The following is a 125,702-nucleotide window of genomic DNA, read 5'->3' on the forward strand; positions in this document are numbered from 1 at the left end:
AATGTAAAATGGATAGGTTCAGCCATCTATAAGATGGCACATTAATTTTTTAATGTATTAGTCTCATAAATCATGTAGAAAATAAAAAGTGGATTTACAAAGTGTTGTTACAATAATACCAGCTTTTATCATTGTCCCTGTATTTACGTTTACTGAGATCCTTATTTCTTCATATGGCTTTAAGTTATGCTCTCGTGTCCTTTCATTTCAACCTGTAGGACTCCTTTTAGCATTTCTTGCTGGGCAGGTCTAATGATAATAAAGTCCCTCCACTTTTGTTTATCTGAGAATGTCAATCTCTCCCTCACGTTTGAAAGACAGTTTTGCTGGGTATAGGATTCTCGGTTGACAAGTTTTTTTCTTTTAGCACTTTGAGTATATCAGCCCACTGACTCCTGGCCATAGTTTCTAATGAGAATCTGCTGATTATCTCATTGATGATGCCTTGTATATGATGTGTTGCTTTTCTCTTGCTGCTTTCAACATCCTTGCTTTCTCTTTGGCTTTTGACCATTGGATTATGTGTCTTAATGTGGGTCTCTTTGAGTTCATCCTACTTGGAGTTAATTGAGCTTCTTGGATGTTTATATACACAGGTTTCATCAAATTTGGGAAGTTTTCAATTATTTCATTATTTCTTCAAATATTCTTTGCCCCTTCTTCTTTCACTTTTCCTTTTCTGGGTCTTCCAAAATGTGTACATTTGTCCACTTGATAGTTTTGCACAAGTTCCTTACACTCTGTTTACTTTTCTTTAATCTTTTTTCTTACCCTTCTTCAGCCTCAATAATTTCCAATGTCCTATCCTACAACCTTGCTGAACTTGATGAAAAAACATTCTAGGGCTTCCCTGGTGGCACAGTGGTTAAGAATCCACCTGCCAATGCAGGGAACATGGGTTCGAGCCCTGGTCCGGGAAGATCCCACATGCCGTGGAGCAACTAAGTCCATGCACCACAACTACTGAGCCTGCGCTCTGGAGCCTGCGAGCCACAACTGCTGAGCTGATGTGCCACAACTACTGAAGCCCACGTGCCTAGAGCCCATGCTCCACAACAAGAAAAGCCACAGCAATGAGAAGCCCACACACTGCAATGAAGAGTAGCCCCTGCTTGCCGCAACTAGAGAAATCTCACACGCAGCAACAAAGACCCAACAAGCCAAAAAATAATTAATTAATTAATTATTTTTAAAAACCATTCTAGTAGGGTTTTTTAGTGGATTCCTTAGGGTTTTATTTATACAATACATGTTATCTGTGTGTAGAGATAGGGTTACTTCTTACTATCCAATCTAGATGCATTTTACTTCCTTCCTTAATTGTTCTGGCTAAAACCTCTAGTACATTGTTGAACAGAAGTGGCAAGAATAGACATCCTTATTTCACTTTTGATATTTGAAGGGAAAGCATCCAGTCTTTCACCATTAAATATAATATTATGGGCTTCCCTGGTGGCACAGTGGTTGAGGGTCCGTCTGCCGATGCAGGGGACGCGGGTTCATGCCCCGGTCCGGGAAGATCCCACGTGCCACGGAGCGGCTGGGCCTGTGAGCCATGGCCGCTGAGCCTGCGCGTCCGGAGCCTGTGCTCCGCAACGGGAGGGAGAGGCCACAACAGTGAGAGGCCCGCATACCGCAAAAAATATATATATATATATATATAATATTTTATGTGGGTTTTTCATAGATGCTCGTTATCAGATTGAGGAAATTTCCTTCCATTCTAGGTTTGCTGAGTGTTTTTATCATGAAATGATGTTGGATTTCCCCCAGTAATTTCTCTGAGCCTATTGAGATGCTTGTGTCATTTGGTTCTTTATTTATTTATTTTTTAAACTGTCTTTTTTTTTAAATTTAATTTATTTATTTTTGGCTGCGTTGGGTCTTCGTTGCTGTGCACGGGCTTTCTCTAGTTGCAGCAAGCGGGGGATGCTTCTCATTGCGGTGGCTTCTCTTGTTGTCGAGCACGGGCTCTAGGTGCACGGGCTTCAGTAGTTGTGGCACATAGGCTCAGTAGTTGTGGTGCATGGGCTTAGTTGCTCCGCGGTATGTGGGATCTTCCCGGACCACGGCTTGAACCCAGGTCCCTTGCATTGGCAGGGGGATTCTTAAGCATTGCACCACCAGGGAAGTCCCTTGGCCCTTTATTGATGTGATCTTTTACTACATTATTGATTTGGGGATGTTAACCCAACCTTCCATATGGAATAAATCCCACTTGCTTATGGTGTGTAATTCTTTTTATATAGTGCTGGATTCCTTTTGCTAGTATTTATTGAGGATTTTTGCATATATTTTAAGAGATTTGGGTCTGCAGCTTTTCATGATATTTTTGTATGATCTTGGAGTAAGAGTAATTACTGGTCTCAGTGTTGTTCCCATTCTACTTTTTGGAAGTTTTTGTGAAGAATTGGTATTATCCATTCTTCAGATGTGTTGGTGAGGGTTTCCCTGGTGGCACAGTGGTTAGGAATCCGCCTGCCAATGCAGGGGACAGGGGTTCGAGCCCTGGTCCGGGAAGATCCCACATGCCACAGAGCAACTAAGCCCATGCGCCACAAAAAATGAGCCCGCATGCCTAGAGCCCACGCTGCACAACAAAGAGGAGCCACGCAATGAGAAGCCTGCACACCGCAACGAAGAGTAGACCCCGCTCACTGCAACTAGAGAAAGCCCGTGTGCAGCAACGAAGATCCAACACAGCCTAAAATAAATTTATTAAAAAAAATTTTTTTTAAATGTGTTGGTGAAAACATTTGGGGCTGGGCTTTTCCTTATGGATAGTATTTTTCATTACTAATTCAACTACTTTGCTTGTTTTTTGTTGTTGTTGTTTAATATTTATGTATTTAGTTGCACTGGGTCTTAGTTGCAGCAGGTGGGTTCCTTAGTTGTGGCTCACTGGCTCCTTAGTTGTGGTATGCGAATTCTTAGTTGTGGCATGCATTTGGGATCTAGTTCCCTGACCAGGGATCGAACTCAGGCCCCCTGCATTGGGAGCACAGAGTCTTACCCACTGTGCCACCAGGGAAGTCGCTACTTTGCTTGTTATAGATATATATAAATAGACATAGATATTCACATTTTAAATTTCATCTTGAGTTAGTTTCAGTAGATTTTTGTCTTTCTAGGAATTTGTCCATTTCACATAAGAGTTCTAATTTGTTGTCTTATGATTGTTCATTGTATTCCTTTATAATCCTTTTAATTTCTGTAGCATTCGAAGTAATGCCTCCTCTTGCTTTCTGATTCAAGGAATTTGAGTCTTCTTTATTCCTAGGTCAATCCAGCTCAAGATTTGTCAATTATGTTGATCATTTTGTCCAATGACAGATGAATGGATAAAGATGTGATACATATATACAATGGAATACTACTCAGCCATAAAAAAGAACAAAACAATGCCATTTGCAGCAACATGGATGCAACTAGAGATTATCATACTAAGTGAAGTAAGTCAGAAACAGAAAGACAAATACCATATGATATCACTTATATGTAGAATCTAAAATATGACACAAGCAAACCTATCTACGAAACAGAAACAGACTCACGGACATAGAGAATAGACTTGTGGTTGCCAAGGGGGAGGGGGTTGGGGAGGATAGAGTGGGAGGTTGGGGTTAGCAGATGGAAGATTTTATATGTGGAATGGATAAAAAACAAGGTCCTACTGTATAGCACAGAGAACAACATTCAGTATCCTATGATAAACCAAAATGGAAAAGAATGTAAAAGAAAAAGAATGTATATATATGTATAACTGAATCACTTTGCTGTACAGCAGAAATTAGCACATCATTGTAAATCAACTATACTTCAATTAAAAAAAGATTAAAGATTATGTTGATTATTTCATTGAGTTATTGGTGGCACCTTGCTAGTGTTGTCTACCTACATACAGCAATCAACTGCTTTTTTTTTTTTTTTGGCCACACCACGTACCATGTGGGAGCTTAGTTTCCTGACCAGGAATAGAACCCGAGACCCCTGCAGTGGGAGCATAGAGTCTTAACCACTGGACCACCAGGGAAGTCCCAATCAGACGCTTTTTAAGGGAACAGAACTCTCCCTGGCTGGCCAATAAACAGTCCAAAGCCGTGTGGACATCAGCTCCCATGGTTGCCAGGGAAAGTTTTCCTCCAGGAAAAACATCTGAAATATTAGTCTCCTGCTGCATGTGTTTTGGATGTTTCTTGACCGGCACCAATGGTAGGAGTTTGTTGAATGACATCATGTGTGTAGGGCAGTGCCAGTGACAAGTGAGTGCAATTGATAGGAAAATAGCACTTTTATTTTGAGACGGGCCAGAGGGTTCTGGGTTCCCAAATGAAATATTGGCACCCACGATACACAGAATGGGCTATAAGAGTGGTAGCTTTTGTCTCCCATCATCTTTGGGGTTCTCTGGAGACTTCTTAAATAAGATCTGAAACGTACAGTTCTTTCAGTGCATTCCATTGTTATTAAACAGGAGCCCTCTTGATGTAGTGGTAGGTGTGGGTTGAGGGGGATTGTTCTGCACTCCTAGGATTCAGTCTCAGTCCTTCTCTTTCATTCTTGATACTAAAAACTTACATCATGGTTTTGTCAATGCCTTCTTGACAAACACTACCAGGATGACATCTGTAGTCAAAGAGAAGGGGTGTAAAGAATCATGGTAATAAGGAGGACTGCAAACCATAAGTGACAATGACTTGCATCAGTAAGAGGGTGCTCAAAAGGACTTCTTGTAGGCTTCGGGTTTGTGAGACTCTTTGGGAAGTTAATACATTTAAAAACAGCCACAGGGCTTCCCTGGTGGCGCAGTGGTTGCGAGTCCGCCTGCCGATGCAGGGGACACGGGTTCGTGCCCCGATCCGGGAGGATCCCACATGCCGCGGAGCGGCTGGGCCCGTGAGCCATGGCCGCTGGGCCTGCGCGTCTGGAGCCTGTGCTCCGCAACGGGAGAGCCCACAACAGTGAGAGGACCGCGTACCGCAAAAAAAAAAAAAACAGCTACATAGGGACTTCCCTGGTGGTGCAGTGGTTAAGAATCCGCCTGCCAATGCAGGCGACATGGGTGAGAGCCCTGGTCCTGGGAGAACCCACATGCTGCAGAGAAGCTAAGCCCGTGAACCACAACTACTGAGCCTGAGCTCTAGAGCCCACGAGCCACAACTACTGAAGCCCACGTGCCTAGAGTCCATGCTCCACAGCAAGAGAAGCCACCACGAAGAGAAGCCCGGGCACTGCAACGAAGAGTAGCCCCCACTCGCCACAACTAGAGAAAGCCTGTGTGCAGCAATGAAGACTCAACGCAGCCAAAAATAAATAAATAAATTTTTAAATAAATAAGTAAAAACAGCCATGTAGAACGGGAGAAAATATTTATAAATGAAGCAAATGACAAGGGATTAATCTCCAAAATATACAAACAGCTCATGCGGCTCAATATCAAAGAAACGAACAACCCAATCAAAAAAACGGACTGAAGACCTAAACAGACATTTCTCCAAAGAAGATATACAGATGGCCAAAAAGCACATGAAAAGATGTTCAATACCACTAATTATTAGAGAAATGCAAATGAAAACTATCAATACAATGAGGTATCAGCTCACACCAGTGAGAATGGCCATCATCAAAAAATCTACAAACAATAAATGCTGGAGAGGGTGTGGAGAAAAGGGAACACTCCTACACTGTTGGTGGGAATGTAAATTTGTACAACCACTACACTGTTGGTGGGAATGTATATTTGTACAATCATTATGGAGAACAGTATGGAAGTTCCTTAAAAAACAAAAATAGAGTTACCATATCATCCTGCAATCCCACTCCTGGGCATATACCCAGAGAAAGCCGTAATTCAAAAACATACATGCACCCCAATGTTCACTGCTGCGCTGTTTACAATAGCCAGGACATGGAAGCAACCTAAATGTCCATCGACAGGTGAATGGATAAAGATATGGTACATATATACAATGGAATATTACTCAGCCACAAAAAGGAACGAAATAATGTCATTTGCAGCAACGTGGATGGATCTAGAGATTGTCATACTGAGTGAAATAAGTCAGACAAAGACAAATATGGTATCGCTTATATGTGGAATCTAAAAAAATGGTACAAATGAACTTATTTACAAAACAGAAATAGAGTCACAGATGTAGAAAACAAACTTATGGTTACCAGGGGGAAGGCAGGGGGAGGGATAAGTTGGGAGATTGAGATTGCCATATACACACTACTACATATAAAATAGATAACTAATAAGGACCTACTGTATAGGACAGGGAACTCTTCTCAGTACTCTGTAATGACCTATATGGAAAAAGAATCTAAAAAAGAGTGGATATATTGGGTTGGCCAAAAGGTTCGTTTGTTTGTTTTTCCATAAGATGGCTCTAGTAGCACTTAGTTGTCTTTAACTTCATTAGAAACAATTTCGTTAGATTGTATGTGACAGCTATCATATTAGTGTGCATTTAAAAAAAAGACTTATCAAAGTTGGTGAATTTTTGTGTAGCCATTTTAATATTGAAGATGGAAGAAAAAAAGCAACATTTTCGGCATATTATGCTTTATTATTTCAAGAAAGGTAAAAACGCAACCGAAACGCAAAAAAACGATTTGTGTAGTATATAGAGAAGGTGCTGTGACTGATTGAACGTGTCAAAAGTGGTTTGCGAAGTTTCGTGCTGGAGATTTCTCGCTGGATGTTGCTCCACAGTCGGGTAGACCAGATGAAGTTGATAGTGATCAAATTGAGACATTAACTGAAAACAATCAACGTTATAGCATGCAGGAGATAGCCGACATACTCAAAATATACAAATCAAGCATTGAAAATCATTTGCACCAGCTTGGTTATGTTAATCACTTTGATGTTTGGGTTCCACATAAGTTAAGCGAAAAACACCTTCTTGACCGTATTTCTGCATGCGATTCTCTACTTTAAAGTAATGAGGACTTCCCTGGTGGTGCAGTGGTTAAGAATCCGCCTGCCACTGCGAGGGGACGTGAGTTCAATCCCTGGTCTGGGAAGATCCCACATGCCGCGGAGCAACTAAGCCCGTGCGCCACAACTACTGAGCCTGCGCTCTAGAGCCCGTGTGCCACAACTACTGAAGCCCGCGCGCCTAGAGCCCGTGCTCCAAAACAAGAGAAGCCACCGCAATGAGAAGCCCATGCACCAAAACAAAGAGTAGCCCCCCGCTCGCCGCAACTAGAGAAAGCCCGCGCACAGCAACGAAGACCCAACGCAGCCAAAAATAAATATAATTAATTAGTTTTTTTAAAAAAGTAATGAAAATGTTCCGTTTTTAAAACAAATTGTGACAGGCAGTGAAAAGTGGATACTGTAAAATAACGTGGAACGAAAGAGATCGTGGGGCAAGCGAAATGAACCACCACCAACCACACCAAAGGCCAGTCTTCATCCAAAGGTGATGTTGTGTATATGGTGAGATTGGAAGGGAGTTCTCTATTATGAGCTCCTTCCAGAAAAAGCAAATGATTAATTGCAACAAGTACTGCTCCCAGTTAGACCAACTGAAAGCAGCACTCGACATAAAGCATCTGGAATTAGTCAACAGAAAACGCATAATCTTCCATCAGGATAATGCAAGACCACATGTATCCTTGATGACCAGGCAAAAACTGTTACAGCTTGGCTGGGAAGTTCTGATCATCCGCCGTATTCATCAGACATTGCACCTTTGGATTTCCATTTATTTCGGTCTTTACGAACTTCTCTTAATGGAATAAAATTCAATTCCCTGGAAGACTGTAAAAGGCACCTGGAACAGTTCTTTGCTCAAAAAGATAAGAAGTTTTGGGAAGATGGAATTATGAAGTTGCCTGAAAAATGGCAGAAGGTAGTGGAACAAAAGGGTGAATATGTTGTTCAATAAAGTTCTTGGTTGAAAATGAAAAGTGTCTTTTATTTTTACTTAAAAACCTAAGGCACTTTTTGGCCAACCCAATATATATATGTATAACATTCACTTTGCTGTACACCTAAAACTAACACAACACTTTAAATCAACTATACGCCAATAAAAATTTTTTAAAAAAACAAACAGCAATGTATACAGGGTAATTGTAATTGAGAAAAAGCACACACACAGAAGTCTCATGCTCCAGAGTCTGATCCAGTTTAATTCCTGCCCCTTTGTAGAGGTAGTTTTGGGGCAAGCGTTTGAGGTTTGTTTTGATCCCACGAGAGCTTTCCTTATCTCTTTCCCTAGGTCTCTGGTAAACTAGCTGACCTGTTTCCTTTATTGTTCTCATTAAGCTACTAGCCTCCTCTTCATTGCTTACAACCAAAATCTCCATTGTTTTTGAGAACACCCTTAGTTTTGAACTTTCACATATGTTTCAAATAAAGTTAGCTACCTAGAGTTTGGAGCTATCTCTTCTTAGGAATTGCCTCTGCCTATGAGCAAAATCTTTGAGCCACAGCTCTGGAATTGTGGGTGAGGACATCGACCTGCATCTCTCTGAGTTACGCTTTGCTTTATAAGCAGGACATCAGTGTGGTTGGCAGCTTCTCATCTTCCTAGCTTGCCTCTCATAGCATAGAACCTCCACCCTATGAACAAGCTAGGGCAAGGGCAATTGGCGTTGTATTCTCAACATGGCATGCCTGAGGTAGAGTCTATCAATGGCAGCCAGGTGGAAAAGATGAGCCTCTGAATTTCTTGCTTCACTCACCTGGAAGGAGCCTCTGCAACATGTTGCTGGAAGGGATAAGAAATGCTGTTGGACTGCCCCTCCCAGAGAGATACCACAGTCCTCCACTGAGCAGAGGGTAGAAGACTTGTGTTTTTGGCTGCCCCTGCCTGGAGTGGAGTTTCTATCACACTGAACTGGGAGGAGCAGAGAGCAAGTTGTGGTTCAGATGTCCTAGACTCTCACTTAGTAGATTTTATTGAATCAATGTTTCTTCATTTGTAGTATGCCATTATGACACTCCTAGAGACTTTAAATAACTGGGTTTTTAAAAATAATTTATACCACTTATACTCTTTTTCTAGAAAGAGCGTCCATTGAGCTCCTCATGCTGCCATTTCTGGAATAGCATTTATTCTTTTGATGCTATGGTGAATGGAATTTTCTTAATTTCAGTTTTGGATTTTTCATTGCTAATATATAGCAATGCAATGGATTCTTGTATATTGATCTTGCATCCTATGACCTTGCTATTAGTTCTAGTAGTCTTTTTTTCCTTTTTGATTCAATAGGAATTTCTACAAACAAGATCATGTCATCTGCAAATAAATATAGTTTTACTTTTTTCTTTCTAATCTTTATGCCTTTTTCTTTCTTGTCCTGAATTAAGTAGGTATTCTAGGACAAATTTCTAATAGAAGTGGTGAAAGGGGACATGTGCTGTATTTCCAGTTTGAGGGGGAATGCATTCAGTCTTACACCACTAGGTAAAATGTTACCTGTAGGTTTTCCATACGTTTCATCAGATTGAGGTTGTTTCCTCCTATATATAATTTGATGAGAATTTTTATCATGAATGCATGTTGGTTTTTTCTCACACGTTCTTTTCTGCATATGGAGAGATTATCCCATGCTTTTTCTTAAGCTTTTTAATATTGTGCCTTACACTGATTTTCAGATGTAAAGTCCACCCTTGCATTTTTTAATACTATGCTTCATTATAGTGTACAAATCTTTTGTGTATTGCTGTATTTCATTTCCAAATATTTTGTTAAAAGTTTTTATATTTGTGAGTGTCATTCACCTGGTGGTTGTTTTTTTGTTTTCTCACAGTCTACCCAAACCCAATACTGTTCCAGTGTTGTTGTTGGGTTTTTTTTCAGCTTTATTGAAGTATAGTTGACAAATAAAATTGTAAAATATTTAAAATGTACAGCTGACCCTTGAACAACACACGTTTGAACTGCGTGGGTCCACTTACAGATTTTTTTCAATAAATATAGTACCTGTATTTTCATTTTACAGATCTTTAAGCGTGGGGAAAAGTTTGTGTTCAATTAGAGATCAGAATGTGTGGAATCAAAAGAACTAGGTTTTGAGTCCTGATTCTGTCCAATTCTATCCTGTTTCAGCTTCCTGTCCTTGGGTGAGTCATTTATCAATTCCTTTGTTTTTGAGGCAGAGATAGCAGTACGTGGATTTTTTACTGCATTGGGGGTTGGAGCCCCTAACCACCGTGTTGTTCAAGGGTCAACTGTACATCATGGTGATTTGACACAAGTATACAATGTGAAAGGATTCCTGCCATTTTTTTTCCTTGTGATGTCTTCGTCTAGCGTTGATAAAATAATTTATGATGCAGTTCCTCCTCTTTTATTTGTGTTGTTTTGGTATTATTTCTTCTTTGAATGTATGTTAGAATTCCAAGAGTGAAGCTATCTGGTCCATGGCTTTTCTTTGTGGGAAGATTTTGAACTACAAATTCAATTTCTTTACTTGATATAGGCCTATTCAGATTTTCTGTCACTATTTCTACTTGAGTCTAGGTGTGTGTATTGCTAGGAATTGTCCATTTCAAATAAATTATTCAATATGTTGGCATAATGTAGTTCATATGATTCCCTTATAGCTTTTAAAATCTCAGGTATGTGTGTAGTGATGGCTTTTTTTTTTTCCTTTTTTGGTAATTTGTGTATTCTGTTTTTCTTGGTTGGCCCTGCTTTGATTTTATCCATTTTCCTGATTTGTCAGAGACCCAACTTTTGGTTTTATTAATTTTTCTCTATTGGTTTTCTGGCTTTCTAGTTCATTGATTTCTGCTTTTTCTTAATATTTATTTTTTCCTTTGATTTGATATGCTTTTCCTTTTCTAGCTTCCTGAAGTTGGAACTTAGTGATTTTAGATCTTCTTTTCTAATGTATTTAAAACTATAAATTTGACCCTAAAACTTCTCTGTGTGTATTCCATAAACTTTGATGTTCTATGTTTGTATTTATTTACTTTGAGATATTTTTACAATTTTTCTTCTGATTACTTCGATTTTTTCAAACTTCTTTTTTGTGATTTGAATTATGTGATTCCTTCTAGGATCCAAGGCAATTTTTTACGGTTAAATTCTTGAATTCCTATACAGTTAACATCTTTTCCCATTAAAATGACTTAGCATCCACTCATATTAGTAAAAACTTATATCTTGCTTTCATTGATACCCTGCAGCCAAAGATCACTAGGCACACAGTTGTAGTGGAAGAGAGTTGAGTTACTGATTCATTGTAATGATGGAAACCACACGCCATGAGGAACCATGATGCAATTCAGTATAGGGTGACTTATTGTATGATTTGAAGCTTGCACTGGATGTTTGGGGGGGAAGTTCAGGAATCAGAGCTTTGGATTAATAGTATCAGGAAATAAATATAATTCTATGATTGGAATCATTTCTGGAATCATTCTTATCCAGAAAGCAGAAAGAATGGAATGGGGCTAAAAAGAGATCAAGAAGCAACAATCAGTCATCTGTGACAGAATACTGAGAGATTTGGTCATTTTTGTGGTTTGGATAATTTTCTTATATAATCCAGGTACAGACATATAGTGGCCTCGTATTAGTCTTGTTCCATCACAGTCAGCGAGTAAACCTGTGTGATGCTGATTGTCTGTAAAATAGTTTATGTTCAGGAATTCCCTGGTGATCCAGTGGTTAGGACTCCATGCTTTCACTGCCAACGGCGCGGGTTCAATCCCTGGACAGGGAACCAAGATCCTGCAAGCCGTGTGGCATGGCCAAAATAACAATAATAATAATTTATGTTCAACAGTAGAACAACATAGCCTTGCTGTGAGTGCCAGGCCAGCAGCTAGACACACCAAGGCCTATCTGGGACTATCTGTTCAACTACCACTTTGCAGAGTGTGATTACTGTCTATGAGATACCATTTCCAATGTTTTATGGAAGTGAACTCAGTACACATAGATTAATTCAGTAAACCCTCAGCAAATTCTATAAAGTAGATTTTTTTCATATCTTTATAAAAAAGAAGTGAGGCAAGAAATTTCAGTAAACTTCCAGAGGTCACAAAAGCTAGTAAATGACAAAAGATTGAATTCAAACCCATACCATTTGATCATTTGGCTCAGAGATCGTGCTTTTTTTTTTTTTGGCCATGCAGCTTGCGGAATCCTAGTTCCCTGACCGGGGATCAAACCCATGCCCCCTGCAGTGGAAGCACAGAGTCTTAACCACTGGACGGCCAGGCAAGTCCCTCAGAGATCATGCTCTTAATGCAGCTCTAATTTAGGAGCATTTCCTCTGTGCCAGGTGTTCTAAGTCAGAAGTTGGCAAAATTTTTCTGCAAAAGAGCCAGAGAGTAGATTTTCTCATCTTGGCAGTCTATATGGTCTCTGGCGCAACTACTCAATTTTGCCTTTGTTCCCCTAATAGGCAACTATAAATATAATGTAAACACACCTGTAAACAAATATATGTGTTCCAATTAAATTTGACATACAAATGCTGGTGGAGGGCTAGATTTGGCATGTGGGTCACATGGGATGCTGACCTTTGCTATAGTCTATAAACTAATTGTACTCAAAAGTAACCAAAGCACCCTAGGGTTTTGGTGTAGAGGCATGAAAGAGGAGGTCTAAGTGTCTTCTTCCTCCTGCTTGAGATCAATGTGTTGTCTGTCTCCATGAATAAGACACAGGACAAAGAAAGTAACAAAATATTATGCACAGAATGATGTCAGCAAAAAGGTGGGCTAGAAAGCTCCAAGTTCTTGTTCCCCCACAGAAATATTGGCAGGGGGAGCAGGAACTGTCTGAGCCAACTTTGCAAAGCTCTGCAAAACAATCAAAGGTTTACAGCAACCAAGTGAATGCCCAATCAAGAAAAAAAACATCTTCACAAATGAACCTATCTACAAAACAGAAACAGACTCGCAGACATAGAGAACAGACTTGTTGTTTGCTGAGGGAGAGACGGGTGGGGGAAGGATGGAGTGGGAGTTTGGGGTGAGTAGATGCAAACTATTACATATAGAATGGATAAACAACAAGGTCCTACTGTATAGCACAGCGAACTATATCCAATCTCCTGGGATAAACCATAATGGAAAAGAATATTTTTTAAAAAAAGAATGTATGTATGTGTTAAAAAAATAAATAAAAAAGAAAAGAAAGAAAGAAAGAAGAGGCCTTCTTCAAATAGTAGGAACATTTTATGCCTCTTTTATTCATCCTTTCCTGACCCTCTCCCTGGCATGGTGGTGCCCGTAGTATGGAAGCAATGGCAGCCTGGTCCCCAGTTCCCTCCCTGGAACCCAAAGGAGCAGAGCAGACCTTAACTGCAAATTATTATGCATCTCTGCTCTAACCTGTCTGGAGGACCCCTGAAGGACTGACACAGGCACTTGTCTCTGTTTCACCTAACTAGGAACCGCAGTGGGAAAAGCAGCCTGAATGGCTTATAAAGGTGACCACAGACCTGCAGATGACCGGGGCAAGAGAATGTGGGTAGAGACATACGACATACCATCTGAGGCCTGAGAAGATGGAGTGAAACTCTTCAGGAAATTAGGACATTTAAAAGCAGCTGTGGGGCTTCCCTCGTGGCACAGTGGTTAAGAATCCACCTGCTAAGGTGGGGAACACAGGTTTAAGCCCTGGTCCAGGAAGATCCCACATGCTGCGGAGCAACTAAGCCCCTTGCACCACAACTACTGAGCCTGCACTCTAGAGCCCGCGAGCCACAACTACTGAAGCCCGCGCACCTAGAGCCCGTGCTCTGCAACAAGAGAAGCCACCGCAATGAGAAGCCCGCTCAACGCAACGAAGACCCAACACAGCCAAAAAATAAAAACAAATAAATAAATAAATTTATAAAAAAGTAAATGAAAGCAGCTGTGGGCGGGGTGGTAGGGATAAATTGGGAGACTGGGACTGACATCTACACACTACTACATATAAAACAGATAACTAATAAGAACCTCCTGTACAGCACAGGGAACTCTACTCAATACTCTGTAACGACCTATAAGGGAAAAGAATCTAAAACAGAGTGGATATTGGGCTTCCCTGGTGGCGCAGTGGTTGAGAATCTGCCTGCTAATGCAGGGGACACCGGTTCGAGCCCTGGTCTGGGAGGATCCCACATGCCGTGGAGCAACTAGGCCCGTGAGCCACAACTACTGAGCCTGCGCATCTGGAGCCTGTGCTCTGCAACAAGAGAGGTCGCGATAGTGAGAGGCCCACGCACCACGATGAAGAGTGGCCCCCGCTTGCCATAACTAGAGAAAGCCCTCGCACAGAAACGAAGACCCAACACAGCAAAAGTAAATAAATAAACTCCTACCCCCAACATCTAATAAATAAATAAATAAGAGTGGATATATGTATAACTGATTCACTTTGTTGTACAGCAGAAACTGACATATTATAAATCAACTATGCTCTGGGACTTCCCTGGCAGTCCAGTGGTTGAGACTCCACACTTCTACTGCAGGGGTCATGGTGGGTTCGATCCCTGGTCGGGGAACTAAGATCCCACCTGCTGCGCGGTGTGGCAAAAAATAATAAATAAATAAAGTAAATCAACCATACGCCAATAAAAAATTAATTTAAAAAAAAGCAGCGATATACAGGGGAATTTAGAAGGCCATGTGCACACCCAGACAAGATGCACACTCTGAAAAAAGCTAAGACCTCAAAGTTCTCACCCCAGGTTCAGAGCAAGTCCAGCTAAGTGTTGAACGAGTGGCCCAGAGCAGATCCAAACTGCAAAGACCAGCAGTGCTCCTGACAGTCATGAAATACTGTCAAATGATCATACTAAGGGAGGTAAGTCAGACAGAGAAAGACAAATACCATATGCTATCACTTACATGTGGAATCTAAAAAAAACAAAAAAAAAGTACAAATGAACTTATTTGCAAAACAGAAATAGGCTCACTGATATAGAAAACAAACTTATGGGTACCAAAGGGGAAAGCAGGAGAAGGGATAAACTAGGAGTTTGGGATTGACATATATACACTACTATATACAAAATAGATAAACAACAAGGACCTACTGTATAGCACAGGGAACTATATTCAATATCTTGTAATGACCTATAACAAAAAAGAATCTGAAAAAGAATATATATATATGTATATCTGAATCCCTTTTCTGTACACTTGAAACTAACACAACATTGTAAATCAACTATACTTCAATTTTAAAAAATAAAAATTTAAAATAAATTTAAAAATTTTTTTTTAATTTTAAAAAAGAAACACTGTCAAAACATTAAACACAAGCTAAAGAAACACAGACTTCAGTAATCACAGACAAGGAATGGTGTTTGCAACAACAGTTTGGAAAAGTCTCAAAATAGGCTACTGCAGATTTCTACAATTAAAAAAAAAAAAAAACTACAAACCTTAGGTAAGGGAAAGAATTTAACTTCCAGAGTTATCACATTAAAACAGTCATATCGGCACTTCCCTGGTGGCTCAGTGGTTAACAATCCGCCTGTCAATGCAGGGGACACGGGTTCGAGCTCTGGTGCAGGAAGATCCCACATGCCGCAGAGCAACTAAGCCCGCCAGTCACAACTACTGAGCCCCCATGCCACAACTACTGAAACCTGAGCACCTAGAGCCTGTGCTCTGCAACAAGAGAAGCCACCACAATGAGAAGCCCGCGCACTGCAACGAAGAGTAGCCCCCGCTCGCCACAACTAGAGAAAGCCCGCGTGCAGCAACAAAGACCCAATGCAGCCAAAAATAAATAAATAAATAAATTTTCAAAAATAAAATAGTTAAATCCCCAATTTTTAACAACAACAACAAAAAGAGGACATGCAAAGAAACCGAAAAACATGGCCCACTCAAGGAAACAAAATAAACTGACAGAAACTCTTCCTGAAGAAGTCAAGACATCAGACTTACTAGACAAAGAGGTTTTTTTTTAACAGAGAAAAGAAAAACGATGGAGAAAATCAATGACACCAAGTTTGGGTCTTTGAAAAGATCAACAAAACTGACAAACATTTAGCTAGATTGAGAGAAGATGCAGACTACTAAAATTAAAAAATGGAAGAGTGTATGTTACTACTGATCTTACATTAAAAGGATTACAAGAGAATATAATGAATAATTTTACACAAGTAAATTGGGTAATTTAGATGAAATGGACAAATTCCTAGAAGTACACTATACACCAAAACTGAATCATGAAGAAACAGAAAAACTGAATAGACTTACAACTAGTAAGGAGAACAAATCATTAATCAAAAATCTCCCAACATAGAAAAGACCAGGACCAGATAGTTTGACTGGTAAATTCTAGCAAACATTTAAAGAAGAATTAACACCAATACTTCTCAAATTCTTCAAAAAAAATTTAAAAGGAGAGAATACTTCCTAACTTATTCACTGAGGCCAGCATTACCCAGATTCCAAAGTCAGATAAAGACACCACAAGAAAAGAAAACTACAGACCAATATCTCTGATGAATATTGATTCAAAAATCCTCAAAAAAATTAGCAAACCAGGGACTGGTGGCACAGTGGTTAAGAATCCGCCTGCCAATGCAGGGGACATGGGTTCCATCCCTGGTCTGGGAAGATCCCACATGCTGTGGAACAACTAAGCCCGTGAGCCACAACTACTGAGCCTTCATGCCACAACTACTGAAGCCCATGCACCTAGAGCCTGTGGTCTGCAACAAGAGAAGCCACCACAATGAGAAGCCTGCACACCTGAAACTAACACATTTTAAATCAACTATACTCCAATAAAAATTAATAAAGTAAAATAAAAATTTGGTAAGGCGTGTTTGTCAAGGCCCCATATGTGACTACAGCCAGGCCCAGTCATGCTCTTCAGGTGTCCCTCACCAGCCCACACTGGTGACCCCTTCTTGAGGGGAACTTGGAAACATTTTCAAGGGACGAATATGACAACTGGGGCTATGTGAGCCCACGACCAAGACAGGGATGCTCTCTCCAGACTCCAGGTCCAGCCAGGGCTGGTCACAGCCTGGGTGGGGGAACTTAGAAATGTTTTGGGGGACACCTCCAAGTACCAGGCCTGATCTGGGCTGTGGACAGGATCCGGGCATCCTCCCACAGCAGCTGGAGGGCCTCTCTGGCTGGCTCACTGGTGACTACAGAGAGACTTAGAAAATGTTTCAGGTGGTGGATTCAGCGAACAGGACCCACATGTGACTGTAGTTCTCCTGGTATAGGGACCTGACCTGGGGCCTTCCTCCCCTCAGGAAACATTTTCAGGAGGTACAGGTGGTGAGTGGGTCCCGCTGAGGACAGCTGACCCCAAGAGCAACCTCCTCAGGCCTCCCTTGCAGCCCCCTAAGGATTCAGCCATCTGAGGAAGACAGAAACTTTTTGGAGATTGGGATTGACATATATACACTAATATGCATAAAATAGGTAACTAATGAGAACCTGCCGTGTAGCACAGGGGACTCTACTTAATGCTCTGTGGTGACCTAAATGGGAAGGAAGTCCAAAAAAGAGGGGATATGTGTATACATATAGCTGATTCACTTCGTTGTACAGCAGAAACTAACACATTGTAAAGCAACTATACCCCAATAAAAAAGAAAAAAAAAAGAAACTTTTTGGAAGGCCCACATGGGAATGAAGCCCCGACGGCATCTAACTGGAACCTCCTTCACCTGCCAGGGCCAGTACCACACCCTCACCCCAGGCAGAATTGGAACCGATTCCAGCAACTTCAGATGACCAAGCATCTCCTGGGGACCCTGTCCATGGTACCTACCCCTGCACCCCACTGGTTGGCCTGGGATGGTCCCTGCCACTGGAGGGAGGCTTGCAAAGGTTCGGGGACGGGGGGAGTGTCCAAGAACAGGCCCCCCGTGTAACTGCAGTTGGACATTGGGTGCCCTCTCTCGGCCTCCCTGTCCCCTCTTCAGAAGGGAAAATTTTCTGGACGCACATCATGCAACAGTACACCGCGCGATCCTGGCCCCAAGAGGGGGACCTAGAAAAATTCTCAGGAGGCACTCCAGACAAGCAGGCACGAGATGGGAATGCAGCCGAGTCCGGGGCGCCCTACCCCGGTCACTTGCAACAACACCTCGTCAGTCCTCGCTGGTGGAGGGGACTTCCATGCTCCAGCCATGCAGTTCCCAGATGCCCCTCTCCTTTAATACAGCAGAGACAACCTCAGAGGAGCCCGTGTTCGGAGGCAGAGAGTGTCGCATCCCAGAAGACGGCGCTGCCGGCCTTATGGAACTCGCCCTTGGGCTCGGCAGTCGGATCCCACTTCAGTGGAGCTCCGGGGACTATATATATTTTTTTTAAAAAAAAAAAAGCCACCAGGTGGCGCCCGACAACCAGCGCGACCTGGACGGACCTGGACCCCCAGACACCACCTCTCCTGGGTCTCACTCAAACAGTGTACCTCAGCTCAGCATCCGGGGTTGGCCTGGTGGGCCCGGGACACCGTCCACGGAACATCCTGGACGACCGGGGCTGATCTCAGCCTCCAAAGGGGGACTTAGCCATTTTTTAGGAGGCACCCCCAATGACCCGGCCCCACTTGGGACTGTGGCGGGACTGGGGACTGTGACGGGGCTGGGGGCTGTGACTCAGCCTTCTCCACGCGCCTCCAGGGCCATCTCAGTTCAGTCTCCCCTCCCAAGAGGGCTTAAAAATATTTGGGGGGGGCTTCCCTGGTGGCGCAGTGGTTGACAGTCCGCCTGCTGATGCAGGGGACACGGGTTCGTGCCCCGGTCTGGGAAGATCCCACATGCCGCGGAGCGGCTGGGCCCGTGAGCCATGGTTGTTGAGCCTGCGCATCTGAAGCCTGTGCTCCACAATGGGAGAGGCCACAACAGTGAGAGGCCCGCGTATCACAAAATATATATATATATATATATATATATATGTATATATATTTGGGGGAAGCACATCTGGTGACCCATCCCCACGTGGGACTTCCCCCAAGCCCTGGACAACCTCGGAAGTGGTCCTTTACCCTCCTGGTCACTGCCTCTCTGCAGAGGAGGAGTTGGAAACATTTTCCAGAAGCATATGTGATGAATAGGGCCCACCTGTGACTATGGCTAGGCCCAGAACATCCTCCCTGGGGCCTCCCTGGATGGCTAGGACCAGTTGTCTCCTCCAAAGAGAGATTTAGAAAAATGAAGCAGGGGAGAAGCGCATCCACCAACTGGACCACACAGGTGTCTGCAGGTAGAAGTGGGGAGCCCTCTAAGCCCAGACCAGTGGCCCTCATCCAGAGGGGGACTTGGAAACTCTTGAGAGGCACGATGCCAACACATGACCACAGTCATGTCTGGGTACCTGCCCCCTGGCTGACTTCCTGGCTCCAACTAGTTCCCACCAACAAAGGGGGAACCTCTGAAAATGGGACCCTTAAGCAGGACCATATAGCAGGCCTCTAGCCGCCCCCCTCAGCCTCCATGGCTGGCACAGCTGGTCCAGTATTCTAAAGGGGACTTACGTTTTTAGGGATTGTCTCCAGTGACCAGGCCCTAAGTGGGTCATTGGGTGCACCTGGGACACCCTCCCTGGTTGGCCCAGGCACATCTTCAATCCAGGCCCCAGACAGGCCATGGGCATTCCCACCCAGCCTGGGTTGGCCCTAGCCTAGTGAGGAGGACGCAGAGATCTTTTCAGAAGGTGATCTTAAAAGTTGGCACCCAAGCAGGACCACTATGGGCCAGTGTGCCCTGACCCAGCCTCTCTGCCAGCCTGGACCTGTGCCCCTGCTCAGGACAGAAGAATGCAATGATCAGGGCACAAGAGGATGACAGCCAGGCCACGGTCACACTCCCCAGGACACACTGGTCCATCCAGCCCTGTCTATACCACCAGAGGGGACTAGACATGTTTTCAGTCATGCCACACAAGACCACTGGCATGCTAAGGTCTCCACACAGAACTCCCTGACTATCCCGGAGCCTGTCCACACTGGATCAGGACTTAGAAATGTATTAGGGGCACGTTTCTGCCAACAGGGACCCACAATGGATAGTAAGTGGGTTGCCGTGCCCTCGGGCCTCCATGTCTGGCCCAGACCAGTCTTCCCCTCCGCAAAAGGTCACATAAACTTTTCAGGAGGGGCTCTCAATGACCATGACCAAAGAGTGATAGCACCTGAGCCCATGGCACACGCAATGGGCCAGTAGGTCCAGCCCAGGTCATTGCCTCTTTGAACGGGGATGTGGGTGTGTTTTCAGGAGGCACCACCAGGTGCCATGGGTCCGATACCAGGACCTGTGCAGAACCACAGGCTGGCTCAGGCACCCACCCTGAGTCTTTCTGGCTAGGCTGTGCCTGTGCCCACTACCAAGGACACCTTAGAGAGGTTTACAGGATGCATCGGTGATTGGGCTCCATGCACAACTGAGGGAGGACCCAGGGCAACCTCCATGGGTCTCCTGGGATAATGCCCTGGATTTGGATACATTTTCAGAAGGCACATGGATGACCGGACACGCGATGCCACTCCTGGGGCACACTGCCTGGCCCAGCCTGATCCCTGCCACCAGAGGAATATTTACAAGCAGTTTTGGTGGGCACTTCCTACGACAGGACCCGATGCAGGACAGCAGGCAGCCCTGGGGCACATGCCCCAGACTGTCCTAGTCAGCTCTGCTGCCTTCCCCTTCTGGAATAAAATTTTTAAAAGTCTGGGGATGGGAGTTCCCTGGTGGTGCAGTGGTTAGGACTTGGCACTTTCACTGCCATGGCCCCGGGTTCAGTCCCTGGTCAGCAGAACTAAGATCCTGTAACCCACACAGCATGGGTGATTGGACCCCATGCAGGATGGCAAATAGACTGGGGTGCCCTCCTTGGGCCTCTCTGGTCTATCTCTCTAGGGGGAGACTTAGAAAACTTTTCAAGAGGCACATCTGCCACCTAGACCCCATGTGTGTTCTGCCCGGGGGTTCCAAGCCAGCCCAGGCTCATGCCTGTTCCCCCACCAAGGGGGATGTAGAAATATTTTCTGAAGGCACATCTGAGAATCAGGGGCCCGAGCATCCGAACACTGTTCTCTACATGGCCTACAGGTGGGCTCGACATGCCCTCCCAGCCTCCAGACGCCTTCAAGGGGACCACACAAGACTGTATCAACTGGAGGGCAAGTTACTTCCTTTCAACTCTAAATCTCAGGTTTCATCCCAAGGCCTCCTTTCTCTGTAACAGACTCCAGAACACACCAGAACCAGGGTATACCAGGCTCTCTACCTGTCTCCTGGGAGGCCCAAAGCTCCAGCCCACCTGTCTAAGGCCCCACTTTGGGACCTGCCTTTAAGTCTTTCTCCACCCCAAGACGTCCCAGATTCCCCACCTTCAGGGCCCCAAAGTAGAGTATGGGAGGCCCTGGGGTATGTCTGGCTTCCAGGACCCAGGACAAGCCAGCACAAGCCTGCCCTTAGTGGCTTCTCAAAACAGCTGTGTCAGGGACTTCCCTGGCGGTCCAGTGGTTAGGACCCGGCGCTTTCACTACCATGGCCCCGGGTTCAATCCCTGGTCTGGGAACTAAGATCTCACAAGCCGCAGGGCACGGCAAAAAACAAAACAAAACAAAAATACAGCTGTGTCACAGCCCTAGTGGACGGAGGAGTGAAGCAGGAGTGGCGGACAGAGTGGTAGGTGAGGTGGGGTGTGAATCGTGTAGACTCTGGTGAGAGGATTCAAACCAGCAAGTGGTCTTCCTGCAAGGCCTTGGGTCAAGGGTCAGCTAAGGTTTGCTGACCTTTCTGGGTCATAAATTCCACTGCCTTCAAAAAAAAAAAAAAAAACCCAGGCTCAGTTACACCTTGACCTGAGTCTTTTCTTGGTAGTGGCATTTTAATGGCTTTCCTTGGTGGTAGCAGCAGCAGCAAGAGAAGGGGGAGAGTTTGCCCTGCCCCTGGAGGACCCGGCTCAGGCTCTGGGGGAATCTTGCCTCCACCAGGTCTAGCTGTCCTCTTCCCATTGGACTGAGGCCAAGAAGGTGCGGATTTCCATGGGCTGTAGCGTGATGGTGGTGGAGAGCAGCCGGGAAGGAGAAGGATGGGGTGTGGGGCCTGTGGAGGTGGAGGGGAGAAGGAGTGAGGGACGTAGACTTCCTTTGCCTTAACACCTATATGCCACCCCACACCACCCCTGTGCTCCCTATCCTGAACGCAGACATACCACCTTAAATCCGTCCCCAGGGCCTCACTCACAGACCCTTCAACTGCTTCCCAGGGCCTAGATACCACCCCCAGATCCCCAAATCCCTCCCCAGTGCCTGGTCACCATCCTCACACCCACAAGCCCCACCCAAAGGACCGTCAAGCCAACGCCTGCCTCTGGAACTAGACACCGACGGAGATTCTCAAATCTTGTTCTTGGGACTGCATTCCATTCTCAAACCCTCAAGAACTACCACTAATTTGCTGGACCCACCTCAGTCCCTTAAACCCCTAACCTAGATCTGAACACCGACCGACTCAGGCCCTCGAGCTCTATACCTGGACCTGGTCAACATTCCCACACTTCCCACCCGGCCCCCAGCTCCAGGCAGGCCCCCACCCGTGTTTGGTGTCCACTGGAGCCTGGAGGCGTGGGCCCGGAGCTGGTTGGCCGCCAGCGTGGTCTCGCGCAGGTCGGTGATGGTGAAGGCGGAGAACAGGTCCTGCGGGCAGTGGATGGGCCGGGCTGTGTTGGGACAAAGCTGGGGTTTCCCCTCCCGCCTCTCTCCTGTCTCCTTCCCACCTCTGCCCTCCTCACCGTCAAGTCCAAGGTCACCGGCGAGCTCAGGTTGCTGCCCGAGTCCTCCCCTACGGCGAACTGGTGCTCTAAGCGCAGCAGCAGCGTCTCCGGTCCCCAGCGGGCTAATGTTAGTAGATGCACGGAAGGCGGCAGCTCTCGGCGTAGCCCCGAAAACTGCGGGAGAGTGGCGCGGGGCTGAGCCACGAGGGGCGGGACTGAGCCACGAGGGGCGGGACTGAATGGCGGTCAGGAGGCGGAGACCCGGCGTGGAGGGACTGGCCTTGGCCGCGGTGAGGGGGCGGGGCTTACCGGTGAGTGGCGGGGCTCACCCAGGACAGAGCCAATGAGGGAACGGGGCGGTGTCAGGTTGGGGGCACAAAGGATTTGGTCTGAGACTGAGTTAGGACGGGGAGGAAGAGTGGAGAGACCCGGCTAGAGGAGGGGAATAGACGAGAGGGCCGGGCCGAGGCTGCCGGGGTGACGGGGCTGAGCTAAGGGTACTGGACTAGCATACGTCCTCCCCAGGACGGGTAGGGGCAGGCGAGGTGGGTCCCAGTTAAGCCTAGGTAAATCCGCCCTCAACCCCGCCCCTCCCCCGCAGGCTTCCTTCGGGTCCTCTTTCTGCCGGCCCCACCGCCCCTCACCTGCGTGCGAGGGGCGACCTCGAGGCGGTAGGGGGCGCCGCCACCTCGGGCCAGCACCACCTGCGGGGCCAGGACCTCCTTCTCCGCCTGTAACCGGTGCCCGGCGGCCGCGGTCCGGGCCTTGTCCAGCAGCACGAGGTGGCGCCCTCGCACCCAAAGCCCCGACCCCTCCTCCAGCAACGGCTCCCCTACGCCGCGTGCATCGTCTCTCAGCAGCCTTCTGTGCACCTGCGGGGAGAGTGGCCAGGAGAGGGTGAGGGTCCTTCTAGCCAATTTCTGGGCCAGAAATTGGGCAAAAGCAAGTGGGAATTTCAAGAAAAATTGAAGATTGGGGTGGAACGGATGAGGACGAATGTCTGGTAGGAGGTCCCCAGTAGAAGTGGGGATCCGACCTAACAAGGTACTAGGACAGCGGGAGGTAAGGATCTAATGGGGGCGTGGATAGGGCAAATCAGGGCCTGGAGGGGAGGCTTGGGTAAGGGTTGGATAAAAGCACGGAGTAAATGTCTCACATAGGAATGGAGGGCTCCGCTTAGCGGGGACCACAAACGGAGGGGTGCACCTAGCAACAGAAACTGGCTTCAAGGTCCTGCAGGGGGCCAGGGAGGGAACTGGTAGGAGGACCCTGACTTAGATGGGGCTCGGACCACTCACCATGAGCTCTAAGGAGCCGTCACTCAGGCTACTGCCCCCCTGGGAGCGGTCAGTCAACACAGTCAGCTGCACGTTCCCATCCTGGGGGGCAAGGGGTGAGTGAGGGGCTGCACTGCCGGCCAGCCCTGGCCCCCAGGCAGGCCCCACAAGGATGGTGGAGACTGCTGAGAACAGTTGGGAGATGTTAAGAATGAGAGATAACCCCTGCTCTGTAAAGGGGTGTCAGGAAGATGTGGGGAGCAGGATGGGGGATGGGTACCGTGATGTAAATGCGACTGTTAACTGGATAGTAGTTTCCCGCCACTGGCTCAGTCTGGTTCAGCTTCCAGGTGAGTCGATAATCCCGCCTGGGGTGGGGTGGGATTTGATCAGGCCCGGGGTCTGGCTCCCCTTCCCCGCTCACCCACTCCTCACTCCCCCTTCACCCTCTCCCTCCCACACTCATTAGGATCAGCAGGTGCCCCCACTGGCCCTGGGCCCCAAAAGACCACAGACCACCCCTCAGTGCCCCCAATCACCCCACCTCCTCTCCAGGATCTCCCGGCCATTGCTGTCAGTGTAGAAGAGTCCGTCTGTCTCCAGCACAGTGTCAAAGCGACTGATGACCTCCTTCCCCCAGCCATCACTATACCCAATGGGATGGCAAGGTGGTGAGCTTCACTTTAACTCCACTCTGCCCTTCACTCAGCCCCCACTCCCAGCCTCCACCACTCACCCCACAGGTATTGGCCCCACCGTCCACTCCAGCTCCAGGTGCCGCTGTCCCGGGTACAGACGAACCACCTGGGAACACCAGGCTGAGAAGTTCTGGTGCACTTCCTGCACCAAGGCTGTCTGCAAGCACATGGGGGTGAAGGGCAGGTGTAAGCGTGCAGCTGAGCAGAGGTAAGCCCTGCAAATGTCCACCCCTGCTGTGAAGCTCATAAAGGCCTACATCAGGGTCAACCCCACTGATAGCTTGGGAGCCCCACCCACCTCCCCCACCTGCCTAGGTGTGATGCCCACACTTTGTACCGCAGTCATAGCCATGTAAATTTTGAGTTTGGCATACATGCTTGCTGCCCATCATTACCCTATCTCCCCTCCTTAGAACAGGATTCTAGCTTAGCACATGGCTACTGGGAATAGATTGTACTGTTTCGTCTTCCCTGAGGTTCTGAGTAGCTGCGTGACCATGTTTGGCTCAGTTAAAGTGGTGTGAACAATGTTCCTTGCCCCTTTCCCTCTTCCACTGGCTCAAATGCAAATGTGATGGCTGGAGCTTGAGCAGCCATCTTGGGCCATGAGGTGGAAGCTGAATGCTAAGGAGGGTAAAGCAATAAGATAGAAGACTAGGGCTTCCCTGGTGGCACAGTGGTTAAGAATCTGCCTGCCAATTCAGGGGACATGGGTTCGAGCCCTGGTCCAGGAAGATCCCACATGCCACAGAGCAACTAAGCCCGTGTGCCACAACTACTGAGCCTGTGTTCTAGAGCCTGCAAGCCACAACTACTGAGCCCGAGTGCCACAACTACTGAAGCCCGTGCGCCTAGAGTCCATGCTCCACAACAAGAGAAGCCGCCACAATGAGAAGCCTGTGCGCCGTAATGAAGAGTAGCCCCCGCTCTCCGCAACTAGAGAAAAAGCCCGCACGCAGCAATGAAGACCCAAAGCAGCCAAAAATTTTTAAAAATTAAAAAATAAAAAATGATAGAAGACTAGATGACTACTGAACCATCCCACCTGCCCGGACTTTCCGTTAGATGGAAAGAAACTTCCATCTTGTTTTAGGCATGGTTAATTTGGGTAACCCTGTTACAGGAAGCAAAACTATATCCTCATACAGTGACCCAGGTATGCAGGTGTTCACCTCAAGGAGAATCATGTCAAGTGTGAGGCTTTCCGTTACCTGCCCCATTCCCACCCTAAGAGGAAACGTCAACGAAAGGCCCCAGGAAACCCCACAAGCCTGAGCCCCTGTTCCCAGCCAGATGCACCCTCAAATATCCACCCTAAGTTAGAATCACCCAAGCCCTATCCAAGTGTGAACCTTTAAATGTCCACCCCAGATAAAATCCCCTCCTACCACAGATCCTTGGTGAAATCTGCAAGCAGTTACCCCTGGCTCTCCCTATCTGTTGGCCAAATGGGAGCATCCCACCCCCAATTTCAAAAGCTAAGTATAATCTTGACATTCACAACAGATGTGAATGCCTTTCTATGTGCTTCCATGGCGTGACTGTCACACAACCAGCCATGAATATCAACCCTGTGGGAGGATCCTCAAGTATTCCCCTCGGGTCTTAGCCTTCTTATTTGTTGGAGATGTAAATCCTCCCCTCACTGCACGCATGGCACACCACCCTCCACACACACACCCCTCACATGCCCCATCCCCAAGTGCCCACTCATCAGTCTTAACCCGTTACCTTCACAAGGTGGGTTTGAGCCCAGTGGCTCACAAGCAGTGGTTGCTGTCGGTTGGGTCTGAAGATGTAGGCACCTGAGACCTGGGAGCTTAGACCGTTGCCTGTACTGGCGTTGTACCTGGGGCCAGGGCAGGTGAGAGTCAGGCAAGGGACCCCAGCTCTGCTCACACCTGTTCCTTGACCTGGTGGTCCTCCCTCACCAGTAGAAGGCTTGGCGAACAGGCAGCCGGAGGTTCTGGTCCAGGTTCTCCAACTCCATCAAGAGCCCTGAGTCAGGGTCAAACCTAGCCCGGATGTACTGGGGAGAAATGGGTGGACAGACATTAATGACCACCGCTTCAGCCAACGACAGCTTCATCCTTCCTGGGGCTCAGGAGAAAACCCTGGAGTCACCCACCCTTCCCTCCTCTCTCTCTCTTACTCCTCACCTCTGACTCTTTTAGCAAATCTGAACAGCTCCACTTTCTACCTTACCCTCAATCTGACCACTTCTCACCACCTCAATGGCCTTCCTGGACTGCAGCCAACCCCTTCCTGATCTCCCACCTTCCATGCTCGCTCCCCAGTCTTTTCCCCCCATAACTGCCAAAAGGTGCCTGTAACACCAGAAGTGAGATCACAGCCCATCTGCTCGGGACCCAGGCTGCTTATGCAACTGACAGAGGAACCACAGTGCCAGGACCCACAAGATTTTTAGGGCCCATGGAAAGGTATAAATCTCAATTTCTTTTAGGTTCAGAAGAAAACCTGAATGAAATAATAATGAATGCATTATATTGAATTCTGCATGGTTAATATTCATGTTAATATCCATACTATCATGAAATATAATTAACATATTTTTATGGAAGGAGGGACCCACAAAGGCCAAAGTGCTAGGACCCACAAGAGTCTTAATGCAACCCTGTTTCTCCCGTGGTTCCTTCACAGTAAAAGCCAGAGTCCTCCCCTCAGCCTTCCCTTAAGGCTCGCATGATCTGACCTATCACCTCCACCCCAACACCCTGTTTCAGCCACACTGAGTGTTCTTTGAACACCCATCACCCGCCTACTTGAGGGCTTTTGTGTCTGCTGCTCCCTACCTGACTGGATCCTTCTTCCCTGAAAATGGCCACACGGCTCCCTCCCCCAAGTCTCTGACATGCCTCACTTAATTTGCAAAACCCTACCTCCATCAGCTCTGACATTTCTGTCAAGTGTCACCCATGATTACATTGGGTCCTCATAACAGCCCCAGGAGAGGACACTGAGGCTCAAAGGAAGACGGTCACTCACTTGAGGACACACAATGGGGGGCTGATGATGCTAGACCATGAACCTAAGACCCACTGACCCAGGGTCCATGTGGCTTACTGCCACATCTCAAATTTGTCACCCAGGAATGGAAGGGGATATGAATAGGGTCTCACCTCATTCTGGATGACCAAGACACGAGACCAGGGCTTCTGGGATCTGGGATGGTGGATGTGGGCCTGGGGGCTTTGGCCAGGCACCTGGGTTACTGAGTAGATGCTGAAGCCCAAGGCAGGCACTGAGGCTGAGAAAAGCAGCTCTTGACTGTCTGAGCTGGGAATCATCACCACCTTGGGTAAGGGAGGAAGGAAACCAAGTCAAGAAGCTGTTGAGTACACATATAAAGCCACACTACACATACAGGGAGGGGTCAAACTTGAGGAGGGGAAAGAGTTCCAGGATGGGGAGAGGAAATTTAGGAGTTGGGCAGAAGGGATGCGAGTGTCAGAAATGCTGAGTTAAAGATTGCAAAGAGGGAATTCCCTGGCAGTCTAGTGGTTAGGACTCTGTGCTTCCACTGCAGAGGGCACATGGGTTCGATCTGTGATTGGGGAACGAAGATCCTGCAAGCTGCATGGCCAAAACAAAAATGATTGCAAAGATTCATAAGGTGGGAAAAATCCACTAGGAGGGTGGAGCTACTGTGGGAAGTGGGAGAAGTGAGGGAGTAAATTCAGGAAGAGATCCTTGACACAGGGGAGGGAGGGAAAGACAGATTCTTGGGGGAGGAAGAGGTTAGTGGGAAGAGGCCTTCCAGGATGAGGGGAATATTCATAAACAGGAAGCTTTTTAACGGGGAGATATTTAAAAGGGGAAGAGGGCTTCCCTGGTGGCGCAGTGGTTAAGAATCTGCCTGCCTAATGCAGGGGACACGGGTTCAAGCCCTGGTCCGGGAAGATCCCACATGCTGCGGAGCAACTAAGCCTGTGCGCCACAACTACTGAGCCCGCGTGCCACAACTACTTTAGCCCACGCGCCTAGAGCCTGTGTTCCGCAACGAGAAACCACCGCAATGAGAAGCCCCCACACCACAACAAAGAATAGCCCCCGTTCTCAGCAACTAGAGAAAGCCCACGTGCAGCAACAAAGACCCAACGCAGCCAAAAATAAATAAATAAAATACATTTTTAAAAAGGGGGGGAAGATACTCATGAGATGGGGTAATGTTCCCAAGGGGGTGTGATATTAAGGGGTAGAGGGGGAAGATATTCAGAAGAAGAGACAGTAATGAGCAGAAGGTATCCATGGAGGGGGAGGTATCCAAGAGAGGGAGGTGTCCATGGAAGGAGAGATCCATGGAGGGAAATAAACCTGGGGGAAGTGTCCATGGGGCGAAGGGAGAAATGCTCATGGCGGGAGGTTTCCAAGGGGTTAGGTATTCATGGGTTGTGGTATTCAGGGAAAAATATTTGTCAAGTGGCCTTACATCGCTGGGCACAACTGTGCCACTGGGGTCCCTCACGAGAAAAACGTGTTTGCTGACAGGCAGCCGCACCATCCAATCCACCTTCCGCCCCAAGGGGTTATAAATGGTCACCTGGAACTGGGGTGGGAGGATCAGAGCAGGCATGGGTCACAATACGCCTTCTGCAAACCCACTCACCATGTGCAGCAACGTCCCTGGGTGATTCAAACCCCCAAGTGGTACACTGGTCTCCGTCCTGCCGCCACTTCACTGAGCCCCCAGTGATCTCGCCCCAGAGTGATTGGCAACCCGTTGAGGCCTCGAGAGCCCATCAGCCCCGCCTCCTTTCCGCGCTGCCGTCCCACCCACCACCCACGGGATGGTCCCCCGGCCCCGCCCCTCCCCGTCCAAGCCGCCTCACGCTCTCTGAGGTCTGGGTGAGCGGACAAACGCTGATGTTGAGCTTGCGACAGAACATGAAGTCCTCCTTGGAGCCACTGAGCCGCGCCAGCGCATTGCTCAAGAGAACCTGGGGAGGCGCGTAAAGAGGAAGGTATGTTCCGGCCACCAAGCGCGTCTCCTCCTCGCCGCCCCGCCCCCAGCCTCGCCCCTGCCTTCTCCGCCCCTCCCATCCCAGGGCCCGCCCCTCCTTCCACAAGCCCCGCCCCACGAGCCCTTCCAGACACCACTCCGCTGTTTTCGACCACGCCCCGTGCTGGCCCCGCCCCTTCTGCTCCAGGGCCTGCCCCTTCCTGTCTCCGCCTCTCCCAGGCTCCGCCCTCGCACCTCGCAGGGCCCCCAGCCTTCTGCAAGTTGGCGAGCGTAGTCATTGGCCACGTGCTGGCGGGAGGTGCCGCTGACCGCATCGTGGTGCTGGAGGACGGCCATCGCCTCATCTGCAGGCAGACGGTGAGCCGGGTGGGGTCTCCGCAGGACTCTTGGCCCCCGACCCCAAGGAGACGTGAAAAGTCATGTGCTGGCAGGCTGGGTTCTTAGGGGCTTTAAGAAGGGACTCGAAAAAAAAAAAAAAGAAGGGACTCGAGGGGGCAGTGGAGGTCTGGAGTCCAGCTTCAGCCTCGCCCCCGTCCCCTCACCCGCTGGACACCTACTGAGGGGTGCACTGTCTCCGGAACCATAGGGTCCCACGTTGGCTGCCGGACCCGCCAGCGCCTCCAGCTGGTTGCACACCTGTAGAGCAGGGGGTATGTTGGGGCACCAGGTCTGTCAGGACCCCTGAGCCACCCCCTTGAGCCTGGCGCCCACCTACCTGCAGGAAGTTGTAGCTGAGGCGCTCATAGCGTTTGAGGGCAGGCCGGCTGGAAAAGTAACCGGTCCAGAACATGTGGGGGCCGTCGGCGTAAGGGAAGAAGTCATCCTCTTTCAGCGACCTGCAACGGCAGCAGCATTGAGGGCAGGGTCATGACCCACAGGGCATGCCACCCATCCCCAGGCTCCCCAGTCCCCCCAAATACCAGGTGAGGTTGGCCTTGTTCAGCTGCCAGAGATAACAGGCTGGAGTGGAGTAGAGAACATTGACGCGGCTCCCGTTGGCCTGTTGCTGCGGGGAGGTGTCTGTGTGAGCTCAGGAGCCCGGGGAGGGGGGGACCCACAAGTGTGCACAAACTTACACACACACGTGCACACATTCATGCATCCAGTCGGTTCAGATTCTCTTTCTTAATACACAGTTTGAGTGCAAACCAATGGCCAAGTGTGAAAATGAATGTTGGCCGAAGCTAAATATTACCAGCCTGGAAAGAATTTCAGGGATGCAAGAATAAACCTAAGATTTTACTAAACTTTAAATAATTCCAATTTTATTATTTAAAACTTTCATGGAAAAACTAAATATGACATTATAGGACAGGAATAATAACTCCTCAGCACTGTAAGGTTATTGCCAGATGACACAACTGTTATAATGAATGGAGGCTCACTTTCAACTGAGGGAGGTGGAGGAACAAGAAGGTGACCTCCGTGAGTTAAAGGATGTTTGTTCTGCTCGAGTTGTGTCCCCAGTGCCTCGTACACAGTAGGTGCTCAATAAACACTTGAATGACCTAGAGAATATTATACTTAGTGAAGTCAGAGAAAGACAGATACTATATGATATTACTTATATGTGGAATCTGAAAAATAATACAAATGAATCTATGTACAAAACAGAAACAGACTCACGGACATAGAGAACAAACTTATGGTTACCTAAGGGGAAAGGGAGGGGAGGAGAGATAAATTAGGAGTATAGGATTGACAGATATAATCTACTATACATAAAGTACATAAGCAATAAGGATTTACTGTATAACACAGGGAATTATATTCGACATCTTATAATAACCTATAATAGAAAATAACCTGAAAAATTATATATAACTGAATCACTTTGCTGTACACCTGAAACTAATACAATATTTGTAATACAATAAATATTGTAAATCAACTATAATTTAAAAAATAAACAAAACAAACACTTGAGTGAATGAAGAGAAGTGCATAGGACTACATGCCTTTATGTGCAAACACACATTTACACCCCTGAACACACACTCACGTACAGATTTACATACACACACACTGTGTTCACTGAGCAAACAATCACTTGATTCTGCAGCATGCTCAGGACTGTGGACACAACTTACAACCAAAGGCTAACCCTGCTCTCACGGTATTCACAGCCAAGTGCAGAGGAGAGAAACTGAACAGATAGTCAGTTGGTTACAGTCAGCCTAGATGTATCATCACAGGTATTTGTGGGGACTCCTGTGAGCACAGAGGAAAGAGCAAGAGCTCGGCTGGGGCCTGGTGAAGGCTTCCTAGAGAAGCAATACCAGTTGCAACTGGTGTCTTAAGCAGCAGCAGATTTTCAGCCCCAAATAATAATAAACAACCGTAATACTTATTATTCACCTGGCACTGGTCTACTGGTCTATGCAAATGAACTCATTAAACTTTCATCAATAGCCCTGTCAGCTGGGAACCACCATTATGCCCATTTCCTAGATAAGAAAATTGAGGCACTGACTGCTTAAGAACATTCCTCAAGGTCACAGAGCCAGTAAGTGGCAAAACCAGGATTTGAATCAAGTAAAATGGAGTGTGTGAAGGAGCAGGCAGGAAAAAAACCAGAAGAGTGTGATCTTCTGGCAGCCCAGGAACATGGTATTTGCAGGAGGAAGTAGTCAAGGTGTTGAAGCCTCCTCAGGGACCAGGGGCTTGGGGAGGATTGGGAAATGTCTTCTGGAAGGCCCTTGATTATGTTACTGAGAGCTGTTTTTGGTGAAACAGCAATGTAGGGAGTGCGTGGAAGGTGAGGACATTAAAGACTGTGCCAGGGCTTCCCTGGTGGCACAGTGGTTAAGAATCTGCCTGCCAATGCAGGGGACACAGGTTCGATCCCTGGTCCGGGAAGATCCCACATGCCGCGGAGTAGCTAAGCCCGTGCGCCACAACTACTGAGCCTGAGCTCTAGAGCCTGCAAGCCACAACTACTGAGCCCATGTGCCACAACTACTGAAGCCTGCGCGCCTAGAGCCCATGCTCCGCAGCAAGAGAAGCCACGACAATGAGAAGCCCGCGCACCGAAACGAGTAGCCCCCACTCGCCGCAACTAGAGAAAGTCCGCGCATGGCAACGAAGACGCAACATAGCCAAAAATAAATTAATAAATAAATAATTTAAAAAAAAATAAAAATAAAAAAGACTGTGCCAGTAGGCAACTCTGGGGATGAAATGATGGGGGAGGGGAGACGAGGTTCTGTGCTGATGGGAGAGTGAATGCCTGCCCACACAGCCACAGACCATTTACAGAGGCCACATCAATACATCCACGGTAGACAGAATAATGGCCACCAAAAGATGTCCATGTCCTAATCCCCAGAACCTGTGACTATGTTAGGTTACATGGCAAAAGGGAATTAAGCCTGCAGAATTAAGGCTGTTAATCAGCTGACCTTAAACTAGAGAGATTATCCTGGATTATCTAGTGTGTCCAATGTAATCACAAGGGTCTCTAAAAGTTGAAGAGGGAGGAGAAAGAAGTGAGAGTGAGAAAAAGAGATGTAACACCAGAGGCAGGCTCAGAGAGCTGCTGTGTTGCTGGCTTTGAAGATGGAGGAGGGGGCCATGAGCCAAGGAAAGTGGGTAGCCTCTAGAAGCTGGACAAGGCAAGGAGACTTTCCCCTAGAACTTTCAGAAGGAATGCAGCCCTGCTGACATCTTGATTTTAGCCCAGTGAGACCCATGTCAGACTTGTGACCTACAGAACTGTAAGATAACATGATTTCTGTTGTTTTAAGCCACTAAGTTTGTGGTAATTTGTTAAAGCAGCCATAGAAAACTAAGATAGCACCCATAGATAATGTACGTGACCCAAGGCCCAGGGATACAAGCACAGGTGCCCACGGGGTAGGCACACTCACCTGGGCGTTGACCAGCTGGATGAGCTTGTCAAGGTTCTTGAACCACATGTTGGCATTCTCATACTGGAAGTCTGAGCCCATGGTCATCACAGTGTGGTTGGTGCGGTAGTGCTGGCCCTGTAGGTGGGATGGGGGGGTGTCCTCAGGCCAGGGTCTCCTGGGCCACCCCTGTGGACAGCTGTGTCTCGATATATACGTGGTCAAGAATGTGGGTGCACAGAGGCATGGGGGGGCAGGGGTGGAAGTGTGTCACGTGAGAGCAGAGGGACATAACAGAAAAATAGCCACAAGCTGTTGGGTAATTCTCTTGGGCTCACCACCCAGACATGGGTACTGAGGCACCATGCCATGCTGTCTCATGATCATGGTGGAGGTGTGCAGTGGTGAAGGGGTCCACATTTCTAGTCAGGAACACACACAAATTCAGGAGGAGGGCATAGTGATGGTGAAAGGAACACTACCTTCCTCCGAGGATGGTGAGGAGGTGCTAGGGATTGCCTGGGCCGGTGGAAGGGCCCCGTGCATGTACACCAGAGGCACAGGTTCTGGGTACCAGGTTACCTGGGCAGTGGCCAACTGCAGGAAGTAATGGACCAGGTCCTTGGCGTTGTACTCAGGGCTGAGTGGGTCCTCCACAAAGGGCCTGTCGGCACACAGCGTGTCCCAGCACAGACCATCCGGTGGGTTGTAAATGTTGGGGAGCACACCTGTGGGCCGCACCAGGCTCAGGGGTGGCCCCACCCCCTAGACCTGCCAGGCCCCACAGGGGACGAACTTCAGAATTTGCAGGGCCCAGTGCAAAGTGCAAATGCCGGGCCCTTGTTCCTAAATTATTAAGAATTTCAAGACAATGACAGCTGGCTATAAAACCAAGCCCAGGGCCCTTCTGAGCGTGGGGGCAGCCCTCTCCCCACTCCACCCCCTTACTGGTGAAGAGGTCCGCGGCGGGGGGCTTCAGGCTGGCGCTGGCCCGCCACACCTGCTCCATTTCCATCTTCTCCTTCCGCGCGCTCTTGTCTTGATAATCCAGGCGTCCGAAGAAGAAGCCGTCAAAACCCATCTGGAGGTGGGGCAGGATGAAGAGTGGGATGGGAGAGCAGGACAGGGCAGGATAAATAAGGGCCTAGCCCTCGCCTCACCAACCGCCACCCCTTCAGAGCACGGATAGAAAAACCAGGTCTAAAACCAGGGAGGCCCTCCAGTTCATTTTGAACTTGGGGAGGGTCGGAAGTCCTGCGGGGAGCGCCGGGAGGGAGCTGGTCCAACGCTAGAACCCACCTCCACCTTCCGCAGCCTAAGCACGGGAAGGAGGCGGGGTCATGGCACAGGTAATGAAGCCGGCTGCAAAACAGCAGGCCATCGCCTGCCATCCCACTTGGGGAGGAGCCAGGATCAGAGCAGACGGGGTGGGGTCGGGGAGGGGGGGGAGGAGCCAGCTGGACGTGAGCGTGCGGTGGCGGGGGGGGGGGGGGGGGCGGTCAGCCTAGGCTGGGGCAGAGAAGGGTCAAGGCCAGAGCAGAAAAGGAATGGGATTCACAGGTCACCCAAGAGGCAGGGTCTCAAGGGGCCAGAGGGCCAGGGGCAGGGCCTGGTCTGAGTGAACTTTCAGGGAAGGGAGGGGCTTGAGTGACCGGGGGAGGAGTCAGAGGGAATGAAGGGGCTGGCCCAAGAGGCCAGGAAAAGACCTGCGCGAACAGCGAGGCCTGCTCCCTAGAGTGGCCGAAGGGGTCGATGTGCCAGGCCACACGGGGGCGCCCGTCGCTGCCAAACGTGTCCTCCAGGAAGCGCAGCCCGAGTGTCATCTGGTCGATGATGGCTCCATAGTGGGTGGCCGCCTCATCGTTCATCACCCAGCCACCATTGGCAAACTCTAGGCGTCCTGTGCCGGGAGGGGCAAAGTCCAAGTCAGCTGTCAGGGCCAGGAGTGGGGCCGGGGTTGGTGATGCCGGGGACGAGAAGACCTGCCTGCATGCCCAGGCCTGAGAGGCGAAGAGGGGTCACTCCCAGGCCAGTGTAGAGAGATACTGAACAGAAGCCCTCCTGGCATGGCAGGCTTTCCAGAGGATTCACTGGAGGTGGGGCCTTAGAGGACGCACAGGAGTTCTCCAAATACAGAGAAATTCCAGGCAGGTGCAGCCACATACAGGCAGCACTTGGTATGATAAAAATCTCAGAAGCCAGAGTAGTGGAAACAGAAGCTGGGCTGGGTTTCCTCTTTTCACTTCCTTAGGGCAGCCTCACCCTGTCGCACCAGGTCCCGCACGATTTCCTGCGTTGCATTTGTCTGCTGTCGCCACCAACGGGAGAAGAAAGCGATTTCCACATAGATGAAGCGGCGGGTGGGCTCCGCCAGCAGGGAAGAGATGACCGAGTCTAGGATGTACTGCACGCCCGCGTGCTGGACATCATTCTTGACTATGGGAATAGGGGTCAGGCAGTCAGGGACCAGCAAGCCAAGGGGCATAATCCTAGACACAGAAGCCCAAGCTGGGTATTGCCCCCACCCTAATGTCCAGGGCTGAAAAAGAATTCGAGGGGCTCCGAGGGGCCATGGGAGTCCTAGGGGTCAGTCCCCACCCTCTACTCACTGCCGTAGAAGTACTGGTCCACCGTCTTGAGCCAGCCCACGTCATCATGTGTGTGGGCCACCAGGTGCACATTCAGCATGTCCGGCTCCACCTTGGGGCATGTCTGCACAGGGACCCCAAACACAAACACACATACCCTGTCAGTAACCCCAAGGTTAAGAGGCAGGCTGCAGTGGGGCGTTGGGGAGGGCATAAGGTGAGCCTTGATTTAGAGGCAAGTGGCTCAGGTGGGGCCAGCCCCTCCCAGGGAGGACACACATAGTTGTGTCACAGATGCAACTCCCACCTGACACAACTTCTCAGAGCACCTCTCATTCACACCCTGTAGAAATAATAGTAGTAGCTAATGTTTATTAAGCATTTGCAAATACCAAGCAGTCAGCCTGCGGGGTGGGGGCGACATTATCTCCAGTTTTCAGATGAGGACACTGAGGATCAGAGAGGTGAAGTGACTAGGCCAAGATCACGCAGCCAGGAAGTGGAGGAGCCAAGCTAGAACTTCAGGCAGCTGACTCCCAGCTCTCCACCAGTCCTCGCCACACATACAGCTGCTGGCCCGCTCACATCCAGCCACACAGGTAAATGCGTGCAAAGTCCAGAAGCAAGGGAAGCAGCCACAGACAGCCCCATTCTCAGACACGCACAGCCAGACTTCTCAATGACACAAAGCATGCACTCAGACCACACTGTCATATTAGCAACCATTCACTAGGCGCCCACAAAACAGACCCACCCACACCTCCGGACCCTACTGGAGGCTTCACTCTGGCTCTTGTACATTTCCGCTCGCTGGCCGCGCTCACCTGGTATCCCGCGGCCCAAGCGCTGGGCGTCGCCAGCAACAACAAAAAGAGAAAGGAGAGAGGCGGGAGCGGTGGCCACAGCGACCAGGAGCTCGTCCGGGACGCCGCCGCGCCCCGGCCGCCGCCAGCGCGGACCCCTGAAGACCGCGCATCAGCGGCCATGGCTCTAACACCGCCGCCGCCGCCGCCGCCTCCGCCTCCGCCTCCGCCTCCCGGGGGTTCCCGGGCCTGCCTGGGGCCGGGTAAACGCCCCGCCTCCAGAACCCGGCTTGGCCAATGGGCACCGGAGGGGTGGGGCTAGGGAGTGGCCGGCGCGTCACGAGACCAAGGCGGTAGTTCTGGGTACCGCTGGGGACAATGCGGGCGCTAGGAGCGCAAGGAGGCGCTGAGCGCGTCCCACTCTCGGGGTGCTGGTTCGGCCAGACGAGCCTTTAGCCTCTCGTGGCCTCTGTGTGGCCTCCATGTGGACTTCGAGTGCCCTTTTGTTCCCCCTGGGCGCAGAGGTCTCAGATTTTCCTACGGATGCTGTGTTTGCCTTGGAGGTAGAGTATATGCCTAGGATCCTAGGGTATTCCGTTGACTTTCTGGGCTAGGGTCCGCGAGGGACCTAGCTTGGCTAGGAACAGAGGTTAATGGGAGCTCTGTTCTGTCCTATGCATGGAGATGTAAAGTAACCGCCGTTACGGTGCTGGGGAGGGGAGGCATCCAGCCTTGTTCGAGAGATACCGGTGTCCTCTGATGAGGAGTGAGAACATGGCAGGTGGGGGAGAACTCAGTCTTTCATGCCTTCCCCCAGTCCCTACCAGTCCATCCGATTTGCTGACAGTACCCCCATTCCCCTGATAAGAAAACCAAAGCACAGATTCCTTAGATCAGCAGGGCTGTCTGCTGAGTTGCCAGAGGGCAGGGATCACTGTTCAGTCTCTGGCAGCTGACTTAAGGCTCGAGTCTTGTGAAATAAGCAAGTGAACTAACCAAAAGGCTCCAGACTGGGGACCCCACCCCCAGCCTGACTTAAGTGGAGGAACTAGAGCCCTTCCCCCTGTTATGACAATGCATAGAAGGAGAGAGAGGTCTCAGAGAACAACCAGAATGCAAAAATTTATTATTAACTGGTTTCAACAAGAAAATAAGTGGATACACCTAGAAACACGGATAGTATCTCCCCCAACAGCAGGCAGGGTGGGGAAGGAAGGCAGGAGGGGTAGACCCAGGAGATTCCCCTCTCTGCTCCAGCGAAGTGGGATCCCAAGGACAGGGCCAGGTTCCCTCCAACCATCTGCAGGCCCCAAGACTACCTCACCCAGGGAAGCCCAGGACTGCAGCTGAGGGCAGGAGGCTGAGCAGCCATGGGCCAGGCCTAGGGCGTAAGGTAGATAGAGGGGTCCAGGATGTGACCCCTCTAGGCTGACATCACCAGGGGGGCGTCATGGGCTGAGGGTTCTGCAGATATGACATCACCACGGCAGAGATGGACAGCCTGAGATGGGAGAGAGGTGTCAGTCCAGGATGGATAGGCTTGGGGTCCCCTTCCCCTCACCCAGGAGTCCCTCCCTCTCCAGATCCAGCCTCACATGAAGCTACTCATCATCTGCTTAGTGTCCTCAGAGCTCCGGGAGTTGGCAAAGCTGATGAAGGAGCAGTAGACAGCGACCCAAGCACACCACTTCAGCTGGAAGAGGTAGGTGGGTGGGTGGGTTAGGTCGGTGAGAGGCACCCCAGTGAGCCCCCACAAGGGCCATTCCCAGGCACCAGTTCCAACCCCAGTTCCACCTGATACAGCTCAAACCCTGAGCCCCAGGAGTCTCTCAGTTCCAGACCCCCATAGTTAACTCCAGGTACCCAAGTTCTGGTCCTACTCCCTGTCCTGCATCTCTGACCCCACCATGTCCCCTCAGGCCTAAGGAGCCTGGCCTTTGACATCCCCCATCGTGCTACGGACCCCACATTTTCTCCACCAGTCCCCACCAAGTTGCATTAAAGCCTGGCCCCACCCTCAGACTGACGTCCTATGTGCCACCCTGACCCGGACACCTGGCTTCCCCGACAGCTCTAGCCTTCTTCACCCAGCATCACCACAGCCCTGCCCCCTCAGCACTGGTCCTGCTTCATTCTGAATCCATGCCTTCCCCACTGTCAGGCAGAGCTACGGGAAGGAAACTCAGCCCTGCCCACCTTGAGCATGAGGCCACACATGCTGAAGATCATGCCGAGCAGGTTCATGTAGTCTGGTGTTGGGTCATCCAAGGCTGGGTTACACTCGCTCGGTGGGGGCTTGTACCTGCAGCAGGGTTGGGGTGCTCAAGCTCTGCCCCCAGGATGGGCAGGTGCTCCCCTGGGCCTCCAACCCACAACCCGAGGCCCATTCCCATTGTTAAAAATAAAACCACAGGCCCAAAATGGAGTCACTTATGCTAGGCCTTCCACTAAACTGGGGCTTAGTACCTCACCTAATTGGAGCTTCAGCCTCCCCCAGAAATGTAGTCTTAACCAGTCAGTCAGGAATTTTCTGGTCAGTACCAATGAGGTAGTGTCACATGGGCCCCTCTCCCCTCTCCATCCGCCAAAGGAAGAGGTAACCCACCTAATAAGACCCTTTTTTCCCAAAAAGGAGGTGACTTAATCTGAAATAATCCTTTTTTCTGTTTATGACTTCCTTGTCCTGTCTTTAAAAACCTTTCCCTTTCTGTAGCCTTTAGAGCTCCCCTCTACTTGCTAGATGAGATGTTGCCTGATCCATGAAGCCTTCAATAAGGTCAATTAGATCTTTAAAATTTACTCAGTTGAATTTTGTTTTTTCAACAGATCTGGTGGCAGCGACAGGATCCAAAGTGAACCTCTGACAGCATTCGGGGACGAGAAACATAAGCATGGTACCCATGAACCCCTTTTTGAGTCCACTGTCTTTCTTGCCATTTCTGGGGGCCATGGGTAAGTTCCTCTCAGTTCTGACCTCTGCTCTCTTTGTGTCACTCCCAGTCTAATTGGCTTTCCAGCCAGTTCCCCATTTGTCTGGAATCACTAGTTCCACATTGGGAGCTGCTGGTAGTTCGGACCACAGTTCTTCATTTGGTTGGAAACCCCCAGCCTTGGTTCTGTTCCCAGATTCCATGTTAGGAACTGCTGGCGGTATGGTCTGCTGTTCCCCATTTATTTGGGATCCTTTCCCAGATTCCACGGTGGGCACTGCTGGTGGCAGCTGCAGTTCCCCATTCGTTTGGAATCAGCCCACAATCCCCATTTGGGGTCTGCTGGTTCAATCCTTTCCCCCAGCCCCAGGTTCTGTGTAGGCAGTTGGTGGTGGTGCGCCCAGGGCCTTTTTCTTGGCCAGGCCGCAGTAACTGGTTACAGGTGGAATGTTAAGGTATTCATGTTTGTCTGTCTTGCTTTGTGTAGATAAAGCCAGCTAAGAGAGGCTAAGAGAGATGGGAGCTTTCACCTTTAATGAATCAAGCATGCCACCCATCAGCACACCTGCCTTTTTTATGTCTAAGAACTATAATCCCAAAAGCTGTAAATATCTACAAAAATGGCAAAATATTACTAAAAACAACCTAGAATTACAGTGGCCACTGTGGGGAATGTGTCAGTGAGACAAGATTGTTTATTTCAGAAGTGCTCTTGAGGGACTTCCCTGGTGGCACAATGGTTAAGAATCCGCCTGCCAATGCAGGGGACACGGGTTTGAGCCCTGGTCCGGGAAGATCCCACATGCCGCAGAGCAACTAAGCCCGTGCACCACAACTAGTGAGCCTGAGCTCTAGAGCCCGCGAGCCACAACTACTGAGTCCACGCACTGCAACTACTGAAGCCCGGGGGCCTAGAGCCCATGCTCCACAACAGGAGAAGCCACCACAATGAGAAGCCCACACACTGCAATGAAGAGCAGCCCCCTGTCCACAGTTAGAGAAAGCACGCACGCAGCAACGAAGATCCAACACAGCCAAAAAACAAATAAATAAATTTATTTTTTAAAAAAAGTGGGCTTCCCTGGTGGTGCAATGGTTGAGAGTCCGCCTGCCGATGCAGGGGACACGGGTTCGTGCCCCGGTCCGGGAAGATCCCGCATGCAGCGGAGCGGCTGGGCCCGTGAGCCATGGCTGCTGAGGCCACAGCAGTGAGAGGCCCACGTACCGCAAAAAAAAAGAAAAAAAAAAAAAACAGTGCCCTTGAAAGTGAGGGTTTCCAAATTAAGCAAACAGAATGGGATACCTATTTTCATTGGTATATGGAAGCTTCCAAAAGCCTTCAAGTTTCCAAAATAGTTTCATTAAAAGATGGGTTACAAAAAGGCTAATGAAAAATCAAAAACACAAGAAGTACCTAAAACAAAAAAGGAAGGGCTGACATGACTCCTACTGCTCTCCTTTCTCCTTTTTTTTTTTTTTTGGCTGCGTTGGGTTTTCGTTGCTGCACGCGGGCTTTCTCTAGTTGCAGAGAGCAGGGGCTACTCTTCATTGCGGTGGCTTCTCTTGTTTTGGAGCACGGACTCTAGGCGTGTGGGCTTCAGTAGTTGTGGCATGCAGGCTCAGTAGTTGTGGCGCACGGGCTTAGCTGCTCCGCGGCATGTGGGATCTTCCTGGACCAGAGCTCGAACCCGTGTCCCCCGCATTGGCAGGCGGATTCTTAACCACTGCGCCACCAGGGAAGCCCTGGCAGGCAGATTCTTAACCACTGCGCCACCATGGAAGCCCCTCTCTCCTTCTTTACCTGAGTACTCATGTTTGGTTTTTTTTTTGTTTTTGTTTTTGTTTTTGCGGTACGCGGGCCTCTCACTGTTGTGGCCTCTCCCGTTGCAGAGCACAGGCTCCGGACGCGCAGGCTCAGCGGCCATGTCTCACGGGCCCAGCCGCTCTGCGGCATGTGGGATCTTCCCGGACCGGGGCACGAACCCGTGTTCCCTGCATCGGCAGGCGGACTCTCAACCACTGCGCCACCAGGGAAGCCCCTGAGTACTCATGTTTTACTGATTTTCTTTCTGAACTGCTTTTCCACTCTGAAGGGACTATTCAACAGTTACCATGTAAGAGAGAACTACCCAAGGTTGCAGACGAACCTCCTCGGGTATCTTTCACTCTTTGGTCAAAGATGGAACTAAGGGCCATAGTTAAGGCATTTCCTAAACCTAGGGAGGAACCCCAAAAGTTCTTTGAAGAATCTGGAGTCATTATCAGGGCCTCGATCCCAGGCTGCAAAATCTTTATCAGCTCGTGCACATGCAGGTAGGACCTGATGAAGCACCAAATGGACACAGGAAGCAAAATGGCAAAACCCGGAGGATGATCTTCAAGATCCTCAACCAGAGAAAGCTGGCAAAACAGCACCTGACCTTTTATAAGCCATTCCTAGGATCTTCCCTACCCCAACTGATCGGTCTGTTATTCAAACATGCAAACCAAAGAAAGATGAATTGGGCCAACTTTAAGGCACGCTTGGAAGCACTCCTCCTATGGCGTTCTGGTCCCATATAAGAGTCACTCAACCTGCTCTTAGCTGCCCTATTTGCAAGTAGATTATCTCCTGAGATTAGTGCATTGATAAAAAGACAGGAAATAGGATGGGAGACCACCAGTCTGATGGAGCCAGTGACCATAGCTGAGCACTTTGAAATGACCTTAGAGCAAGACCACAAGCAAAAATTTTCCAAGTTGTTGGCCTTACAGCTACAAAAGCTCCAAGGCCAGAGACCTAACATAACACCTTCCTAGGGGTCCACCATCAAAACGCTGGCCCGAGACCCAATGTCTCACATGTAATCAACTGGGACACTGGAAAAAAAGATTGTCCTCAAAGGTCTTATGCAAATTCTTCAACTTGAGTGCCCCACATCTACCCCCTCAGTATTCCGAGGGATTCTCCAGTAAGCTGTTATCAGTAATTCCCTTAAACAGCCAAGGGGAAACTAAAATTAAAATTAATGGGAAACCGTGCCAAATTCCAGTCGATAATGGAGCTGCACTTTCTACTTTTATTTATTTATTTATTTTTTAGTTGCAGCAGGCGGGCTTCTTAGTTGCGGCACGCATGCGGGATCTAGTTCCCCGACCGGGGATCAAACGCAGGCTCCCTGCATTGGGAGCGTGGAGTTACCCACTGGACCACCAGGGAAGTCCCTACACTTTCTACTTTAAACCCCACTCCCATAGGACGACAAATCCCTCAGAGTGAAAAAGAGGTTTCCTTAGTAGAAGTATCTAATAAACGTTCAGAGAGAATTTCTACCTCAACCAATACAAATGACTCTGGGACTTTTGACTGAAAAGCATTCTTTTTTGCTATGTGACATAGCCCCGGTCAATCTGTTAGGTAGAGATCTGCTTTCTAAGTTAAAAGGGCTAATACATTTTGTTTCCAATGGGGACCTCACCGTAAAATTTCCTGACCAAACTGAACCTGATGTTCTCTTACGTTCTTACAATCTGTCCTTGACGTAGAAGAGGAAGGATTCCAACAGAAGTCCCCTAATTTAATTGAGGTGCCCAAAAACCTGTGGGCTATTTCTAATACTGACACTGGGACAATAAAAAGTACAGAGCCTATGATTCAGAGACACATAACTAAACCTATTCCTCAATTACCTCAATATCCACTAAAGCCTCACACCCGCAACAAAAGATCTCATCTCCCAGCAGGTAATCGTGCCCTGTATTAGCCCCCATGACACACAGATCCTGCCAGCCTGGAAACCTAATGGGTGAGGATGGAGATTTGTCCAGAACTTGAGGTTTTTCCTTTTTCCCCCCAGGGAAAGGTTTTGTTTGTTTTAGTTTTTATTGGAGTAGAGTTGATTTACAATGTTGTGTTAGTTTCTGCTGTACAGCAAAGTAAATCAGTTATATATATTCATATATCCATTCTTTTTTAGATTCTTTTCCCATTTAAGTCTTTACAGAGTATTGAGTAGAGTTCCCTGTGCTATACAGGAGGTTCTTATTATTAGTTATCTATTTTATATATAGTAGTGTGTATTTGTCAATTCCAGTCTCCCAATTTATCCCTTCCCTCAGGACTTAAGAGCTATTAACGAGACAGTTATTCCCCATTTCCCAGTTGTTGCAAACCCAGAACACCCTTTTGTCATGAGTGACACCAGACTCAAAATGGTTCACTGTTGCAGACCTTGGTTCAGCCTTTTTCAGCACCCCTGTAGACCCCAACGGCTGATATCTGTTTGCCTTAACTTGGAACAATCAGCAATACACCTGGACAGTCATGCCTCAAAGGCTCATTGAGGCCCCTTCTTATTTCTCCCAAGTGCTCCACCAAAATGTAAGGACCCGCCAGTCCCGGGGATATCAACTCTTTTACAATAGGCAGACGACTTCTTGCTGTGCTCAGTAACCAAAGAGGCATCCATAAAAGACTCCATGTATCTGCTGCAACAGTTAGCTGAGAAGTGATGGAAGAAATTTTCACATATTGAGGTATGGGGAAGTCATCCTAGCTCATACATGACTGGGCTTGAACTTTTTTTTATTATTATTTATTTATTTATTTATTTTGGCTGCACCGCGTCTTAGTTGCAGGATGCATGTGGGATCTAGTTCCCCAACCAGGGATCAAACCTGGGCCCCCTGTATTGGGAGCTTGGAGTCTTACCCACTAGACCACCAGGGAAGTCCCCTGGGCTTGAACTTTTTGCTAATTAGAGCAGACCGTCTTGTGGCCTGTCAAACAGACATTGTACATCTGCTTTAACCATTAAAACAAACAGACAAAAAATGGAATACAGTTATCAGACTGTTCAGAATGTCCACTTTGAAGATAGGGATAAATGTCCATTCACGCCATCCCTAAGATGCCAATGCATCAACTCCTTTGAAGATGAGGTTCCCTTCCCCAAAACTAAGGTCATGCTGACTCACTGTGTATGTGCTAATCTGTCTCTTGAAACCTCGAAGGAATGTATTATGTTTGATGTTTGTTCTTTGTTCTGACAAGACAGAACTGTGCTTCAGGCATCGAAATGGAGCCGGGTGGTCATTGTGGATGTGGATATATTCCTGCATCACCGAGAACTTGAATTTTCTGAACTGTATCAAACTTAACTACACCACTGTTCTCAAGACAATATCTGCTAGCAGCTGCCAGCTGCAACCTTATGGTCTCAAGATCTCCCACTGTAACTATACAACCACTTCAGACCCCAACCAATCCTTGCTTGACAGGCACCCTTACTTCTTGCCAGTTCCAGTTATAATTCCTTTTTTTTTTTTTGCTGCACCTCGTGGCATGCGGTACTTCCCTGACCAGGGATCAAACCGGTGCCCCTTGCAGTGGAAGCGTGGCGTCTTAACCACTGGACCACCAGGGAAGCCCCAATTATAATTCTTGACAAACAAGTTATGTAACTGCAGTTTTTGCCTATATAAGCCTCTGCCATTTTGTAGTCTGGCAAAACACAATTCAAGGGCTTCTTGAATCTGTGTTTCCTGGGCTACAGTCCTCAGGTCGGCTTGAATAAAATCCTTTTTTAAAAAAAATAAATTTATTTATTTGGGGTTTTTTTGGCTGTGTTGGGTCTTCGTTGCTGTGCGCGGGCTTTCTCTAGTTGCGGCGAGCAGGAGCTACTCTTTGTTGCGGTATGTGGGCTTCTCATCGTCGTGGCTTCTCTTGTTGTGGAGCACGGGCTCTAGGCGCGTGGGATTCAGTAGTTGTGGCACGTGGGCTCAGTAGTTGTGGCACATGGGCTTAGTTGCTCTGCGGCATGTGGGATCTTCCCAGGCCAGGGATCAAACCCATGTCCCCTGCATTGGCAGGCAGATTCTTAACCACTGCGCCACCAGGGAAGCCCTAAAATTCTTATTATAGGTTGGTTGTTGATTATTTCCACTGACAAAAGGGACATAAACTCTCCAAGGAAAAATTACAATTATCTCTATATACTGTTCATTACCTAGTGCTGAAGGAACCCAGCTATCTCCAAAAAGGATTAGGCTAAACCAAGAATGTCCTATGCCTATAACTAAGCGACAGCTTTGTGGATTTCTAGACTTGATTGGCTACTGTAGACTATGGGTTCCTAATTTTTCTCTATTGGCTTTCCTACTCTATGAACTTACTAAACTTTTAGTCCCTGAGCCCCTTCCTAGGGAAGATAAACATAAGCAGGCTTTTCTAAGACTAAAACCAGTGCTGTAAGAACCGCCAGCCCTAGGCCTACCTAATTACTCAAAACCTTTCCCCTTATGCATGCATGAAAGAGATAAGCAAGCCCTGGCAATGCACACACAAGAGCATAGCAATAAACATAGCCTGTTTCCTATCACAGCATATAACTGGATTCAGTTGCCAGTCCCTATACCAAGTGTCTTAAGGCTATAGCTGCAGCTGCAAAGTTAGTAGGAGCCTCAGCAGATCTAACCCTAGGTAATGGCATTTATTTACAAACTCCTCAGGCTGTCCAAAGTCTTCTTAACTCTGAAATGACTCAACATTTCTCTGCAAGCAGATTAACCTCCTATGAGATCCTTCTGCTTTCTACCTACTCAACATCTTAAATGTTGCAACGTCCTTAACCCTGCTACATCACCACCCCTGCCTGACAAAGGTGAGCCCCATGACTGCCAGGTAAGAACATACTGATCTAATCTTGCTGATGGGTCCTACTCTAAAAATGAAAAAGGGATACTTTGTTTCCAAGCTGGTTATGATATTACTAACCAATATGAATAACTTGAAAGGGAAACTTCCCACAAACTAAAGCAGCAAGTTATCAAATGACAGACTGTTAATATTTATACCAATAGCTGGTATGCCTTTGGGGTCATCCATGATTTGGGGATATTATGGAAACAAAGGGGTTTTCTTATGTCCTCTGGGCTCCCAATCAAAAATGCAGGGCTTCCCTGGTGGTGCAGTGGTTAAGAATCCACCTGCCAATGCAGGGAACACAGGTTCAAGCCCTGGTCTGGGCGAACATGCCTTGGAGCAACTAAGCCCATGCACCACAACTACTGAGCCTGCGCTCTAGAGCCCACGCCCCTAAAGCCTGTGCTCTGCAACAAGAGAAGCCACTACAGTGAGAAGCCCGCGCACCGCAACGAAGACCAGACCCCACTCGCCACAACTAGAGAAAGCCCGCGCACAGCAACGAAGACCCAATACAGCCAAAAATAAATCAATAAATAATTGTGTTTTTTGTTTTTGTTTTTTTCGGTACGCAGGCCTCTCACTGTTGTGGCCTCTCCCGTTGCAGAGCACAGGCTCCGGACGCGCAGGCTCAGCAGCCATGGCTCACGGGCCCAGCCGCTCCGCAGCATGTGAGATCCTCCTGGACCAGGGCACGAACCCGTGTCCCCTGCATTGGCAGGCAGACTCTCAACCACTGCGCCACCAGGGAAGCCCAATAATTGTTTTTAAAAATGCTGAAAAAAATCCATTTATTTAAAAAGAAAAAGGGCAACAAATAAACTACCTTCTTATTGCTATTCTCTTACCTTCTGAAATTGCTATCATTAAAATTGAGGTTCAGGGCTTCCCCGGTGGCGCAGTGGTTGGGAGTCCGCCTGCCAATGCAGGGGACACGGGTTCGTGCCCCGGTCCGGGAATATCCCACATGCCACGGAGCGGCTGGGCCCGTGAGCCATGGCCGCTGGGCCTGCGCGTCCGGAGCCTGTGCTCCGCAACAGGAGAGGCCAAGGCAGTGAGAGGCCCGCGTACCGCAAAGAAAAAAAAAAAAAATTGAGGTTCAGACCAAAAGGACTGAACCTGAGTTCCAGGAATGCCCTAGCTGACTTTCATGCAGACAGCAGCAACAGAGTATAAATATTATGGCACTGGGAATTCCCTGGTGGTCCAATGGTTAAGACTGGGTGCTTTCACTGTGGTGGCCCAGGTTCAGTCCCTGGTAGGGGAACTAAGATCTCGCAAGCCACACGGGGCAGCCAGTAAATAAATAAATAAGGCACATATGGATGAAGACCATTCTGCTTCAGCAAAAAATGACCCCTCATTGCCTGACTGGCCATCCTGATGTCCTTGTAACATGGCACCAGCCTGCTCCTGAACAGAGACATTTTTTTTTTAATTTTTTTTTTTCTTTTTTGGCAACACCATGGGCGGCTTGTCAGTTCCCCCGCCAGGGATTGAATCCTGGCCCTCGGCAATGAAAGCACAGAGTCCCAACCACTGGTCTGCCAGGGAATTCCCTGAACAGAGGAATTAAGGTGCACAAACAATGGTTGTAAATTAAATGAACAATTGGGGCTATGGGAAACCCAGGATGGCCACTTCCAGCTCCACGGCAAACCCCATTTTTCAGTTTTTGCATCCCTTCACCCATCACAGTGCAGTTTGTTTTTGTTTTTGTTTTTGTTTTTTGCGGTACGCAGGCCTCTCACTGTTGTGGCCTCTCCCGTTGCGGAGCACAGGCTCTGGACACGCAGGCTCAGCGGCCATGGCTCACGGGCCTAGCGGCTCTGCGGCATGTGGGATCTTCCCGGACCAGGGCACGAACCCGTGTCCCCTGCATCGGCAGGCGGACTCTCCACCACTGAGCCACCAGGGAAGCCCTACAGTGCATTTAAGATGACTCAAATGATGAATAGACATTGGTGGGGAGGCACAAAATTACAAAAACAGTTTACCACCAATGTTTGACCTGTCAGGTCCATAACCCTGGAAAAACTATTTTTGTTCCCAGAGGCCTCAGACCTCCTCCCTCTGGACCCTCTGAGCACCTACAGCTGGATTTCATTCAACTGCCACCTAGTATCGGTTATCAGTAAGTTCTTGTTATTGTATGTATATTTTCAGGATGGGTTGAAGCCTTCCCTTGCCACAAGGCTGATGCCCTCACAATGGCAAAGAAGCTGTTAAAAAATGTGTTTACCAGGCGAGGTATACCTTCCACAATCTCCAGTGATTGAGGCACCGACTTCACTGGGCAAACCAGACAAGGCTTAATGAAAACCGTGCAAACTTCTTGGAATTATCACTTTCCCTATCACCCTCAATCATCAGGCAAGGTAGAGAGAACAAATGGGATCCTCAAAAATCTCTAAACTTGCTAAAACTAGTGGACTCCCTTGGCCTAAGGTATTGCCTCTGGCCATGCCAACTGTTCCCAGTACCCCCTGTGGAAAACATAGACTCACTGCACATGGAACAGTCACCAGGAGACCAGTGTCAATTGGTATACACCTTTCTGCTGATCCCTTATTATCTCATGTTAGTATGACCACCTACTATAAGTCTTTCATGTCTTAGGCCTATCATCGACAGGTTAAAGAAGCCTTCCAAGATCCCAGTTCAAAGGACTGTGTTGGTCACAGTCTGGAGCCTGGTGACTGGGTATTATGGAAACGTCATCAGAGGAAGACAGCCCTCAAGCCCATTGGAAGAGACCACACCAAGTGCTCCTAACCACTGACACTGCTGCAAAACTAGAAGGCATTGAGCCTTGGGTACACATCTCACAGCTAAGGAAGGCTCCACCAGACATCTAGTCCTGTACAGACGCTGGAGACCTCTGAATGTAACTGATAAGGAAGAGAAGCAGCTGACATCAAGGTGGACTGCTTCTGTCCCAGACGCCAGCTATAGACCATACTTGAACTAAAAGTGAAACCCTTCCTCCTTTTTCTTTTCTTTACTCTGGTATTGACCTGGAAAGATGTTTTCACCCTTCTCTCCCAGACCATTGCTAAGGGAGGTAAGCTTTCAGACTGCTGGATTTGTCAACAAAGATTCCAATCTATCCATGATGCCAGAGACCCCCTGGTCCTTCCTGTGACCAATTTCTCTTCTATTCTCAAAGTCACAGAAAACTACAATCGAACCCCCTAAAAATTTCTTACGCGGTTCAACTTGTACAGCCAGAACAACCTATGCCTTGTTGTTGCCTTTCTCCCATCATAACTTACTCAGTTAGACACAATTACCTAGTAAATCTTAGTGCATTTGCACCCCCATGTTCCCATGATAATCTAGATCAGATTTTCCCCCAATCACTAAGAGATCTCACCAGCAGCAACCATGTTTGCAAGGCATTTAGAACAACACTTTATTTCAGGATGGGAGATTCTCTTCCCATACGTGCTGAAAACCTAACTGACACCTGGTTGGAATGGGTAAACGCAGTAATTCCTGTGACTGAATCCATTAACAGTACCTCTTAACGGGAATGGTTTGTGTCCCCATAGGGTCTTTGTCCATGGTGGTTATCATTCTCTTTGGGCCTCTGAATGCCTAGATAGCCAGTGCACAGGGGGCAATACCTCTTAGGTTATGTAACTGGGCCCCTGACATTCCACAAGGGAACTAAGACACCTCATTAGTCAAATCCCCTGGATTTACATCATCAAGTTAAAAAATAACGATGAGCGGGACTTCCCTGGTGGTCCAGTCGCTAAGACTCCACGCTGCCAAGGCAGGGGGCCCGGGTTTGATCCCTGGTCAGGGAACTGGAAACTAGATCCCACATGCTACATGCTACAAGGAAGATCCCACATGCCGCAACTAAGACCCACCGCAGCCAAATAAGTAAATAAATATTTTTTTAAAAATAACGATGAGGATTTCATGACTCAGGATTCATTTCCTTCGGCAGGGCCATCAGCCCAAGAAAGATCCTTAGATTCTCTGGCCAAAGTTGTTCTTTATAATAGAATAGCCCTTGATTATCTTTTAGCTGAGCAAGGAGTGTCTATGCTGTGGTCAATACCACCAGCTGCACCTGGATTAACCCTTCTGGATTAGCTGAAACTCTATTATATAAAATCACTGAACAAGCCAGTTGGCTTAAGAAGGTGACTCCTTCAACGGGAACTTTCTTTTTTTAGGAGGGATCGAACCCGTGCCCACTGCATTGGAAGCATGGAGTCCTAACCACTGGACCCCCAGGGAATTCCCAATGGGAACTTTCTTTGACGTATTTGATTTTGCCTGGTCTGGATCCTGGGGACCATGGCTCTGAAGTGCACTCCAAACATTGTGAATTATCCTGTTTATTATAATAATCTCCCTGGTGCACTTAATCTCTCAAAAGCTTTAAATGCATACTCACTGCCACTAACCACCAAGCAAAAGATCTCCTTAAGACTCGAACATCAGAAGAGTAACAAAAAAGTGACCAACTTAAAAACTGTGAACCTGAAGCCAGCCAGGACCTGTGACTATCACAGGGGTTAAGCAAAAATATCATAACCTCTGGTTAGCACAAAAAGGAACAAGAAAAACTACGAGAACCTCAGAGTAGTAGCTGAGAGTGGCCCTCATGCCTTAGGTTTTGCTCACATCTCTCAGTTAAGCTGAGAGTCTGATTAAGGTGGGGAGGGTGGGAGGAGGGGGCATTGTTAAAGAGAAAACCACAGGCCAAAAATGGAGTCCCTTATGCTAGGCCAAGCAACCAAAGCAGGGCTCAATACCTAACCTAACCGAAGCTTCAACCTCCTCCAAAAATGTAGTCTTAACCGGTCAGTCAGGAATTTTCTGGTCAGCACCAATGAGGTAGTCGGTCACATGGGTCCTCTCCCCTCTCCATCCTCCAAAAGGAAGACGAGGTAACCCCACCTAATAAGACGCTTTTTCCCCCAAAAGGTAAATGACCTAATCTGAAATCACCCGTTTTTCTGATTATGACTTCCTCGCCTTGCCTTTAAAAAACCTTTCCCTTTCTGTAGCCCTTTAGCGCTCCCCTCTACTTGCTAGATGGGATGCTGCCCAATTCATGAATCATTTGATAAATCCAATTATATCTTTAAATTTTAAAGATGAATTTTGTTTTTTTTGCTTTTTAACACCATGACAACTAGGATCCTCACCTCAGCACTTTGTTGGGCCTCCGTGGGTCCGACATATTGTTCGCGGACATAGCGAGTCGCGCCTCTTCCGCTGCGGGAGTCTCAGCTTCCGGGGGCTTCCAGCAGGGAAACGGAGGATGGCTTTTAGAGTAACACCCTCAGCCCTCGCGCTTCCGTTCCTGCCGGCGGGAGCTGGAACTCCCCCCATCCAGGGGACAGAGAATTCGAAGAAGCCAAAAATGTTCCAAGAAAACAGGACGTGGGGAAAGAAACCGAGACGCTGGAAACAAGCTTCAGTGTTTCCAGCGCTTTCTCCAAAAAGCCTAAACGTTGAACCAGGAAGTGAGAAATAGGCAGTAGACTATGGAGGACAATAATAAGGTTACACCAAAGCGTGGGTTCCCAGGGCAGAAAGCCCCGGTGCAGGCTACTGTACGGTGGTGAGGAAGGGAGGGCGGAGCAATGGCTTTCCCGGAGCCAAAACCGCGGGCCCCGGAGCTGCCTCGGAAGCTGTTGAAGACGTTGGACTGCGGGCAGAGGGCGGTGCGAGCCGTGCGATTTAATGGTGAGCACCCTTATCGTCATTCCGGGTCCTACCTCCGCCTTCTGAAGTCGGCGGCCCAGTAACCCCCTCGTGGTGTTCCCCAGTGGATGGCAATTACTGTCTGACTTGCGGCAGCGACAAGACCCTGAAGCTGTGGAGCCCGCTGCGAGGGACGCTACTGCGGACGTACAGCGGCCACGGCTACGAGGTGCTGGACGCGGCAGGGTGAGCCGGGGGCCAGAGCGGGATCGAGGCGCTGAGGCCGGGGTCAGAGGTAGACGCTGATCTTCCCTGCTCTGCTCTCTAGCTCCTTTGACAACAGCAGTCTCTGCTCCGGCGGCGGGGACAAGGCAGTGGTGCTGTGGGATGTGGCATCGGGGCAGGTCGTGCGCAAATTCCGGGGCCACGCGGGGGTGAGTGCAAGCAAGAAAGGGCCTCGTTAGAAAGGACCGGAATTGCGTGTAGGTGGTGACAGGCACCCACCCCTCCCCACGCAATTACAGCGCAAGGATCCTTCCCCACGGCCCCGCCTTCACCAAGCCCTGTCCTTGCAGTTCCTCCAAAAACTTTCACCTCCCCTACCCCTAGCCTTTTCCCTTGCTTTAACTTGCACTGGGAACCCTGCTTTTATCCCCATCCAAAGTCCAGCCTTCTCTAAGCTGCTGTTCCTGTTTTGCAGAAGGTGAACACAGTGCAGTTTAATGAAGAGGCCACAGTTATCCTGTCTGGTGAGTCCGGGGCCTAGGCAGGTGGGCGCAGGGGGCTGCCCCGGCCCCCCCAAACCTGATCCACTTTCATGCTGACCTCACAGGCTCTATCGATTCCACCATCCGCTGCTGGGACTGCCGCTCACGGAGACCTGAGCCCATACAGACGCTGGACGAAGCCAAGGATGGCATATCCAGCGTGAAGGTGTCAGACCATGAGGTCCTCGCAGGGTGAGTGGGACCAGGACCTTGCCCCTCCCCAGGTGCCACTGGGGATCATAGCTGTCTCTGTACTTAGATTAAAATCTACTCTCAAAAAAAAAAAAAAAATCTACTCTCCTCACTGCACTCACAAGGCCTTGCATGGTCTCTGTTGTGCTCTCAGTTTTTATTCATTCCCAGGCTCATTTCTGTTAAATATGCCACACATGCTCCCACCCCAGGACCGACTTTTGCAATTGCTCTTCCTCTGCCTGGGCTACCCTTCTACTACTTATTCCGAGTGTGTTTGAGCACCACCTGCAGGTCACGTTTTCAGTCAATGAGCATACAGGAGTGAAAAGATAGGAAAACAAGGAAAAACCCCACTTACATAGTTGATGTTCTACCTGCAGGAGACAATTAAAAAAAAAATATTCCCATGCAGGGCTGCCCAAATGTTGCCACAACCTGAGGGAGTGCCGATACCACCACTGGGGGCATTTGGGCTGCATGGCGTGGTGGCCTACCCAGTTCCCACACATCCCCCCTTGGACTGCATATGGCTGGCTCCTTCTCATCTTTAAGTACCAAGTCAAACGTCACCTCCTCGGGGACCTGATTACCCTCAGTCAGCAAGGCTCCACGTTGGCAGCAAGTGCTCCTGGCTTGGTAGCAGCTGTGTCCCAAGCTCCCACACAGGGTGTAGCCCAGAGAAGGAGCTCAGTATAAATCAGAAACAGATGCAGTGGGACCTGATTGGCCCCTGGGGCTGAGTCTCAAAGCCAGTGCCTCAGAATTCCACTCATGAATTCACTTCAATGCATGTTTTCTGTGGCCAGTCCTGAATATGACATGACAGTGAAGGGTGCCCAGGAAGGGCAGGCACCCAGCCTTGCTCTCAGGGCCCTGGCCAGGTGAGAGGGTACAGGAACACCAAAGCTGGAGCCCTGGACCTGCTGGCCCCTGTGATGCTTCAGCTGGATCCATCCTCTCTTGCAGCTCCGTAGATGGCCGGGTAAGGCGCTATGACCTGAGGATGGGGCAACTCTTCTCAGACTACGTGGGCAGTGAGTGTGGCTGGGGCTGTGAGTCAGGCAGGGAAGGTGGGGGCAGCACGGGAGACCCCAGCCTGACCTGCTTGCCCACCCCTCCCCTTCCCCCAGGCCCCATCACCTGCACCTGCTTCAGCCGGGACGGGCAGTGCACCCTGGTGTCCAGCCTGGACTCCACGTTGCGGCTTCTAGACAAGGACACAGGGGAGCTGCTGGGCGAGTGAGTTCTCAGGGCTGTGGGGCCCCTCCCCCACTCCCAGTAAGGCCCCAAACCCCCACTGATGCCACTCACACCCAGGTACACGGGCCATAAGAACCAGGAGTACAAGCTGGACTGCTGCCTGAGCGAGCGCGACACGCACGTGGTCAGCTGCTCCGAGGACGGGAAGGTGTTCTTCTGGGACCTGGTGGAGGTGAGCCTGTGCACCGGGGGGCCTGCCCACTCCTTACCTGAATCACTCCCAGGCCTTTATAAGGGAGTGCTGTTAGAACTGGGGGCTGGAAGGAGGAGTGAGTGAGGGGATGAGGCGAGAACATTCCTGGCAAAGGGCACAGCATGTGATAAGCCTCGGGGTTGTGGCACACACACACTGGTCAGGAGATAGAAGCACTTTGGATGGCACTGGCGGTAGCAGAATCCAGGTCAGGCAGGGCCACTGGGACTGACCCTGGGGTAGGAGGAGCGGATAGTGGCATCTGACCTCAGGGGAGACAGGGCTATAGTTTTCAGGAAATCTGAGCTACCCCTGAGCATCCCTGTGGTATCCAGCCCCCAAGCCCTGTGGGCCCTGTCCTGATGTGTCTCAGCCTGTTGGGGGTGTCAGGATGCGAACTGACCAGCCAGGCGTAGTGGGGTCAGAGCTGGGGCTTGGCCAGAGAAGTAAGCCTCCTAAGAGGATGGAGGGAACCAGGGGGCCCTGGAGAGTCCAGGGGCCAGCTCTCCCTCTGGGAACTAAGAAGGTGCCAACGTTCTGCCTACTTCTCGAGGTTCCTGTAGACCGGAAGTCACCCTGAAGGGGAGGGCACATGAAGGGACACTTTCCGGGTGGAAAGAGGAATGGTGGCCTCCTTGAAGAACTGTGTTTGTTGAGCTGTGTCTGCAGGGTGATGAAGGGAGCGGGCATTGAGGCTATCAAGTGGGCGGGTGAAGCCCAGATGGCGGCAGAGGGGGAGGGAAGCTGGGACCCACATGTGACTGGCCGTGGAGGAGGGTAGTGGCTGTGAAGGTGGAGAGAATCAGCAATCTCTGGGCATGGTCTAAAGGTAGAACCAAGAGGATTTACCGACAAAGGGATGTGAGATGTAAGAGAAAGATTCAAGATGTTTGACCTGAGCACCTAGAAGGACGGAGTGACTGAGGGGCTCAGTTTGTGGCTGGTTCAATTTACAGTGTCTCGGAAGCACTTAGACGCATGTGGCTGAGAGCGGGGGGAAAAGCAGCTGAGGGGAGGGAGACACACTGGTGACACTCCCAACCCCCTCACTCCACAGGGTGCCCTGGCGCTGGCCCTGCCTGTAGGTCCCAGTGTGGTACAGTCGCTGGCCTACCACCCCACGGAGCCCTGCCTGCTGACCGCCATGGGGGGCAGCATCCAATGCTGGCGGGAAGAGACCTACAAGGCTGAGGATGGCACAGGCTGAAGCCAGGGGACCCACGACCAAGGACAGAGAGAGACAGCCTGAGGAGGACCACTGAGACCATGTATTCTAGACATGCTGCTGACCAAGGAGTTGGGAGGAGCTGGGTCTGCAAACTAATAAATAGAGGAGGTGGTGAGGCCTCCCTGGGGCTGCACCGTCCAGTGTTCAGTCCTCGTTCTTCTCGGGCGTGAAGGCATCTACCTTCTGGGCAAAGGTTTCAGCCACGAGCAGCGGAAAGACCAGGGAGGCATCAGCATAGACCTGTGGAGGGGACTCAGGTGAGCCACGGGACCCAAGGCCGTACCCCAGGAGACCCTGTGCCCCAGCTGGCTGGCCGGACCTCACCTTGACAGGCTGTGCGTCCACCCGGATCTTGCCCCAAGAGACAGCTTCATCTGGCCGGGCGCCTGAGTCAGAGCCATCAAATTCCTGGGCTGTGTTGATGTAGACAGCGTAGTCAGCCCCATTCCGCTGTAGGGAGGGGCAGAGTGGGCTGTCAGCCACACAGACTCCAAGGCAGGGCACTGTAGCTAGAGGCTGAGGGACGTGTTCCAGATGAAGGAAGCCCTTGGCTGCCCCTCATTCCAAGGGAAGGGCCCCACGTCAACATCTGGGCAGAGTGAGGGGTCACGGGATGCTGGGCAGACAGTGGGCAGCGTTGCTCCAGACTCGCCTGCTAGGTAGCAAGAGCCCTCCCACATCTGCCACCAGCTCTGTAGAAGACCTCCAAATCCAACTTACCTCTCCCCTCTCTATGGCCCCCACCCTGGGCCCCTCATTTGTTCCCCCCAGAGCAGCCAGAGAGCGCCTGAGAGCACCTGAGTGGCTCTCAAGGCCCTGCACTTTCTGCCTGTCACCTCCTGCCTCACCTCCTCCTCCCACTCTCGCCTTCGCCAGCCTCCTAGCTGTTCCCTGACCTACATCAGGCACCTCAGAACCTTTGCACTGACTGGTTCCACTGCTGGGAATTCTATCTCGCCCCCACCCCCCAAGACAACCACATGGCTCATGGGACCACCCCCTGAAAAACCTCTGCTGGCAGGTCACATTTCCCAGGAAGCTTTCCCTTTTATGAACAGCACCCCTTTCACTTGCCATCTTGTCATCCTCCCTTATTTTTCTCCATAGCAATTACTACCACCTGATACTCATGTCACCTGTTTGCTATCTCGCCCCACTAGAACATCAGTGCCAGGAGGGCAGGGATCTTGGCCTGTCTAGTCCACAGCTGTCTACCCAGCACATGGCATAGGCCTAGTACACAGGCCTGTCTGCATGACGGGCCTGAGTGCCACCCCCTACTAGGGAGCACACACACTCCATCCCTGCTCACCATGAGGTTGGCGTTGGCAATGTGGTGCTTGACCATGCCACCGCCCAGGATGATCATCCCAGTGCGCCTGGCGAAGATGGCCTGTGTGTTGATGAGCCTGAGGTCTGGGAAAGAGGGCTGTGTCAGGCCGCGGGCCCAGGCAGCCCTCCTCCCCCGCTCCTCTGGAGCCCCAGCACCTTACCTTCAACGATGTCCAGGACCAGGCCTGGGTTCTTATAGGAATGGAAGAAGATCATGTCACCCAGCGAGCCATCTGTGAGTGCCGGGCTCAACACAGGGATGTGGTTCTGGGAAACAGCAAGGCAGGAGAGCGGTTAGAGCTCAGAGCCCTGCAGGGGCAGTCTGGGAGCACTCCCTCCTCTTTGCCTGATTCTGGGCAGGGAGCTTAACTTCACTTGTGCCTGGCACATAAAGAATGGTAGCTCTTGTTTTTCTGATTGCTGGGCCCCATAGCCTCTGAGGAGCATGGGACCCTACACCAGGCCCCATGGGGGCTGCTAAGCACTGCCCCCAACTGCTTCCCAGTAGTCTAGGAGTAGAGCCAGAATACAAGGACCACACTCAACAGCTGTGGGACCTCAGGCAAATTGCCTAACCTCTCTGTTTCTGAGGTTCCTCTCCTAGGAGTGGGAATAAGAATAGTACCAACTCCCCAGGTGGCTGTAAAGATGAAACAACACATGCCAAAGCCTGGCAACTTTGCCCCCACCCAGCCCCTCACCTTCTGGGCCCAGTAATACACTGACTCTGGGTTGTTTATCTCCTTGCCAAGCCGGGCGATCATCTTGGAAGGCGTCCACTTCACACCCTAGGAGGAGACATCAGCTTCAGCCAGCGGCACCTCCCCTGACACCCACCGTGCCACCCGCCCCCCCCCCCAGGTTCCTCCAGCCTCACCTCCGTGTTCTGCTCCAGCACCATCTGGTCCAAAATGGGCATCAGCCAGTCCTCAAACTTGCAGTAATTGTCATTGGGCACCAGCAGGTTTCCGATCCTGGGGACAGGAGGCATGTGGGCATCAGGGTCCAGGACCCTCAGCCTGGCTCCCCTACCCAGCACCACTCAGGGCCCCCCACCTGTTGATTCCGTTCTCACGTAGCTCCTTCCCCCTGAGGCTGAACTCGCCCAGGTATGTGGGCGCCAGACACTTGATGAAATCCTCCTCCACACCCCCAGCCGTGGTCACCAAGACGTCCACCTGCAGTCACAAGGCAGTGAGGTTGGCCAAGGAAGGGAGGCTCTGCTTTCGTACCAGGCAGGACTCCTAACTCCCAACTCTCATCCAGTGACCCTTGTGGGGAGCTCTGCTGCAAAACAAAACTGACCCATAGTTCCCTATCTCACTTCAATGACCAGTAATCTTATTGCCCATTAAGACCCAGAGAGGGCAAGGCCACAACCCCACCAGGTTCCCACCATGTTGTGCTGCACGAGGTAACGGATGGTCTCACGGATGCCCGAACTGATGAGGTTGGATGTGTAGCCCAGAAAAATGGTGCAGCCGGTGAGTGGGCGGCAGCTCTGGGTCAGGTCTGCATGTTGGTCTTCATCCTGAGCCAGCGGCTCTAGTTTCTTCTCTATCTAGGTGTGTAAGGGCAGGGTCGAGTTAACCTCTGGCCCCAAACTCCAGCCCAAGGACCCCAGGTGGGTTTCAGAGACAGACTCCGCGCCCAGGCCCTGCCCACTGAGGGATATGGGACCACTTCTACCTGGAACCAGGGAGTGAACGCCCCTGTGCAGGCTCCGCCCTTTCCACAGCCCAAGTCTCAGGTCACACACTCAGGCTTTGCCTCTTTTCAGGAATCACTTTTGCAGTCCCGAACCCTCTCCCCACTGGGAAAAGCAAATCCAACCTCAGGTCCCGCCCTGCCTTAGGCTCCTCCTTCAATCCCTCCCTCAACTGCGCGGTCTGGCCCCAGACTCCGCGCATTCCAGAATACCTGCACATGTTGCCTATAACGCGCCTCCTACCTAGAATCAGTCCCAACCCACTCCCCAGCACAAAAACTCGCGCCCAGGAGGGGGTCCCCGTCTCTCTCCAACTATCGGACGAAAAACACACCTCCTCCCAAGGAAGTCCCGCCCCCAAGTACCCCACAGTGCTACTGGAGGCCACGCCCCCTCAACCCAGGAAGTCCCACCCAGGCCTCACCATGGCGTTGACTTGCTGCACCGCGCGCCCGAAGTTGGTGGCCTGGAAACCAGTGGTGCCGAAGGCCTCCAGCAGCGCGCGGTAGTTCACGCCACGGTCGAAGTCGTAGCCCCGGACCTGGGCGCTCTCGGACGGCAGTGCCGAGCTGTGCTTCAACACGGCGGCCAGCGCCGCCGCGGGCGCCTCCCTCTCCAGGGGACCCTCCATGCTCCTGCGGCCGCACTGTCAAATCAGAGCCGCCCCAGGCCAGGCCTCCGGCGGCCTCGAACACCTCTAAGCCCCAGCACGCACAACCTGCGGAGGGCCGGAAGTTGTGCATGTCACATGAACCGCCGACGCCCGGAATCCAGGATGCCGCCTTCTTTGCTTGTGTATTCCGTAGTACGGAAGCCTCAAGGAGCCATTATTTCCTGTTTCTCGTGTTCTCAGTCTCAGATGAATGAGGACCCCGCTGGAGACCCACCGCGTTGCGTGGCGCTTGCCCATTCGTTTCTGTCCTCTCAGAGAGAGAGGATGGCTTCTTAGACGTCGCCCTTGGACAGAATTCGAATCACCAGGAAGTATCAGATAGTTTCTGCCGCTGAGCGTCTCTCGTCAAATGGGATGGTGATCCCTGTTCGTGTCTTGCAAGTCTCCAGAGCCTCCACATGCTGCGTAACCTTCTGGTCTTCCTTCCCCTGGCAGCTGCAGCTGTCACCTCCTCTGGGAAGCCTTCCCTGACCTTTTTCTGAGTAAGAGACCTCCTCTGAGATCCAGGGCTGACATCTATTTCCCTCCAGCAAGACTGAGCTCCTGGAGGGTGGTGTCTGTATCTCATGGGTCCTCCAAACCATGCATAGGGTCTGGTCCAGACCTCTTTAATCACTCTCACTCTGCAGTTTATGGAGTCTACACTATACACTGGGCTTTGTGCTGGGTGCTGCATATTTATCAGTGAACAAAATGCAGACCCTGCCCTTCTGGAGCCCACAGTTTGGGGAGCTAGAAGGGTAACAACAGTGGTAAGTGCTATGTAGAATTAAACGGGCTGATGTGAGAGTCCATGGGGTTGGGGGTGGGTGGAAGAGTTGGTGGTTTTATTTGGAGGGAGAGGTGGTTGGGGAAGGATGCCAAGGAGGTGATATTTCAGCCAAGGTCAGAAGAGGCCCCATATGTGAAGATCTGGAGGGGGGGGCATTCCCACTGGGAGAGAGAACAGCCAGTGCAAAGGCCCTGAGGTTAAAAAGGAGCCTATTTAATTAGAGGAACAGAACATCCTCCTTGACAGCCCCACTTGGATCTCAAACTCCTGGCCTCAGTTCCCTCGCCACCTAACCCTGATCTTCCTGCAGTCTGCCACATCTCTGCAAACAGCCCTACCTTCCACTCATCTAGTAGGCTGAAAACTGGGGAATTGAGCCTGATGTTTCCCCTTTTTCACACCCCACATCCATCCCTCCACACGTCTGCCAAATTCTACCTACAAAATAGGTGCTTTTCTTTGTTATTTATTTTTGGCTGCATTGGGTCTTCGTTGCTGCACATAGGCTTTCTCTAGTTGCGGCGAGCGGGGGCTAGCTACTCTTGGTTGCAGTGCGTGGGCTTCTCACTGCGGTGGCTTCTCTTGTTGTGGAGCATGGGCTCTAGGCCTGTGGCCTTAAGTAGCTGTGGCTCGCGGGCTCTAGAGCGCAGGCTCGGTAGTTGGGGCGCATGGGCTTAGTCGCTCCGCAGCACATGGATCCAGATCCCTGGACCAGGGATCAAACCTGTGTCCCCTGCATTGGCAGGCGGATTCTTAACCACTGCGCCACCAGGGAAGCCCTATTTTTCTCCAATTTTTAAAATTGTGGTAAAATACACATAAAATTCACCATTGTAACCATTTTTAAGTGCATTGTTCAGAAGCATTAAGTACATTCACATTGTTGTTCAACCGTCACCACCATTCATCTTCGGAACTTACCCATCAAACACTAACTCCCCATTCCCTCTCTCTCCTCAGCCCCCAGCAACCCCCATTCTGCTTTCTGTCGCTATGGATTTGGCTACTCTAGGGACCTCACATAAGTGGAATCATACATTATCTGTCATTTTGTGACTGGCTTATTTCACTTAGCATAATGTCCTCAAGGTGCATCCGTGTTGTAGTGTGATTTATTTAACAGATCCCACTGGCTGACTTGAGGAGAACGGGGTCGGGGCTGTGCAGGGCAGGGGAGACCAGGCAACTGCGCTGGTCCAGGCACACTGAGCTGGGGGCACCAGGACCCGGATGCTACCAACAGGGTGGAGAGAAGTGACCAGTTTGACAACTTGGAAATTGATCTGTGAATAGCACAGGGAACCCTATTCAGTACTCTGTAATGACCTATATGGGAATAGAATCTTAAAAAGAGTGGATATATGTGTATGTATAACTGACTCACTTTGCTGTACAGCAGAAACTAACACAACATTGTAAATCAACTACAGCCGATTAAAAACAATTAATTAAAACAAAAGAAAGTTGATCTGATGGCTCTTGAGGAAGGATCAAATGTGGGAATACTGGAAGAAAGGAATGAAGGAGTTAAAGATTTGAGCCAGAGAAGTTGGATGGATGGTGGTGAATTTGGGGGCTGGAGGTTTCGGGGGAAGATGATCCAGAGTCCACCTTTGGCCAAGTTAGGTGGGAGACAACAGAGAGATGGGTGTGATGGACCGAGGAGGGAGGAGGGTCCTCAGGTGGGTCTGAGGTCAGGGAAGGGGCTGGGATGAGGCAGGGGAAGCCATCAGCATGAGTGAGTGGATTGAGTCATCTGTGGATCCCTGGGCCATGAGTGCAGTTGGAGAGAGGAGAGACGGGGCTGCACCTGAACCAGGTTACACTTTGCACCTCCACCCATCGGAGTAGGGCCGGAGCCTGGCAAAGAAGGTCTGTAGGGGGCAGTTAGCAGGGGATCGAACAGGTCAGTGAGAGCCCAGGGCCCCTACACGCCCCCAGCCAAGGTGACACATGACACCAGGGCAGCCACTGGGCCTCTTGGAGCAGGGACACCCCCCACACACACTCAGCCTCAGCAGCTAATGCTGCCGCTGGTGACATTACACTCCATGAGTGTCCTGGCTTCAACGTCTCTGCAGGGGTTGGGGAGGGAGAGGAGGGGGTTGGAGAGGCCAGGTTGGTGGGGGCGGGAGCCAGAGCGGTGCTGCAGGAGGAGGACTGACAAGCCAGGAGTCAGCCGGAGTCCTCAGCTGAGGTATGTGGTCCTGACAGGGGTTGGGGAGCAGCTAATCCCATCCCTCAGTCCCCAGGGGACACAGGAGGATGTGTGGGAGCTCAGGGTTTGGGGTCCAGCCTGCTGTCTGTGGCTCTGCTCACGACTCCCCCAGATGCCCGGCAAGGTGACCACTGGCAACGACATCGGGCAGGCCCGCTGGGCCGTGGAGCAGCTGCAGATGGAGGTGGGCATCAACCGTGTAAAGGTGAGGCCAGGGCAAGGCGGGTGCATCTCAGCAAGGGGGCAGGTGGACAGCCCAGCCCAGGTCTGGCTAACCGGGCTGGCCTGCAGGTATCCAAGGCGGCCGCTGACCTGCTGCAGTTCTGTACGGAGCAGGCCGAGAGTGACCCCTTCCTCGTGGGCATCCCAGCTGCCACCAACCCTTTCAAGGAGAAGAAGCCCTGCACCATCCTATGACCCTGTAGCCTGGACCACCCAGAGGGCCTCAATAAACATGAAGTGAATGCTCCTCAGGGCATGGCTTGGCCAGGTTGCGATGGGGGGCAAAGGGGGACTTCGGGCTTGCAGGGACCAGTGTGGTGTGCAACTGGCCCAGCCTCCCTCCCCGCCCACTCCAGGGTCATGGCCACAGGGGCCCACACACACCCTGGACCCTGGACAGAGAAGCACGCCCCTCCCTCACCCCTACCTGCTACCCACCCTCCAGCCTATGGGGTAGCATTAGCAGATCCCCTGTCCCACTGCACAAACACACCCAGGATTAGAGTCCCAATCTACATGCCAGCGCGTGCCACACACATATACACGCCCACATGGCGCACACACACACACAGGTGCCATCATACAGGTGCCACATTCTCAAGGGCCTCCCTCTTCCACACAGACATACACAGACAGGAATACTATAACAACACACACAGCCAGACTGGCCTCCCCGGGGACACTCAGACGCACGTGATCCCTGAAATGCACCCCCCCCACACACACACACACACACACAGCAGTGGCTGTCGCTGAGGCTTTCATACACCAACTCACAGACACACGCACATCCCTGGCATCCCAGCGCCAAGCAGCCTCGGGCGGATCCCTCGGGTGACACCAAGCTCACAGTCCAGGCCGGAGCACCAGTACATCAGGTTTATTTCTCCTTTGCTCTCCAGGGAGAGCAGGCATCCAAATCATAACAAAAACAAGGGCCCGAGGGTGGGGAGCAGCCCCCTGGGTTGGCCGAAACACAAACCTCACTTCCCCTGGCATGGGCCCCAGCCCAGGGACCCCCACTCACCCACCCACCATGGCCAGGACTCCTTGTGCCCTAGTCCTGTGGGGGCGGGGCAAAGGCAGCACCAGCGTGGGGGAAGGTCCCCCCTGAGAACGGAGGCCCCAGCCCAGCCTGCCAGCCGGCAGATCCACATCCACATCTGCCTGCTCAGGCCTGCAGCCTCCAGACCTCCAGCGACAGGCCCCCAGAGGCGGCCACCACCAGGTTGCCCTCAGCGCAGATCTGCCAGGGCGGGGACATGAGGAGTCAGGGGTGCTCTGAGCAGCCAGGCAGGGCGCATGGGACAGGGCCTTACCCCATTCAGCACGTTGTGGTGGCTTCGAGTGCAGATGGTCCTTGGTGGGTCTGTGGGCACGTGCACCTGGTGAGGGGCAATGGGCAAAGGTCACGAGGTGTGCTCCTGGCAAGTGAGGGTGGGTAGAGAGGGGGGACTGTCGCAGGGCCTCACCCGGATGGTCTTGTCGGTGGACGTGGTGTATAAGGCCCCCAGGGAGTGTTTGATCCCTGTGATCTGAGACCTGTGGCCCACATCAAAGGACTGCGGAAGGGAGGGACAGGTGACACTCAGGTGTGGCTCTCCCAAGGCCAGTCCCCCACTGCCACCCAGGGATTAAGAGGTAGGGAGGCAGCCCAGGGCAGCTCGTGCGCGGGCAAGAGCCTTGGCAGACCCTGACGAGCTGGAAGCAGCCATCCCGGTTGGCGAAGACATGCAGCAGACCCTGGTTATCGCCGGCCCAGAGCTGAGGCTCCTGGTAGGACATGCAGAGCAGGTAGGAGTCCAGCTGTGGGAGGGACACGGGACGGAGCAGCTCAGGCCAGTCCGGGCCCGCCGCAGCCCTGGTCCCTCCAGCCCCCTGGGGAGCGCCCACCTGCAGCCGCTGTAGGACACTGTTGGCTCGGCGGTCAAACACCACCAGCGTGTGGTCCTCGCTGCCTGAAATGATGTGCCGGTCGTCCGCCAGCAGCGCCAGCACCGCGCTTGAGTGCAGCCGCCGGCTCTTCAGCAGGGTCGGGCCAACTGCATGGGCGATGGGCCAGGGAGGAGGGGGACATCAGAGCCCCTTGGAGGCCCCCTGGCCCGCCCCAGGACCCTGGGTCTCCATCCTTCCTGGCAAAATACTACTCTGTCTGCTCCCCCAACCCCCATCCCACAGGTAGCCCTGTTGTTCCTCTGCCACCCCAGCTGGATCCAGGCCTCACAGGACCACCAGACCCCCCCCAACCCATCTCCATCCCCGCTCCTTCCTCCAGTCCCATCTGCTCTCAGTACAGAATGGACCTCAGCCAAGTCCCAGCATAAAATGCTTCCCTCCTCCTGCAGGTCAGCCTGAGACTTGCCCCCACCCCATCCCGGCTCTGGCTCTGCCTGGAAAAGTTACACTGGGCCCTTCAATTAAAATAAGAATGAATAAATAAATAAACAATGGAAAAGGCTTATGGGCTGGGCCAAGTTCATTCTAGGCATTTTAATGTAAACATTTAATCTACCAAAGTTCTTATTGTCATCTCCTCCCATTAGCCCTAGGCGGCTGGAGTTATTATTATCTGGATTTGACAAATGGGGAAACTGAGGTTCAAACCTGACTGGGGTCACACAGCTAGGAGGTGGGGGAGCCAGAATTCTCAAGGACTGTCCTGCCTCCTACGGGACTCAGGCTCAGAGGCCCCTCCTCTGGGAGCCCTCCAGTACTTGACCCCACCCCACATGGAGGCGGGGCTTCCTCTGCCCCCAATACCCACCCCCACCTGTCACCTTTGTGGCCCCCAGCACAACACAGGCCACTCTGAGTGGTCAGCCTCTCGTTATGTGACTGTCACCCCAGTTAGACTGTGAGGCCCAAGTGTCTCCTTCCCCAGGATGACCCTGGAGACACCAGGCAGCCCTGCTCTCCCACCTAGGCTTCAGGGTCCCCAGCCCACCTCTGGGGTCGTAGACGGTCACCTTCTTGTCATAGGTGCCAGTCACCAGGATATCAGGCCGGTAGGACAGGCACAGCACAGCTGCCTTAGCCCTGGGGACACACAGACCACAGGGCTGGGGCTGTGGCCAGACAGACCTCTGCCCACCCAGGCCCCCCTGCCCAGGACCCCTCACTTTATCTCGCCAAACTGCTGCCCATCAGCCGCCATGTCCCAGAGCTTCACCGTGCTGTCCCAGGAACCAGAGCACACTCGGTGGTCCAGCGCCGCCAGTGACCACACCCAGCCCTGTGGGACCAGACCCGTGTGATCTTCCCCATTTCACGGAACCCAGAGTGAGTCAGCACTGAGTAGAGATTAGAGCCTAGGTCTGTGGGTCTGACCTCAGAGCCCAGGACATGCGCACCCCAACCTAATAATATTCCTAAATCAAGTTCTGCAGAGCCTCAGCTGCAGCAGTGGTTTGAGGCCACATGACAGTGTGACTAAGAATGGGGCCTCCATGGGAATTTCCTGGCAGTCCAGTGGTTAGGACTCCGAGCTCTCACTGCCAAAGGCCCAGGTTCTATCCCTGGTCAGGGAACCAAGATCCCACAAGCCACGTGGCACACACAAAAATGGAACCTCCAGGGAGTTCCCTGGTGGCCTAGTGTTTAGGATTCTGGGCTTTCGTTGTTGTGGCCCGGGTTCAATCCCTGGTCAGGGAACTAATATCCCGCAAGCTGCTTGGTATGGGGGAGAAAAAAAAGAATGGGGCCTCTACTCCATGACCTGGGTGAATGAAGTACCATCCCTCAGTTTCTTCATTGGGAAAATGAGCATAAAAAAAAGTCCCTGTGTCAGGAGCTAAAATGCACAGAACGCAGCTAGCTCCCCACTGACTCATTCGTCACCAAACCCTCTGAGGATAGTACTGTGATGTGTCCCGTTCCACAGATTATGAAACTGGTGCACAGAGAGGTTGAGTCCCTCACCCAAGGTCACACAGCCAGGAAGTAGCAGAGTGGGGATTTGAACCCAGCAGCCTGGCTCCGAGACCAAGCTCTTGGCCACCAGCCTAGACCACCTCAATGGCTGGTGGACGTGCCCCTCCATGACCACCTCTCATGAGATGACAGTCAGGCTCAGAGCTGTCTGATCCCCAGGGGTGGCCTCATAACTGCCCTACCTGGGGCCACTCAAGGTATACCTGACACCTCCTAAGCACCTACTGTATATGAGCCTGAGCAACGCTCTTAATGCATATTCATTTCATTCGTCCTCATCCTAATTGACCTCTGGACAGAAGCAGAAACTAAGGCCCAGATAAGTCATACATCTCACTTAAAGTCACACTGACAATAGCAGAGCAAGATTTAAATCTGTGAGGTCTGGTGCCAAAACCTGTGCCCTTAGCCATGGTACCCTACCCAGGCCGCACGCCTCCTACCTCTGCCTGGCCTCCTACCCCCTCACCTTGTGAGTGCTGTTCTTCTGGGTGCCCAGGGCCTTGACCAGAACCCGGCTGGGCTCCACCCCCAGCTGTTGCAGGTCCCACAGGTTGACATTGCGATCTCGGGAGCCTGACAGGCAGAGTGTCCCGCCCTGGGAGAGGAGTGAGGTGATGTTGTTGGGGTCACCCTGGCCCACCACTGCCTGGCCTTCCACCGACCCCCGTCTCACCTGGAGCAGCAGCACTGAGTCAATGGAAGCAAAGTGCCCATCGGCCAGGCAGAAGTACTCAGTCCTGCGCCCATCCTCTGCCCAGCGCGACAGGTGCTGCTCCAGCTCAATGCAGGCTGCTGGCCAGTCAAAGTCCTCCTCTGTGGGACGCAAAAGCAGGGTCCCCAGTGGGGAGGAACCCTGCCACCACCCACACCAGCTGTCCAAGCTCACTGCGCTGGCTTCCGGGGAGCACAACCTGAACCAGACTTGGAGAGAACCCACCTGGATCCCTTACCCCACCCAAGGAGGCCGAGGCTCTAGCTTTGGGACCACCAGCCCACGCACCTGCCAAGCAGGTCTAGGATTGCTCCTTACCCAGTTTCCAGAAATTGGGTAACTGGAGCCTCAGGATCACCTTCCCGGGCCTCATCCCCCAACCCAAGTTTGGGGGATAGCAGCCTCAGGACGTTAAGGCCCTGCCTCACCCCTGGCTAAGGTCCAACCTCAGCCCTCCCAACCCTCAGGCTGGGCACAAGAGCTAGGACTTCATAACTAACACTTCCTGCCTCGGCCATCTGAACCGGACCCATGGAAGTGTTTCCCAAACCAGCATCCCAAACCTGGGAGCTTTGTCAAGATGCAGAATCCAAGCCCTTGACCCAACCAAACATCTATGTTTTATCAAGCTGTTCAGTAAAGTCCCATCAATTCAAGATCACCAAGCTGCCTTATCCTCTAGGGACCAAAGACCTTGGAGGCAGGAGAAATTACCACCAGCCCCTGCCTAAGATCCCAGGTTAGAACCTGGACTCGAGGGTCTGTGATTGCTAATATCAGGGATCCCAACCTCTAAATCCTAGCTTAATAAGTTCAAGGGTTGCAGGCTCTGGACCTGAGTCCTGCCGCACCCTCACCTAGGCCAAGACTCTAGAGGTAAGGGGACTTGGCATCACCAGTTACTGCCTTAGCACCTAGACCCAGAACCTGGGGATTCTTGGGCTTACTCTGAGCCCCAAGGAGATTCTGACAGCCTAAGACTTCAAGTCCCTGTGTCAACCCCAAGCCTGAGGATCGCTGGATTCCGAGTTCAGGGACCCCAGCTACCCAAGTAGATTTCCACAGCCTCAGGACCCCAAGTATCTGTCTCATAGTCCACCCAGAGGTCAGGGGCTTTGGTACCACCAGTAAGTACCTCAGCCACCGCTGAGCCAGGACAGCCAGGTAGTCTGCTCCAGTGACTGTACTTACAGCACCCTGGACCCTCCCCCCGCCTCAAGCTTGACCTGGGCGGGCCACCCTGGCCCCCGGGCGCGCGCACCTTCCACCACTGGGTAGGGCGCGCGTACGCGGCGCTGCGCGCGTAGCCTCCAGGTGACATGGTCACGCACGAGGTCGCGCAGCGCGTGGCACACGCGCGGCAGGACGTGGAGCACGAGGCGCGCGTCCAGGTAGGCGCATATCTCGAGCAGTAGCTCCGGAGGAAGGCTCAGCAGGCCCGGAACCGCCACCGCCGGGCCCTTGGACGCGGCCCGCGGCTCCAGAGCGCCAAGGGACACAGCGGGCGCAGGCAGCGGAGGGGCGCGCGGGGGCGCCAGCCCGAATTTCGGAGGACTGAGCACGCGGGCCACGTAAGCCTCGGCCTGTGCGTCGGGGTCAGGCTCCGGCTCCGGCTCCGAGTCATCGTCCCAGGCGCAGGGATCATCGCGCGGCCCTGGAGGCAGCTCCATGGCGACCGGGTGGGCGCGGCCGGCCCGGCCCTGTCAGCAGCCGAGCCCGCGTCCTGTCTCCTAGGCAGCGCAAGGGTACTTCCGGCGCTGCCTGATGACGTTAGGGCGCCAACCGGAAGCGAGCGGGTCGTGGGGAAACTGGCCGCAGACTGAAAGCCAGCTCACTGGAAGGGTCTCGTTCTTCAGCCGCGTCGGCCCCGAGCTGGAAAATGCAGATTCCTGGTTCCTGCGTTTTTTAAACTAGCATCTCTGATGGTGCTGATGCAGAGGGCCAGCGGACTCTGGTTTGAAAAACACGGCCCTGTCGAAGGCACTTCTCACAGGTGACACTGACCTTACAGATAGAAAACCCCTTTTTCCTGGTTCGCAGTCTGGGCATGCTAGTGACTCGAACTCCTGTTCTTTTCTTCCGGAGCCAGAAACAAGCAGTTACACTGCAGAGACCTCGGTGAAAGTTAACTCTGAGTTACCCAAAATCCTACTGATAGAAACAGCATCTCATTTACCGACAGCCTCTTTTGAGCCAGGCAGTGTTAACACACACATTCTAAGCAGCACTAGCTGTTCCCTCCCTTTTCTTTTTTAATTTAATTTTATTTATTTTTGGCTGTGTTGGGTTTTCATTGCTGCGCACAGGCTTTCTCTAGTTGCAGCAAGCGGGGGTTACTCTTCGTTGCAGTGCGCGGGCTTCTCCTTGCAGTGGTTTCTCTTGTTGCAGAGCACAGGCTCTAGGCGCGCGGGTTTTAGTAGTTGCGGCTCACAGGCTCTACAGCCCAGGCCCAGTAGTTGTGGCACACGGGCTTAGTTGCTCCGCGGCATGTGGGATCTTCCCGGACCAGGGCTCGAATGTGTGTCCCCGTCATTGGCAGGCAGATTCTTATCCACTGCGCCACCAAGGAAGTCCCAGAGTACCCTACTGTCAAGACTGTGACCATTTTCCATAACGTTCTTTCTCCTCTCCCCGCTGTATTTTTCTCTATGGGACATATCGCTGTTTCACTGATTAGCTTTCCTCTCACTAAAATGCACACACTTGTTAAACGAAAGTTGGTTGTGTGTCAGCATTTCAAAAGATTTTCCCAGTTTGATGCAGGTGATGCTTGGGCTGTACTGAGGTTGCAACAAGATTTTATCCTGAGGCCTGTGCGTCCCCAGATGAGCAGTTTCTCATTTGCCTTTAACTGTTGCACATACTTACCTATGTCCCACAGGCTTGGCGCTGAGCTGAGCATTCTACAAAAATGTCTAACCTGCCCAGCAATCCAGAGTTGTGAAGTCAAAGATTATAAGAATGCTGCAAGGTCTTGCTCCTTGCCACTCAGTTTAGTCTTTAGTAGATGGGGATCTTGAATCTGGGCTGTAACACTAATGGGTCCCCTTTAGTGAGCTCAGGCTCTAGTGAGCTGTAATTATGTCCCAAAGACTGCACTGCATGTGTTACGTTACCACATTTAATCTTTAACCTTACTTACTTCCCCACTCCCACAATTATTTCCTGACCTGATTCCTGTGCATCCCTATTTCTAAAACTTCCCAGGCCCCCCTCCACATCTCTTCTCTACTGCCAAAGCCCAGGACACAAGAGGCCAGATGGAGACCAAGGGTTTCACAAGAAACTGATCTTTACTCAACAAAGTTCTACACAAGTGGAATCTCACGCCACCTTGGCGCCAGTCCCCAGCACAGCACGGTAACAAATGGACAGACCCTGGGAGCCCGCAGGAAGAAGAGGATGAGGGGGAAGGAGGGATGTGGGAACGAGAGGGACTGCAGATCGAGGCCAGTCAGGGTCCGCAGCCCTGCGCAGGGGAAAAGGTTGAGAAGCTGAAACTTCGTTGTGCAAAAATCAACAAAAAAATAAATTAAAAAATTAAATAGTTTCCTTAATTAAAAAAAAGAAAAGAAGAAAAAGATAACTAGAACCAGGCTCCCCTTCCCTGAAGGTGGTTGGAGGCCCCCCATCCTGGATGGAGAAGGGGTTACCAATCCCATCAGACAGCCAATCCACACACCCCAAGACCCAGCAGAGGATGCTCCAAAGAACTGGAATTACCAGAAAATTAAATGGTATTTAATTTTTTTTTCTTTTCTTTTTTTTACAAATGGCTTCCAGAGACCTGCTGGAGTTTCACAGCGGGGGAACCAGCTGAGTTTATGGAATGTGCACCAAGTGCCCCTTGGAAGAGAGGTGGGGCCTGACCCTGTCTGATAGGAGACACAGGGCTGTGATGAGGGTGTGATCCAGTGCTCGAGAGGGATGCATGGAGCAGGACCCAGAATGCAGGAATCCAGTCAAACCCCCAAAACCGCAAAAAGAGGCCCCCAGAGAAGTAGAAAGGGAAGAGGAAAACAACATTGAGGGGGCTTCAAGGCTTGGTTTCAGTTTTGAGGCCAACTGGGAAGCAACCACACCTCCTCTCTCTAGGGGAGCCTCTCCCACTGTGCCTGCATTCCCAACCAATCCCAGAAGTTTCCCTAGGATCGCTACCCCAATCTGGTGGGGTCTTGGGGCCTACTGGGAGCTGTGATGATCAGGAAGTCCCAGGGCCAGAGTCGGGTAAGGGAATACAGCACCCTTCCCTTCCTCCAAGCCTTTGGTTTCCCTCTTGCTGGCAAAGCATAAGCCTTGGTTTTCTATCACCATCAATTAAATGCCTCAGCCTCGGCCCTTGTGTTAAAACCCAGGCCTGGAAGAGGGCTCTCGGAAGCAGAGAAACGGACTGCCTTTGAAACAGACTTGCTTATGGAGAGACACAGGGGTAGATGTCAGCAGCTCTGGCTGCCCCCAACTCTCCTCAGGGGGAAAAAGTTCCAGCCCAGCATCTTCGAAAGTCACTGGAGCACAGGGGAGGGAGAAAAGGGCGACCTCTGGCCAGCCCTGGCCACTTCGGTGGTCCCCACTCTTCTGGCTGGGACGGGACAAGGAGGGAGACACACTGGCTGAGGCTGCCACAGAGCTGGCAAGAAGTGTGCGGAGCAGGTCCAAAGCGTGTGCGTGCTGATTGGGCGGCCCCAAGGTGGCCGTCCTCTTCCCCCCCACCCGCCCCAGGGTCCCAGCGGAGGTCCCCAACCCACCCAGCCCTCCCTAATCACCGCCAATTCCGGCAAAACAGCAGAAGCTTCTTAAACTCTAGATGCAGGTTACACGGAAGGCCTTACGAGTTAACTCAGGGGTTCACTAATTCTACTGTCTCCATGCAGTCGGGGAAATGGTGGGGCGGCTGGCCCAGCCTGGCTGGCTGCAGCGCCCGCACATGCGTGTAGCCACGTGTGTACGTGTGCGTGTACGTGTCTCTACAAGGACCCCCCTCCCCACCTGCTTTTCCCTTGCCTCATCCTAAGCCGGATTTGGTCGGCCGTGTTGATTCTTCCCTCCCACACGTGGCTGGCCCAAGTAGGCTGCCTGAGGTGACCCCAATTAGAGCAAGGGGCCCTTGCTGCCAAGAAGTCCCACCCCCCTCCCATTTATAGGATGAACGTGGAGGCCCCACCCACCTGCCCACCCGCTGACCGGCCTATGGCCGGGTATGGCAGGTAGATGGACGGGGAGGGCGTCTGGATTTGGGTCCCACTCACTCCTCCCTAACCCCCCTCGACCAGGGCACGGCGACTTCTGGACGCAGCGCGCTCCCCAGCAACCCCTCTGACGACGACGCAGACAGAAACCTGTGAGGAGAGGAGAGGGTCAGGGCCTGCGCCCCTTTGGCTCCCACAACAGCGCCAGCCCTCTCTGCACACGGCCTCCTCACCTGGCAGTCGCAGTACTCATCTAGACCCCGTAGAAGGCAGCTAGCCTCTCCTTAAGCAGCGGCGGGAACTGCTCTGAGAACTGCTGCCAGTTTTCTTCCCCAACTTGGTCTTTGAAGCCATGGAGAATCTGTAGCGAGGGAGGGGGTGAGGGGCGCCCCGGAGCGGAGCAAGATGAAGATGAACTCAGTCTCTCCCCACCCTGCCGCCTTCCGAGACTAGATCAGGGCCAAGCGGGAGCCCTACCTTATAAAACATGTCCCGAAGGTCATCCTTCGGGCTCACCCAGGAGGCTACAGCGTCGCAGAAGAAAATAAAGTCCTGAAACGTGACGGATCCCACGTGAGGGGCCGTCCAAGCCCAGCCCCAGCAACTTCCCTCAGAGCCCAGCTGCCCCAACCTGCACAACACCCCCGGGGTTGACGCCTATCATCATGCAGATGCCTCGGAAGGCCGAGTCCTTCTCCTCATTGTCCCTGATGTTCCTGAGGGATGTGCACCTGTGGGGAAGGTAAGCAGTGGGGAATCAGCCAGTGGGCCTGGGGCAGGATGGACATCTGTGGGGGACAGCAGGGAGCGGTGGGCCAGTGGGTGGTGGGGCTGGGATGGGACATGTATCTGTGAGGCGTGGGGGAAGCAGGAGATCAGGGCTCGGTGGGGCTGGGTCGGGCATCCACGGGTGGGCAGGGTAGGGCTGGGTGGGCACAGGCGAGGGACTGGGTCGGGCCTGTCCCACCCTCCCCCCACCGCCCAGCCCACCGTACGGCAGGCCCCACACAGGTGGGCACACACCAAGGCCGGATGAACTGCTGCAGCATGGGTGCCACCTCCTGTGGGCACACGTAGCCCAGGCGGCCGATGGTGATGGCTGGAATGGCAGAGGGACTCGTCAGGCGACCTGCAACCCCGAGCGGCCCCGGTACGTGGCAGGGCCTCTAGCACGAGGCACCAGCCCCGCCCCACGGGCCCCAAGAGAATAGCTCCTGCCAGCTCCCTGGGCCCCCAAGCTTGGCCCGGTCAGGGTCTCCTCCCCACCCCACTTGGGTCTCTCCCAGGTCTCCCCCGAGGCCAACATCTTTCTTAGGCCTCCTCCCATAGCCCCATTCCAGGTCCTTCCAGTCACCCTCCCTGGTTCTTTCCCAAGGCCTCTTGTCAGCTACCCTCCCAGCCAGGATACCCCACCTCCAGGAGGCGGGCAAGGGGGCGGCAAGGGCCCAGGCCTGGGGCCCACCTGTGTTTTCCAGCAACGTCTTGGGCGTGTTGGGCCGGTTAATGATCTCCACCAGGTTGTTGAGGACCATCTGCACGTAGGGCTGCATCTCTGCCCCTGGGGGACAGGCCAGTCAGAGCCCCACACAGCCCACGCCACCCACACTGACCCGAGTTGTATCCAGACACTGGCCAACCAGTGAGGAAGCAAGCAACCTTCTCTGGCTATCTGCTGCCCAGGCGCCATGGCCAACCAGAGACAGACCTACACCCTCCCAACACCAGAAGCTTCCCTGGCGTCACTGCTGGACACCAGGGTGAGACCACACCACCCAGCCTCCCTGTGGGGTTAGGCAGAGAGCAGAGAAGCAGTGACAGTCTCCCAGCCAATCCCAGGGGGCCTTTCAGCCAATTGCTTGGAGGGGAGGGAGGTGACAAGTAGTCCAATAAGTACAGGCCTCCTGTCCTGTGCCTCTTTGGAAAAGCCAATTACAGATGGCCTTTCAGCCATGTGTCCCCATCTCGGATGAAAATGCTCAGAGGTGTCCCCTTGTCCCTGGCCAATCGGAGCCTTCCTCAAGGAGCACCAGGGCCCTCTAGAGGGAACCTGTCAGTTAGAGCCAGACTCCTGGCCCCAGGCTGGGAACAAGCCAATGGGGAGGGACAGGGCCTGCCCAGCTGTGGGGCACTTACCCATCTGCATGCAGATCTCGCCAATGGCCCAGGTGGCATTGTTGCAGACAGAGATGAACTCGGGGTTCAGGTTGGTGCCCAGGATGGGCATGAACTCAGCTGGCAGGGAGAAAGAAGGGTGCTGAGCAGGAGGGCCAGCCAGGGTAAGCTTCTGACACTTGCGAAGCAGGCCCCGTCAGACAGTACGAATACATCCCAGTGCGGTCACAGTCCTCCCAGGTCATCTCTCCATCACTTGAGGCCAGGGCTGGGGTCATGGGGTAAGGACGAAATGGGGGTCGTACCGATACAGGGCTTGACATGGATGAAGCAGGCTTTGGTGAGGTCTCCCAGGAGGGCGAAGGAGCTCTGCCGGACCTCAGGCATCGAGTCCTGGGGGTTGGAGCAGGGTCAGCGTGGCCGGGCTCCCCTTCCCCCAACCAGCCGGGATCCCAACTAACCCCTCAGAGCAGGGCAGCTAAGGGAACAGTTCCTGGAGCATGACCTGACCCTGCCACTTCCCAGTGCCAAGGCTACAGGCCCCATCTGTACATCTGGGACTCGGGGCATGTGAACGAGAATGCCCAGCTCGGTACCACTACAGAAGAGAGCACTTGGAACTGCTGCCCATCCTCAATACGCTGGGGGGTGGGGGCGTCATATTGGAGGGGCTTGTGCTTTCACATTTCCTATTTTCTACTTTTTAATTTTCTACATTGTTAGGTTTTTCAATGAGATTTTACATGTTTTATTTGAATCACTTTTAAAAATAATTACAAGCTTTTTTTTTTTAATGGGTCCTTTCTCCCTGATGTCCTCAGGGCATAACCAAGGCCCTGAGTCCACCCAAGGCAGCCCACAAAGGCTGCTGGGTGTCACCATTGTCCACTTAGAGGCCCGCGAGGGGCCCACCCACCTGCATGCACTGAAAGAGCAGTGTCATGATGTTGCTGCGGGCTACCAGCTGCTCCACGTGCCCGCCCAGGCCCTCAGCCAGGCCGCTGAGCAGGTCCAGCGCCACGATCATGAAGTCCTTGTCAGGGGCCTCGTACTGCTCAGGGTGCTGGGTGTACATCTGGGCACAGAAGGGGGCAGGCAGGTGAGGGGAGTGGGCCCAGGCTGGGGCAGCAGCAGAGGAGCGGGTGATGGGGTGGTGCTGGAGGGATGCTCACCATGGCCTGGGCCAGCGTCTTCTGCACCAGGGTAACACAGCGCTGGTAGACGGGCTCACAGTAGGGCAGGAAGCCACTCTGCAGGGCAGTGGCCACTGATGACAGGCACTGGCAAGGAGGAGGGCAGGAGAGGTGAGCTCAGGTGGGTGGGACGGGGCCTCGGGAGAGGGCCTGGAGCTCACCCACCTCCAGCAGAGGGAAGAGGTCCTTGTCTTCATCCTTGAGCTCGTTCCACTTCTGGATCAGCGGAGGCATCAGCTTCTGGATGTATTCCTGGAAGGGGAGCAGGAAGTTGGGGCTCCCTGGGTGTGGGTGGTGGCCTGGGAACCAGCAGGGTTCCCTGTGACTCAGAGGTGCCCGTCATCTGAGCAATGAGGTCTAGGCTCCTCGCTTTGGTTCATGGGGCCCTGCGAGGCCTCGCCATCCAGCCAAACCTCCAGGCCCTTCTAATTTACTCCCTTCTCACCCATCCCGAGCCCCACCCCCACCCCCCCTCCTGCCCCTTGGAGCCTGAGTCAGCGCTTCCTGCTTCCTGCAGGCCCCTGAGCTCCCCCGGCACAGCACTTACCACGCTGTCTCATAACTGTCTGTCTCCCCCACTAGACTGGGAACAGGGCGAGGGCTGGGGCCGGGTCTGTCTGTCTGCCTGTCGAGGTCATGGCCACGTCCCTGGCGTGCGACACGGGTCGCCGCCAGGTCACCGGATGCCAAGGGGCACAGGGATCGGGAGGAGGGAGCCGCTGTGGGGTCTCACCGGCTGGTTGAGGTGGTGGCCCACAGAGTCGGCCAGGGTGCCGATGGCATCGTAGAGGATGAGCAGGTTCTTGTGCTGGTACTTGCCAAAGGCAAAAACGAGGGTGTCCAGGATATAGCTGAGGTAAGGGACCAGCTCCGTGCAGGCCTCCTCCTCCAGGGTGGCGAAGGCACTGGAAGGGGGAAGGGGTTTAGCAGGCAGCCACAGGCAGGGCTAGGCTCTGAGTTGGGTCAGGGAGGGTGCACTCGGGATCAGCCAGTACGAATACGTGAGAAATCAGTACAATGTCAGGGGTCATGAGTATCATCACTTCCCAGAGAGCAGCCAGTGGGGCCAGGTGAGGTGAGGGCTGTGGGGCCAGGGGTCGAGGTTCACCTGCAGGCCGCCTCCTGTACCCTCTTGTTGCCATCCAGGATGCGCTTGAGCAGCTCTGTCATCAGAGGCTTGAGGTGCATGTCAGGGGGCTGGCTGACCACCCAGTGGGCATAGCGGCTCAGGGTCCAGCAGGCGATGGAGCGGACCAGGGCCTTCTTGTCTGATAAGCACTGGATGAGGTGCGGGATCAGCTCTGGCAGGTAGGGCACCATGCCCTGCATGCAGCCTGCAAGGAGCCGGCACAGAGGCAAGGCTGAGCCCAACTGGGCCGGGTCACATCCACCCTCCTGGGGAGAGGATCAGCCGCACCTGACAGATGGGGAAACTGAGGCTTGGAAGTTAAATAACTGGCTCAGAGTCACAGAGCCAGTGAAAGGCAGGATGGGGATGGGAAACGGCATCAGAGCAAGACTTTCCTCTCCATCAGCTCCACCCCATTCCAGGGCTTGTGATGTTTTTATCTGGTCACTAGTTCATTCATAGATGGCCAAGCTGCACACTGACTTGGGCTTTATGGGCAGTAACAACGCAGGTGGACAGAAAGGACCTTTCCTTTGAAACCTTTCTTGGATGTTTGTGATTTTTCTTTTTCTACTTTACATCTTCTCTTTTTAAAAACCCTTAACTGTGTCTCTCTTTTCATTACAGAACACGGGTAATAAATAGCACACCCTCTGATAATCCCAAGCCATGAGATCTATTTTTACCAGTTTAGGGTCAGTTCCTTGAGATCTTTTCCCATTATATATGCAGAACACTTCACATAGTCTATTAAAATACATATGTGCATTGTGGAACGTGTTATGTGTCCTGTTAACATAAGACCCATTACTTATTATATGAGGAAACATTTCCTTAGACAACTATGAAAAGCTCTCCAGGGTGAGGGCTCCTGCTGCCCTCTCTGCTTGTTCTAGCAGGCCTGGATGCTGAGGGGGTCGTGTGTGCTGCCTGTAACAGTTCTGCAAAGCCCTCTGGTAGTTCACGCTGTACACCCCATCCATCGGGACAAGGGGAACCTGGAAACCGTGTCAGTACAGCACAAGCACACCGTGTGAAGTTTAAGGAAACACCACTGTACACTTCTGATTCTGGCAGGCCAGCCTCGCAGCCAGAGCAGGTTTGAGGCCCAGCTTCACTCTGGGTGACGAGGGAAGTGCCGTTGATTCTCTCTGCACCTTAGTTCCCCCATCTAAGAAACCCACCTCCTCAGGTGGTAGTGAGCCCGCAGGACAGGGCTGCCTGCTGTGGGGCAAGCACTGCAGAAGTGCCTGTTATTATTGTTGCTGTTATTATGCTTATGGCCTGTCCATGAGAATTAAGGAAAGAGCTTGCTTTCGGGGGTCCCTTTCAGGCCCACGGGCTGAAGGGAAGATTCAAATCCCAGAGCTGTTTGGAGTGGGGTGAGCAGGCCTCTGGAGAGAACCTGGGGATGGCGTCGCCCCCCACAAGCCTGCCTGGGCCAGCCCCAGTCTCGCACCAGCGTGGGGATCAGAGGTCAGGCGCAGCCAGGCTGGCAGGTCACTTACCCTCAGCAATGGCGCCCAGCACCAGGATGCCCGACTCCTTGACCACCCACTCGGGGTGGAAGAGGAGGCCCTTGAGCAGGGGGAGTAGGTGGGGCAGCAGTTCCTCCCGGAAGACGTTAGCCAGGACGTCCAGTGCAGCCGCCGAGCACTTCCCTGGGGTGGGAGGGGAGATGGGGGGGGAGGGGTGGCGGGCTCAGGGAGGCACATCAGGCAGGCCACCAGCCCTCCTCTCTGTGCCCCCCAGGATCAGAGATCATGATTAGAATCTTCATGATCTGCTCCATATAGGCTTCTGATTCCCTCCTAAGAGGGGAGCCCAGGGCTTGCTGCCCCCTACTTCCCCCTTCTCACCCCAGGCCCGGCCACTTACTCAGATTCCAGTCGGACAAAGCATCATCGTCATCATCATCCTCTGCATCCTCAGAGCCATCAGGCCGCTCAGCCTCATGGGGCAGCGTCACCGTGCGTGACTTGTGGAAGCGTGGCTTGATATCCTGCTCGCTGTCAGGGACGGCCTCATCCTCCTCCACATCCCCCTGTGGAGCCAGGCAGATGGCTAAGCACCACAGAGGCCCCCATCCCCAGTGCCCCAGCCTTCATCCTCCTGCCTGTGCCTGGTGGTCAGCCCTAACTAACCTTGAGCAGGATGATGTCGATTTCTGAGTACTTCATCCCGTTTACCAGGATAGGGATCAACCTGTTGGAAGAGAGGCTGTTAATCAGGATGCAGGGGCCCCAGAGGGGGCTTACAGCCTGGGGGAGAGGGAAGAAGCGGGGAGGGGAGGAGGTCAGGGAGCCAAGGGGCCGACTGCACATGCTGATCCTGGTTATGCTACATCCACTCATTTCCCTTAGTGGGTACTATCTCAGCCGAGTCTCAGCCACTGTGACTGGGTCAGAGCTGACACTACTCCTAGCTCCACAGGAAGGTTCTGGACCCAGACCCCTGGCCACTCAGTGAATTCCCGACCCCTGAATACACTGAGAAGCTTGGAATAGTGCCTGACCCCTAGCACACCATAAAGCAGGGACATGTGGCCCTGTCACCAGGCACTTCCCTAGGATGGGGCCTGGTTAGGGGACCAAACAGGCAGGGCAGCCTGCCCCCTCAGCTGGAGCCCATGCACGTCGGGATCGGAGATTTTGGTTAGAGCCCTCACTGACTCGGGGATAGAAAAGTAATCCAAGTTGGTCCAGGAGGATCAGCCCTAGGACTTTTGCAGAGATACTGGTTGAGAGAGAATTTCTTTACTGAGACTCCTGAGCTGGAAGGCTGCAGAAGGCCACAGTACTACGACGAGGGAAGGCTGTGCCTGAGAACAAAGCCAACATAGAGGAAGTAGATCTGAGACCAGACAGGCGCCTTTCACATCCTTTGAGCACCTGGATCCAGCTATGCCTAAAGCCTCTGTTGAGTCTTCACTTTTTTCCACCTATAACTTAACCTAATTTTTAAGTCATTAAAGCTACATACTTACCGTTTGCAAAATAAACGTGCACAGGAATAAAAGTAAACCAAGATACAAGATGTGGACTGAGGATAGCGCAGGAGCTGACCAGAAGGAAAGGCATAGGCATGGCAAGAGGTGGAGGCTGGGGTGGGACAGAGGGCAGAAGCAGCACTCACTGGACCAGGTGGGAGGCCAGGACTTCCTTGCAGATGGGCTGCTCGGCCAGTGTCAGCCAGAACTCGCAGGCCTCAAGGGCCACGTTCTCATCATGGTCCTGGGTCCTCTGCAGCATGTACTGGGGTGGGATGGGAGAAAGGCTAAGGCTTGGCCCGGCTAGGGGTGGCTCCCCACCTGCCTCCCACCCCTCAGCGCACACGCGGGCTGGCCCTGGCCAGGCATACCTGGATGATGCTGTGCATGTGGGGGATGAGCCTGTCGATCCGCACTTCCAGCAGCATCACCAGTGCACGGCACACGTTCTTCCGCACCTCAGGGTCATCATCCACGGCCAGGGCGAACAGATGCTGCAGGGAAGCCGGGGTCAGCTGTGGCTGGGCCCTCGGCCCTCCCCCTGCTCCCCTCCCCAGCCCAGTGGCCCACCTCGATGAAGGTGTCGATGTTGTCCATCAGTGCCTGGGCCCGGTCCATGATAAACTGATTCACACAGGCGATGGCATGGGACCTGGCAGGGGGCAGGCGCACATGGGTCACTCCTGACCCCACCCATCCCACCTGCTCCAGGCCCCCTGCAGACCCCTGGGGAGCCGCACCCACCGGATCTTGGGGCTGCAGTGCTTGAAGAACTGTAGGAACTTGGGAATCATGATGTTGAGGGGCCTGTTGAGGGCATCGCTGTCCAGAAGTTCGGATGAGTCTTCGCAGATCTTCTGCAGGGCTCCGAAGGCTCCCTGAGTGGAGGGGAGCAGGCACATGGGTGTGGGTCCCGGTCTGGCCCCAGCTCCCGCTTAGGCAGGCAGGCCATGGCTCATCCCCTACCTCACAAGTGTTGTAATCCTCCGAGTTGAGTAGGTTGCACAGCTGGGGCAGCAGCTCGGGCCACATCTGCAGCTCGCCCTTGGAAGCGATGGTGGTGATGAGAATGCCTGGGGCGGCCAGGAAAGGACGCTGCCTCAGGCTGGGTGCGGGCCTGCCTGGCGCCCCAGCCCTCCTTGCTGCGCACTCACTCCAGCACACTTTCTGTGCGCTACCCCCTGTAACCCTACACACTCTTTGAGATCCTCTGAGTCTTACCGTGAGCCAGCCCTGTTTCAGGCCCTGGGATGCAGCACATAACTAAACACAAAATCCCTGCCCTTAGGACCTGACTATCTAGTGAGGGAGGCTGTGAGGTAAAGATAAATCAGCAAAAGACCTCGGTGGCTAGATGCCAAGAGATAAGGGAGGAAATAAAGCAGAGAAGATGGCTAGCAAGTGCTGAGGATGAGGGTAGCAATTTTTAATTGGGTGGCTAGAGAAGGCCTTACTAGGTGACACCTTGATATCTGAGCAAAGACCTGAGGAGGTGAGGGAGAAGCCATCTAGGTTCTGTTCTCAGAAATGAGAACAGCTGTTTCAGGAGGGAGTGGTTCAGAGCATGGACCTGACCTAGTCACTTCTGAGCTCTGCTACTTGCCAGGCAAATCCCTTAACATCTATGTGTCTCAGTTTTCTCATCTGTAAAATGGCAGTAATAACAGTACTACACTACCATCCACGGTGCTGGAACATTCTGTGAATCAATATCCTTAACACACTGAGAAGTTTCTTGGCCAAGAGGGACAGCTCAGGGCATCATCACAGGCTGACTCCCGCTGCACCCTCTTACCTATGGTGGCCCGGATGAGCGAGGAGGCATCGCCGATGTTGTTGAGACATTCCTGTTTGATGAAGTCGGCCACAGGTGGTGGAAAGCTCTGGTAGTGTGCCTTCACGTTGTTCTTGAGGATGAGGCCACTGAGAGAGCGAGTTGGCTCATCTGGGGGAAGAGGGCTGAGGCTTAGGGAACCACAAGGGAGAAAGTGGGGTCAGGCTTGTGTGGAGGGACACCAAGGGCATACCTTCCGACTTGAGTCTGGTCAGGACGAATATCAGGTAGTTGTTGAAGTCGGGAAACTGGTTCAGTTGTTTGAGTTTCTGCTAGGTTGTTAAGGGTCTTGGGAGACAGAGGTCTTCCCCAGGCAGAGCCCCCTTACTGCCATATAGCTGATACTACTTCTGACTATGGGGACGAGGCAACCAGCTCCTGGAACCCCACCTGTCAACCCCCATGCCCAGAATAACACAGCATTTCAGGCACATGAGATTCATACAGCGGGTGGGGGAGCATGGCTGAGCTTCCCACCACTCCTGAAGATCTGGCCAGAGCAGGAGAGGGTTAGCAAACTCAGCTCTCTCTGATGTTGGCAGCTCCACTCACTAGCAATCCAATGTGGCATGTTTTTTTTTTTTTTAAAAAAAGAAGGGAACTCACACTTTCAAGTGAAACTTGCTAATGGTTTAAATAATTTAAAAGTTTAACTTATAGCATTTTAAATGACCAATTGAAAAAAGGAAATTTTACCCATGAAACTCAACTAAAGCCAAGCACCAGCTAAAAGTGCCCCCTTCTCCTGCCGGGCCACATTTCCTCTGGGAATGGGACCCAGTAATCCTAATCCTTAATTCTCTGCCAAGGCCTGCTCCTGCCACAGCAGAAAGAGTCTAAGAATTAGGGAGTAGACCCCTTCCTCTCTGGCCTTCAGGAGCTGCAGATGTCTGCCCCGTCCCCCCAGACCCGGAAGGAAGGAAGGATACATCCTGCACAATGCGCTGCGTGGCTGTGTTGGGCGACTGCGAGTCTTTGAGCAGCTGCAGGACCTGCTGCAGGCCCTGCTCGTCTGGCTGCCAGTCCATGGTGCAAGGTGAACTGCGGGGGTAGGGGCCAGGATCAGCGCTGGATCCCAGGGGCTCCGTGTGAGTCCCGGGCTGAGCCCCCACAGAGGTGGTGGCGGCGGTAGCAGGGCGGGAGCGTCCTCGGCGGACAGACGGAGGCCGCCGATCCACGCCCGCCCAAGTGCGGGGTCCCCGCCAGCTGCGCCATCCACGGCCGCGCAGTCGCGGGCTCGGGAGCGCGGGCGCGGGTATGTGGAAGCGGGCCATGCGAGGTGGCGACGGGACCCGGCGGATCCTCATCCCACCCAACACTGGGCCTTCAGCCCACCGCGGCCCATACCGCCGCCCTCGGCTCCGGGCCCTAAGACTTCCACTTCCCTCGAAGCTGCTAGGCGAGGGCCCAGCCACCTCCCCATCCAGGGACCCTGCCCCAGAACACGATAGTGCCCCAGCCCCCGTGGTCTCTCCCGTGCCAGCACGCAGTCCAGCGATTCCCCTTAATCAGACCCAAAGCAGTCTCCAGACAGGTCCCTGATGCCTCTCCGCAGGAGAGTCAACCAAGCCCACCTATCCGGCGACAGAAGGCCCCTGGACGGGTCCCTGTCGCTTCCTCAGTCAGGTCTGGCAAAGCCTCCCCACACACCGCTCCAACCCCCCGCCCCAGTCAGCATTAACTCCTGCTAACGGGTCACTGCTGCTTCCCCCAATCAAGTTCGACCAAGCCTCCCACCACCTCGAACCGAAAACCCTCTTCGTCCGATCCCTGCGGCTACCCCCAATTAGACCTGGCCGAACACTCCCCAGGGCATTTCCTCCAACTGATCCCAGCGACGCCTCGCAGTCAGACCCAGAAAATCCCTCCAGGCCGAAGTCTGAAGCCCTTTCCCTATCAGGGTCCAACAAGCACCCCCCCAACTTTTCAATGCGGCCTCCCCCAACCAGACCCAACCATGCCCCACCGAAACAGCCCCCTACACACACCCGATCCTCGCGACGTCCCCCAATCAGTCCCTAAGCAGTCCCCATACGATTCCCCCAATCAGAGCCCCTCCAGCCCGACCCCAGACGTCCCACTGGCCCGATTCTCGCGGCACCGGGACCTGGCCCGGTTCCGAGGCCCCACCCCCTAAGCCCGGCTCGGTTCCCCCCTCCCCCGCCCCGGCCCATTCTCGCTGCCTCCTCAATCGGGCCCAACCGGGTTCTCGGCCTTTCTCGGTCAGGCGCGGCCCCGATGCCCGGGCCGCGCGCCGCGCAGGCCTGAAGCCCTGCGGGGGTCGACGCAAGCCGGGGCCCAGCCGGTTAGGGTCCGGGTGAGGCTCACTTACCCGGCCTCGGGCAGCAGCAGCGGGGCCTTAAGCCGCGGCTTCTCCTGAGACTCGCGAGGAAGGAGGGAGCCAAAGACAGGGAGCAAAAAAAAAAAAAAGAAAAAAAAAAACGCGGCCGTATATGAACTGCGGAGGCTTCCGTACGCCGTTCAAACTGGCCTAGAAGAACCAATCAGGAGAAACAGCCGTCGCACGTGGCCTGGCACCGGGAGACCTAGGCCCAGCAGAGGCTGGGTCACGTGACCGAAGAGATGAAGGCTCTCTAGGCCTCTCTGGCCGGCCGGTCCTCCCACCATCTCGTTTTCTCAGCCTGCCTCAACGCCGGCCTGACAGGAGCTCTTTTCTGGAACTAGGAGTTTGGTGGCGCGTGGGACTTTTTGGTGTATGGTGGACCTGTAAACCCTTCAGTCAGAGCCACCTGCGCCTTTGTCACCCCCCTCCTCTAAGAATTTAACTGTGCCTTCCTCCCTCCATCCAGACAGTACTTGGGAGGAGTACATGTGCGTGCAGAGAAAGAGTGGTGGGGACTGAGCCTGGGGTGGACTTTATACCCGAGACAAAGGAGGGAAAGTCAGACAAAGGGAGTGCCTGAGACGGGCTGGGTTCCTGAAGAAGCCTATGCCATATTTTGCGTTATTTATTTTCCAGTACTGTTTGACAACTTTTAAAAGGATATAAAAAAATAAACCCACGAGGATATAAAATTTTAAATGAAATGAACTAATAAAATAAACGCTAGAGCAAAAGGCCTATCTCCTTTCGTTCCCTGAGGCTGAATGAGGTGAAACAGTTAAGGAAATTTAGGTAAGGGAAGGAAGATGAAAAAAGACATTCCGTGATTCTTGTGCCGTCTGAGGACAAAGTAGGGCACCCCTTTTCTTTCTCTTAAGAGTAAAGCGGAGTAGGGAGGAGCATGAGCGTCCCCGTTCCCCCCTCCCCACGTCTCCGCCCTCCTGACAAAAAGTTGGGCGACCTTATGCCCCTCGGAGCTTTAGTGTCCCCATTTGTGGAATGGGTATAAGAATAGTTTGCTGGGTTTGAGATAATCCAAGTTAAGCATTACAAGATATGCAGTAAATTGTTCTTCAAAAACGTGGCTTTTACTCCGAGGCTCAAGGCCGTCCTTTTACCGTATTTGGCTCCTCCCTAAACCAATATTTACTGAATTCACTGAATCAACTAGGGCTCTAATCCCAAAGAACAACCCAGCCCTGCCCTGAGGGACGTTTTGGCCTCGGGAGACGCACAGGTCAATTCTTGCCCCAGCCTGGAGGAGGGGGACAATTTTCTCAGTCCACTTGCCATTGGCAAAGTCAGTCCTGGCTCCGTTCATTCATGAAAAACAGGTACCTAAGCCCTCTCTTGCCGAATACTGGGGCCGCCAGGGTTTTGGGAAGGGTCAGCTGGCGCCAAACTCCACTTCAGGAGTTGGGATCCCTAAAGTAGCGGACTGGATTCCCACCTCAGCCGGCTCCGCTAGACAGGAAACCGGTTTGAGGGACACGTGCGGAAAGCCGCCGCCTTCGCATGCGCAATGGTCTTCCCTCGCGCATCGTGAGGACTTAGAACTACAAATCCCATCTTGCCGTGCGCCCGCGTCGCCGCGCTTACGGTCTCTGGCTGAGACTCGAATCTGAGGGGTTGGAGAGCTCCCCAGAGTTGGGCGTTGAGCAGAAGGAAGAATAAGGCTGAGGGGCTGGGACGGGATCTGGGGGTTTCGGGAGAGGATGCGAACCGTAGTTTTCTGCTCACGGTTGGGGGTTGCCTCAGACAAGGGTCAGGTGGGGAGCGAGTTGGAGATGCAGGAGAAAATTTGTTAATGCTCACTCCCTACTTTTAATATGTCTGGTGTCCAACGGCCCCGAGCAGGCCTCGGGGGAGCGAGGAGTTAGGGCAGAATAATGTGACCCCTGCTGCCTGTATAGTCCACAGTATTGGCCCTCGTGTGATCACAGATCTTTCTTCCTCTCCCCTGATGGTGAATTTCAGTACTGAATAGAAAATCAAAAAAAAAATTTTTTCCCCGTATTTATTATGCACCTACTGCCTTTCAGTGTACAAATGGTATTCTCACAACAGCGCTGTGCACGGCAAACTTACTTCAACTAGAAGCGCTCAGTGCAAAAAGGAAACTCAAAGAACTGATGCCCAACCGTGAATCTGAGATGGGAGACAAACACCTCTCAGTTTACAACAGCCTCCCTGCCTGAGCATCTCATCACACTGCACCTTCCTATCAAGGTATTTCTCAAACACGGTCCCCAAACACAAGCCAATTGCTTCACCTAGAGAAGCAATAACAGCCACTTTGTCAGAGTTAACGATGGCTGTATAAACAGTGCCCTTACTTTAGAACTGCACTCTACAAGGAGCTTCAGTATTTTCTCTCTACTTTATAGATGAAGAACCTGAACCACAGAAAGGCTAAATGACTTGCCCAAGATCACACAGCAAACAGACACCAGAATAGTTTGAAGCTGGGACTGTGTGACTCACCAAAACCTGAATTTGATTCTCCTCCCTCTTCAGACTTTCCCCAGGTCAGGGTAGGTGAGCTCAGTGAAAGGAGGTGCTGGGACGCCATCAGCTCCCTCTGCCTCCTGATACTCCAGAATAGAGGCTGAGCTGCTGCAGGGGCGACCTACTTCTCCCACTTATGTTTCTTTTTAAAGATCCAGAGGCTGTGGGTGGCTTTGAGGGAGGAGGAGGTAGAGTTGGCTCCATTGGCTTCCTATGTCCTCTCCCCCACACTACATCCCCAAGGTTAAAGTCACACTTGGGCCAGCTCAGCATCCTGAAAGTAGGAGGGAGACCATTGAGATGATGTGGAAAATAAACCAGACAAGCCTTACAGTGTGTTAGCAGGAAGTGAGGGGGGACATGTTGCCTGTTCCAAAGGCTGTTTGCTCACTCTTCAAGCCGGGCGTGGTTTCAGCTCAGGGTCTTTGCACCTGCTGTTCCTTTAGCCTGAACACTCTTCCAAGAACCATCTTCACTGCCTGCCCCACCTCCTTCGGGACTTGGAACAAATGTTGTGGCCATTCCCGACCAATTTAAAGTTATCATCTCTCCCACTCTCATCACAGTCCCCCTTTCATGCTTTTTTCCCCCGCCACAGAATGTATAAACATGTGGTGTTCTGTATTTTGTTTCTTGTCTGTTTCCCCCAACCAGAATGTTCGCTCCACTAGGACAGAGAGTTTGGTGTTTTCGTGCTCAGTATTTGGGATGCCCCACGCTCCACAGGCTGAATCTGGCAGTGTGAGGCTGGGTAGGTGCTACCTCAGCCCTCCTCCCCCTGCCTCTACGGGTGGTGGAGGGCCAAGCACATGGTTACCACCTGATCCTCAGAGTCATGATGCTCCCCTGTTGTAAGAGGGTTGGGAGCCTGGCCCTAGGATGGGCAGGAGTGCCGAGCTGCTCAGCATTCGTGCCTGGGAAGGCCTGGGAGATGGGCCCACAGCTGGGGGGCCTAGATGTTGCTCCAGGTCTAATAGGTTTGAAAAGGGGTCAGGAGGCAAGGGCATCTTAAAATATTTGTGGGCTCCAGGGAAAGCAGGCAGCCAGGCAGCCTTCAGCTCCAGCAGGATGAGCAATGAGGCCAGGAAGACACAAAAGTACAAGGAGTACTAGAGGGGCACTAGGGGCATCAGGTTTCCTTTAGGATACCTTGTCCCCTGATATATCAACTGTCATGTTCTGCAAGGTGGGACAAACAAGCCCCTTCCCTGGAAGGGCTACAGGTAGCTGGCAGGACAGAGCAGCCCCACGGGAATCCAGATCCTAGCCCTCTTTACTTCCTCCACTGCCAATACCCCATCACCTCCCCTTGCCTGATCATGGCCTGGCCTCCTCCATCTCCCAGGTTCTGCCCAGACCCCTTCAGCCAGAGGGATCCTGTTAAGACATACTGAATAAAACACATCATGTTGCTCCTTACCTCACAACCCCCCCAAAGGTTTCTCACCCTAGCACACAAGGCTCTGCATATAATCCACCCATGCTCCTCACTCAGCCGGCTCCAGTCATAGGGGCCTCCTCAAAGCTGCCCATAAGGGCCAGGCACTCTCCCTGTCTTTATGCTGGCTGTTCACTACCCCTGGGACAGGCTTTCTCACCTCCCTCAGGACTCTGGTCAGATGTGTCAACTAAAATAGACCCCTCCCTGCAGCCTCTATCCTGTCCTTCGCAGTCACCTCCCAGAACGGCTTCCCCCTTTCATCTGTGTCTGTTTTCTTCCACAATGGCAGGGATCATGCATGGTCTGTTCTGTTCACTGCAGCAGCCGCAGGGCCCAGAAAAACCCAGGCACACCAGAGGTGCTCAGTGTCTTCTGATTTGAACAAACTGACAGCTTTGGCCCAGCCCAAATGGGACTGTGAAGGGACACTGAACAAGAACACCCAACAGTGGGGGGGAAGTCAGGGGTGAGACCTGAGGAGAGTTCAGGCCTACAGGAGGTGATGCACCCTCGTTCTCCCCCCACACCCTCCCAAATCCCTCCCTCACTGGGCCAGATCCAGGCTTTGGTGGGTGCAGTGCCAGCCATGAGGGGAGGGCTTAGGTTGGAGAACAGCAAAGAAGGCAAACCAAGCACACAGCTCCAGCACTAGGTCAAGTTCTTTACTTCCCAGAAGTGATGGCTAAAGGGAGGGAGGAGAGGATGAGAAGAGGAAGACAGAAAGAGCCAGAGAGAGGGAGGAGCTGGGAAGACAGGGGACAGTAAACCACTGTTCTATGAAGTCTCAGGAGACAAGTGCTCAAGGTAAAAAAGAGTCCTGGAGAATCGTCCGCAGCTGCGGCAGCTGCAGGAAGCATCTCGGTTTCCTTCTGTATATAAGTCCTTGGGGGAAAAAGGCTGCCGCGCTGCCGCTGCATTAAATAGTTATGTACATCGCAGAGTCCCAGGCCGTGGGCAGGCAGGGAGGGGGGTCATTTCACCAGGGGCCGAGTTTTATCATCATCGCCGCACTGGTGGGCTTTGTACTTTTTCACCTCTGCCATGTACTTGGCCCATGCATCACCTTTACTTGTTAATACCTGTTGGGGGGAGGGGAGGGACACACGGGGGTTGGGAAGGAGATGCCAAGGAGGCCAGGAACCAGGGTCAGGACTGTCCTGAGACAGCTGACCCACCCACAGAGTCACCGCAAAGGTCTTGGGTGTGAGGTAAAGATATGGAGAATCAAGTTATCTGGGAACTTTGTTGAAAGCCCTCCTCCCCCACCCAGTACACCCATCCAAGGGCTAGATACTGAGGAGGGAGGGACAGGGCACCTGGGCCAGGAACTGAGGCTGGAAGGAAAAGGCAACGTGGGCAGCCCCCCACACCCAGCCTGCTCACCTCATCCTCCGTCTTCTGCTTCTTGGCTACTATTCCCGTCTTGAGGGCTAGTTTGTTCCCGCCTCTGCGCTTGCCCACCTGGGTGAAGGGACAGAAGACTGCAACGGTTACAGGAGCCGGGGCCCGCCCTTGGCGGCGCTGAGGCCCACTACACCTTCCTAGCCCGGCCCGGTGGCCCGTCCCGACGCCGCGCCCAGCTCCACCAGCCGGCCGACCTGCGCAGCAATCAGAGAGGAGCACACGCGACTCAGCGCCTGCCCTGGGCCCATGATGCCCAGGCAGTCCTGGGCCCCCAGGCTGCCCTCCCAGGGAGAGAAAAGAATTCCCACATCGGTGGGGACGAGCACTGTCCTCACCCTCCCCTAGTAGAAACCACACAGACAGCAACAGTTCCCTTTATTGAGCACTTACTGTATGCTAAGCCCTGTGCCAAGTGCTTTGGATATACTATCTCCTTCCACTTTCACAGTCACCTTACGATGAAGGTTACCATCCCCATTGTAAAGATGAGGAAACATCTCTGAAAAGGAGAAGCCTGTACCATGGATCATGCCAACAGCAAACAGTGGAGCTGGATTCTGGGTCAGGTGTGTCTAGGCCAGAGCAGCATTCTTAACCACCAAGCGACACTGTTCCCCTACACGTAACCGGGCCTGGCCTCTTTGCAGGTGCTCCTGCAAACGGCCCCTTGATGAACAAATGAAACAGGCAGCGACAACTACTGCTATTCTCACTCACAGAGGGGCACTCGGCCTCCACCCAGTTCTCACACCAGCCCAGGTCCTGCCACTTCCCCTTCCTCAAACATAAGTCTTACTCTGAACTTTCATCCTGGTCTTCTGTTTTCTCCCACACACTTGAGGGTTTCTTGTGCCCCAGGGGCTGCAACAGGCTTTACAGACATCCCATCCCTATCCCTCAGCCAGGCATTAAGTGACCTGCGCTGTTGGGACTATTCTCACACTCATTTTTGACGGATGAAGAAACTTGACCCCCAGTTCGTTACTCTCACACCACACTTTTTTCTCCATACCACAGGAACTTGCTCTCAACACCAGAGACAAAGCAAGCTCAGAGTTGACAATCAAGGTAGGTACCATTTCTGTGGCCTAGAGTTTCTCAATCGCATATACTAGTGACATTTTGAACTGGATCATTTTTGTTCGGGAGGGGGAGACAGTTGTTCTGCGCATTGTAGGATGTTGAGCACCATTCCTGCCCTCTACTCATAAATGTCAATAGCACTCCCTCCCCCAGTTCTGACAACCAAAATATCTCCAGACTTTGGCAAATGTGGGGATGAGGTGAGGGGAATCGTCCCCAGTTGAGAACCACTGGTTTAGCCCTTCCTATAAGAAAGGCCCAGTGCTAATCACATCAGAAGATGCGATGATGCCCATTTTTACAAGCAGGGAAAATGAGGTTAGACCAGATCAGATGCCCCAGGAAAGCAGAGATGCCTGTCATAATCAACACAGCATACCCATCACCTAGCACACTGCCCAGCACAAGGTAAGGTGCTCAATAAATGGACACTGGACGAATGACACTCAGGGAACTCAAGCAAATCTGCTAGGGTCACACAGTAAGCAGTCTGAGTCTCTCATCCACACAGCTCAGAGTCCAGACTTGACTATGCCCCCCATCCCCATAGTGGGAGATGGTCCCAGTATCCAAAGTTCGGGATTCCACTCAAACAGGAATCCTGGTATCCTGGTTTCCCCATTCTCGGAGCGCTGTTTCCAATGGAATTCCCCCCAACTCCCAGTTCTTGCGGGCATACTGCGGGGGTCCCCACCTCCGCCCCCAGACCTCTCTCGTCGAGAATCCAGTTTCCGAATCCTCAGCGGGTGACCCGGACGGCTCCCTCATCGGGGTCGGAGGGTGGACCTGGATCCCGCTCCCCTTTCTCGAGCCCGATTCCCCCTGCCAAGGAAGGCCCTGGTGCCCGCCCCCACCCCCGCGGCTCCTTACGAAGCTGAGCGTGGGGCCCGGGCCGCCCTTCCTCTTCGGATCCCCGGGACCCGCGGCGGCGGCGGTGGCCGGCTGGTCGGGTCGCTGCGGGCCCGGGGGCGGCTCTTCCTGCCGCTGCCGCTGCTCCTCCTCCATCTTCCGCTTGAACAGCTCCAGGAAGCTGCCGTCGTTGGCGAACAAGTTCACGCCGCCCGACACCGGGCTCGAACCCGCGCCCGACACTTCATCATCCCCGCTCTCGGGCGACGTCCCGGGCCCGGACTCAGCCCATCGGCTCCCGCCGCCGCCGCCGCCCGCGGGGCCCGGCGCCTCCCGGCCCGGAGGTTCCGCCCGTCTCCCTCGGGCAGCCATTTTGTCGCCAGGTACCTCGCAAAGGATTCCGGGAAGGCCGCTCCGGGCCCGCGCTTGGCGCCAGACTTGCCTCGTCCCGGGCAATGCATGCCGGGAAGACCGGTCTGGCCCTCAGGCATCCGCAGTGGAGGCGGGGCATGAGGGGCGGGGTGAATGATGAGTAAGGTTTGACGCTACGCGCCGGCGGGCAGACGCCCCGCCCCGCCCCGCCCCCGCCTCCGCCCCGCGGATGGTTATAGCCCTGCTAGACTCCCGCAGGCGTTACGCAGAGATAGTCTCTTCCGGAATGAGACTATTGTCTGCGCCTGGGGCTGTAGCGGGCTCTCGGAGTGAGGTTCCCGCTTGGGACTTAGGGGCGTATTAGCTTTTCGGGGCTAGAATCCACTTCTGGCACCAGGGATAATCTCAGTGAGGGGTGGGACCTCGCCTGAGGCTGTGTGCTCAGCTGACATCTCGGAAGCTGGGTCCCTAACTAGGACTAACTAGAGGGCATATCTAGCCTGGGCCCCCAGAATAGAAATAGGGGTGTCTCTGGATTGGGTACCTGTCTCTGGGGTGGAGCTTTTATTTGGGAATAGAGACACAGCTGACTCCAAGGAGCGGGGATCCCCATTTGAACGTCAGGGTATTATTTTATGTGCTAGAGTACTCATGAAACCGCGGATATTTCTAGGTTGGAGTCTCCACCTAAGAGTATCCGCTAAGGGCATGGGACCCAGCCTGTATTCCTGCCCAGGGCAGAGTTTCAGAGAATTGGCTGAACTGGAGTTTCCCCTCGGACAGAGAGCAAACTGGAAGGAGGTTTTCGGGAACAGGGTCCCTTCTACGACAAGGAGCGCAGTTGCAAGTGTTGTCCCTGCCCTGTCCTGTCCTGCATGGGGGCTCAGGGCTCACTGGACAAGGATCTGCGGACCTCGCCCACAGCAGCCCCGGGACCGTCTCCAGCCAACTAATCGGTTCGTTTATGATTGGTTTGCGTCAGGAGCCCGGTGGTTCCCAGCCAATTGAATAACAGAAGAGACGGGCCTGAGGCGGTGTTGGAACCCAGGTTGGAGAATAGGGGGGGAATGATCGACATGAAGTTGAGCCTATGGGGTCAGGTCAGGGTGGACCTCGGATCTAACTTCTTCAAAAAGGTATGCAGTGGGTGTTTGGCCGGTTGCTAAGGAGAGGTTGGCGGCTACCGGGACCTGAGAGTGATTGGTAAAAGTAAGAAAAGATGTAGCCAATGAAAGGAGTGCTGCAAGACTTAGGGGCCAATCAGTAAAGGGGAGTAACCTGGGATGTACCAATATGTTAATTAGGAAGGGGGAGTCTTTGAAGAAAATATAGACAAGAGGCTGACAAGCTGAACCTTGGAAGGGGAAGACGTTTGAAATATAGCTTCTATTAGCTCCTAAGAGTTAGGCCATGAGAAAATTGGTTCAATCTTCTAGCCTTGATGGGGTTGTGATAGGAAATTTCCCCTGTAGGTGCTTTGCATGGTGCGCTCCGCTTGATCACGTGAGCCGTTTCCAAGATGGCGGCAGGGGTGGCCGGGTGGGGGGTTGAGGCAGAGGAGTTCGAAGATGCCCCTGATGTGGAGCCGCTGGAGCCCACGCTTAGCAACATTATCGAGCAGCGCAGCCTTAAGTGGATCTTCGTCGGGGGCAAGGGTGGTGTTGGAAAGACCACCTGCAGGTAAGGAGGCTGCGGTGGTGGCCAGGAAAACGGGTGGGATGTACCACAGGGCGAAGGGGAGGCCAAGGACCGGGTCTTCCACCACCAGCCGGGCAGGAGGGCTGGGCTGGGGCCTTCTGGGTTGTACTCTTCGGAAGTTATCGGGAGCAAATGGAAGCTACCTCCTGAATGCAGGCCTGTTCAAGGGCTGAACCACATTGGATCCAGCGCACGGGAGCCTGGAGAGCGTTTAAATGTCCCAATCAGCTAGACTGTACCAGAGTGAGCCCAGAGTAGGGGGAGGGGCACCGGGGCGAACTATCCTAGTCTGGTGAACCTTGCCATTCTATGCCCACGTGGGGGTGGGGGTGGAAGGCGGGAGAGAGGGCACATGATCAGACTACCCATTCAGCTGGGAAGAGGGGGAGGGGTCCCCGGGGCAAATTACCCTGGACAAGTGGACTGAACTATCGAATTTAGCAGGAGGTGCAAAGGACCCCTTAGTTTAGAGTTGAGGGAGGGGACACAGGGTCGAGTTGGCTGGATAGCTGGACCATGTTACTTTGTGCCAGCAAGGAAGCAGGCATCAGGCGGGACGGACACATTCAGCTGAACCTTACCACTATATAGCCAGCTGGAGGGCTCAGTAGGTGAGGTCTGATAGGGTCCCTCTGCAGGGATTGAGGCTTGATCCCACAGTCATCCGTACTCTTCTCTCAAGGCCCTTGCTGATCCAGGTCCCCTGCTCCTGGGACCCTTCTCCCCATGCAGACCTAAGGAGCAGAGCCTAACCCTTCACTTCCCACCTTTTGGCCTTTCCCTTGCCCAGCTGCAGCTTAGCAGTCCAGCTATCCAAGGGGCGGGAGAGTGTTCTGATCATCTCCACTGACCCAGCCCACAATATCTCCGATGCATTTGACCAGAAGTTCTCCAAGGTGCCTACCAAGGTCAAAGGCTATGACAACCTCTTCGCCATGGTGAGTGCAGCAGGGCTTAGCCCCACCCCCCCGCCCCAACTCTGGCAAAGTCACCTTCAGGCCTTTCCTGTGAACACCCACCATCAGTTACCATGTCCTGCCCATTCTCCATCCTCTGTCTCTCCACTTTCACTCCTTCTTCAGCATACCCACAGGGGAACGAGTGAGGAACGTTTGTGGAGCAGAAAGGAAGCCAGAGTGACTGGCGCTTAGTGAGCAAGGGAAGGGAGGGAGACATCAATCAGGACCACATGGTGTAGGACCTTGCAGCCCACTGAGATCAGTTTAGCTTTGTTTCCAAGTTAATGGGAAGCTGTTTGTTTTAAGCAGAGTAATGTCATGGCCAAATTTGTTTTCCAGAAAGTTCCCTGTAGCTCTCATGCAGAAATTGGATTGTAAGTCAAGGATGGAAACAAGGAGACTGGGACAGTGACCAGGCTAGGAATGATGGCAGCCCAAAATTGGGAGGAGGGGTGAGAAGTGGTCAAATTTGGGATGTATTTTGGAATTAAAGCAATTTAACTGCTTGTTTATAATGGGTGAGAGAAAAAAATGAATTAAGCATAAGTACATGTCTTGGTTATCTCCCTGGGCAGCTGAGGTGGGGAAGACTGGGAGAGGAGCAGGTTTAGAAGACCAAACGTCAGGAATTTTATTTGGCCACAGTGAGACCAAGGTGCCCACTGGTCATCCAAGTGGAGACATCAGGACAGCAGCTTAGTTATGTGAACCTAGAGCTCAGAGGAGGTTGGCATTGATTTGAGAGTCATTGTCCCAAGGGTGGTATTTAAAGCTGTGTGAGTGGAGGAGCACGTGAAAGAATAGAGAGGCCCAGAAACAACCCCGGGGGCACATCAGCATTTAGGGTCCAGCAGAGGAGGAGGAAGAACCATTGAAAGAGGCCGAGAAGGAGCCACAGGTGAGGTGGGAGGAAAGCCAGAGAGTGTGGGCTCCTAAGCTCCAGGAGGACAAAGGGACTAGGACAGAAAGGTTGTCGGCTCTAGCAGGCACATGAGTTTTAAGCAGATCACCCTGGGAATGGGGGCAGAAGCCTGCCTGGAATGGGTGAGCTGAGGTGGACACAATGATCACCATGATGGGAGCAGAGAAATGAGCATGGCCATCTCTGGAGGGAGAAGGGAATGAGGGTTAAGGAAGGCTTTTCTGAGGAAGGAGATGCTAGAGCATGTTTGTTTGCTGCTGCACATGCTTCAGGGAATTCCTCGGTGGTCCAGTGGTTAGGACCCTGGGCTGTCACTGCCAAGGGCCCAGGTTCAACCCCTGGTCAGGGAACTTAAGATCCCACAAGCTGCGCGGTGCAGCCGAGGGGGTGGGGGGAAGCTTCAACTGGGAGGGACAAGTGATATTGCAGGAAGGAGTGAGGATGCCGGCTGAGGACGGGCCTCAGGCAGGTGTGAGCTCACTCCAGCGCACAGACCCAGGACTTGGGCTCTGCCAGGACCAGGGGCTTAGAAGGAATGTGGGGGGACTGGGGCGTTTCCTGGGAGGAAATGAGGGTGTAGGCAGCCAATGGCTTCGCTTTCTCATTGAGACACAGGCGAGGCACAGGCCTCAGCAGAGGGTGAGGGACACACGGGCCAGAAGGGGTTTGAGCAGGGAGAAGATATGGCATTAACATTCCCATGGGTGGATTTTCTGGCTCGTCGAGTGCCTGTTGGAGACTTGTGATCAGGAATGGGGAGCAAGGTTGAGTTCTTCGTCTGGGATGTTCCCCTGATGTTCACCTTGGTGTAGCCATGCCAGCGAGCTGTGAATAAACAGGATGGGGCTTTTGCCAACCACAGAGGGAGAAGGGAGTGTTTGCAGAGGCATCTTGTGGAGACTGGGCTGGATAAGAGTGCCGCCCAAGAGGGACACTGACGGTGAAAAAGCGGGCAGAGGTGCGGGGATGAGGTGGCCCAGGAAGGTCTAGAATAACAGGAAGTGAGAAGGCTGGGGTCAGAGAGTGGCCTGGTGACTAGGAACAACCCATCAAGGGTGTGACTGTGGGGGGGTGATGTGTGGACAAGCTCCCTGCAGGGAAATGACCTCTGAGGCCAGGGAGTGGAGGGCTTCGCCACAGGAAACATGAATTCAAGTAGAAGAGGTGACAGGCGGGAGATAGAGAGGCAATGAGTGCAGGACGGGCCAGGGACCCCAGGCTTGGTCATCCCCTTCATGGAATCTGCATCCATGTTGAGGACCTACTCTGTGCCAGACACTTCCAGGCACTGGGGACGCAGCAGTAAACAAGACAGAAAAACCCCTGCCCTTGTGGGGCCAGCATTCTGGTTGGGGAGACAGGCGAAAAACATGCTAAGTAAACCATGTGAGGAGAGGCCAGATGTTAAGAAGAAAGGAAGGCAGGGCAGAGGGGGCTAGGGCTGCACTGTTAGATTGGGCGGTCAGGGATGACTCATGTTAGAGGAATGATCTGGAAGAGGCCACAGGCCCGGGTGGGGGAACAGCCCGTGAGAAGGCACTGCAACGCACTCTGGCTTCCCTCTGGGACACTGAGCACAGTTGGCGATTTTCCATCTGCTTGTGAAAGACTTTAACAATCTGTGCCACCACCCGAGACCTTAAGCGCCTAAGGGAAGGGCCAGGGCACCTCAGAGGTCTCCCCAGCTGTGACCTGGTGAAGGGCTGTGCTCAGGGCACCCCACAGGCTCCCTCGGGCTCCGTGCCCAGGTGGGAAGGCTCCAGCAACAGCAGCCTGAGTCTTGACCCTCTCGGCCCCCAGGAGATTGACCCCAGCCTGGGTGTGGCGGAGCTGCCGGACGAGTTCTTTGAGGAGGACAACATGCTGAGCATGGGCAAGAAGATGATGCAGGAAGCCATGAGCGCCTTCCCAGGCATCGATGAGGCCATGAGCTATGCAGAGGTCATGAGGTCAGGCCCGGCGGGGACTCTGGGTGCCCGGTGCTGCCTGGGGCTAGGGTGGAAAAGGGAGCAGAGCGGGCCTGATCCTCATCTCCCCACAGGCTGGTGAAGGGCATGAACTTCTCGGTGGTGGTGTTCGACACAGCGCCCACAGGCCACACGCTAAGACTGCTCAACTTCCCCACCATCGTCGAGCGGGGACTAGGCCGCCTCATGCAGATCAAGAACCAGATCAGCCCCTTCATCTCACAGGCAGGCAGAGCCCCAGGGCATCCAGGAGTCCCCTGAATCAGAGTGGGCCCCCAGACCCCAAGATGTGCAGAAACAAAGGCATTTCCCACATATGCTCTCAGTCAGCGCTTCCCAATGGATGGGATGGATCTTCACTGCGGGGGAACCGTCCCCCCTACTCCACAGCACCCAGTGTCCCTGCCTCCACCCGCTGAGTGCCCCAGACAGAGCTTGAAAGCACATATCCCAGAGCCAGATGGCCCGGGTTCAAACGCTTTGCACTCTGGTGTGACACAGCTGTGTGACCTCCAGTCACTTCCCCTCTCTGGGCCTTATCTGTCAAATGGAGAGCATGCGAATCCCCCCATGGGTTACTATTAGCACAACATGACAACCCTGATGCCGTCACACTTTTGCACTCCACTGACACCTCCTTGGTTGTGTGTGGTCCCCCGGCGGGGACCTGTGCCTCAGTCACATTTGTGGGGCCCTTACTGTGTGCCAGACACCGTTCCAAGCACGTGACATGTCATACAGCACAACAGCTCTACACGTGAGGAAACTGAGGCTCTGGGAGGTCAAGCTAACCTGGCCACAGTCCCGCAGAAATGGCAGAGCTAGGGTTGGACCCCTGCGATCTGCTCAAGGGCCCACACATTTAACCACTGGGAGGTGTCAGGAGTCGTCCCCCGGGTATCTAGTGAGCCCAACCCAGGGAGTATAATGTGCCCCAGGTAAACCATGAGCCCTCTCACATCGTCCCCACAGATGTGCAACATGCTGGGCCTCGGGGACATGAACGCAGACCAGCTGGCCTCCAAGCTGGAGGAGACACTGCCTGTCATCCGCTCCGTCAGTGAGCAGTTCAAGGACCCTGTGAGTTGCGGTCCAGGCGGGCGGCGAGAAGCTCAGGGGAAAGAGACAGGGCTGAAATCTGCCCCTCCCTGTCCTGTCTTGGATCCTGCAGGAGCAAACCACCTTCATCTGTGTGTGCATTGCTGAGTTCCTGTCCCTGTATGAAACGGAGCGGCTGATCCAGGAGCTGGCCAAGTGCAAGATCGACACGCACAACATCATTGTCAACCAACTCGTCTTCCCTGATCCCGAGAAGCCCTGCAAGATGTGTGAGGCCCGCCACAAGATCCAGGCCAAGTACCTGGACCAGGTGCGCACACCCACCCTCCCGCCCAGCCCTCGTAGCTCTGACCCTGGAAGCTGGGGTCCGTCCCAGCCCAGCCAAGGCACTGCTGACCTTTTACTGTATTCTCTGACCTTTTGCTCCAGCCCACCTTCTGTTCCTCGCCCCAAACCCCTGCCCTTCACCCACTGCTTCAGACCTTCTGATTCTGGCCTTCATAGACTGGCTGGCCTGGCCTAGATACCTCTCACCCTGGGGAGTGGGAGGTCCAGCCCAGTGGTCTCTGACCTCACTGGCGCCACTCCCACCTATGTCCCTGTGAAGCCCTTGCTCATATTCTCTCCCTGACTCTGGGAGACCCTTAGCCTGACCCTTTACGTTGATCACATTCTGTCCCTGCCCTGTGGCCCTGCTGCCTTCTGCCCTCTACCCCTGCCGCAGATGGAGGACCTATATGAAGACTTCCACATTGTGAAGCTGCCACTGCTGCCCCATGAGGTTCGGGGGGCGGACAAGGTCAACACCTTCTCTGCTCTTCTCCTGGAGCCCTACAAGCCCCCCAGTGCCCAGTAGCACCACCACCAGCCCCAGCTGCTGCCATTTCACACTCAGCCGCCACCCACCGGGGCAGAGTTTGCACAAAGTTCCCCCATAATACAGGGGAACCACTTGGGGGAAGGGAGGCGGGGAGGGGGTCTTTTCCCCCTGGTGGGGCTGGGGGAGCTGTAGCTGCCCCCGCACCTCTCCCCGCCTCTCCTCCCTCAATAAAATGATCTTAAACTACTGTGGATGTTGACATGGTGGGGTTGGGGCCTAGTACCTCCATGTACAGTTGCAAAGGTTGTACACTGCACAAAGATGTCACATCCAGAGAGGCATAGATGTATGTTTAGGTCCCTCACAACAGAGACCTAATAGAGATGTGTGTTTATTGTGGTAATTTTGGAAGGAGGGTTCTTCTGTAAAGGGGTGCCTTTTTCTAGCTCTATATGGGTAAGGGTGTCCTCTGGGGCTGTAAAGCCTGGAGTAGAAGAAAGGGGCATCTGCCCACTTCCTTCAAGGCTCAGAGCGTGGGAACGGGGAGGCCCCTTGGCCAGCTCCAGGCTGGTGGGGAGCGGATTAGGTCGGCAGCAGGCCCAGCACTGCCTGCTGTTTGGTTTGGGAATTAGTGGGCACCCTGGGCAGAGGCTGGGCCTGCCAGACTGCGGATTAACAGTTTCCACCCCCACCTCCCAATTCCTGTTACATGGAATGGCCTCAGCCCCTCCCAGCACAGGGCTGCAACAGGGGCGCTGATTAAGGGGCAGGATGACAAAGGACTCAGGCTGGACGGGCCCTGAAGTCCTGTCCTGCCCCCAGAGCAGCCTCACTGAGTGGCCTGCTGCCTGTTTCCTGAAGTTTGAGCTTCAGTCCCCGTATTCCTAAAATGGAGACAGAAGTGTGGCCATTCATAGGGCCATGGCACAAATTCACCTGACCCTGGAAGGGTTAGCAAACCAGCCGGAAAGGCATAAAGCAGCACCCCTTCTCTCCTTCACTCCTCCCTCTGCCACTGCCTGGACAGTCACGGTCATCCCCAAGACCCAGGACTGGCATGACCTTGGGCGTTTGCAAGTTCCAAGCTGGAGCTGGATGGGGATGGCGGGAGAAAGGGGGTGACTAAGGATATGCATGAGTCAGGAAGTGGTGTTCAGACAGTGCACACCCAGGGTCTAGGCGTGCCAGGGTGTGTGTGTGAGGGGAATGCAACCACGAGCCTAGACGTGTCCCCCCAGTTCAGTCAGGTGTACACAAACCCATGTGGGCACGCCCACATTGAGGAGGTGCTTGTAAACGAACATGGCAGTGCAGCCCACGGCAGGACCCCAGGCTCCGAACCAAACTGCCTGGGTTCAGATCCTAGCTGTGCCATGAACAGACTGTGCGTCCTCTGAGCCTCAGTTTCCCTACCTTGATAGCAGGAATAAGGAGCACAAACTTCACATTTCCTGCTTTTGAGGACACAATGAAATGAAATAGGTAACGCCTTTACAGTGGCCCCAGGCATGTACCTGCCAAGGTCTATTTGTTACTATTCACTGTAACAATTAGTAAGCATGTGAACTAGCCTGGGCAACCCGCCTCTGCCCCAGCCCGGGTTAAGCAGTCAGAAGTATGTGGGGACAGTGAGCTGGAGGAGGGGAGATGCGCACAGGGGTCGATGGGGGCTGTGGAGGGGAGGGCTGGCTGCAGCATGTGAGGATACATCCAAGGGAATAGGGGCCTCTGGTCAGGTATGGAGCCCATCAACCTGAAGCCTGTCCCCTCCCCAGTTCCCGTAGCTAGCAGCATCACCCCTCATCCTCTTTTATGTGCTGTCCAGCAGCTGGACAGCAGAGGCACAGGTCCGAGTACAGCCAGCCCGAGCTGGTTCCTAACTACCCCGGGCTGGGCAGACACCTGCCAGGTTAGGAACACTGCGTCCTGGCTGGCCAGACTTTCGGGTGCAGGGTCGAGCGGAGCCATGTGCACTCCTGGTGCTGGGGTGGACTTGAGAGGCTCAGGGGCGCCCCAGGGCACCCCTCTTGGAGCTGAAACCCTGAGCAACTGCCCCTCCCACATTGGGCTATGCATTCAATGGTGAAGATGGAGGGTTGTTTGTGCCAGGCTAGAGTGCCCCCTTTGTAGGTGTGTCTGTAAAGGGAGAACATCTGTCCTGTATCCATGCCAAATGTGGAGACAAGGTTTTGTGTCCCTAAGCTTGTGTGTTCATGACAACGCCCAAAGTGTTTGAGACCCAGGGTGTGTGTGTGCCTGCCCGTTGCCGCCCGCAGTGAAGGGGTGTTGAGGAGCGTGTGTCTTACGTATTGATGTACAAATGAATGCAGGTGAGTTTCATGAGGGGTTATGGCCTGACTCCATCTGGATGTGACCCTCTGGGTCTGTGGGACTGTTGGGAGGGGTCGATGTTGTATGAGTGTGTCTTTGCTACATTGGCATATCAAAGGGACTCCCTAGGACCCGGCTCTGACCCCAGGACTGTGTGCTGCTGTGCTCCTGCATCTGGTGTGTGGCCATGGTGTGTTTTTGTGCAGGGGAGATCAGGAATAAATGTCTGCTACCTCCCTCTGTGTGATGGCTCACGTGTGAAGGCATTCTGGGGTCGGGCTGGGGTCTGCACTTGGCTGGTTGTGTGACCTTGCGTGTGTCTCTATTACATAGTATGATCATGAAGGAATTCAGGGTGCCTGGGTCCCTGCCCCTGTGTTACTGGGTGGCTGTTTGGAGCACTATGTGGGTGCCTGAGAGCTGAGAGCCTGGTGGGTTAGGGTCCATCTGCTTTATATCTGCGTATGGGGGTGGGGGGCTAAGTGTTGTCTCTTTGGTGACTCTGGAAGTCTTTGTGCCAGTGCGTACTGCTTTCTGGGTCACCGTGGTCGTGGGAGGCTGTGTTGAGGAAAGCTGAATTTGTGTCTGGGTCTATGGTGTGTGTTTCTAGGTGCGTCTTTGTGTGTGATTACAGGTGAGTGTGGAGCGACCCAGACTCACTGAGCAGTGTGTGTATATGTCTGGGTCTGGTAAAGACAGGGTTCCTGCCCCCTCCCCCAGGTCTAGGTCCAAGATTTCTTGGATCTGCCAGTGACTGACTGGGAGACTGGACAGGAAGGAGCTAAGGAGGACAAGGTGAATTCCCCACCCCCTGCCCCAGGTAACAAACTGATGAGACTTCAAAGTTCTGAGGCTGCAACTGAGGGGGGAGGGCCAGGGAGGGGCCACCCACGCCCACTCCCCAGCCCCCTCCCTCACAGAATCTGGCTTCAGCCCCACCCAACCCTGAAGCCCGTCCTTTCCCTGTCCCTGAGTGTCCCTGAACCAGCCACCAGGTAAGAAGGACCCAGGCCTGGGGGAATAGGGAAACTTGAGGACGAGTCGGTCTGCGGGCAAGAATCTGAGTCCTCAGGGTAGGGTTGGAGGGCTCAGAAGGCTAGAGGGGAATGGACAGAGGAAAGGTCTAGGTGGATCCAGAAGAAGGAGGGGGCAGAGCCAGTTCGATTAAGTGGGAGGGGGATAGGCTGGGGCAGCTGTGCAGGAGACGGAGCCAGCCTGAGGCTGAGGGGCTGTGGGGGAGGACCTGGGGCCTGGAAGCTTGGGGATCTGGCTTTGGAGGGCTTCAAAAGGAAGTGCAGGGGAGAGAATGGGCCGAGACTGGGTTAGGGGAGTAGGGGGAGGGAAAGCAGAAGTGGGACTTGAGGGAAGGAAGTCAGTTGGAGCCCCGGGAACATAGAAACTGAGGCGCTAGGGACTCGGGGAGCGGGGGAGAGGCTGTAGATGGCGTCCAGGTAAGGGGTATGGGATCAGAGCGGGCAGCTCGGGTTAACTCGGTGGACCAAGGGCCTTGGCGGTGGGGGATGAACGGAGAGGGCCTGGGGAGGTCGGCGCCGGACGCTGGGACCTGGAGTCCAAGGAAGGGAGTGGCCTGCCAGAGGGCCTTGGGGAGGAGGGCTGGGGGCTAGGGCAGGACTGAGCAGGTGGGAGGGGACGGGAAGCTGAGCCAGAGCCGGTACCGAGGAGGTGGCCGGGCGTGGAAAGTGACGCGGAGCTGAGTCGTCCCCGCACCTTTCTACCCTCGCCAGCAGCCTTCCAGCCCGGCCCGGCCCCCCATTCCTCGGCCCCCAATCCCGGGTCCGGTCCAGCCCCCTCTCCTTGGGCTTGACCGGCCCGGGCGCCGCGATGACTGTCACGTACACAGCTTGCGTGGCGAACGCGCGCTTCGGCGGCTTCTCGAAGCTGCTGCTGCTGTGGCGCGGGAGCATCTACAAACTTCTGTGGCGCGAGCTGCTGTGTTTCCTTGGGCTCTACATGGCGCTGAGTGCCGCCTATCGGTGAGGCGGCCCCGGGAGAGGGGGGAGGGCCGGCCGGAGTGGGGGCGTTTGGGGAGGGCTGCGGGCCGGCCCCGGAGGAGGTGCTGGAAGGGAGACCTGCAACTGGGGACCGGGGCTCGCCCGTGATCCCGCGCCCCCTCCCTCGCAGCTTCGTGCTGACCGAAGAGCAGAAGCGCTACTTTGAGAAGCTCGTTCTTTACTGCGACCAGTACGCCAGTCTCATCCCGGTCTCTTTTGTGCTCGGTGCGTTCGCGCTCCTGAGTTCCCCATTCCCTTCATCCTGAGAAACCCATTGCCATTCATGCCTTTTGGAGACTCCCATTCCTGCCTTTCTGAGACGCCCCCCCCATCAAAGCCACCCCCCCACAAATCCCCATTTCTGCGTCCTTTAGGCCAAGTATGGCCCCAATTCCTGAGACCTTGTATGTCATCTGGTCAGAGGGTCCCCTGAGGTGCCCCCAATGAGAACTCCGTGTCATGCATAGGCTTTTATCCCTGGTCAACTCAGGGACTCCCATCTGTGTCTGCATGGGATTACTAGTGCCTCCCCTCACATGTACTGAGCCCCAGGGACCCCCATCCAAGAGCCCCACATGACTCCCTCCTTTCAAGTCCAGCCTGAGGGGCAAGGGACTCTGACAAGTCCCAGCTCCCTGTCCTCAGTGACTTCACTTGACCTCAGCCTTCCTCCCACCATTCTGGGCCCACAAGGATGGGGTGACCAGCCTGCCCCAGGTTCCCTGACTTAGACACCATGCCCAACCCCTTCACACATCCCTGGCTCCGGGGCTCCCTGTGGCTTTGGTGACAACCTGCCTGTGGGCCCTCTGTCTCCACCTCTACACGGAGATCCTAATCTCCCATCCCAGGTGACATCCAAGTAGCCAGGGTGATCCAGCCTGGACTGACCTCAGGGCTGAATCTCCAGGTTCCCAGCTCAGGTGGCCCCACATGGTCTGGGTATCCAGCCTACCGCATGTTCCTGATGAAGACCCTATGTCACTCCTCTTCCCATGACCTGGGACCCCAAACCCCTGGCCCTAGTGTCCCAACTGAGTCTCCCATTCCCGGCTCTCCCGCAGGCTTCTACGTAACGCTGGTGGTGCACCGCTGGTGGAACCAGTACCTATGCATGCCCCTGCCCGACGCGCTCATGTGCGTGGTGGTCGGCACAGTGCACGGGCGCGACGAGCGCGGCCGCCTCTACCGACGCACGCTCATGCGCTATGCAGGACTCTCTGCTGTGCTTATCCTGCGCTCTGTCAGCACCGCTGTCTTCAAGCGCTTCCCCACCATAGACCATGTGGTGGAAGCAGGTGAGGCTCCGGCCAAAAGGAACGCGGGTGGTGGGGGGGCGGGGGGGGCGCAAAGACTGAGGGTGGGGCAAATAACCCCCGACCTCGCCCCTCCAGGGTTTATGACCCGCGAGGAGCGCAAGAAGTTCGAGAACCTGAACTCATCCTACAACAAGTACTGGGTGCCTTGCGTCTGGTTCTCCAACCTGGCGGCGCAGGCTCAGCGCGAGGGCCGCATCCGCAACAACGGCGCCCTTAAGCTGCTGCTGGAGGTGGGCTCTCCGGGTGGTCACTCATATCAAATACCAGGGAAATTGTACCCCACGCACCCTGAGGTTGTGTGTCTGCCATGCGCCTCCCACAAGGCGGATCCCAACCACCCTTATCTAGCAGCCCCCAGGTGTACACTTAAATCTCTATGGGGCGGCTCCTAGGTGCATAGTGCTCCTAGGCGTACACTCACCACTAAATACTCTCCCTGAAGTCCCTAGAAGCACACGCCCGCCTCCCACCAGGTGACCGACCACTCACCTCCATCCCAGGTACACCCCCCCCACTTAATCCCCATGTGTGAGCTCACTATTCAGGCCCCCTCATGACGTGTATCTGCCTCCAGGAGCTGACTGTGTTTCGGGCCAAGTGTGGGATGCTCTTTCACTACGACTGGATTAGCGTACCCCTTGTCTACACCCAGGTAACCCCGCCGTTATCCCGCGTCAGAGGCCCTGGAGCGTTGGTCTCAAGGAGAAACTGAGGGCCAGCTAAGACCCCATCACAGTGACTCGCGATCCTAGCTCTGGTCTCTCCATGACCCCCCAAGGCCCAGAGAACCCTGAATTGGCACTCCGTCCTGCCCCTCCCCCAGGTGGTGACCATCGCTGTGTACAGCTACTTCCTGGCCTGCCTCATCGGTCGCCAGTTCCTGGACCCGGCGCAGGGCTACAAAGACCACGACCTGGACCTGTGCGTACCCATCTTCACCCTGCTGCAGTTCTTCTTCTACGCGGGCTGGCTCAAGGTGGGTGGGGCCCCAAGGCCAGGACTCCAGGGGTGGAGCGGGCAGGGGTTTTCAGTTCTCCACCTACCTCTCCTCTTACCCACTCAGGTAGCTGAGCAGCTCATCAACCCCTTCGGAGAGGACGACGATGACTTTGAGACCAACTTTCTGATCGACCGCAACTTCCAAGTGAGACTCTCTCGGTTAAGACCATCCCTGGGCTCCCAAAGCGGCCCTGGCCCCACCCCTGCTAAGACTCGCTCAGACATCGCCCCTGATCCATCCTTCTCTTTGGTCACCACACTCCTACCCGTCCAGAGGGGTCCACCCTTCGGTGCCGGCGCTGTTCCATGCCCACTCTTCCCCGCGTATCCTCGCCCGCAGGTGTCAATGCTGGCCGTGGACGAGATGTACGACGACCTGGCCATGCTGGAGAAGGACCTATACTGGGACGCAGCTGAGGCTCGCGCTCCCTACACCGCTGCCACCGCCTTCCTGTTGCAGCAGCCCTCCTTCCAGGGCTCCACCTTCGACATCACGTGAGCCAGTGGGGATGGGCGGGGCCTCTTGGGGGCGGGGCTCATGACTGCGGGGTGTATCTGATTGAAGGGGCTGTGGGTGACCAGGTCGGGGCTAAAGGCTACACCCTGGAGATTCGGGGCTAAGAGCTAAAGTCATGAGGACTAGGACGGGTCAGGGGTCAGGGATCCGGGTCAAGGTCTGGGACCCGGCCACTAACTGGGGGCAGAGCTAAGGGCTACAGTCTATGAGGACTGGACGGGCCAGAAGCGATACCAAAGGACAGGCGGCAGGGCCCCAACTTAGCCTTTTGAGGCCTAAGTTTGAGCATAGCCAGAGCCAGAGGATAAGGCCAGGCTCTCGGGTGAGGAGCCAAGGTCTTTTGGGATAAGTGGGACAATGGGGTGGAAAAGCAGTGTTCCTCGGTCCCAACTCTGTTGATGAAGAAGAGAGAGGCCGCAGCGCTGACCCATTGTCTCTTCCGCAGGCTGGCCAAGGAGGACATGCAGTTCCAGCGGCAGGACGGCGTGGATGCGCCGCTGAGCGACGCACACGGCGACTTCCTGCAGCGCCTCCTGCCGGTGGGCGCGGGCATGGCCGCTGGAGGCCTGCTGGGCCGGCGCCTGTCTTTACTGCGCCGCAAGAACAGCTGCGTGTCGCAGGAATCCACAGCCGCCAGCTGCGCATGCGCGGGCGCCCCTGATGGCGCGGCCCCAGAGTGCAGTGGCAGTGACGCGCTGCTACTCTTAGGCCTGCTGGAGCCGGAGTCTGAGCCTCACGCTGGCCGCGAGCCGCCAGCCCCCAGGCCACCCGCCGAGCCCTTCACCGTTGTGCCAATGCCCGGGCCCCGGGGGCCGGCTCCACCCTGGGTGCCCAGCCCTATTGGCGAGGAGGAGGAGAGTCTAACCTGAGACCCTTGGACCCTGGATCCCCAAGGATAGAGAAAATGCCCCAACACCGCCCGCAAGCAGTGGTTTGGGCTTTATAAGCTGCCTGTGGACTCCGCCTGCCCGCTTCTTACCTGCCTGCGTCCCGCCTTTACGTTTGGCACAGAGGCTTGGAGCGCCTCCTGTGGGCCAGGCACTGCACTGAGGGCAGGGTATTCTTCCAGCATCTTTGAACTGTCGGTCCTTACCACCAGCTCTACTTCCTACCCGCCACTGCGTGAGAGTTTTTATCAGTGTGCCTTGCCTTTCTTCTTTCCTCAAATTGGACATACGAGTGCCCACCTCAATGCGCTGTGAGGATGAAATGAAATGTGGCTTTAAAGTGTTTGGTACATAATAGGTGCTCAATAAACTTTTAGTGTTTTTTTTTTTACTCAACTCCTGCCAGGCATTTATGCTAAGTAAGCTTTAAGGAATCCTCCAGATTATTTGATGATGCCCTGCCCACTTCTTCCTAAATTCTCTCTGAAATGGCCCCATTAGTGCCCAGGGCTTTACTCATTCATCAATGTAGGACCCACGGTCCAAGGACCATAGCTTTCTCCTGCCAGCGTTTTTCTTTTTCTTTTCTTTTCTTTTTTTTTGCCACGCGGCTTGCGGGATCCTAGCTCCCCGACCAGGGATCGAACCCGGGCCCAAGGCAGTGAAAGCGCGGAGTCCTAACCACAAGACCTCCAGGGAATTCCCCTGCCAGCCTCGTTTTATGCTTCTGCAAGTGACCCCTCTGCCTCAAGCCCCTGCACTCTCAGATACCCCTTCAGTGCTCTAGGTCTTACATCAGTCGTATGTAGGTGACTCCTGAATTTAGAAGTCCAGCCAGGATCCCTCCCCTGACTCGAGACCCAGAGAGCCAACTTCCTGCTTGACATCTGCATGTGGGGATCTCACGGGCACTTCGAACATAACATGCCCCCAAACCAGCTCCCTATCAGCTCCCCACCTGTCCCAACCTCTGTCAGCTTTGTCATTCCAGATGATGAGGACAAAACCTGGGAGTCACCTTCAACTCCTTTCTTTCATCCCCTCTCATCAACCCAGTAGCAAACCCCATCAGCTTAGTCTTCAAACTGTATCCAGAATCCAACCATTTCCCATTCCTCCAGGGTCCACACCCTGGCCAGAGCCCTATCACCCAACCACCCACCTGGACGAGTGACCTGGTCTCTCAGCTCTGGCCCTGACACCCCCGCAGTCTGTTCCTCCCATAGGAGCCAAAGGGAGCCTGTGACAACTTGAATCAGGTCATGTCGCTCCTTTGCTTAGAACACTCTGTGGCTCCCACTTCACTTAGAAGAAAGCTAAAGTAATCCACACACCCTACAAGGCCCTGGACAGTCTGCCTGGTCTTGACTCTCTCCACTCTTCCCCTCACTCACTCCACTCCAGCCACACTGGCCTCCTCACTGTTCCTCTAACCCACCGAGCAAGGTCTCGTCCCAGGGCCTTTACACGTGCTATTCCCTCTGCCTGGATCACTCTTCCCCAGATACCTACATGGTCCCTCCCTCACCTCCTGCAGGTCTCTGCTTAAATTATGTCACTTCAGGGCTTCCCTGGTGGCACAGTGGTTGAGAGTCCGCCTGCCGATGCAGGGGACGCGGGTTCGTGCCCCGGCCCGGGAGGATCCCACGTGCCGCAGAGCGGCTGGGCCCATGAGCCATGGCCGCTGAGCCTGCGCGTGAGGAGCCTGTGCTCCGCAACGGGAGAGGCCGCAGCGTTGAGAGGCCCGCGTACCGCAAAAAATAAAAAAATAAAAAATTCTGTCACTTCCTTGGTGAGGCCTCATTTCCTGGCCTTTTATTAAAAATCACCACCTGGGCTTCCCTGGTGGCGCAGTGGTTGAGAGTCCGCCTGCCGACGCAGGGGACACGGGTTCGTGCCCCGGTCCAGGAAGATCCCACGTGCCGCGGAGCGCCTGGGCCCGTGAGCCATGGCCGCTGAGCCTGCGCGTCCGGAGCCTGTGCTCCGCAACGGGAGAGGCCACAACGGTGAGAGGCCCACGTACCGCAAAGAAAAAAAAAAAAATCACCACCTCCCAAATCCACCTCCTGCATCCCCATGACTTTGTCCGCTTTATTTTTCTCTGTAGCACTTCTCACATCAAATATTTTATCTATTTTGTTTATTATCTGTCTCCATTGGAATTGACAGCTTCCTGAGGTAGGGATTTTTGTCTGAAGCTTCTTCAAAACCCACCACACACACATACAGTTACACAGATACAAGCATGATTCAAACTTCCTACGGGGTGCTATCGGTCACTCACACTTTAGTAAGAACACAAGCTAGGATTTTCTTAAAAGCAGTGACCTGAGCCCCTGGCCTACCTTCTCTCCCTCCCCTCAGAGCCCAGAGTCCAGCCAGGTCAGATTGAAAGTCTTTATTATCTTTCTTCTCAAATATAAAATCACTCTCTCCCCTGGTAGCTCACTAAAATCAAGAATAAGAATCACATTGCTAAAAAGAATAGGCCCATTCCTGCCTCCCGCCTCATCCTGCACTCTCGTCCCACCTGGGAGAGAAAAGGGCAGAGATTATGACTTCAAGGCTCTCAAGCAACTGGCTGAGGCATAATGCTGGGCCCCATGTGAGTCAGGGGAATCCAGGGTGGATTAAGCCCTGATTGGCTGGACAGGTGGCAGGATCCTGAGATCCATCAATGCTTGTCAGTGGGGCGCATGTTCAGGGGTGCTAGGCGTCCCAGGGGTCCGCGGCGAGCATTGGTGGCCAGCCGCTGCTGTGCCAGGAATGACTGGGCATGGGCAGGTGCCCGCTCTTCCCCGGCTCGCTGCTGCAGAGCCATGCCCTGGAGGGAGGGGCATAGTTGGGGTCAGGTGAGCCCACAGGACCGCCATGCCCACCCAATACTTCAGCCATGGCAACGGTGCACTCACCATATTATACCAGGCACTGATGAGCAGCTTTTCTTCCTGCTCTCGCTGACTTCGACTCTTCTCAAAGTCCATCTGCTAAGGAGGCAATAGTCAAGGACCTGGATATGCTGAGGACAGTGAGAAGGGACAAGGACACCCACCTCCAGGTGCCGGATGCGGACATCCCGCTCTCGAAGCTGTGTCCTCAGGGTGTGGAGTTCCGGAGGAGCCCCCCCAGGTGGCCGCTGCTTGGGTTCCAGGGTCTGTATGACCTAGGGGTTGGGGAAGACACAGCCAGGGTGACCTTGGCCTCACAGGCCGTGGTGTAAAAGTCTGTGACATGATTAGATATGACAGGTGTGGGGGCAGGAGGCATGAACCAATGGGAGGCAGCAGCCTCGGCAGAAGGCGTGTAGGGCACCCAGCGCCCGTCCTCACTGTGCGCGCCTTGTCCACGTAGCGGCGGTACCGCTCCTCCATGGCCCGCAAGTCCGCGTCCTTCTTCTGCAGGTTGTGCTGCAGCTCCTCGATACGCCGGGCTGCTGGGGGAACAGGTGGCCCCTCAGCTCTGTGCCAAGCTTGGGGCTCCCTGCACCCAGCCGGCCACCCAGTCCCACTCACTGCTGCTATCGGCAGGGGGCTCTAGCTCCTCGATGTACTCGCGCTTCCGCTGCAGCTCCAGATCTGCCTCATGCAGCTTCTGCCTGCGGGCAGGGGACCGGCAGCAGTAGGCTGAGCTCTGGGCCCATTTCTTTTCTCCTAGTGGTGGCCACAGCCTTCCCAGCCAGCCAGAAGTGTCCCTGCAGACCTTTCTGCCTGACCCCAAGCCTGGGGGTTATGTGCGCTGGCCCCACCATCTCCTCAGCCATCAGAGTCCCAACCCTCTACACCCCTCATCAGGTGGGCCCTGGACCAGCCCTCCCATTTGTCCACTTCTCCCCATTCCACAGCCCACTCGCTGGTCCAGGCACCATCATCCCTTGCCAGCCCCCTCTACTCTCAACCCCTCAGTTCCATTCTCTACCCAGCAGCCAGGTATCTTTCTGGAATGCAAATCTCTTATAAAACAAAAGGAAATATGGGACTTCCCTGGTGGCACAGTGGTTAAGAGTCTGCCTGCCAATGAAGGGGACACGGGTTCGAGTCCTGGTCCGGGAAGATCCCACATGCTGTGGAGTAACTAAGCCCGTGCGCCACAACTACTGAGCCTGTGCTCTAGAGCCCACGAGCCACAACTACTGAGCCCGTGCTCCATGACAAGAGAAGCCACCGCAATGAGAAGCCCACGCACTGCAACAAAGAGTAGCCCCCACTTGCTGCAACTAGAGGAAGCCCGCGTGCAGCAACAAAGACCCAACGCAGCCAAAAATAAATTAAAACTTTTAAACATTTTTAAAACAGGAAAGGAAATGCAAGCTAATAATTGACAGTTCTGCCACCTGTGGCAAAACCCCAAAGATTCCTGTAGGTGAGACTATTATCATGTGTCGGACATGGAACATGGTGTAACATCTAATAGTGAACCTCTGGCTATGTCTACTAAAATTACAAAGGCATGTACCCTGGGAGCCACCCATTGCATTTTTGTGTATATTTGCACACAAGCAAAATGATGCCTAGACAAGGTTTACTTTGTTACATTGCTTGAAATTGCAAATACCTAGAAAGAATGAGTTAAACACATTACAATATTACAAAAAATGCTATAGGCCAGACCTTCTGGACCAGAATTCTACAGGAGAATTAAGCCCTAATGCCTCCAGGTATCCATCCTCTGTAAGGAAATAACTTTCTGTGTTCCAGGTCGGCCTTAGCTTCATTGCATCCTTGGCAGAACTGAGAAAATAGTCACGAAAATAATTTTCTGTAAGGCCTAGTTCCCCTATGGAACCCCAGTTGACAAAGGCTGCTATATGTGAAAAAAAAAATAAGAAGGACTCCTTTATTTATTCTTAAGGAGAAATTTCTCCAGTTAACTTGTTAAGTAGGGAAAGCAAAGTGAACATATTACACTACTTTTTGCGTAAATAAGGAATGATAGTAAAAATCGATATTCATATTCATTTGGATCTGCTTTAAAAATTCTGGAAGGATTTCCATAATAAACTAATAGAAATGAGGGTGGAATGGGGTGGAAAGTGAGTCAATGAGGGAGCACTCAGAGGTATACCCTTTATTTCTGTATAGCTCGGTATACATTTTGGTTTTTAAACTATAAATGTGATAGCCATTTAAAATAGTTTCTTTCTTTCTTTTTTTTTTTTAATAGTTCCTTTTTTGGGAATTCCCTGGCAGTCCAGGGGTTAGGACTCGGAGCTTTCACTGATGTGGGCCCGGGTTCAATCCCCGGTTGGGGAACTAAGATTCCACAAGCCACACAGTGTGGCCAAAAATGAAAAACACAAAAAAACAACTTTCCTTTTTAACAATGCAAAAGTAAAAGGTGACTATTACTTTGTCACACAACCTTGTTGCAATTTCCTCTGTGGCACCCCATTGTTCCCCCAAAACATTCCACATGCCTTCCCTTAGTCTATAAGGCCCCACTTGAGCTGACCCGTCAGACTCCCTTTCCTCATCAAGAACTCCCCATCGACACCGGATCCACCTCCCACACCTTTGCCCCAGCCTTTCCCCCCACGAAGAGTACCCCCACTCTGGGACTCACAGATGCTCCTCCAGCTTCCTCTTCAGCAGGGTTGACTGGAGGAGAGAAGAGGCACTGGGTGAGTGAGGGCTCCAGAGGTCCCAACCTCTTTCCAGACTGAGGGTAGGGGGTGCCACCCTGGGCTCAAGGTACTTACAATGGACTTCACGGGGCATCGGGCAGCAGGGGGAAGAGAGAGAAGGGTTATTGGGGGACACAAAGGAGGGCCAGGCAGGGAGGAGGTGGGCACTCACATCTTCAGTCTTGCCCCCCTGCTCCTGCAGGGCCTTCTGCAGGTCCTCCACCTGGGCCCGCAGCTCCGACAGCTGCTGCTGGTTCAGCCTGCAGGGTTGGGGGGCCCACTTAGTGCCTGCGCCCGCCCTCAGCCCCCCTCCAAGCGTGTGAGAGGCCCCCCTCCGCCAGGTGGGTCCTCACCGGTGCTGCATCTCCAGGCCGTGGCGCGCGCGGTTGGCCTCCTCCAGGTGGCGCTGCAGCTCCTCCTGCCGTTCCCGGTCGGCCGCCTCCTGCTGGCACAGGCGCTTGTTCTCCAGCTGAAGCTGTAGGAGTGTCTCCCTGCGGACCGGGAAGGAGTGAGCAGTGCGGGAGATGGGTCACCACTCAGGCCTATCAAGGCTCCAGCAGGGAAACTGGGCAGACGCGGCCAGGAGAGGGATAGAGCCCTGGGGGAAGAGCCCAGCCAGACCCTGGGGTAGGGTTAGAGTACAGGGGACAGCGCCTAGGCATGGGTGGGCGGAGCGCCGGTGGGGCTGGGGGGCAAAGTGGGCGGAGCCATGAGCTGGGTCTAGGGGTGGCGGCCAGGGAAGGGTGGGGCTACAGGAGAGGGTTAGAACACTGAGATGCGGCTGCCGGTAAAGTAAGACACTGAAAAGTGAAAAGCTGGGGTGGGAGTTCTTACGGGCAGCGCACAGGGCAGTGAACCTAACAGGGAATATACTGAGGACAGGGCTGTATCCTGGGGGCAGAACCCAATGTGGGCAGGGCTGGAGCAAAGGATTTTTGCCTGGGGGATGGAGACAGATGGGTTGGATCTAATTTGTGCACTCAGGACGGATCCTGAAGAGGTGAGGCACCAATAGGGGTAGAGCCCTGGCCAGGTAAGAGCAGAATTAGGAGTGAGTGGGCCTAGAAGCCCGGCTAGGACTTGGGAACCAAGTTGAGCAGGCCTGGCTAGTGGTAAATACCTGTACTGGGGACGGGGCTGAGGGTGGGCACTGGCAGGCCCCAGTGGGGCCAGAGCTCTGAGTGACCCCAGGATACCTGAGCTCCGCAGGTAGGATCTCGGCTGCTAAGTTTTCCACAGCCGGTGAGGTGGGATCCAGTGAAGGGTCTGGAGAATGTGTGAAAAGTCTTCAGGTGGCTGCACAGTTTCTGTCCCCATCCCTAGGATCCTCTTTCCGAGAAGCATCTTTGGGGGTTCAACTTCGGCCAAAAGCCTGACTTGACCCAAACCCCACCCCTGGCATGACAAGGAGCCATGATCCTTGGCCTGGGTTTGCCTTTGCCCCACCCAGAGCCCCGATACACAGTCCCTGCTTTCTGTCAGCCCATGTCACCTCTTTCCACTCTAGCCTCCCTCCAATGTGGCCTAGCTCTGCCCCCAACCTAGACAAGCCCTGGGACACTGCCTTTTCTGCCTGCCCTAACAGCACACCAGACCAGGTAAGGCCAGGCCAGCCATCTCCCAGGCCCTGGGATGGGCCTCCAACTCACCGGCTTGGGTCAGCCCGCGAGGCTGCAACTGGGCGCAGCGCAGCTCCTCATTGGCCTCCCGCAGGGAGTCCCGTTCTGCCAGCAGCCGCTGGAGGGACGGGATGCAACAGGCCACTTGAGGCTGGATCGGTCTCCTAGGATAGGGGTCCCCAACCCCTGGGCCGCAGACCGGTACCGGTCCGCGGCCTGTTAGGAACAGGGCCACACAGCAGGAGGTGAGCGATGGGCAAGAAAGTGAAGTTTCGTCTGCCACTCCCTATAGCTCCCCATTGCTCGCATTACTGCCCCCAACCCCCAGTCCGTGGAAAAAATGTCTTCCACGAAACCGGTCCCTGGTGCCAAAAAGGTTGGGCACTTCTGGGCTTCCCTGATGGCGCAGTGGTTAAGAATCCAGGGTACACAGGTTGGAGCCCTGGTCCGGGAAGATCCCACATGCTGCGGAGCAACCAAGCACGTGAGATACAACTACTGAGCCCACGTGCCACAACTACTGAAGTCCGTGCGCCTAGAGCCTGTGCTCTGCAACAGGAAAAGCCACCTCAGTGAGAAGCCCACGCACCGCAATGAAGAGTAGCCCCCCTCACCGCAACTAGAGAAAGCCCGCGTGCAGCAACGAAGACCCAACGCAGCCAAAACATAAATAAATAAAAATAATAAAGTTCCCTTAAAAAAAATCTTATAAAGGTTGGGGACTGCTGTCCTAGGGAATGGGCTCTGCCACGATGGTCAGGGTGGGGCTTGGGTGGAGGGACCTCAGCCTCACCTCCTTCTCCTTTGACACCAACTCATACTTTTCTTCCAGATTGCGGCACTCGAATAGCCATTTCTCGGCCTTCATGGCCTCCTCCTGCCGCTGGCCCTGCAATTCCTGAACCTAAACAGAGGAGAGGGGAGAGGACAGCAGGGTGGGAAGGAGGGGCAGGGACTGAGTACAAGGTGAAAGGGCGGAGCCAGAGGGACCAGCTGAGGGAACTTGGAGGAGGCTTAAGGGGTGGGGCTTACAAGCCTAGGGAGGAGCTGGCTGGCCTAAAGGGTGTGGCCTCTATATAAAAATGGGAGCAGACGCTGGGTGGAAGGACTTAGCACCACGCTGAGGGTGAGCTAAAGTCAGCGGCCGGCCAAGAGAAGCCCCCACCCCAGTCCAGGTCCAGGCCCCCGCCCGTACCTGCCGCCGCTGCGCCTCTAGCTGGGCGCGCAGGGAGCCGGCCCGGCGCAGCTCTTCCTCCAGCTGCCGCGTGCGCTCTGCGTGGCCGGCGTTGCGCTCCTCCAGCTGCCGCACCTGCCGCCGCAGCTCCCGCAGCTCGCCCAGGCGGCGCCGGCAGCTGCTCAGCGTGGCCTCCAGCTGCCCTGCGCGCTCTGACGACTGCCTGCGGGCGGGGGCAATGGGAAGAGGAGGCGGGTCTGAGGTCAAGGGTTCAGCCTGGATGCGAGGCCCTCAGGGCAGGGGAAGGTGTCAGGTCAGCCTTGGGGCATTTGGGTTCAAGGTGATGGGTCATGAGGGTCAGGGGTCAGCGGGGCCTGGTGGCGTTGGGGGAATCATTAGGGAGCATAAAGGGAGCCCTAAACATCAATGGTTAGCCCAGGGTCAAAATCAGAATCTGGGGGACACAAAAATGACTGTGGGGTTACAGGGGGAATGATGGGGCCCAGAGGTTCTGAGGAGCCCCCATGGACACTTTGGGGTCATGATGTATCTATGGGCCTAACAAGGGTATTGTGGGTACAGGGGCCGTGGTGGGGTCATGGGGGATCTTTGAGGCAGAGCACTGTGGGGCTCTTGAAGGTATGGTAGGGGCTCATTAGGCACTTTAACATTACAGGAATGCCATGGGGGTCACAGGGGAGCCCTTTGAGGCAACAGAAGGCACAGTGAGGTTGAGGGGTGGGTGCTATGGGGGCCTACCAAGCACTTTGTGCTTGCAGGGATGCTGTGGAGTCATAAGAAGGTACAGTCATGTGATGGGGGGACAGAGGGGTCACCAGGGGCAAAGTTATTGCATTGTGGGGTCCTGAAGGGCACCATGGGATGCTGGGGCATGATGGGTCCCAGAATGGTGCAGTGGGGTCTGGGGAGCATTATGACCCCCTAGGCTTGCTGGGGTCACAGGGATCCTATAAGGCAGCGGTCCCCAAACTTTCTGGCACCAGGGACCGGTTTCATGGAAGACAATATTTCCACGGACCGGCGGGGGGCAGGGGGATAGTTCAGGCAGTAATGCGAGTGATGGAGAGTGATGGAGAGTGGTGGGGAGCGATGGGGAGTGGCAGATGAAGCTTCACTCTCTCGCCCTCTGCTCACCTCCTGCTGTGTGGCCCAGTTCCTAACAGGCTGCGGACCGGAACCAGTCCGCGGCCCAGGGGTTTGTGACCCCTGCTCTAAGGTATGTGGGATACAATGTGGGATAACAGGGGGACACTGTGGGGTCCTGGGGGGCACCATGGATCCAGGGAGTTTGGTGTTGTCCAGAGGACAAGGTGGATTCCAGGATAGTGCGGTGGAGTCAACAGGGCACTGTGGGTGCCCACTAGGAATTTGGGGGTTACAGAGGTCCTATGGCATCAGAGGGGCACTCTGGCAATGGGGGTGTGTGGTGGGGACCTGCCACTCACCGAAGTTCATCCATTTCATCCTTCAGGGCCTGTGCCTCCTGGGCCAGGCTGGTCAGCTCCTGGTTCCGCTGCTGCAGCTCGGCGACCTCCCGTTCCAGCTCAGCACAGCGCACGCGCTCGTCCTCCCTGCCGCTCTCCAGCCTGGGGGTGGGGGAAGCACCACATGAAGGGACTGTGCCTGCCCCAGTCCCCTGGCCTGCTGGCCCTGTCCCCAACTGACCATACCTGAAGTTCTCTTCCTGCAGCTGCTCCAGCTGGGACTGCAGCAGTAGCAGCTTCTTGGAAGTGAGGCCGGTGGCACCCTCACCCTCGGACCGGCCCACCCGCTCCCTCAGCACCTCATTTTCCTGAACCAGGCTCTGCTTCTCCTCTGACAGTAGTACCAGCTGTGGGCAGGGCATACAGACGAGCCGGAGCTGGGAGAGGGGCTATGCGGGCGGCCCTGCCCTGGGAGAACCTGTGGACCCCCACCTCGGCCCCACCTGCCGCTCCAGGTCCAGACAGCGCTGCCGCAGCTCGTCACCCTCGTCAGCCTCCTCACTCAGGAAGTAGTACCTACGGGACTGATGAGAGGAGTTGAGGGGGGAGGGTGGGGAGAAACAAGAAACTCAGGGATCCAGGGGAGGAAAATGGGGAAACGGAGGATGGGATCTTCAGGGACAGAGAGGAGGGAGCCAAGAAACCCTCAAGATCTAAGAAGAGAGGGCTGGGACCTGAGGGGACTGGAGAAAAGGCAATTCAGGAACCCTGGGGACCTGGCAAGGGAAGAGGATAGGACCCTGGAGGATGGGAGTGGTTTACAGGCTTAAGGTCAAGCCCTTGCTCCTTAGGTAGCCCTGAAAATCAGTAATGGGGTCGGACCTTTAACAAGGTCCCCACCCCTTACCTGGCTATCAAAGTTCCCATATGTTTCCGGTGACAGGGAGTCAGAGGTGTCTTTGGTCATGAGCTGGAGGGGGGGGTGCAGTGGGAGGACATTGAGATGAACTGGGCCCTCTGAGGGCAGCCTCCAAGGCTTCTACAATCCAGACTAAGAACTACTCCATCCTCCTGTCCCCAAAGCCAGTCCTCCCCAATAACCCCAGCCCAGAGGCTGCCTCATGTGTCCAGCACGCAGGGAGTCCTGGTCCTTCCCCACTCCCCGGCCACCTGGCCACACTGCGCGCCTTGTGGGATCCTAGTTCTTCAAACAGGGATTGAACCCGGGCCATAGCAGTGAAAGCGCTGAGTCCTAACCACTGGACCACCAGGGAATTCCGAGGCCTGGCCCTTTTAGTGTGCTAGGTTGTGACTTAGAGCTGGGGGGCGCTGGCAGACACATGGGACAGGGAAATGTGGCCAGCTGAGTTCCAGACAGAGCCCAGACCTTACCAGGGCAGAGCCTGTGCCCAGCTGCCTTGGAGATGTCCCCTCCCCTGAAGCTCCTCGCTACAGTGGGCATACCCACCTACCTCCTGGATGGCTTCCATCACCACATGCTGAACTGATTCCTCTAGCGTCATGATTCTCTGGATGTGCTCTGGGGGTCAAGGTGGGGGAGACTGAGATGGAGGGTGGAAGGGCAAGAAGCGTTTCCTCAGGTCTTCCCCTAGGGACCCCCTAACCTCCCATACCCTGCTTCTTCTCGCAACTGATAGCACAGCCCAGCACCAGCTGAAGCAGCTTGCCAAGCTCTTCTGGGTCGGAGAACTCGCCAATAAGGCTCACATCTGGAAGGTGCTGCTCCAAAATGGGATGCCCCAGGACCTGAGGATGGGAGGAGGAAGGGGTATCAGGGGCTGACGGATCCCCCCTCCTCCCAACCCAACCCCCTAAATCCCTTTACAGTTACTCACATCCTGGGAGTACTCCACCAGGCTCTGTAAGATTGTCTTCAGATTGTTGACCTGGGGAGGGGCAAGGAGTTGTGTCCAGGGTCCCAAATCCCCCCAGAAGGGGCCAAGCAGCCCCCACCCTGAATCTGTCTAGCCCATTCTTTTTTTCTCTGTCTCGCCTCCCAATCCCTTGTCATGTCATCTTGTTTAGCCCCATTCTCTGTCTGTATGTCCCCTCTCCTAGGAGTGACCTGTCTGGCTGCCTGCCCTTCTTACCCACCTGCCCATCTTGTTCGCGTGTCCCCAGAATCCAGTCACTTCTCACCACCTGCCCCACTACACTTTGACCCTAGCCATCATCATCTCTCACCTGAATTATTGCACCAGCTTCCACTCTTGCTGCCTACCCCTCCATTTCTCTACAAGCATCCAGAGGGAGCTTTTTAAAGCCCAAGCCAGGTTTGTGTCTTTCCTCTACTAAAATCCTTCCTTGACTTTACACAGCACTTAAAATAGAATCTATCTTCCCTGCTCCAGCCTGCCAGGCCCTTGATGATCTCATCTACCATTCCTGCCCCCTTGCTTTCTGTTCTGACCCCCCTGCCCTTCCTCGATCACACCAAGCTTATTTCCAACTCAGGGCCTTTGCATTTGCTGCTCTCTGTGTCTGGAATGCTATTCCTCCAAATCTTACATGGAGATCAGCCCATCTGGAGTAACCACCCACCCACTCTCAGTTGCTCTCTCTCGTGGCCCAGCTTTTATTGTCTTCATAGAGCTAATTACCATTGGAAGTCAATGTTAATGTTTGTGTATGCAGGGTTTTGTCTGAGTTATTCCTTGCTGCACACCCAGGCCTGCTTAATAGAAGAATGAAGGAATAAATACATAGTTGGCTGGTCACCATACATCTGTCCCTCTTCCTGTCCAGATCTGTTTGTCCATCACCCAGGACATGTCTAACTGACCCTTCCCTGATCAACTCTTCACCAGTCTGTCCCCCATTCATGAGTCCACCTGTCACCTTCAACCTCCGGTTGGGACCTGGGTCGTCTGAGATGCCCTGGAGCCATGCCTCGTTGAACCAGGAAGGGTCTCTGGGGGTGAGAAGGTGGGATGAGCTGCTGGGGGACCCTTTTGGGACCCTCCCCCTCAGCCCCACTCACATCTGGTTCAGCACATAGGCTACTGCGAGGCCACTGCTCAGTTCCTGGGGGCTGGTACAGGGGGGCGGGACATGGAACGTCTGCAACTGGTGGGGGAGAGGAAAGTGCAACAGGCATTATCAGGGCCTGGGACCACGGAACAAAACCCCTTTTACAGACTTTTCCGGTCAGCAGGACCCTCACGTGCTGGGTGGCGGCTGGCCTGTTGCTTCAGCAAGCCAACTCCGTGGGGGAGTGGCTTCTGCTCACCTGGACGGACCGGAGGGGGCGTGGCCTCATTATACCTCTGCCCAACAAACCCCGCGCGACCAGGCGAGGTCAGACCGCGAGTCACTTGGTCCCCATAGGCACCACGTGACCAGGCCAGCTCACCTGTGCCCTCGCCCCACATGACCCAGCCACCAAGGGGCGTGGCCTCACCTGCTCTTTACACGGAAACCTGCCACTTGACGGGTCAGGTGCTCAGGCCAGAGTGCAACGGCCTGGCAGGCCGACGACCCCTTCCTCCTCCCTGCCCCAGGACGGAAGGGTGCACAGAGCCAAGGTCGGGGCTCCCGGGCGAAAAGAGAGGGCGTACACCTGTCCCTGGCCCCGCCCCCGACCTACCCAGGTGAGCAGAGACCCGCATAGCTCGGCCTTGTCCACGCTCATGGCTCCCGATTGGATTCAACCCCGGCCGCGGAGCCCTGCCACCGCAGCGGCGTCCAGATCAGCCACCAGCGAGCGCCCGCAGCCCCGACCTCCCGCTCGGCCTAGAGCGCCGCCCCGCCCCCTAAGCGCAGGCCCCGCCCTGGACACGTGATCTCCTCCCGGCACCAGCTTAGGGCTTCAGACCCTCCATCTTAGATCCGGGAAGCTTTTGGGCGCCAGCCTGCCGCTAGGGGTCAGTCTGGGCCAGCCTTGCGCATCCCAAGGGTGGCTTCGCCTCCCCTCCTCCCCGAGCTCTTTTTGGGGTAACGGAGACTTCACCGTCGTTCCTTTTCATCGGAGGCGGAGCTGCCCCACCCTGTTGTACAGGCGCATTCTCGTCCCTTCCCTTCGGCTGAAAGAAATTCTGCTGTCTAGCCACATTATGATCAGAGCCTTTGCGCAGGAGAGGGGCAGGTCTTAATATATTCTATGGACTTGGAGGGGGAACAACACTAAAGGGTTCTTCCCAGTGTAGGTGACTTGATAGTCTTGCCTAGGGGTAGACAAGGGGATTTGGGTTCTAAGTCGACGGCAGGATGGGTCAGACACATGTCCTAGGTAACGGACAGACTTATTTGCCTAGCCTGGATCCGTCCTCCACTGAGCTTTCCCTGCCCTTTCCCCTCCCTGAGCCCCGCGCCTGGGCCCTCCTCCCTCAGAACCCAGGACAGGGCCGCCCTGATCGCCACGGCCTACCCGGGGCGCCCAGACAGCAGGAACGCGGCCTACGGGGAAAAGGATGGGCCCACTCTGAGACCCCGTCTGGGCAGTGAAGGGGGCTTAAAGGAAAAGTGCTAACAATACTAGTTAACAATAAAATCGCAGCCACCATTTATGGGGTGCCTACAAAATGCAGTCTCTCCGCTAAGCGATTTAAATATATAGATGGTTGAAATCTCCACGACTCTAGGTAGCAAGTGCTCTTTAAATTCCCGGTTCGCAGGCGAGGAAACAGAGGTTCTGGGTGGATCCGGCTTTAAGGGAGGGGTTAAAGCACCGGACCTCTGACGCCTGAGTTCCCCGGCAGTCCCTCCCCTGCGGAGCGGGCGAGGTAATGAGCAGTAATTAGAGGTTATTAGCTGTACCCAGAGAGAGGGGCGGACTCTGCTTTGGGGGTGGGTCTAGGTCTGAGGGGCGGGGAGCTGCTCCCTCCAACCCAGAGTCTGGCTTCGGCGACCCTGCCCCCGAATGGGTTGAGCAGGATGACTACAGCTCCCCTCTCCCCCCCGCACTCCTCCGCTCCCCGCACCATCGCAGGAACACAATCACTCTAGCACCAGACTCCAGGTTACAGCCCACTCAGACGCACAACTGCACGCACGCAGGGGCCTTGGAGGCTCGTCTACACACCCACGTCCCCTTCCGAGTTGTTTTCAGCCTCCATCCCCTGGGAGTAGAGTGGAGTGGGGGGGAGTAGGGAGGAAGGGGACAAGGGCCAACAGTGCCGGCTTCCGGACAAGGCTGCCTTACGGCGGCGGGCGTGAGAACAGCCGCCGCTGATTCCCTTATCCCGCACCCACTAAGGAGAGGGTGCTGCCAGTAAGGGGAAGCGGGGCCCCCCTGCCACCAGGCAGAAGTGGAAGGTGAGCCGGAGCTATGGCTGTTACAAGGAGAGGAGGCTGGGATTATTTGTGAGAGGACCTGGTTGCCCAATGTTGGGAGACATGCTAGGACTGCCAAATATTTGGGAGTGGGGTCCCCAATACTTGCAAAACCCGCAGGGATCTTGATGTTTAGGAGGAATCTAAATATTCGGAGCATGGACTTGAATTGTTTTAACGTTGCCATGATATTATAGGCGTTATAGATGTTCAGGGAGCCAAAAGTCCCCAGATTTAAAGGAAGGTCTGGGTGCCCTCACGCTGGGGGAGGAGTCACAACCCTCCATTTGGGGCGGCAAGGAATCTCATGTTTGGGGGGAAAGGGAGCTCCCTACGTTGGCAGGGAAGAGCAGCAATCCCTATTATGTGACGCAGGGAACCCCACTGTTGGGGGCATCAGTGTGCCTTCAATCCAAAGAGAGGGGTCACAAACCCTCATTTTGAAGCAGGGATCCTTTATTTGGGGGAAGGATTCAAACCCCCCACTTTCGGTGGAGAGAGCCCCCAAGTTTGGGGAATGATCTGGAGGCCTCCATTAAGGACGGGGTGCAGGTCTGGACCAGCAGCCCCCAGCTGGTTTGGGGACCCCACCCCCTCCTCTCTGTTTCCAGGAACAGCTGGGCCCAGCCTGGGCTGTACTGCTGGGAAGCGGGTGACTCAACCCCTCCCTGCGGCCACAGCTGGACCCCCGCCCGCCCCCTCCGGCCTTCACATCTGGGCAGAGACCCAGTCATGAGAGCTGGGATGGAGACCCTAGGTTCACACATTTGGAGATGGTGCCCCTCCCCCACCCCCGGGGCTGACCACAAGCTCAGGGTGGACACCATGCCCCATACCATGAGGGACTCTGGCAGGCTTTCTGCTCTCCAGACACTGACATTCCACCAGGACTCCCATCCTGACCCCCTCCCCGGGTCTGTACATGTCTCTGAGTCCATGTGAAGTGTGTTCACATCTATGTAGGTGTGAGATGGTGGGTCTGTGATTGTGTGTGCACAGGCCTATGTGTTTGCATCTATCTGTGTCTTGGGGCCCTGGGAATTTACCCAACAGGCTATGTGTGTGTGATTTGGTGGTTTTGGGGGGTGCTGTCAGGGACTTGGGCACATGCTTCTCTTTATGGGACCTTGCTGTGTGTCTATATCCCTAGGTCATTCTTTGTGTGAGAAGTGAATGTATGACAATCAGTACTTCAGTATGGGTTTAGGTTGTGTTTCTGTGACCGTGTCCTACTTCTCTCCATCATGTGTTTTTCTGTGATAGCATGAGCCTGTCATGTTTGTCCTTGGTTTATCCATGTCCCCGAGACAATCTGGTGTCCCTGTGTGTGGCCTTGTGGGTTTGTGTCTGTGACCCTACTTTACTTCATGTGCCCTACTTGTGATGTCTGCGTGACAGCATGACCGTCGCGTGTCCGTCCCCAGCATGTGTCTCTGTGTCTCTACAATCTCCATGTGAGAGGAGTGGCTGTGTGACAACTGGAGTCCTGAGGTCCAAGACTTTTATCTGTGTCTTACTTTGTCTCGATGGTGTGGCTTTATCGGAGTGTCTGTATATGCCACCTATCTGTGTATGAAAATGGCCCTACCACAAACGATGTGTGACAGTGTGACCCTGCCCACATTCGCCGCGGAGCTGGCTGGACTAGTTAATGTTTGTGCCAACGTGTGGCAGGTGTATCCTGTGTCCGTGTGACACTGTGGATCTGAGAGTTTGTGACCTTGCGTGGGGGGGTGTCAAAGTCACACAAGACAGCGTGAGGAAGCGTTGATGTGCTGGGGGGGTGCGTCAAGCGCCCGGAGTCCTGCCGCTCTCGGCCCCTCCCGGCGCTGCGGGGGCGCGTGCGTCGTGCGTGACGTGAGGCACGACGGGGGTCGCTGCGTGCGTGGAGCCAGACGCGATCGTGCGTGCGAGCGCGGGGGGATGGGCTAGCTGCGTGCGTGCGTGCGTGGGCGGCCGCGGGGGTTAGGCGCGCGGGGGAGCGCGGGGCACAGCCCCGCCCTGGCGGGGACTTTGGGCGCGGGTGAAACCCGGGAGGGGGCTGCCGTTAACCCCTTCCTGCCCGACCTGAAACTTGTGGCCCCTCGATAGAGCGCGCGGGGGCTTCCCCGGCGCGCGGGGACCGTCCCTGACGAGGGAGGAACCCCGCCATCGAGCTGAGAGACCCCTCGGTTACCATGGGAACCGGAGCTTCCCGCGCGGCCGGGCTCGTGCTTCCTCCCCCCTCCCGCTCTTCCTCCAGCTCCGTATTCCACCGACAATGCGCTGCCCGCTCCTGGCCTCCTGGTCTCCGGGGAAGGGGTTGGGGTCAGCGAGGCCCTGGCGTGCGTGACTCAGGCCAGCTTGAGGGTCCCCTGGCCGCAGCCGACCTCGCTCCCCTTCTCCACCCCGTGACTCACCCCTCGCGGCTTTCCCCTTGTGTGACTCAAGCCCTTGGGGAGGGGGCTGCGGACTCTGAGACCCCCCCTCCAGGCAGTGGGGGCTGAGAACCGAGTACTGGGGGCCTAGAGCTTAAGGAGTGGGGCTCTACCTCCGGCGAGGGTCGGTGTCTGGTGTCTTGCCTTAGACATCCCTTGCCAAGGTCACTAGAGCCGTTTCCCCCACCCCTGAATTGGCAGTACCTACCCCCCAACCCTCTGGGAACCCAGCCCCCAGCCCCTCCCCCATAGCCCACAGGAAGTTTTTGCAGAGCCCATCGGCGATGAAACGGTTAAAGCCGTTTTCTTATTCATTTCATCCAGGGGCTCCTTTTGACTCAGAGCAAGCCAGGCGCCCCCTTGAGCCGGGCCTCGTGGGGGCCTGGGTTCATACTCCACCCCACATGTACCATTTTTAGAGAGGGGAGGGAAGGCTATTGGTGAGCTGGCTGGGGGTCTTGGGTAGCATACAGGGTTGGGTTCAAATCCTGCCTCTGCCCTCATTACTCTCTGGGTCTCGGTTTCCCCATCTGAAAATGGGGAATAACTATGACCCACTTATTGTGGCCTTGTGGGATTAAGTGAATAATAGATGGGACGCTTTGTTCCCAGAGCTGGGCAGAGGAGCAGGGAGGGGGCTTCGCCGGTAGAAGGACCCAGGCTCCTCCTGTCTCTCAGGCCTGGGTGTCAGGGTGACCAGCAGAAGCGAGTCCTTGTGGGGCGCGCCATGCCCCACCCAGGCGCTCTGAGGCCATGGGGTTCATCCCGTCCACCCCCTGCCCGGGGCAGGCACCCAGGAAGTGAGAGGCGGGGCAGGAATG

The 125,702-nt window shown here is 53.6% G+C and overlaps 11 protein-coding genes, 1 long non-coding RNA gene and 2 other non-coding genes across 35 annotated transcripts; 5 read left to right on the plus strand and 9 right to left on the minus strand.

The window, feature by feature from the left end:
- Positions 1 to 21,675: 21,675 nt before the first annotated feature.
- MAN2B1 (mannosidase alpha class 2B member 1) lies at positions 21,676 to 37,098 on the minus strand. 2 transcript variants are annotated; one of them, XM_030879928.2, is made up of 24 exons: positions 36,901 to 37,098; positions 36,098 to 36,200; positions 35,751 to 35,924; positions 35,195 to 35,388; positions 34,437 to 34,569; positions 34,071 to 34,216; positions 33,510 to 33,626; positions 30,561 to 30,646; positions 30,356 to 30,476; positions 30,198 to 30,276; positions 29,875 to 29,984; positions 29,510 to 29,617; positions 29,110 to 29,226; positions 27,800 to 27,973; positions 26,591 to 26,688; positions 26,391 to 26,508; positions 24,698 to 24,816; positions 24,506 to 24,607; positions 24,242 to 24,329; positions 23,983 to 24,063; positions 23,329 to 23,556; positions 22,703 to 22,858; positions 22,505 to 22,607; positions 21,776 to 22,014 (listed from the first exon to the last, which is right to left on the minus strand). In XM_030879928.2, exons 1-24 carry the CDS (start codon positions 37,060 to 37,062, stop codon positions 21,905 to 21,907), a joined length of 3,027 nt encoding a protein of 1,008 aa, XP_030735788.1. In that variant the 5' UTR covers positions 37,063 to 37,098; the 3' UTR covers positions 21,776 to 21,904. The 2 variants fall into 2 exon arrangements, with proteins under 2 accessions (XP_060152949.1, XP_030735788.1); XM_060296966.1 differs by lacking the exon at positions 22,505 to 22,607 and having other exon boundaries at positions 21,676 to 22,014.
- LOC115865307 (uncharacterized) lies at positions 23,064 to 25,672 on the plus strand. The gene is made up of 5 exons (XR_011377354.1): positions 23,064 to 23,181; positions 23,286 to 23,581; positions 24,517 to 24,632; positions 24,730 to 24,867; positions 25,364 to 25,672. It is a non-coding gene; the product is annotated as an uncharacterized lncRNA (long non-coding RNA).
- Positions 37,099 to 37,976: 878 nt separating the features above from the next.
- WDR83OS (WD repeat domain 83 opposite strand) lies at positions 37,977 to 52,244 on the minus strand. The gene is made up of 4 exons (XM_030879971.3): positions 51,666 to 52,244; positions 39,076 to 39,181; positions 38,475 to 38,572; positions 37,977 to 38,380 (listed from the first exon to the last, which is right to left on the minus strand). Exons 1-4 carry the CDS (start codon positions 51,713 to 51,715, stop codon positions 38,314 to 38,316), a joined length of 321 nt encoding a protein of 106 aa, XP_030735831.1. The 5' UTR covers positions 51,716 to 52,244; the 3' UTR covers positions 37,977 to 38,313.
- On the plus strand, positions 51,831 to 56,038 carry WDR83 (WD repeat domain 83). The gene is made up of 9 exons (XM_030879965.3): positions 51,831 to 52,209; positions 52,293 to 52,413; positions 52,496 to 52,601; positions 52,868 to 52,916; positions 53,000 to 53,126; positions 54,096 to 54,163; positions 54,260 to 54,368; positions 54,447 to 54,561; positions 55,640 to 56,038. Exons 1-9 carry the CDS (start codon positions 52,107 to 52,109, stop codon positions 55,787 to 55,789), a joined length of 948 nt encoding a protein of 315 aa, XP_030735825.1. The 5' UTR covers positions 51,831 to 52,106; the 3' UTR covers positions 55,790 to 56,038.
- Positions 55,817 to 59,602, minus strand: DHPS (deoxyhypusine synthase). Of its 5 annotated transcripts, none has more exons than XM_030879955.3 (9): positions 59,275 to 59,601; positions 58,539 to 58,703; positions 58,199 to 58,320; positions 58,020 to 58,116; positions 57,844 to 57,930; positions 57,304 to 57,409; positions 57,123 to 57,226; positions 56,135 to 56,260; positions 55,818 to 56,050 (listed from the first exon to the last, which is right to left on the minus strand). In XM_030879955.3, exons 1-9 carry the CDS (start codon positions 59,479 to 59,481, stop codon positions 55,955 to 55,957), a joined length of 1,110 nt encoding a protein of 369 aa, XP_030735815.1. In that variant the 5' UTR covers positions 59,482 to 59,601; the 3' UTR covers positions 55,818 to 55,954. The 5 variants fall into 5 exon arrangements, with proteins under 5 accessions (XP_060152950.1, XP_030735815.1, XP_060152951.1 ...); XM_060296968.1 differs by lacking the exon at positions 59,275 to 59,601 and adding an exon at positions 59,094 to 59,180; XM_030879957.3 differs by lacking the exon at positions 59,275 to 59,601 and adding an exon at positions 59,063 to 59,174.
- Positions 59,603 to 62,625: 3,023 nt separating this feature from the next.
- Positions 62,626 to 62,930, plus strand: GNG14 (G protein subunit gamma 14). The gene is made up of 2 exons (XM_030879972.2): positions 62,626 to 62,718; positions 62,805 to 62,930. Exons 1-2 carry the CDS (start codon positions 62,626 to 62,628, stop codon positions 62,928 to 62,930), a joined length of 219 nt encoding a protein of 72 aa, XP_030735832.1.
- Positions 62,931 to 63,599: 669 nt separating this feature from the next.
- On the minus strand, positions 63,600 to 69,131 carry FBXW9 (F-box and WD repeat domain containing 9). 3 transcript variants are annotated; one of them, XM_030879954.2, is made up of 10 exons: positions 68,642 to 69,131; positions 67,342 to 67,481; positions 67,135 to 67,263; positions 65,855 to 65,967; positions 65,680 to 65,771; positions 64,629 to 64,777; positions 64,428 to 64,541; positions 64,208 to 64,297; positions 64,055 to 64,120; positions 63,600 to 63,981 (listed from the first exon to the last, which is right to left on the minus strand). In XM_030879954.2, the coding sequence occupies exons 1-10, from the start codon at positions 69,048 to 69,050 to the stop codon at positions 63,907 to 63,909; spliced, it is 1,377 nt and encodes a 458-aa protein (XP_030735814.1). In that variant the 5' UTR covers positions 69,051 to 69,131; the 3' UTR covers positions 63,600 to 63,906. The 3 variants fall into 3 exon arrangements, with proteins under 3 accessions (XP_030735814.1, XP_060152953.1, XP_030735813.1); XM_060296970.1 differs by lacking the exon at positions 64,428 to 64,541; XM_030879953.2 differs by having other exon boundaries at positions 63,600 to 64,120.
- A 3,003-nt stretch (positions 69,132 to 72,134) lies between these two features.
- On the minus strand, positions 72,135 to 84,293 carry TNPO2 (transportin 2). Of its 5 annotated transcripts, none has more exons than XM_030879933.2 (25): positions 84,156 to 84,293; positions 82,753 to 82,864; positions 82,017 to 82,092; positions 81,785 to 81,934; positions 80,956 to 81,062; positions 80,734 to 80,867; positions 80,560 to 80,641; positions 80,361 to 80,483; positions 80,136 to 80,254; positions 79,145 to 79,205; positions 78,879 to 79,044; positions 78,509 to 78,661; positions 76,980 to 77,205; positions 76,605 to 76,776; positions 76,037 to 76,123; positions 75,851 to 75,958; positions 75,595 to 75,753; positions 74,984 to 75,071; positions 74,700 to 74,798; positions 74,029 to 74,124; positions 73,590 to 73,695; positions 73,198 to 73,297; positions 73,044 to 73,118; positions 72,800 to 72,927; positions 72,135 to 72,716 (listed from the first exon to the last, which is right to left on the minus strand). In XM_030879933.2, exons 2-24 carry the CDS (start codon positions 82,849 to 82,851, stop codon positions 72,820 to 72,822), a joined length of 2,694 nt encoding a protein of 897 aa, XP_030735793.1. In that variant the 5' UTR covers positions 82,852 to 82,864; positions 84,156 to 84,293; the 3' UTR covers positions 72,135 to 72,716; positions 72,800 to 72,819. The 5 variants fall into 5 exon arrangements, with proteins under 5 accessions (XP_030735793.1, XP_030735794.1, XP_030735796.1 ...); XM_030879934.2 differs by lacking the exon at positions 84,156 to 84,293 and adding an exon at positions 83,812 to 83,829; XM_030879936.2 differs by lacking the exon at positions 84,156 to 84,293 and having other exon boundaries at positions 72,826 to 72,927; positions 73,590 to 73,665; positions 82,753 to 83,800.
- Positions 74,868 to 74,942, minus strand: LOC132597157 (small nucleolar RNA ZL2). The gene has a single exon (XR_009563596.1). It is a non-coding gene; the product is annotated as a small nucleolar RNA ZL2 (small nucleolar RNA).
- LOC115865572 (small nucleolar RNA SNORD41) lies at positions 76,851 to 76,920 on the minus strand. Its single transcript, XR_004044355.1, has one exon. It is a non-coding gene; the product is annotated as a small nucleolar RNA SNORD41 (small nucleolar RNA).
- Positions 84,294 to 88,757: 4,464 nt separating the features above from the next.
- Positions 88,758 to 91,921, minus strand: TRIR (telomerase RNA component interacting RNase). 2 transcript variants are annotated; one of them, XM_030879969.3, is made up of 3 exons: positions 91,474 to 91,911; positions 89,500 to 89,577; positions 88,758 to 89,195 (listed from the first exon to the last, which is right to left on the minus strand). In XM_030879969.3, exons 1-3 carry the CDS (start codon positions 91,822 to 91,824, stop codon positions 89,088 to 89,090), a joined length of 537 nt encoding a protein of 178 aa, XP_030735829.1. In that variant the 5' UTR covers positions 91,825 to 91,911; the 3' UTR covers positions 88,758 to 89,087. The 2 variants fall into 2 exon arrangements, with proteins under 2 accessions (XP_030735829.1, XP_030735830.1); XM_030879970.3 differs by lacking the exon at positions 88,758 to 89,195 and having other exon boundaries at positions 89,501 to 89,577; positions 91,497 to 91,921.
- Positions 91,922 to 93,002: 1,081 nt separating this feature from the next.
- On the plus strand, positions 93,003 to 99,496 carry GET3 (guided entry of tail-anchored proteins factor 3, ATPase). Its single transcript, XM_030879958.3, has 7 exons — positions 93,003 to 93,504; positions 94,313 to 94,460; positions 97,204 to 97,352; positions 97,445 to 97,595; positions 98,343 to 98,450; positions 98,542 to 98,739; positions 99,154 to 99,496. Exons 1-7 carry the CDS (start codon positions 93,344 to 93,346, stop codon positions 99,283 to 99,285), a joined length of 1,047 nt encoding a protein of 348 aa, XP_030735818.1. The 5' UTR covers positions 93,003 to 93,343; the 3' UTR covers positions 99,286 to 99,496.
- A 3,449-nt stretch (positions 99,497 to 102,945) lies between these two features.
- On the plus strand, positions 102,946 to 107,669 carry BEST2 (bestrophin 2). 2 transcript variants are annotated; one of them, XM_060295578.1, is made up of 10 exons: positions 102,946 to 103,031; positions 103,326 to 103,574; positions 103,723 to 103,817; positions 104,657 to 104,890; positions 104,987 to 105,141; positions 105,486 to 105,563; positions 105,735 to 105,887; positions 105,975 to 106,055; positions 106,251 to 106,405; positions 106,873 to 107,669. In XM_060295578.1, exons 1-10 carry the CDS (start codon positions 103,021 to 103,023, stop codon positions 107,294 to 107,296), a joined length of 1,635 nt encoding a protein of 544 aa, XP_060151561.1. In that variant the 5' UTR covers positions 102,946 to 103,020; the 3' UTR covers positions 107,297 to 107,669. The 2 variants fall into 2 exon arrangements, with proteins under 2 accessions (XP_060151561.1, XP_060151560.1); XM_060295577.1 differs by having other exon boundaries at positions 105,975 to 106,405.
- Positions 107,670 to 109,697: 2,028 nt separating this feature from the next.
- On the minus strand, positions 109,698 to 121,434 carry HOOK2 (hook microtubule tethering protein 2). Of its 9 annotated transcripts, none has more exons than XM_060296974.1 (22): positions 120,780 to 121,434; positions 120,174 to 120,259; positions 120,032 to 120,104; positions 119,029 to 119,079; positions 118,807 to 118,939; positions 118,645 to 118,712; positions 118,080 to 118,142; positions 117,676 to 117,756; positions 117,419 to 117,579; positions 117,194 to 117,334; positions 115,749 to 115,950; positions 115,347 to 115,457; positions 114,584 to 114,671; positions 114,131 to 114,200; positions 113,288 to 113,425; positions 113,107 to 113,194; positions 112,874 to 112,908; positions 110,827 to 110,909; positions 110,644 to 110,744; positions 110,367 to 110,477; positions 110,227 to 110,301; positions 109,698 to 110,138 (listed from the first exon to the last, which is right to left on the minus strand). In XM_060296974.1, exons 1-22 carry the CDS (start codon positions 120,822 to 120,824, stop codon positions 109,989 to 109,991), a joined length of 2,154 nt encoding a protein of 717 aa, XP_060152957.1. In that variant the 5' UTR covers positions 120,825 to 121,434; the 3' UTR covers positions 109,698 to 109,988. The 9 variants fall into 9 exon arrangements, 7 of the variants coding, with proteins under 7 accessions (XP_060152957.1, XP_060152956.1, XP_030735802.1 ...); XM_060296973.1 differs by having other exon boundaries at positions 110,644 to 110,747; XM_030879942.3 differs by having other exon boundaries at positions 110,227 to 110,298; positions 110,644 to 110,747; positions 120,780 to 121,433.
- Between the last annotated feature and the right edge of the window lie 4,268 nt (positions 121,435 to 125,702).

Source organism: Globicephala melas, chromosome 3 (assembly GCF_963455315.2).
Source record: "Globicephala melas chromosome 3, mGloMel1.2, whole genome shotgun sequence".
Classification (NCBI taxonomy): domain Eukaryota; kingdom Metazoa; phylum Chordata; class Mammalia; order Artiodactyla; family Delphinidae; genus Globicephala; species Globicephala melas.

What these genes read in the sequence shown, in the direction of transcription:
- HOOK2 (XM_060296972.1), bottom strand. Translation starts at nt 120,824, where the DNA reads ATGAGCGTGGACAAGGCCGAGCTATGCGGGTCTCTGCTCACCTGG. An exon ending in GTCCCAACCGGAGGTTGAAG is followed by an intron (nt 119,080 to 120,031) that starts GTGACAGGTGGA and finishes GCCCCTCCCCAG; the next exon opens with GTCAACAATCTGAAGACAAT. An exon ending in ATCCTACCTGCGGAGCTCAG is followed by an intron (nt 113,426 to 114,130) that starts GTATCCTGGGGT and finishes CCCGGTCCGCAG; the next exon opens with GGAGACACTCCTACAGCTTC.
- FBXW9 (XM_030879953.2), bottom strand. Translation starts at nt 69,050, where the DNA reads ATGGAGCTGCCTCCAGGGCCGCGCGATGATCCCTGCGCCTGGGACGAT. An exon ending in ACTCAGTGCTGCTGCTCCAG is followed by an intron (nt 67,264 to 67,341) that starts GTGAGACGGGGG and finishes CTCCTCTCCCAG; the next exon opens with GGCGGGACACTCTGCCTGTC. An exon ending in GCTGCTTCCAGCTCGTCAGG is followed by an intron (nt 64,298 to 64,427) that starts GTCTGCCAAGGC and finishes TCCCTTCCGCAG; the next exon opens with TCCTTTGATGTGGGCCACAG.
- DHPS (XM_030879955.3), bottom strand. Translation starts at nt 59,481, where the DNA reads ATGGAGGGTCCCCTGGAGAGGGAGGCGCCCGCGGCGGCGCTGGCCGCC. An exon ending in GGTCCTGGACATCGTTGAAG is followed by an intron (nt 57,227 to 57,303) that starts GTAAGGTGCTGG and finishes CCTCTTTCCCAG; the next exon opens with ACCTCAGGCTCATCAACACA. An exon ending in TGGACGCACAGCCTGTCAAG is followed by an intron (nt 56,051 to 56,134) that starts GTGAGGTCCGGC and finishes TCCCCTCCACAG; the next exon opens with GTCTATGCTGATGCCTCCCT.
- TNPO2 (XM_030879936.2), bottom strand. Translation starts at nt 83,130, where the DNA reads ATGAGGATCCGCCGGGTCCCGTCGCCACCTCGCATGGCCCGCTTCCAC. An exon ending in CGCAGCGCATTGTGCAGGAT is followed by an intron (nt 82,093 to 82,752) that starts GTATCCTTCCTT and finishes ACAACCTAGCAG; the next exon opens with AAACTCAAACAACTGAACCA. An exon ending in GTACAGGAGGCGGCCTGCAG is followed by an intron (nt 76,777 to 76,979) that starts GTGAACCTCGAC and finishes TCCCCCTTCCAG; the next exon opens with TGCCTTCGCCACCCTGGAGG.
- WDR83OS (XM_030879971.3), bottom strand. Translation starts at nt 51,715, where the DNA reads ATGTCCGCGAACAATATGTCGGACCCACGGAGGCCCAACAAAGTGCTG. An exon ending in AGGCCCAACAAAGTGCTGAG is followed by an intron (nt 39,182 to 51,665) that starts GTGAGGATCCTA and finishes ACCCTGCTGCAG; the next exon opens with GTACAAGCCCCCACCGAGCG. An exon ending in TGTGTGGCCTCATGCTCAAG is followed by an intron (nt 38,573 to 39,075) that starts GTGGGCAGGGCT and finishes TACCTCTTCCAG; the next exon opens with CTGAAGTGGTGTGCTTGGGT.
- TRIR (XM_030879969.3), bottom strand. Translation starts at nt 91,824, where the DNA reads ATGGCTGCCCGAGGGAGACGGGCGGAACCTCCGGGCCGGGAGGCGCCG. An exon ending in CGGGCCCCACGCTCAGCTTC is followed by an intron (nt 89,578 to 91,473) that starts GTAAGGAGCCGC and finishes CCCTTCACCCAG; the next exon opens with GTGGGCAAGCGCAGAGGCGG. An exon ending in AGCAGAAGACGGAGGATGAG is followed by an intron (nt 89,196 to 89,499) that starts GTGAGCAGGCTG and finishes TCCCCCCAACAG; the next exon opens with GTATTAACAAGTAAAGGTGA.
- BEST2 (XM_060295577.1), top strand. An exon ending in TACCCCTTGTCTACACCCAG is followed by an intron (nt 105,564 to 105,734) that starts GTAACCCCGCCG and finishes CCCCTCCCCCAG; the next exon opens with GTGGTGACCATCGCTGTGTA. An exon ending in TCTACGCGGGCTGGCTCAAG is followed by an intron (nt 105,888 to 105,974) that starts GTGGGTGGGGCC and finishes TTACCCACTCAG; the next exon opens with GTAGCTGAGCAGCTCATCAA.
- WDR83 (XM_030879965.3), top strand. Translation starts at nt 52,107, where the DNA reads ATGGCTTTCCCGGAGCCAAAACCGCGGGCCCCGGAGCTGCCTCGGAAG. An exon ending in GCGAGCCGTGCGATTTAATG is followed by an intron (nt 52,210 to 52,292) that starts GTGAGCACCCTT and finishes GGTGTTCCCCAG; the next exon opens with TGGATGGCAATTACTGTCTG. An exon ending in TCTTCTGGGACCTGGTGGAG is followed by an intron (nt 54,562 to 55,639) that starts GTGAGCCTGTGC and finishes CTCACTCCACAG; the next exon opens with GGTGCCCTGGCGCTGGCCCT.
- MAN2B1 (XM_060296966.1), bottom strand. Translation starts at nt 37,062, where the DNA reads ATGGCCGCTGATGCGCGGTCTTCAGGGGTCCGCGCTGGCGGCGGCCGG. An exon ending in CGGAGACAGTGCACCCCTCA is followed by an intron (nt 29,985 to 30,197) that starts GTAGGTGTCCAG and finishes GTCTGCCTGCAG; the next exon opens with ATGAGGCGATGGCCGTCCTC. An exon ending in GCACAGTTGTGCCCAGCGAT is followed by an intron (nt 27,974 to 29,109) that starts GTAAGGCCACTT and finishes CCCTTACCCAAG; the next exon opens with GTGGTGATGATTCCCAGCTC.
- GET3 (XM_030879958.3), top strand. Translation starts at nt 93,344, where the DNA reads ATGGCGGCAGGGGTGGCCGGGTGGGGGGTTGAGGCAGAGGAGTTCGAA. An exon ending in GTGAGCAGTTCAAGGACCCT is followed by an intron (nt 98,451 to 98,541) that starts GTGAGTTGCGGT and finishes TGGATCCTGCAG; the next exon opens with GAGCAAACCACCTTCATCTG. An exon ending in AGGCCAAGTACCTGGACCAG is followed by an intron (nt 98,740 to 99,153) that starts GTGCGCACACCC and finishes CCCCTGCCGCAG; the next exon opens with ATGGAGGACCTATATGAAGA.
- GNG14 (XM_030879972.2), top strand. Translation starts at nt 62,626, where the DNA reads ATGCCCGGCAAGGTGACCACTGGCAACGACATCGGGCAGGCCCGCTGG. An exon ending in TGGGCATCAACCGTGTAAAG is followed by an intron (nt 62,719 to 62,804) that starts GTGAGGCCAGGG and finishes GCTGGCCTGCAG; the next exon opens with GTATCCAAGGCGGCCGCTGA.